The following is a 117,102-nucleotide window of genomic DNA, read 5'->3' as shown; positions in this document are numbered from 1 at the left end:
TAGGTCTAAGCCTCCAGATTCAGAAGTTTCTGTGTGTACATGCAGAAAGGTTTTAATTTGGAACTCAAATTTACAGCTAACATAAATGTAAAACTGCTTCGGGACTGAGACGTGACTGTGTCCATCTTATATACAGTGTATTCTAGAAGGTGCACTTTTACCAGCAGGATGCACCGTGGCTCAGTTTTTTTCTGAGGGGCCTGAAGTGTCTAAAGAAAATCTACCCACACCTTGACAAACATGTGCTGCTGGTATAAAGCAGGATGGATTGGTGCTCGCATGTTTACACCGAAGTCTGACTCTACTGTCCAAAATCAAAGGATCCAGCCTCTGTTTGCTAGTCTCCCTGTGAGTCACACCAGCTCACTCTGCTCATCAATAACAGCTCATAGCTCCACAGGCATGCTGGAGGGAGAGATCCCTCCCTGCACAGATACTTTCTGAATTATTAACAACCTTTAGTTTATTCAGACTTACACATCAGACCTGTTAACATTGGAAACATGTTGGTTAGAGAAACTACAACAGAAACGGGCCGAGTGAGAAGAGGACGTTTATGCAAAGTGATGAAGACGTGAGCGAGGTGTGTGGGTCTGTGAGGATGATGTAATCTTCCTCAAAATAAAACTGCGTATTTCCTTTACTGTTTGAGACGGGTGCTAGTTTCCTCTTTCTCTCACGCTGTTCACCTGATGGTGCTGCATTAAAAACCTCCATAATTCACTCTGTAATTTTCTAAATATGATGCAGAGCTGAGTAGCCTGTTAGTGTTTCTTCTATATGACCTCTGAGGTTTCTTTATTTCTGCACAATGGACTGAAATTTGGTACAAACATGTCCCGCCAGCCACCTCGATTCTTCTCAGCCAGTTAAAAGCCTGAATCACTTCTAACAGTTCGGACTCCTGTCGACACGGCCTGCAGGTATGCATGGCCCACCTTATCTCACAAAACACTTTCTGCAGGTTATTGTGTACAAGCTGGGGACTTGCAGGTGACTTTTTTTTTTAGTAACGGGAGTCTTACTGGCTTGCAGGTAAACAATCCACATTGATGAGGTAACCTCCAGCTGGCCGTTGCACTGTGAGGTTAAATCAGCAGGCTGGAGGACGGGTTTCCTGCTCGCTGCCCAGCAAACACGTCCCCACAGAGTCGTGCACCAAAACATCCAGCAGAAATCAGTGTGTTCACAGTCTTTACAGCTGTTTAGCTGATGACATGTTAATGATGTCAAAATAACGTTTCCTCAATAGAACAATGACACATGATCAATATAAAGTCAATAGAAGTCATTCCTTTCCAGCTTTGACTGACAGGCCAATGACAATGAGAATAGTGCGGTGCTCATCTAGTCATGTGGCTGGAATGGAGTTAAAGACAGACACACACACACACTCCAGAGCAGCGTCTGTGAGTCAGCGAGCGGCCGCTAGAAGTCACCATATATACATCAGCGGTAAATTCAAAGCCTATAAAAGCCCGACCTGCGCCTCCCGTTCATTCACTGTTCCTCCACCCGACAGAGAAAACGAGCCTCCATCACCTCCAGCATGAAGACGCTGAGCATCGTTTCCCTCGCAGTTCTGCTGCTGGCTCTCCGTCTCAGCTCTCAGGTCAGTTTCACCATTGCATCTTTTTAATAAAAACTAAATCTTTCAGCACCTTTTCTTTTAAAGATGCGGCGGAAACGCAGTTTGTTTGCGCCTAATTAAATGCGGACATAAGGAGCTTTAAGGCTTATGTTGAGGAGCATCCGAGACTGAAGGAGAAACTCCAAACTTCCACAAACTCCGAGTTTAGAGCTGTGGAAATAACGTTGGGCAGAAATAAAGACCGGCGGGTTTTTCGTGCCCCCGGGCCTGATGAGTAAAAAACAACGTCAGTGTTAAAATGTGGAATGAGTAACATTTATCGTGGGAGCGCAAAGAATCCCGAGTGGAAGATTCCTTACACCAGATTTGAGGGTAGAAGTAAACGTGAGGGGAAATTCTGTTTTTGTGGAATTTTGATGAAATGATTAAAATGAAGATTTTCGCTCGCGTGGTGTTTAAAGTTTTCACGGGATCAGGAGTTTGTCGTGACCCTCCGTGATCGCAGTTCGCTTTTGTGTGTTTCAGAGGGCCGAGGCAGCCAGCACCGCCCTCCCCAGCACCAACACCACCAGCTCCACCTCCATCTCCACCAGTGAACCCACTAAGAGTGGCTGCGGAGGTCCCGCCCTCTCCACGCTGCTGCTGTCCCCGCTGCTGCTCGCGGCTCTTCTGTTTCACGCCTGAGCGAGCGGACACGGCACAGCCGTCACGCGTGGACTGGAGACGCATCTTTAGTTTTATTCCAGATTCAATGTATTTTTTCTTTGAAGTGAAATCGTTTTCAGTGTTGATGGGAAATGTTTTGAAAGGAGCGCGCGCCGCCCCGATTGGCTGTCTTTACGCACCCGTGAAGAAGACAATCCGTTTCAAGTGATTGTACACGAACGAGTTTTGTACTTTAGACCAGATTTCTCGAATTTTATAAAAAGAATAAAACTGTAAATTGTAGGAACACGTGACTGAGCTGTTGTTTTTTCCCCCGTGGAGCGTCACGGTATGTGAAGTATAGATGCTGGAAGAGGTTGAGCAGGTGAACTGAGAACACTGATAATCAGGTTTGGGGTCCGTGTCAGCCGCACAGGCGGATTATCAGGCTCAGCTTAATCTGGTTTCGGGTGACTGTAAATAAACGTGCGGCTGATAGAATCGAAAAGCAGCTATTTTAAAGCCTGCTCTGCTCTAGATGTGTAATTATGCACATTTACGCAGCTGCTTGCATTTATTCTGTTGCATAGAACCGTTGGTTGTACAGTAGAGGTGTGATGGTCAAACATCCCGCTTGAAAAAACTTTTATTTTTAATTTGAACCTCATCACAAAAGCTGAATCGCTTTTTTACGTTCAGCTTGTTTAACCTTTGCAGACTTGCTGAAAGTACCAGTATGAAAACTATGAAGTGAATTCTAACATGTAGACGCATCGCCAGGAGCGTTTTGGCCCATCTGACACAAAACTGCAGTAACTCGGCCTGGATGTGTTAAAAGCACGGATCACTTTTAAAAGTGGAGCGGAATGTAAAATTATACCAACTTTCTTTATATTATATTTTCAGTATGAGCTCAGAGATCCAAGAGATGAAATAATATTTGCAAAGTGAATCTGTGATAACTTGGAGGGAAAGAACTCAAAAGGGAGACACGCAGAGGAAGAAGAGGGAAAATACGAGGAGCTGAAGTCAGAATCAGTAAACAAGCTCAAACACAAACAGATGAAAAGGAAGTGAAAACTGGAAACAGTAGGAAAGACTGACAAACTGAGGAAGACTATCTAGTAAAGTAGGCTACACGGAGTGTGTACACTGTGACAGGATGCAGGGGTGTGGCTGGGGAATAATGGACAGGTGTAGATCACAGGTGAAAGTAAGACCCAATGAGGATGAACTGAAAAAATAAAGCAGGTTTCAGTCACAGCGCTGAAAACAGTATGAGAAGTTTGATAAATGTGACGATGCTGATTATTTAATATGTGGTGGTTTAAAGGTTTGATCAGTTAAGTAAATACAGCTTCAAATGAACAATATATTACATGATGTGTCACCATTATTTCACAAACATGAAGCCAAAGTCCAGCCTTGCTGCTTCATTATGAGAGTAACTATGAGCCAGGTGCTGCTAATCAAACACACACTTAACTGATCCTCATCAGGTGTGAGCACCTCTGTCAGACCAGTTAGCAGATCTGCAACATTTAGGTGTGTTGACACAACGTCAGTAGTGATGTTAGAGACCAACACTCAGTCTGTTCATAAGAACAAAGATCATCATTCTGCAGTGAGAGATTATCCATGAGTGGAAGACGTTCAAGAGGCTCACAGTTTTCTCAAAACTCCCAGGAAATTCACCTCAAGGTCCGTGTGAGTGTGAGTTAGTGGTGATTAGGGAAAAAGTGGGTTTTATTTACCCCAAAATGTAGAAATATCCAAAGTAAACTAACAACAGCAGCCCCTGAACTCAAGCCTCCAAACTGACTGCTCGACAGAATAACAGCAGCCTAACACACAGGAAATAAAGGAAACTTAAATGGTAGCTGATCACACCGGTTCAATACAATGGGGGGAAATAAATATTCAAAAAATCATCTGGTAAGTAACATAACCAACAGTTAGTTTAGCAGTTAATTAAAATAAATAATCAAACCCAAGATGAAGTAAACGAAGTCACGAGCCAAAGAAAGACTTTTAAGATAATTTGCTAATGATACGGCCCAATCAGCACTTCCCCTCTCTCTAAAAAAAAAGTCTTTCTCTTCTCTGTAAAAACTGAGAAGAGAAAGAAATCTGTCCTTTCACACACAGTGGAGGCGTTTGCCCGTAATGCAGAGCGCGTGTTTCAAGAAAAACCAAACTCAGCACAGCTGATGATGTGGGCACCTTGCAGTGGTGCGGGCCGTGAGCTCCTGTGTACTAAAGTGTTGGCGGCAGCTGAAGCCTGGGTTGCACTAGCCCAAACCACCGACCTCGACTGAAGCAATGATGTAAAGCAGAAGTAAAATTTCCTCCAGAATGATGTGCGAGCCTTATAAAGTAACACAGAAAACCAGTACTTCAAGCTATTGCTGCTGAAAGTGGTTTTCTGAGCTGATGATGGTGCAGACTCAGTGTTTCAGATGGTGCTTCTGCATTTTGTAAATGGTGTTTATCTGAGGTTGCATTTCCCTCAAAAACCTGGAGATATGATGATAAGGGTACGAGGATGTTACTGTGAGGCTGTGGGTAAAGTCAGTATCGTAACATTCAGAAATCAGTCCTGCTAATAAACCCGCATGATGTACAGTGTTGGAGAAAGTCAGTGAATACAACGTGGTGTTTTTGTTTTAATGCAGATTTTCTTTGTTAAAACAAAGTTGTCCAAACCTGCCAGTGCTGTGTGAAATGAATATACACCAGGACAATGACTGAGCTGATGGGCAGACATCCTCCTTCAGGGTTTCCTGGTGGAGAGCACAATTCCCTCAGTCACACTGCATCCCAAACCACCACAGTGGTTGCTGCTGGTATGTTCCCTTTATGAAACGCTGTGAGTCTGACGCAAATCTAACAGGAAATGGTTCAGCCTCTGCTATCAGTCCACAGAATATTTCACTGAAGTCTCGGGTATCATCCAGATGAGCTTTTGTGATCTTTTTGGTCAGCAGTGGTTTTCTTGGACTCTCCCACAGTCTTTTTTATTTTTTTTTAACAGTTGAATCATGACCTCTGACCTTAACTGAGGCAGTCGGGCATTCACATCAAACGTGGATCATCAATAATAACATCTCCGTGCTGGATCAGTCGGGGTTAAAGAGACCTGGTGTTGGTCACCAGTGGAAACTGTGCAGAGGAGGATGCAATCTGACATACTGGGGGTTTTCCCGGTGGGTCGACCCACTTTGGAGTGATGGGCCGGTCTGGAGGGCCTACACTCAGTGAAAGTGTAGCTTTTAATTATTGTTCAACATGCTGCAGTACAACAAAGACATAACCCAAAAACTGTGCCAACCTGATTATCTATCATCTCTGATGCTGAGCATCCAATGAGATGATGGCAGAGGATCCACAGTGGTGACACTAAGGGGTGCAGTGGGAACACAGTATGCACTCTGTGTCATGATTCTTCCCTCAGGTGTGTCCTACCACTAGATTACACGAAAAACTCGGAATTCCATCCATTCGTTTCCTTCCTTGTCTAATTCAGCGTTGCTGGCGCCCATCCCAGCTGTTACAGGGTCAGCACTGTCAGGACTCGTATTTGACCTTATATATGGTGATGGCTCTGAAGAAGAAACGGGGTTAGCCAGCAAAATTAGCAATCTGGTGGTTTGCAGGATGCCTGACTCGGCTCAGTCGACGTTATAAAGGATTATATCGACGCTGTACAGTAGATGATGTAGAGATTTCACCAAGAATAAGAACAAAAAGAGAAGCAGCACCTCAGCCATGATGAGTAATTTGTTGTCTATACGATCATAAAGTTCCCTTTTTAAACATGCTGCACTGATGCAACATGTTCAGCCTGTCACTACATCCTGTAAAAACTGGAACCTGAGACGGTTCAGACATTTTAAACAAAAACTCTAAAGTACACAGTGTGGATTGTTTTAGACTGAGCTTGCTGCTAGTCAGGCACGAGCAAACGTTTGTTTGTACTGCTCTAAATACTCAGGCGTACTTACTACTACTAAATTATTTAACCAGTTTAGAAAAACATGACAAGTTTAATTCGTTTATTTATTCTGGTTATTTCTTTTACAAAAAAGGTTGTAATGTACAAACATGCATGTCGAATGCTCTGTGCAGATACAGACTTGAGAGTTTAAATAAAATGTACTTCCTGTACTTGTTTAAAATGGTTCTTTGAAGCTTTTGTGTTTCTGTACATTCAGATGTTTGTGGCCAAAGTTTCTTAATTTTCGGTTGTGAAATTTTGATGAAGTTCACTAATACATGACAGCTCAGTCTGCTGGAAATGACACAATATGTTCAGTGTGTTGATTAGTAGATTAGCAACCGGGTTTACATGTTTGTGCAAAATAAATCTGAGCGACTGGATAAAAATGTGGAATATTGTTTCCCTGCGTTGTAGAAAACAAGTGGAGATCTGTGCTTAGCTGAACTCTTGAAGACATTTGTAAAAGAATAAATGTAGTGTGAAACCTACAGGACACTTTCTGTCATATTGTGCAAGAGTTGAGTTTGGCTTTAAGTTGGTGTAAATGTGATTTTTAAAGGAATTTCTCAGTTAAATTTCTGCATCTGGAGTTCCACAAGGCTCTATCAGACATACTCTAAGACTGTATTTCCTTATTTAAACGTAAAGATGCGTTTTTTTTTCTATTATAACAATAAAGGTTATTTATGTAACCTTTATTTTAACTGGATAATACTACAATGGCTACTACCAGTAATTATTAGTAATAACAACTAGAAATCAAAGTGTTTAAAATGCTTCCAGGCGGCTCACACACTTCAGAAGCCAGTACTCTGACATGTTTGGAAACTGGACTGTCAGCTTCCTGGTTTTCAACCATGGTGATGATGATGATGATGATGATGATACCAACCATCTTGACCTTTTCTCTCTAACTTGACCTCCAAACCATTGGGTCTGAGCGGTCCCTGTGATACACGGAGACACCTCAGCACCCTCCAGCTTTAAACGCACACAGTCCCGCTGGGTCGTAGGAGAATCTGAAGCGGCAATGACAGCGACTGACCACTAGAGGTCGTCATTTATCTATCGTTAGTTAAATCGAAGCCTTAGATGACAAATTAAAGGAAAAATTCAAAACCTATATCCCTGCTTATTAAAGGGTAATACAATCAAATTAAAGAAGCATTTTCCGATCAGAGCATCAAGTTAAACTTCTAGGATATAGATCTGGGCTGTCAAGTAGCAGAGGAGGATGCTAATCAGTTTAAGCTGCTTTGGTGCTAATGAAATTAACAACAAGTGCACCAGAGGGCTAAAAGTGAGACAACCTCCGAGTCGGGAATGATTTTACAGACGGAGGCCACTGACATTGTCCCTCCGTGTGTTTTCACTCTGATTTTCAGGTGTCTGTAGGTATGTGCCCTCTGCAGGCTACTTTAATTTCTTGGCATCCTTTCACTCCTGACACATGACCCAGTGCACATCAGTGCAGGTATTCAGCATGATTTATACCCCACTGAAATCTGATGAACTTTGAACGCTACTTTAATTATTATTATTATTTTTTTTTTTACCAGTGTATAATGGTAAATAGACTGGTTCTTATACAGCGCTTTTCTACTCATCTGAGCACTCAAAGCGCTTTACAATGGAGCTGTTAGGATGCCTGGGTCGTTGACCCAGGGTTTTTGAGTGTATGATATTATTTATATTTTCTAGTTTTTTGGTTTCTTTGAGTTCTGTCTCATGGTTTATGTCTCTGTCTTCTTTAGTTGCTCTGTCTCCCCTATCACCTGCATCCCCTTGTCTAGTTCGCGTCTATGTGTATCCTTAGTTCCTATATCCCCGTGTCCACTCAGTGTTTGTGTCTGCCCTGGTCCCACGTCTCTGTTCCCTCTGTAGTGCCTACATGTGAGGCTGTGTCTTTGTTCAGTCTGTGTTATGTGTTTCCTGTTTTACTTTGAAGGTCTCTGTCTTTTCTCAGTGTGTTCAGTTTACGCTTCTTTGGTCTCGTCAGTTCTGATTTGTCCCAGCTGTGTTTCCCTCCTGTTACTCATTCCCTGATTGCTCCCTCTGTGTATTTAAGCCCTGTGTTTCTCTGTGTCCGTGTCGCGATCTACCGTTTATTTTGCTGTGTGTTTTGCCTGTCCACCGGTGTAAGTTTATTTTGAGTTTTTCTAGTTATGTCATGTTGCGTTCAGCATTAAAGCCTTTTTGAGTTCACGTCTGTCTCCGGAGTCTGCACCTTGGGTCCTATTCCTGTTTGCACACAGCCGTCACCTAACAGGAGCAGGCTACAGACGATGATGCTCACAATGCAGAATAAGCTGTTTGACAAACAAACAAAAGAACACACGGAACAAACATGTAGTTATAATGGCGGGGAAAAGCAAAAAACAACTGAGAACCATTGCATAATTGTCTTGAGTTATTCGGGGGATTTGGTGTGAAAGACGATCCCAGGGTGCTTAAAATACTGTTTTAATTAAACATTATATAGCATTATATTATGCTGTCTTCTGCTCCTTGAGCAGCTCTATCTCCGCCTGAAAGCAGCATGATGAAGGCGATTTCTGTGTCGGTTGGGTGGGGGCTATAAAAGGTGCGACTGCGCGCCTCCTGTTTCAATTGCCTTTCCTCCACCGAGCGCAGCAGTTTCCCATCACATCAGCATGAAGAAGCTAAGCATCGTTTTCGTCGCAGTCCTGCTGCTGGCTCTCAATCTCACCTCCCAGGTCAGTTCAGCCCGTGTTTAAAGCATCTTTTTGCACATTTTCCCTCACAGAAGAGGCGGGGGGGAGCCTGGAGTGAAGTGCGTGAATAATTCAATTTGAGCTGAAGGCGGTGATGATGAGAGTGACTCCTGTGTCCTGGTGCAGTGTCTATTCGTTAAACTCATGTGGTTATCTCATGTTTTGCAGGTGGCCGAGGCACAAGGTAAAAGCGGAACCGGAGGCACCAACACCCAGAACTCGACTACAGCCGCACCGTCGAGCGCCAGCGGGAGTCCCGCCGCCTTCACGCTGCTCGTCGCTCCGCTGCTTCTGTCCACGGTTCTCCTGCACGGCTGGTCCGGATGATCTGATCCGCGCTGGACATTCGGAAGCCGGCAGGGGACACAACGTTAGTGTTTAATAAAAGGCAGAAAAAGGAAATCACATAAAGTAGGGAGCTTAACTATTTACTGTTGAGCGGGCGAAACGAGCGCGGCGCGACGGGGCCCGGGGCGCGCCCTGCTCCTTTCCGCATCCTGCTCTTCATCAACTCTGAAACGCAACCAATCCTCCCGCCAGTAACGGAACATGCTCGATGATAATTCAGAAATATTGAACCCTGTGGAAAACATGTGTATTCATGTGTCTGACAACGACTGTATGTAAATGAGTTCTGTACTTTCAGAATGATGCAAATCTGATGTTTGACATGTGAATGCTGTGAAATTAAACTTTAAATTGTAAAAAATATATAGTCCAGTGTTTTATTTGTGGTGGGGTTTTGTTTGTTTTTGTGTAATTTCCTGGATTTCATGACGTATAAGAGGAAAAATGTGCAGAAGCCTCAAACGTGAGCCAAGAGCAGAACATCACATCTGGATCAGGTGCGGGGGTGTATCAGACTCTAAATTTGGTTCCAGGTGAAGGTAAACGTGTAATCCTGTTTTTACAGGTTAAACATGAGCATTAAACGGAGTTTCTGTCGGAAGTTCTGCATGCACGTTATCAGCTTGTAACGGACGTTGCCTTAAAAGCTACAATTCATGGATGTTTTTATTTAAAAAGAATAAATAAATAAAGTGGGGAAACAACCCCCCCCACGTCTTTAAATCCTCTGTGCTGTAATTTCATGGATTTCTTTGCGCTACTTCTGCATGCACCGTCACACATGCTTACTTTTCTTTTTCTTTTTTAATTGGCTGATCCAAGCGGCTGAATGGAACCCGTGGGCCGTGATTGTGCTGCTGGAGCGCGTTTACTTACTGTATCTGACATAATCTGGCTGCTGTGAGAGCTCCGTGCCAACAGACCGTCCCAGCAGGCTGAGCTCCAGCTCTGTGCGCTCTTCCATACGGTCCATGGATGCAGCCGGATCACTGGATACTGTTAGATGATAACTTCCCGTTTCCCCCATTTGTCTTAAAAAAATATAATAATAATAATAATAATAATAATAATAATAATAAAAAGACAAACCAGCCCGTCTTCAAAGTAGTGACGTCACTACTTTTTGAAGACGGGCTGGTTGAAGAAAACCTCCACCATTGAAAATAAGATGAAAAATAAACTACTTTCGTTTGCTTTGATGGGAAAACAAGTTTGAAAAAATCTGAAACACGTGAAAAATTCTCCCTTCCGTTGACGAGCAGAAACCACATCACCCCTCTGACTCAATGTTGTGAACACAAAGGGCTGTGAGGTCAAGACAAATAGAAGTAATTGACCGAGACTGAGTGAAGAACTGATGCCCTTCCTCCTCCACCTGCCGCCTTCAAAGGACGCCCCTGTGTGAGGATGGGCGGCTGAATGGGCTTTGAAGGCCTTGGTTGCTTCATGTTTCGTGCACTCGGAACCAATTGTATCTGTTAGATCTAATCCCACATTCATGTCTGGGTCTAAAACACGAGCTCAGACTCTGCTGCTCATCAATAACAGCTCTGACATGCTGGATACGGAGGTCCCTCCACCATAGCTGTGGTTTCACCTGGAAGCTCTGAGCTCGGAAAAGCTGCTGTTGTTCTCATGTGAAGGCTGAAGAGTGCAGTGGTTTGCTCTGTTAGTGCAGACTCAAGTATCTCATCATGCTTTGAGACTCTCAGTGACTTCCAAAAAATAACATGTGCACAGACACAGCGACCTTTTTGAATGCGGGCCGGACTGGAAATGGAAACCAATCCTCAGTTTAGTGTATGCAGTGCCGATACTGTACACATGCTCTTCACACTTGGCTGCGGTGAGTAAAGTGCCGAACGACACACAAACAGGCTGAGTGAGAGGATGACATCCGTGCATGCTAAGTGATGAAGAGATGAGTGTGTGTGTGCCTGTGAGGATGACGTAACCTCCAGTGAAATAATACTGTGTATGTTTGAGACTCGTGCTGGTCTCCTCTTCCCCTCACTTATTTATAACGTGCACACGAGCAGGATGTATCTGTAATTGTCTGTTTTGGGGTTTTTATTTTTTAAATGTTATTTTTTCTATGCTTTTTTCAGTTTCTATATGACCTCTTTTATTCAATAGGAGGTTCGCTTCACTGGATTTGCATTCGCGTCCGATCACGTGACGTGCAGCTCACTTCAGGTCAGGATCTTTCCTCCATAAAGCCACTTTCTTCAGGTGCAGCAGCTTGTGTTTCTGGATGATCTGGGGACCGTCTCTAAGACGTAGACACATTTCTGCTGAGCGGTCAGGTTACGGAGCAGGGTCTAAAGAGCTTGGAGAGAAAATCATCTGGACTTCTTCAGTTCCTGGGTCAAATAGTGAAGAGTCCCAGATTTGGACCCCCGTTGATCTTCTACTTAATCACAAAGCCAAGGTGTGAAAACGGGTGTGTGTCCCAATCAGACAAGTTTTGGGTGATGGCTTCTTTCACTTCTCTTTTAAACCATCTGCCTCGGGCTCGTGGTCTTAGCCGACAGGAGGAGCACCTGGTGTGGTCTTCTGCTGCTGCAACCCATCTGCTCCAAGGTTCCACCTGTTGTGGCCGTGGTTATACCGAGTAGATATTTGAGCTTGTTGCCTTCCTGTCAACTCAGAGTAGTCTGTCATTCTGACCTCTGACCTCTGGCATCAACGGAGAACTGCTGCTCATGCAGTGTCTCACTCTGTGAACTTCAGAGGTCGTGGTGCCTAAACATCCCAGCAGATCCCTTTGTTCCTCATTCTGATGCTCTGTTTGACCTTCAGCAAGGCTTCTTTGCCATATCCCCTTGCCTGAATGCTGCCATGTGATTGGCTGTTTTGACGTTTGTGTTAATAAGCAGCTGAATGTAACAAAACGAGTGAGTTTTGAAGGCCCTGCTTATTTCATGCTTCGTGCACTCTGAACCAGTTTTATCTCATAAATCTAATTCCACATTCGTGTCTGTGCCGATACTGTACACATGCTCTTCACACTTGGCTGCGGTGGATAAAGTGCCAAATGACAACACAAACAGGCTGAGTGAGAAGAAGATGACATCCGTGCATGCTAAGTGATGAAGAGCATGTGAGTGTGTGTGTGACTGTGAGGATGACGTAACCTTCAGTGAAATAATACTGTGTGTATGTTTGAGACTCGTGCTGGTTTCCTCTTCCCCTGACTTACATCCTGCTCTTGACCTGATGGCGGTGCATTAAAAGTATCTGTACTCTGTCAGTGTCTGGTTGGTAAATCCTGTTTTTCTTAGTTGTTTTTTTTCCCTTGGATCTCTCTGATTAACTTTATTTCCCCACAATCGATTGAAATCTTGCTATAAAACCAGGTTTGGTCTCTATAAAAATTCCCCCTTCATAACAACTGTATAGGTGGAGAATGACTCATAACTCACCTTTTTTAAATTATATTGAAGCTTAAAGTTTGCATTATTGGGGGCGTGGCTTCTTTGACTGATGGTGGTTGGTGACACAGGCAGCTGTAGTTGCTAGCTGTCTGCTAGGCTTGACCTGAAGTGGACCTCTGGACTGTTTGTGCTGTTGGAAGCTTTTTTATGAGGTGTCATAATAATAATAATAATAATAATAATAATAATAATAATAATAATAATAATAATAATAATCATTATTATTATTATTATGCATGCTGTTTGCTTAACTATACTCCAGTTTTGGAGTAAAGATAACTTAGCGCTCCATCCAAACGTGGTCACAGTTGTTGGAGGTTTAAAATGAAAACCCAGAAATCAGTGGGTGATGATGTTTTCTTGTCTTTTTTATAGTCTTTGTTCTTCTGTGGAGCCGCCCTCCGCTCGTTGTACCTGAGGAGGGTTAAATGCAGAGAGCAGAGCTCTGGTCTTGCATGTTCCAACCTGGTTTCATTGACGTTTTCAGTTGTCTTCAGCATATTTTAACCCCATTTGCTCAGTGCAACAGTGCAAAGCAACAGCACAAAGGAAGCTAGGCTCGGTGTAATGTTTATCACCTTAAAGGATCGTATTGACTGTTATGTGCGGTTTTAAGCTCATGCCTCATTAGTTAAGAGCATGCAGATTCCTTCAAACTGAGGAACAGAAACGGCGCCTCCGTCGCACACTTCAGCAGAGGCAGAACGATGATTTTAATAATTTTATGATGTGTAGAACCATATCATTAAAAACATACTGTACTCTTGGAAACAACTGGGCATGCAGCACCATGACAAGGAGGCTGATTTGAGCCCGTCACCACATCCTGTAGAAAAATGGAAGATAAGGTACAAAGACAACAGAAACCAGCATGTATGATTTTAATTGATTTCACCGCTCGAGATGAAACATTTGTTGTTTGTAGTATTCCTGTTGTACTACAGGGACTTACTACAGTGATCTCAGATTCCCAGAGGTTTAAGCATTAATGCATGCAAATGCATCCTCTCACACATCCTCATTTCATTTCCTCTCTTTCACACAATCACAAAACCTTAATGTGTGCATCACACATTTGCTTTAAGGACTCCTTCAGGTAAATAACAGAACTCAGGGCTCAACCCAGTATGCACACACCAGCTGAGTGACAGCGAGTTGGGATGCATTAACACTGGTTAAACCATAGACTGTATGTAAAAGATGGAGCTAGCTACCCTGACATCTCCAGTCGGTGTATAACCTCTGCATTTTGAAGCACTGATAGTTTGGCTCATGCTGTGTTGGATGTTTTTGGACAGTTGAGTCCTCAGCTAGCTTGGATACCCGGCTGCATCCATAGACTGCAGGGCTTCATCACACAGACACAGATACCAGCTGAAACACGAGCTTCAAGACAAGTTTATCATCTTTTTAAAAAATTTTTTAAATCCACCAGCATCAGGTGAACAGCAGGAGTTAGGGGCCGTTATGTTTCAGAACATCTTTGCAGAGGAAGAGGAAACCTGCAGAAAGCAGCAGCAGTTTCAAACGGTAAAGGAAACGCGCAGCATTATTTTGAGACTGGCTGCTTCATCCTCGCAGGCCCACGCACTCTGTTCACATCTTCACTGCTTACTCTGCATAAAAGTCAGCTTTTCCTCTCACTCGCCTCGTTTCTGTTGTAGTTTGTCACAGTGTGAATAACACGTTTACAGTGTGTTAACACTGCAGTGGCTGAAGTGAGGATTGTTTTTGATTTTTCCATTTCCAGTCGTACTCTTGTAAACATGTTGAAAATCTGCATTAAATAAAGGATGTTGATAATGCAGAAAGTGTCTGTGCTACCCGTTAGGATTTCTTGCAGTCTCTGAAACTCATGAAGACGACACACGTTGGGATATTTCAGTCTGGACTAACAGAGGAAAACATTTCAGGTTATGCTGTGAAGTCTTGGAGCAGATGATGACATCTTAATGGGAAGTGTTCTCAGTGATATGGCCTTCGCATGAGAACAACATCAGCTTTTCATTTCACTTCCCCCTCAGAGCTGTCGGGTGAAGCGAGCGTCCTGCTGGGAAACTGGTGCGATGATGGAGTGACATCGATCTCCAGCACTTCAGAGCTGCTGCTTTGGACCCACAGGGAAACATGAATGTGGAATCAGATCTAATGGACAAATCACAGGCAAGAAGAACCTTTGACAGACTGTATGTCAAAGATGGATGTCACCATTGTGATATCACCACTGGTTAGATGAGGTAAACACAGCCTGGGCCAAACCAGCACAGAGTTGAAGTCTGAAGTGGTTCCTACTGAGGAAGACTGATTTAGTGTCTCTGACTCTAACAGTGACCAAAGGAGGCAACTATACGAATCAGAAAATAAAAAGACGAGACTTCATGATCCAGCCTGGTCACAGACATGTTAGCATGTTAGCAATAAAACTAAAGCACACCGGTGATGTTTGGATTCAGAAATAAGCTCTCAGCTGAAGAACGAGCAGCTCGTGACAGCAGAGGCTGAGCTGTGAAGAGTGCAGCAGACTGTTGTTTACATCCTGACATGTGACACGAGTCCAGGAAAACACAATGTTTGTGTGGCGTGAAAAAAAGCTTTCAAAGCCTTTTACACATCAGCTTTCAGTCTGACAGCTGCAGACCGGCGCCTGCATGCTATTATCAAGCATAACAGGAACCACTCCTCTGCTCTTCGCTTGCACGTCCTCCTCATGTGGGCGACTTTGTAATGAAGACCGGGATCAGATGAGGAGCGATGGAAAGAGTCGGGCAGGTGGGAGGGGTCAAATAAATCCTCACGTCTGCAGGGGACAACGTGAGAAACAATGGCGCATTTTTACCTTCATACTATCTGTAGTGACAATTTCTTTTGTTTGACAAACCAAACATCCCACAATTAAAAGTCAACAAGCCCCTGCTGCACTGAGATCATATTTTGTACGCAGGCAAAAGAAGTCCACTGTCCAAACGTAACAGTTGCGTTTTTATGGTTTATTCATCCAGTTTGGCAATAACAAGATCACCCCCCCCCCCCCCCCCCCCCCAGTGCATGCTGGTCCTATACCAGTCTCTTTATTTATAGAAAACATGGCCCTACAGCGCTTAATGACTGACTTAACAAGGTAAACGCCAAGCAAACAAAACATTTAAACAAATAATGACCTACAAATAAAACTTGTAAATAATCCCCAAAATATAAGTAAACTAACAACAAACTTTTACAAATTTCAGAATAATAAAAATAAAGAACAAATAGCTCCAACACGATCAACATGTTGCTGGGTGCAGACCCTGCCATTATTTGTTCCAGCTGTCAGAGGCAGCCACAGCAGGAAGATGAACAAAGGATCAGGCTTTAGACTCTGACACTTGATTCGTTGAGCTTAAATGTGTTTTGCACTCCTGAAAGTTCATGTGGATATTTGTACTCGTGTTTATGAAGTCACGAGGGCTCAAAATGCTGCAAAAATGACAAAAATCTCCAAACGTTCTCAGCTTGTATTTCAGTTGGGAATCCGTTTTAACCTCCTTACAAAAATTAAGAAAATTCACATATCTGACTTCTAATGACATTAAAGAACGTCTCAAAGGGTTTTGCGCAAAAATGAAAGCATAAGCTGAAGTTTTCCTAACTTACATGATCAGATAAGACAAAATGAGACAATTCAGGTAAAAATTAATATTAATCTGAAGTAAGGAAAACGGAGACGCATCGTCTCGATGTTCCCAAGAACATGTGACCGTCTGAAATATTGTTGATGTTTCATAACTGCAACTTGAAGTGAAGTTTTCATGTATCACAGACCTTGTTTGATGAACAGTTTGACATTTTAAGGATCTTATAATTAAGTTACCTTTCAAATACTTCCTCCCTGATCTCACAGATCCTCGAACTGCAGTAAGCACATTGAGTTTTCATGTAATGACGAGTGTTATATAAATAAAACCGACTTTGCTAATATAATCAGCGTACACTGTGAGAGCAGTCAGAGCCCAGATCTGTCCGGCCTTATAAAGACTGCTTTAAAGATCAGGACCCTGTTTGTGAACAGAGGCCAAAACCTCAAACAGAACTCGTCATCCTTTTCTTAACTGTCTTATTGTGGCCTGCTGAGGTAAACACGGCACCTTTAAACCAGTGCAGAGTCAATGTGTTGCTGCTTCTGTCAGCTGATACAGAAGATTTATGAAACCTTATCTCCCCACATAAAACTTCACATGCACACACATTTGCATATAGCTGCGATAAAGGCAACGATAAAGATAGGCATGACAATAGAGAATTATATTATCAGTGTTTCTGCTGCAGTGTCATGAGATAAACGTGTAAACTGCTTCTTCTTATTCTCAGAAACACTAAAAGTAACATAACTCATCACACATCTAAGGTAGAAAACAACCAGATCTGGATGTAATAGAAGTGCACTGATATAGAATTACAGTGTCTGGATTCATTATGTCTAACAATCACCAAAGAACTCCAGGAAAACTGGTCAGGATCAGGTGAAGAAGACGGGGGATGCTCCTCCAGCTCCCAGCACTAAGTGGCTGACGGGACAGATTTCACTCTGGGTTAATTCCAGCATTTGAGTGCAAACTCTAAGTAATTCTGAGACAGTCATTTGTGATGCACAAAGAGCCCGAAGAGCATTGATCAGTACATGCATGCATACTAGGCTGATTATGAAATCTTTGTTTATTAATTTCCTTCCTGTTTGTACTGACGTAGTTGGCTCCTGTCCCTTTAAGACCAGCCTCTGTTTGATGCCACAGAGACAACAGCAGTCTGAGATCTGTGGCATCACAGAATTATGACGACACTGCGATAGACTTACAGCCTGCACGTACTTCTCTCACTGCTACACTGAACTATTATGAATCATTATTATCAGGATGTCCCAAAAAACTCCATAAAAATGCTGCAGCAAGAGTCCTGACAGGGACTAGAAAGAGAGAGCAGATTTCTCCTATATTGGCTTCCTGTTAAATCCAGAATTCAAAATCCTGCTCCTCACATACAAGGTCTTAAATAATCAGGCCCCATCTTATCTTAATGACCTTGTAGTACCATATCACCCTATTAGAGCACTTCGCTCTCGCTCTGCAGGCCTACTTGTTGTTCCTAGAGTATTTAAAAGTAGAATGGGAGGCAGAGCCTTCAGTTTTCAGGCCCCTCTTCTGTGGAACCAGCTTCCAGTTTGGATTCAGGAGACAGACACTATCTCTACTTTTAAGATTAGGCTTCAAACTTTCCTTTTTGCTGAAGCATATAGTTAGGGCTGGACCAGGTGACCCTGAATCCTCCCTTAGTTATGCTGCGGGAGGATTCCCATGATGCATTGAGCTTTTCCTCGTCATTCTGTGTTTATGTGTTAGTTAAGATTAATCTCTGGCTTTTGTCACGTCTCTCTGCCTTCAGACTAAAGGGTCGTGGGAGAAGGCTGTGCCTGGTTCGTGATGTAGTTGCTCCAGGACTGCAACGTGACACAGAGGTTCTACAACCTCGCTGTTAAACAGGAAACCAGAAGAAACCAGTTAGCGACCAGTTGGCTTGAGTGCTCTTTGGCAAAGAGACTCGTCACAAATGAGTTGTGAGTATATTTGAATCTGCCCGTTTATAAATTAGATGGAAATGATGTGAAAACCTTCAGAGTGACTGCAGAAGGTCCAAACTGGGCAACATCTGTGTGGAGACGATCGCTGTGTGAACAAAGCCTCATGGCACTGCTCGCTCAGCCTCTGGGTAACCATTTGGTCACCAAAGCTACTTGCAACATGCTGGGCAACCGTTGTTTCTTAGGAGTTAGATATTGCTTCTCTATTTTTACTCTCGTGTGGCTGTTAGCCAACTTTCCTCTGATTGGCTATAGAAGATATAAAGAGCAGGTGGGAGGGGCTTGAGATACCAGACATGGCCATATTAGGCAGCCACTCATACAGATACGAGATCCAAGCTGTTTAAACTGAGCGTCCCTATGGATCCTAAGAATGTCCTGAAAGGCTGAGGAGTAAAAAAAAGACCTTAGAACAAATGCATGTGTTTATTAGCACGACAAATAAAGTCAGCTGTGACAGACAGTCAAGGTAACGGAGAAGCTTCAAGCTCCTCACGCAGCTCCCGTCTGCTCCCGTCTCGTCATTCCCGAGTCCTCAAAGTCACTGATCGAGGGGAAACCAACCCTCTGCTCGATCCACTGGGCCACGCTGAGCAGCTTTCGGTCTTGGAGAGCGGGAGCTATGAGCTGTAGGCCAATGGGAAGGCCCCGTCTCGACAAAGCCGTCGGCACAGAGACAGCAGGGAGACCTGGTGTGCAGAGAGAGAGTTGAGAGAAGCTGGATGCTCTAAGTCACAGAGTGAACAGAGAACGCCGCTTCGGCTCAAAAACACCAGTTTCATTTCACTTCATGTGCAGGAGGGAAACGAGAAGCAGCTTCTTAAGCTCCTCAGTTACAGGTGTGCATGGTGTGCTTATCCCCAACATATTTAAATGCTCCTCCCACACTTCCTCTGCATGCAGCTTCAGTGCCTACCTGCCATGTTGGCGGGCTGCGTGAAGACGTCTTCCTGTGCGCTGCGCGTTCGGTTATCTTCCTGAGTGAAGTCGTGGTAACGAGCCGCATCCGTCAGTGTGGTGGGCGTCAGCAGTACATCGACACCAGAGCTGAACACGCGCTGGAAGTCATTCGCAATGAGCCGGCGAACTTTCTGAGCCTTCACAAAGTAGTGCTGGTAGTTCCTGAGGGAAAATAAAAGGACACAATTATTCTTTAGAAAAAGATCGAGAGATGGAGAGGATCACAGGATCCCTCCATGGCTCGGAAACACGACGGCTCAGTCTCACCGTTTTAGCAGGAAGTAGTTCCCAGACAGAATCCTCCCTCTGACGACGTCGTTGAAGCCCTCGTGCCTGCTCGAGGCGTACATGACCTCTGTCGAGGTGTCCATCTGGCTGCGGTGGCCTGCTGGCAGAGTCAGACTTCATCACATCTGCTATAAGAAGTGCCAAACCCACACACCACAGCACGATTCATTACCGTATTCCAGGCCGTCAAACCGGGCCATGTTGGACGCCACCTCGGCGTGGCACAGGACGTGGTAGCACACGATGGAGTACTGCGTATGGGGGAGCGACACTCGCTCCACCCGCGCTCCAGCTTCCTCAAACAAGTCGGCCACGCTGCTCCACTGGGCCAGAGTCTCCTCGGAGAGGCCCGGGGCGTGATACTCCTGACGTGCAGCACAGGAGAGACGGAACAACAGCTCAACATGTTGTTCATACTCGACTTTCATCTACCTGCCTTTGCAATCAATGCAATCATCTCAGCAGCTTCCATGTTAAGGTTCATCTCAGTGCTGACCTCAATATTCACTCCTGCAAAGTAATATGTTGGCGTGTAATGCTGAGGTAGTTTGTAGTGTCACCTTAGGGATGCCCACACAGATGTTCTTAACATCAAAGTCTTCAGGAAGCTCTGTTAGTGATGAAGGGGCGGGAACTGTTGTTGAATCTCTGACGTCGCGGCCTTGGAGGATACCTGCACGACACGACAACATAATCCCAGGTGAGTCGTGCCGTTTGGCCGATGTGCTGCGAAATGAGACAGCTGCAGTTTCCTTTAGAGCGGCAGACATTCTTATTCAGACATTCTTAATCATAGAGCTGCTGCGTGTTGATGTCCAGGGTCACCTGGGGGATTCTCACCTAAGACGACGGCCGCATCGTTCACGCTGCGTGTCATTATGCCCGGGACGTCCATGGAGTTAACGAGGGGGATGAGACCGTGTCTGGACAGCAGACCATACGTGGGCTTCAGGGCCACGACGCCACACAACGACCCGGGGTTTCGTGTGGATCCGCCCGTGTCTGAACCCAAAGCTCTGCCAAGAAGAGCATCACATGTAAACACGGAGATCCTGACAGTCTTACTGAAGACGAGAGCCCGAACAAGTCTCCTCACAGGTAGCTGGTGAGCGAGGCCACAGCTGCGGCGCTTCCACCTGAACTGCCTCCAGTGACGACCCAGTCCGAGTCCGGGTCTGCCTTCGTCCGCTCTCTGTAGGGCGCGGCGTAACCCCAGGGGTTCTTTACGGCGCCGAAAGCACCATCAGTACTGCCCGCACTGCGAGGAAAACAAACGGATCCATATGAGAAAAACTGCAGCTCACCTGCAGAATTCACAGAAATCTTTTTTGTAACCTTTGTTTGTTCAGTGAATTTATCTTTTTAACCACATTTTGATTCCTCCTCACACGAGAATGCTGTGAGTCAGTGCTACACAAAGATGGAGTTTGCAAGTATAACTTAGATGGAACGGGGATGAACATTTTGAATCATGTCCAAAGAACCTGAACAACACCAGCGGGGCAACATGCATGACAATGCACGGCGCCTTGCAGTCATTCAGGCTTCATGACTCTGACAATTCCCAAACAGTAATTTTCCTGGTATGTAGTTTAGTGTTGGATATGAAGATTTTTCCCATCATAACCCTCATTTTACATAATCTGATGATGCAAACAGCTTAACAATACAGACCGACAGGACAGAAGGATCCACATGTAACTCCACAATGACTAGAAAATGAGCCAGGAGGCATCACATGTAGGCACAAAGGTCACCTTTCATCTGCTCTAACTTGTTCTGAGCAGCCACTTATCTCACATGCTGATATGAGCCTGCAAAGTTTACCCAGAATGCACTTTGTCACATTTCCTCCAGATCAAAGATCCAGTTTAACCTCCCAGTGCTGGTTTCTGTTCCTCTACATCAGAAACATTAAACTGCTGCAGTTTGTTCACACTGTGGTCGATCCATCGCACAGACGACCAGTTTGTTAGTCTGACTCTGCGCTTAGACTGCAACACTTGATGTAGGTGTGAACGGATTTGGTTGCAGATTTTAACAACACTTAAATGTTCAGTCCTGACATCTCTTCTACTTTAATCAAAAATACTGCAAAAACTCAGTTACCCCATTGCAAACTCATCCATGTTGGTCTTCCCCATTAAAACTGCCCCCTGGTCGAGGAGTTTCTGGACCACTGTGGCGTTATAAGGAGGAGTGTAGTCTGCAGGAAAAGCAGGATATATAAGTACTGGGCTGCAATGGAGTGAAAAACAAGTTGTTTTTATTACCCCACTTCACACAGACCTTTAAGCATCCTGGAGGCACATGTGGTCCTGATATTCTCCGTGCAGAAATTATCCTTGACAGCAAACGGGATTCCATCCAGAGGACCTTTGGGCACACCTGAAGGTAGAAGAGATCAAGCAGTGACACCCGAGTCACACGGAACCAAATCGAGCCCGACTCGAGATGTCCTCACCTTGCTGCAGTCTGCGTTCTGCCTGCTGAGCCTGCTCCAGAGCACGCTCCTCTGTCACCGTTATGTAAGCGTTCAGGTGCTGCGTTTTCCTGATGCGATTCAGGCATTTTCTGCAGAGCTCTGTCGGAGAGATTCGTCCCTCCCGCAGCGCTAAAGACACCTGAAGAACGACGATGAAACAGCAGAGCTGGAATCAAACTCGTGCATTTTATTAATAACATTACAGTATCACAAAGAAACTACATCGAAGCTTTTTTAACTGTGACAGTGAAGCAGCAAAAAGAATCAACGCAGGACTGCACATTCAACAGCAGACAGAACAGGCCGATACAGACACAACACAGTGCAGACACAGCAGACTGCTGTTCTGTGGGGGACAGATGGACTGGGAGACTCCCGTGTTTCTTATATATTGCAGTCGATATATAGGAGAAAGATGCATAGCAGTGAGAATGTATGCTAATGATACTGCCTAAGGGAAGCATGTATAATGTAAACAGAATTGGTCCCAGCACTGAACCCTGTGGAACTCCAGACTCTCCATTTACATGAACAAATTAGAATCTGTTAGTGTTTCCTCTTCTTCTGCTTTTTCACTCACCATGTGTTTTTACACCTCACTGAATTTAACCATGAGTTATTAATAATCTCTGGCTCTCTTCCACAGCGCGTCTCACCCCAACCAGTCACAGCAGATGGCTGCCTCTCCCTAAGCTTGGAGATGCCGGAGGTGAGCGCTTGCTCACAGGTGTCATGTGACTGTTGGGGTTTCTGTTTCCTCTGTATAACTGTATGGTCTCGACCTTACAGTATAAAGCAGCTTGAGGCAACTGTTGTTGTGATTTTCTGCTGTACAAATAAAGTTGAATTGAAAATGTCCTTCACGACATCCATCATCGTCTGAGGTTTTCCGCTTTTCCTCCTGCCTGCAGCTCCATCTTCATCTTCCTTTCTCCAAGATATCCTCTCTCCCTCCTCGGCAGATGTCCAAACCCTCTCAGCCTCTCCCCTCTAACTCTGAGTCCCTCTGATGGACTCGCATCTAATCTTCGCCATCCTGCTCACTCCCAGAGAACATCTAAACATCTTCAGCTGTCTTTTTGTTATTGCCATCGTCTCCAAACCATACACCATAGCATGCCTTCACTTCACAAATGTGCTCTGACCCCCACTGCTGTCTGTGATCCACAGTGCTCTGCGCTTCTCCATCAACATGATGCTCGCTGACCACCTCTCTGTTGTTCCTGCAGCTTTCTCATGAAATAAAGACGTCATTACAAAGCGGCACAAACGGGCTTCATTCGTTATAAACATGTTGCATATCTCAAAATGAAACCGCCGCTATTCTCAGCTATGCCTTCATGCTACCTGTACGCGTTTTAGTGGCTGCTAACGCGTCACTGCGTGCTGTCTGATGACGATGATTCGTCGTCTGTCTGATGAAGACTTCGTGTGTCGGTGAGTCGCTGCGCGGCACAGACACTGCCGTCACTGACCTGCTTTATCGTCCGGCTCAGCATCTCGGAGCACCTTTCACTTTACAAACAACCTTCCTGCAGCGAACGGCCTCTGCGAGCCGCCATGTTTGTTTCCTCTAACACGCTTGCCTGTGATTCGACAGCGGTTTAGTAACTCGCGCTCTGATTGGCGGAGACACCGGAGGAGGAAGCCGGTGTTAGAGAAGAGCGGAAGGACGTTTCCACATGAGGATTTTAAGCATTTCCACTTCGTTTAGATGAATGTGAGACTTCCACGTGTGTTTACATGACAGAGAGAGCAGGTAGGGGCAGATTTCAACCAGCTTCAACTTCTAATCTGCACACGTTGAATGCGCCTGCGCGTCCAGTTGTATTTGTGAGATGCTAAAGATGACTTCTCTGAGACGTTTGGTGCACAGCAGGGTGCTGCTCCACCTGAGCGAGTCTCCAGGTGTGCACAGCTCCCTGCCCAGGTGCGGCAGGCTGCTCAGCACCTCCAGCAGATGCAGGACTGTCATGCCCGCCTGGGTCATTGATAAATACGGAAGCAATGAGGTCTTACGGTTCACCAAGAACGCCAGCTTTCCCATCATCAACTATCCCAATGAGGTGATTGTCAAGGTGTTTGCAGCAGGACTCAGCCCCATCGACGTCGCCATGAGAGGTGAGCGCGATTCAAGGCTGGCAAACGAGAACAGCAGCCGCACAGCGGTTGTTTTCTGCTCTGTGGTCGAAAAGAGTCAGAATGAGAGTGGCCTCTCCTCCACAAACCGCAGCATATCACTGTGGAAAGTCTGTTTCACAGTTTAAATTTTTGCACGCAGGTGCAAGAAAACACATTGTGATAAATCCGTGGTTCTTATCAGGATGAGCCAGAGGCCCGGGCCCGGGCCCAGCTCCAGGGTCCCCCGGGGCAGCTCTTATAGGCACCGTTAGATAAGATATCATTTACTTATCTGAAAATCACTGTAGCCAAAACAATAAACACAGCCTATAACAGGTGAAAAAAAGAAGCTCAGTAATGGAAAAGTGCACAAAAGGAAGAAGATGAATGAATAAATTAAAACTTTTAAGAGTGGAATAATTTAAAAGAGGAATAAAATGTGCATGACTCACTGTGATGATATAAAAACTGTGATTATCACAGAGCTGTTAGTTTAGATCACAGGTGTCAAACTCTGGCCCGCGGGCCAAATTTGGCCCGCAGCCTAATTACATTTGGCCCACGAAGCCATACCAAATTACTATCAGAGCTGACCTACTGGTATTATACAGCTAATATATATATTGTTTAGTATTAAGCTTTGCTGTTCCATATTCAGTTTTTCAGCTAAACTTGTTTGAGTCCATAAGAAAAGATTCATTCTTATATCTGGAGGAAGATTTTTTTTTTTTTTCAATAAATATTAACGTTAGCCCGCGACTTTGTTCCATTTTGAATTTTGGCCCACTGTGTATTTCAGTTTGACACCCCTGGTTTAGATCATTTCAGCTGAAAGTCTTTCTGAAACATGTCACTGGGATGTGTGTGGTGCACCTCAACCACCTGTTTTTGCACAGCATGATTCTTTTGACCTACTCTGAGCACCAGCATTATTAGAGATATCATATTATCAACCACATGCCTGCATGGATAAAATATACAAACAACGGTGTAATAAAACATGTGATTCTGAGGGGGTTGATGGGAAACTGTTCTTTTGGTTGTTTTCAAATCTAATCAAATCACTTTTATTGTCACGTTACATGTGCAGGTACACTGGTACAGTACATGTGAGTGAAATTCTTGTGTGCGAGCTTCACGAGCAACAGAGGTGTGCAATAACATAAGAACAAGCAAATATAAGAATGGCTAAATCTGAGAATTATATGAATAAATATATGTACAATATAAGAGTGTATGCATATTACTGAATGCGTATACTAAATATGTATGTCTACGTGTGTGTACATATGTGTGTGTGTGTGTGTATACATATTTTACAAATTAAATAGAGTAAAATAAATAGATAAAATTTACAGAGGTTGGTAGTTGGATATTGTGCAAAACAGTGGCATTACTGTACAGTGTTGAGTGCATAATGTTGAAGTTCCAGTAGTGGAGGTGAGGTGTCTATGAAGTGTTCAGCAGTCTGATGGCCTGATGGAAAAAGCTGTCTCTCAGTCTGCTGGTACGGGACCGGATGCTGCAGAACCTCCTTCCTGATGGAAGCAGTCTGAACAGTTTATGGCTGGGGTGACTGGAGTCCTTGATGATCCTCCCCGCTTTCCTCAGGCACCGCTTCCTGTAGATGTCCTGGAGGGAGGGAAGCTCACCGCCAATTATCCGTTCAGAGCACCGCACTACTCTCTGGAGAGCTTTGCGATTGTAAGCGGTGCTGTTGCCGTACCAGGTGGTGATGCATCCAGTGAGGATGCTCTCAATGGCACAGTGATAGAAGGTCCTGAGGATGTGGGGGCTTGTGCCGAATCTTTTCAGTCTCCTGAGAAAGAAGAGGCGCTGCTGCGCCTTCTTCACTGTTTTGTTTGTGTGTACTGACCACGTAAGATCCTCAGCCAGATGTACACCAAGGAAGCGGAAGCTGCTCACTCTCTCCACAGCAGCGCTGTTGATGGTGATGGGGGTGTGTACTTTTCTGCACCTCCGGAAGTCCACTATCAACTCCTTTGTCTTTGCGACGTTGAGGGTGAGATGGTTGTCTTGACACCAGTGGGTCAGGGCGCTGACCTCCTCCCTATAAGCTGTCTCATCACCGTTGGTAATAAGACCCACCACTGTAGTGTCGTCCGCAAACTTTACAATGATGTTGGAGCTGTTAGTGGCCGTGCAGTCGTAGGTGTAGAGTGAGTACAGGAGAGGGCTCAGTACACACTGAGCACTAGGGCTGCCACGATTAGTCGACTATCACAATCGTCAACGACTGATTTAATAGTCGACGCTCGTTTGAAGCTTTGTAAGATCCCAAAAGACGCAGGAATAAGTAGTAGGATTTAAGAGTGTAATAACGGACTGAAACAGAAGATGGCAGCACTGCATGTACAAGGATGCCAGCTGCCGTTAAACCCTGAAGAAGAAGTAGCTCTGTCCCAGAATTCATAGCGCAGCCCAGCTCAGTTTCCAACAATGGCAGCAGCTAGTTAGTTTTAACATTACTCTTATTATTCTTTCTGGGTCACAAAATAAACGTTTAACATATATTCAGGCGAGAATGTAACTGTGTAAACCTCAAATATCTGCTCAGTTTATCAGGACACCACATATTTTCAAAAGCGCTCCGATAGCTAGCCGGAGGCAAGGCTCACTAGAGCCGTGAGAACAGCGGACTCCGGGCAAATCATTTTCAAACCCACCGCCATCTTTCGCTACTCAGGTTAAACATATATAAGTCACTTAGATAACTTAAAAATGTTATTGTTTGGCTTCTTTTTAGTATTTTATTTGTTCGTGAGTAAATCGGTTTGGCTGAGATTAAAGTTTTTACACAGCTGAATAAACGTCAAGCAGACAGCTGATTATCAGAAGTGTGAGATGCTGGAGAATATACTCCGGTGTCCTGTTATATTTTAGATAGCAAGGAGTTTATTAAATTTCACCAAAACAATCTGCAAATTTCATTAAAATTTAATAAACTATCATCTTGTCTTTATTTTTAGTTAGCACATACCGTAAACACTTAAAGCTGTAAGCTAATGATGGTTATATAAGAGCAGATGCTGCTTGTGCAATAAGCTGTATGGATGCATGATCTGATTAGTCGACTAATCGCAAAAATAATCGGTGACTAGTCAACTATCAAAATAATCGTTTGTGGCAGCCCTAGTGAGCACCAGTGTTCAGTGTGATGGGGGATGAGGTGATGCTGCCCAGTCTGACCACTTGGCGTCTGTCAGACAGGAAGCTAAGGATCCAGCTGCAGAGGGAGCTGCTCAGTCCTAGATCCTGCAGTTTCCTGTCCAGCTTCGAGGGAACGATGGTATTGAATGCTGAGCTGTAATCTACAAACAGCATTCTCACATACGTGTCTCTCTTCTCCAGGTGTGACAGGGCAGTATGTAGTGTAGTATGTAAACCAGCGGTCCCCAACCTTTTAATATTTTCACGGACCGGTCTTTAAGGTGTCGTGGATAAATACAACAAAATAAAACTAGTACCGGTACCGAAAAAAAGAAGATTTATTCATAACACACGTGAAAAGACCCAGGAAAACAGAGTTAACGATAAAAACGATAACAAAATAACGCTGAAAACCGATAAAAACCCTGAAAACCATACATTTCACACCTGAGCCTCAACTCTCGCGGCCCGGTACCAAACGACTCACGGACCGGTACCGGTCCGAGGCACGGGGGTTGGGGACCGCTGATGTAAACACTCCAGCCAACCGTCTACTCTATCTGCTGTATCTGAGTAAAGCTTCAGTATGATAAACTTCATCTGTGACCTCTGTACTTTCAAAACGCTCTGTGAAGTAGAAGAGGACCGAGAACGGATCCTTGAGGAGCTGCACGCGTGAATTTGAAAGTAGTAATAATTATAGGAAGTTTGAAGAGGAAGTTTTGGATTCATGCTCCTTTTAATTATGTTGCTAAGTTACTTTAAGAGACACTTTAGGACTGAGGGGCAGGATAAAGGATTAATTTGAACTGTCCAAGAATGAAAATGTGGAGCTGAAAATTACAGTTGGTGAATTACTTTGACGTCCCAGTACAAACATTCATAAACAGCATTAAATCTTTATGTAATAATCATAAACTCTTTCCCCGTCAGGTGGCTACGGCGCAGCTACATTGTCCATGAAGAGAGATCCTTTGAACATCAAGCAGTCGGGCAGTGAGTTTCCTCTCGTTCTGGGCCGGGATGTGTCCGGGGTCATCATGGAGTGCGGCCTGGACGTGAAGCACTTCAGAGAGGGGGACGAGGTAAAGACAAGAGGTGTACGCACAGAGAGCAGAATCCAATTAACTGTGATTCTTCACGGCTGCCGTCAACAAACCCTTTTAAGAGAGAAAATTCAGAAGGCCTCAGGTTTTCCTCTACGCTGTGCTGCTGCTCTCAGAAAGAATACAACCTTCCTACAAGTTGGCAACATTGCTGACCCGGAAACAATTCCCTGATCTGCTGAAGTCAGTGTTTTTGTTTCTGTGTTAATTTAATCTGACAGTGTTGCACTTGCTAATGGTGCTAACAATCTCAGTGGGCGTGGCAGAGCCCGTGTGATTGGCTACATCCACCTTCAGAGAAACCAGTACAACTTGATCCCAATAGACTTTTATTGGTCGAACATTTGGTTCTGCACTTACGGCATTCATACCTTAACGCGAACACAATTGTTTTCATCTCTCGCTTTTTTTCTTCCCCTCTCTTTGAAAGAGTAACATAACATTGGCTCCACAGAAAACGGTGTTCAAATGCAAGCGGATGAATCCTGGTGAGGGACATCCATGTATGCGATTCAAGTTTTTCTAGTTTGGAAAGAAACAACAACTAATTATTAGTTTTAGTCAGCATCCGGCTGGCATCAGCCCTCATGAGGCTCCTGGCGTGTGAAATATATTTTACTTTCATCTTCACACTGCGCTGCCCCACAAATATCACAAAGGAAATGAGAGGAAACGTCACACCTTCATAACTTTGTGAGGTTAAACTGTTATCAGTCATAACATCTGGCTTGTTCTCCATTTTGGTAACAATACCTCAAAAGATCACAAATGCTCTTTAAATGCTGCATTTTTAAAAAATGTGCTTTTATTTCCTTCTGGGACCTTTCAGTTCACAGCTCCATTTTTATCTTATCACCACCCGTGTTGGTCAAGTTACTTGAAAAAAGTAATTATTTACTAATTATTGATTACGTCTCAAAGAAGGTATTTCATTACTTCAAAAGTAAGGTTAGGGTTCAAAAGTAATTAGTTACTTTATTACTTAGTTTAGTGTGTATGTTTGTGTGTGTGTGTGTAGGTGTGTGTGCGCTGTGACTTTAAATGTACTGTATTTTTTAACACCCATGAAGTCATTCTGCTTTTTTTACTACATCCGTAACCGTTTCCCAGAGGAGCACATGTGTGAAGTTTCTCTGAACTAGCTGCACAGAAATGCAGATTTGAGCCGTTTGTGTGTCGTCCTCAGGTTTGGGCGGCGATCCCGCCGTGGAAGCAGGGCAGCCTGGCGGAGTTTGTGTTGCTGAGCGCCAACGAGGTAATGCTCAGCGTTATGTATTTAAAATACATAAATGTCTCATTTCTCCTGTTTGTGAAGTGGAAACTTTCATCAGTGTCAGTTCTGCAGAAACAGTTTCCTTATTTATTTAGATTTTTGTTTGTTACACAGTTTAAGTTTCAACATCAGTGTGAAAACAAACAAACAAAATAAACTAAACTGACAGACGGTGACGGTCAGTGAAAGTTAAACTGAAGGTTTTTAGATAAACTCACGGGCACGTCACTGCAACCCCCCTCTGGCTTCTGCTCCACGGCTGCTGAGTGAGCCCTCATCTGGGACTCTCGTCAGCTCTTTCGGGATAGTGGCACAGCTGCCCCTCTGTTGGTCTTCCTTGGTCTCTTGTGTTCTGAGGGCCTCTGGATGTCTGGAGTTTTGATCTCCACCAGTAGGCAACTTCACCCGTTGCCTACTGGTGGTGGTCAGAGGGCCCGGTGGCACAGCCTCGCCTCTGTCAGTGCGCCCCAGGGTGGCTACAACATAGCTTGCCATCACCAGTGTGTGAGTGTGTGTGTGGATGACTGTGTAAAGCGCTTTGGGGTCCTTAGGGACTAGTAAAGCGCTATACAAATACCATTTACCATTCATCTCAACTGGCTCCTTTCAATGTGGAGGAGCAGCGGTTCTACTCTGAGCCCCTCCCGGATGGCTGAACTTCTCACCCTATTTCTAAGGGAGAGGCCACCCTTCGGAGGAAGCTCATTTCCGCCGCTTGTATCCGTGATCTCGTTCTTTCGGTCACTACCCACAGTTCGTGACCATAGGTGAAGTTAGGGACATACAGTGGGGCAAAAAAGTATTTAGTCAGCCACCGATTGTGCAAGTTCCCCCACTTAAAATGATGACAGAGGTCAGTAATTTGCACCAGAGGTACACTTCAACTGTGAGAGACAGAATGTGAAAAAAAAATCCATGAATCCACATGGTAGGATTTGTAAAGAATTTATTCGTAAATTAGGGTGGAAAATAAGTATTTGGTCACCTCAAACAAGGAAAATCTCTGGCTCTCACAGACCTGTAACGTCTTCTGTAAGAAGCTTTTCTGTCCCCCACTCGTTACCTGTATGAATGGCACCTATTTGAACTCATCATCTGTATAAAAGACACCTGTCCACAGCCTCAAACAGTCAGACTCCAAACTCCGCCATGGCCAAGACCAAAGAGCTTTCGAAGGACACCAGGAAAAGTATTGTAGACCTGCACCAGACTGGGAAGAGTGAATCTACAATAGGCAAGCAGCTTGGTGTGAAAAAAATCAACTGTGGGAGCAATCATCAGAAAATGGAAGACATACAAGACCACTGATAATCTCCCTCGATCTGGGGCTCCACGCAAGATCTCATCCCGTGGGGTCAAAATGATCATGAGAACGGTGAGCAAAGATCCCAGAACCACACGGGGGGACCTGGTGAATGACCTGCAGAGAGCTGGGACCAAAGTAACAAAGGTCACCATCAGTAACACACTACAACGGCAGGGAATCAAATCCCGCAGTGCCAGACGTGTTCCGCTGCTGAAGCCAGTGCATGTCCAGGCCCGTCTGAAGTTTGCCAGAGAGCACATGGATGATACAGCAGAGGATTGGGAGAATGTCATGTGGTCAGATGAAACCAAAGTAGAACTTTTTGGTATAAACTCAACTCGTCGTGTTTGGAGGAAGAAGAATACTGAGTTGCATCCCAAGAACACCATACCTACTGTGAAGCATGGGGGTGGAAACATCATGCTATGGGGCTGTTTTTCTGCCAAGGGGACAGGACGACTGATCCGTGTTAAGGACAGAATGAATGGGGCCATGTATCGTGAGATTTTGAGCCAAAACCTCCTTCCATCAGTGAGAACTTTGAAGATGAAACGAGGCTGGGTCTTCCAACATGACAATGATCCAAAACACACCGCCCGGGCAACAAAGGAGTGGCTCCGTAAGAAGCATTTGAAAGTCCTGGAGTGGCCTAGCCAGTCTCCAGACCTCAACCCCATAGAAAATCTGTGGCGGGAGTTGAAAGTCCGTGTTGCTCGGCGACAGCCCCAAAACATCACTGCTCTCGAGAAGATCTGCATGGAGGAATGGGCCAAAATACCAGCTACTGTGTGTGCAAACCTGGTAAAGACCTATAGTAAACGTTTGACCTCTGTTATTGCCAACAAAGGTTATGTTACAAAGTATTGAGTTGTATTTTTGTTATTGACCAAATACTTATTTTTCACCCTAATTTACGAATAAATTCTTTACAAATCCTACCATGTGGATTCATGGATTTTTTTTTTTTCTTCACATTTTGTCTCTCACAGTTGAAGTGTACCTCTGGTGCAAATTACTGACCTCTGTCATCATTTTAGGTGGGGGAACTTGCACAATCGGTGGCTGACTAAATACTTTTTTGCCCCACTTTATCGACCGGTAAATTGGGAGCTAAGTGTAAAAGCACCACAACAGACCCGTACAGCGTCAGCAGCACCAATCTGTCCTTCTCCCTGGAGGGATTTAAGTAAGGCGAGATACATAAACTCCTCCACTTGTGGCAAGGACTCATCCCTGACCCAGAGTGGGCACTCCACCGTTTTCCAGCTGAGGACCATGGCCTCAGATTTGGAGGTGCTAATTGTCATTCCCACCGTTTCACACTCGGCTGCGAACCGTGATCGAAGCTGATCCAGTGTTCCACGGCCAGGACGAAAACCGCATTGTTCCTCCTGTATTCAAGGTTTGACTAACATACGGACTCTCCTCTCCAGCACCCTGGCATAGACTTTCCCAGGGAGGCTGAGGCGTGTGATTCCCCTGTAGTTGGAACACACCCTCCGGTCCCCTTTCTTAAAGATGGGGACCACCACCCCGGTCTGCCAATCCAGGGGTACTGCCCCTGATCTCCACGCAACATTGTAGAGGCGTGTCAACCAAGACAGCCCTACAACATCCAGAGCCTTCAGGAACTCGGTGTGGACCTCGTCCACACCAGGGGCTCTGCCACCAAGGAGTTGTTTAACTGCCTCAGTGACCTCGCCCCCAGAGATTGGCAGGTCATCCCCCTCATCCCCAGACTCTGCTTACACTCTGCAAGATATCTCACTATTTTTGACTTTTCTGAGCCTGTCAAGTCCTTCTTTTGACCCATTTTGCCAAAGGAAAGGACGTTGCCTAATAATTATGCACACCTGATATAGGGTGTTGATGTCATTAGACCACACCCCTTCTCATTACAGAGATGCACATCACCTAATATGCTTAATTGGTAGTAGGCTTTCGAGCCTTTACAGCTTGGAGTAAGACAACATGCATGAAGAGGATGATGTGGACAAAATACTCATTTGCCTAATAATTCTGCACTCCCTGTATTACTGTTTGTCCTGTTTAGGTGTCCCACAAACCAAAGTGTCTGAGCCACATCGAGGCTGCTGCCATTCCCTACGTGGCAACCACCGCCTGGTCAGCGCTGGTTAATACTGGCGGTCTGAGAAAGGACAACTGTGCCAACAAGAGGTGAGGACATGGAAAGTTTAATCCATCCCAGTGAAGCTCGCCAACTGTTCCTCCTGAGCCCCTTTTAGCTCGCTTATTAAGGCGGGATCTAAAAGGAGCCTCGTAAACTCTAGATGCAAATAATATGATGAGTGAAACAATTTATTTGATTAATTGACCAATCAGACGAGGCCAAAGTCATGCCACCGCCACCCTAACGATTAGTTAATAACATTTAGCCATTTCATCAAATATTACTTCATTCCTCACAAACTGCTTCTGCATCTGTGCTTTTTGTGGCATAAATAACGACACGTGGCTCATCTGAGGTTGTACTAACCTCATCTTAGAACCTGATAATTATAAAGATATCTTTTATTAAGTCCTGAGATTGGACCGGGTAATGAGCCCTGACCAGTGTGTTTAGAATTTGCACTAATTTACCTGCAAGACAAAACAGAGGGAAAAATGTCCTTACCCCACATCAGTCTCAGTGTAAATAAAATGGGCCACCGGAAACATACCAATAAACCAGCTACAGCGATGTAACTAACCTGACGCTTGTTTCACCAAAGAGGCCTTTGTTGGGGGTGAGGGGAGGAAGACTGGATGAAAAACACACGAGCAACTGCTGAGTGGAGAAAAGTCAAAGCGTTGTGGACAGTGCAGATTGAGCTATAATAAACAGCTGTATCAGTGCCTGCGCTGCTTCGTGTACCAAGTACCAACAGTGCAACACAGGTGACTGAGTGATGGCCATATCCACCAGGCACCTGCTGACACTTACCTGAAACCCTCATGTGACAATCACGAGGACAAAAACCACCAACTTAGAAATACAATACAAATACGAGCAGCAGGATTGAACCTCGGATCTCATGTTACACAACATGGAAGCATGGAGAGTATTTTTTAACTTCAGGTAAATAAAGTCCTGTTTTAATACATGATGCAGATACTACAGTAATTTAGAATTATTGTCTTATATTTCTCATATTAGCTGCATTGCATTGACTTTATCCCATCGCAGCTTTGTTTCTATTTGACCAAAGGTTTCTTCTGCTTAATGTTAGCTTACCTGCTAACATGAACACACCTGTATAACAGTTGCCTCCGACCAACACAACCAGCTGCTTTTTAATGTTTGCCTTTATTAATTGGTTTGATAAAAGACAGTTTTCTCGCTCTTATTTTGAAAGTACCTGCAAGCTGAAAGGAGAAAAAATACGTTTTTTTCCTTGTAGTTGTTTTTTTCTTTTTTGGGGGAAAAGTCGCCGGGTTTCCCTTCAGTTGACCAGGTGATTGCTTCGGTTGTCTCCTTCATTGTTTTGGCTTTTCTGTTGCAGGATTTTGATCCTTGGAGGATCTGGAGGAGTGGGAACGTTTGCTGTACAGGTACGCATGAAAAGCTGGACAATAATGACCACTTGTGGTCACCTAAACACTCGCCATGTCACAATGAAGTAACGTTTGATCTGAAAAATGCTCACAGGTTAGACGCTCACCTGGTCTCACATTTAATATTTGATTTAAGCACAGTTAACTCTGACGTCTGATCGCAGACGTAAACCGTTAAAAAACAGCCGGAGTTTTTCCACTAGGTAAAAACACATTAAAGCTAAACATGTAAAATATCCTTAAAATCAGCTTAAACACCATCTCTCTTTAAATATTAGAGAAAAAAAAACAACTGCACTTCTTTAGCTTAAAAAGAACAAATTCTTACATTTTTTCTTCATCATGGTTAAAATGAAAAACTAAACATTTGATTTAACCGAAATGAAACTTGTATACAAGTCTGATGTTGTTCCTGCTCAGATGGTGAAGGCATGGGGCGCCCACGTGACCGTTACCTGCTCCCAGAACGCCGAGCGGTTCTTAAGGGGGCTCGGGGCGGACCACGTGGTAGACTACACCGCTGGGCCTGTCGAGGAGCCGCTCAGCGCTCTGGAGAAGTAAGCAGACCTCACTCCGACTGAATCTCTGCCTCCGTTTGTCATCTTGGTCTGATTTACTTTGTTATCTTTAAGGTTCGACCTGATCCTGGATAATGTCGGGGGTGACACGGAGAGTTGGGCGTTGAAGCTGCTGAAGCCGTGGAGCGGCGCCAAGTACGTCACCCTGGTGACGCCGTTCATGCAGAACACCGACAGGCTGGGTGTAGCTGACGGCATGATGCAGTCCGCCGCTACAGTGGCCAGCAAGGCCTTAAAAGTAAGCTTAGATGGAGTTGTTTAGTTTTCTAACTTTCATAGAAACAGGAGGTTTTTTACACTTTGTTTTCTCGGTTGTAGGGTCGGAATATTAAACCAGCGACAGACACATTCAGTGGTGTTTATTTTCAATTTTAACACCTGGGTTTGGGTACAGCTATAGTGGAAGGTTGGCTCGTATCACTGCCCTTGTTCCTGGTGGGGTTTGTACTCCACCACGCCTGCCCTTGGAGTTCTGTTCATAATGTTCATGAGCAAAGGTTGTAGGTGCAGTGGTCTCAGAATCTCGTGGTAGTTTGCAGGGATGAAAAGTTGCACCTTGAAGTTTAAGGTCATGATTCTCCACCAGAAAAAGGGTGGAGTGCTCACTCTGGGTTGGGGAGGAATTTCTGCCCTGAATGCAGGAGTCTGTGTTTCAGGAGTGCGAGGTGCAGTGTTGCACGCTGTGATGACCCTGAAGGTGCTGATGTTGTGGTTGTTCTACACGCCTACTCTCACCATGTGACTGCAACCTGCGGTAGAGCGAAGGAAGACGATCGAGCTCCTCTGTGAGAGCTGACGGTGAAGAGCCGAGGTTGTTTGGCATCTGATCCAGATGCTGTTTTGGACATGCCATGTTGGGAGGAGCTCCTGGGCCAGACACAGGACTAATGTTTGGCTATTAATGAACAAATCCACACAATAATTCATACAGATGTTTAACTTTGTCCTTTACGTTCCATTTTTGACTGTCTGCCGAGTTGTTCTTACAAAATAATATATTTTTTCTCTCCCAATTGCCAAGTATGGAATCTAAGTTAGAATTAGAACAGATTTATTCCAGTAGTAGCTCTGACTTGTGTCATAATATGTGCAGTTGTGGACTTTCTGCAGATAAATTTAGGTTTGTGTTCCTTTTATACTCTGCACATTTCTTCCAGGTCCCTAAAAATCAGACATGGTACCTGAAGAAACAGGTGGAAAAAATGTGAAAATGCAGCAGGTTACTTTCTGGTGGCTGAGGCCCCGCCCCCTGCTGCAAGGCAGATAAAGAAAACTGTCCTGAACTCCTAAACTCTCTGTCGGAGCAGATGACATCGTCCACCTATACACAGACGCACGCACAAGCACTCACATCCTCTGTGGGTGTTATAGTAACAGCCTGCACTTTGCATGCAGTGCACTCGCCCGACCACAGAATCCACAGCTGTGCTCGGCTCTGCACAGCAAAGGATGCAGAAGCGAGATGCAAGGAGATAATCTAGAGTTTTAGAACAATAAGTTACACCCTTCAGTCTTTGTGGAAATATGAGCGGTTACACATTAAGCCACATCTTTTTCTTTTTTTCAATTCAGTAATAAATAAATATATGATTGAAATGGAGACTTTAATTCAAGTTTAACAGCATGAACTTCATTTGCTGTCAGCAAATGAAGTGTAGAAGTCACGGGCACTGGCTGATTCGGTGTTTCCACAGTGCTCTGCAGACCTGCCGGTGGGTCTCTCTGCCTTCAGTGTTGGATTCAGGCACTGATAAGCTTCTCTGTTAGGCTGAGATCCGGTGACTGACTTGCTCGTTGTAGAATCTCTCATTTCTTGGGTTGTTTTTGTAGTATCGTATCCACCTGCTGTGGAGCTGTGTCTGAATCTGAGCAGAGAGTACAGCCTCGAACGCATCACACTCATCCTGCTTCTATCATTCTGGTCTAACTTCATTTGGGTTTAATCTTTCCAAACTGGTTTCCTGAACCCTGCACATAAATGTATTTGAAGCATAATGTGGCCTTCCTGCTCTTTAGCGTAACCAGTGGCTGCGCACTGTGGTCGAAACTCAATATTTCCATTTATGGAGCCGTCTCTTTATTGTTGACATGAAAAAATAACACCTACGTCCTTCAGTGCGTTCTTGACCTGATTCGATGTGGTGATGATGTTTGTGTAAATCATGGAAATGATTCTGTCATCATACACTTCACTTGTCTCAGGCTGTTATTTATATGTACAGTTAAAACATGTCCCAGACTGTTGATTTGAGCAGTGACATCTTTGGATCTTCGCTTCAGTCTGAACGAACACTTACCAAATATAAGTTCAACACTTTGAGTCAACTTCAAAAATAGTTTGCTTTAATTATCATTAACTAGCAAAGGTTTAGGCCTCGCCCAGTCCTGAAACTGCTCGTCAGTCAGTTGTCCACTTACTTTTGAGCGTCTCAAAATGGGGAGCTGTTTGTAAAAATAGCTGCAGTTCTGTCAAACTAGTCATTCTTGTGGAAATTACATAAAAATGAATAATTGTCCAGAAACCTGTGGGCTCAGTGTAGGTGGGGAATGGAAAATAAACAGCAGTACCATGTGCTGCATGTGTGGAGAGGATTCGTGTCAAATTTTTTCAAATTAAAAAGGAAAGTATTTGTATCTGAAACATCGTCTGAGGTCAGGCAAGTGTGGGTAACTTCAGAAGTAGTTCAGAGTTTCAGGTTAGTCTCATTTTCCACGGCGGCATAAACCACTGTAACTGAAATTCCCCAATACAAAGTTTGTAGTAGCAAAGTTTGTAGTAGCAATCAAATTCTGCATGTAGTTACACACACGGGTAACCGTGCACGAATGATTTTGCAATATCAAATTCACATTGAATGATAATTCGTGGTGCATTTAGTGTTTAAGGATGTTTTTTAGCTCATCTGCGACCTGCAGATCTGATCCTCATTTATGAAAAGCTCTTAGATTTAAGCAATCAGCACAACTTTGAAGCAGGGAGGAGAGTTTAATCAGGAATGACTCATGGACTAAAAGACAAAAGAGAAAGAGGCTGAAATGAAACCAAAACTGAGCGAGAACAAGATGCTGGCATTCAGGACAGAAGAGGTTCATGTTCAGCTCGTTCCAGTCGTCCAAACGTTCATCGTTGGCTTTTTCAAACAAATGAATCATTTTGTTTTGTTTTGTTTTTACAGGTTTCTAAGTGTCATGTTCAAGGCTGAAATATTGTCAGCTCTGTTTTGTTCCTGATCATAAATGTTTACGAATTAAGAAAAAAGAAAAAGAAGCTGCAGTTCCTCTGAGATCCACTAGAGGCTCCAGCAGTGAGGTTCAGCCTGTTTACGGCCTGATACAGAAAGTCTCTCTTCATATCAGCTGCACAGGGGGAGGATGTTTTTGTAATGCACCCGTTTAAAACTTTATTAAGACTTAAAGTTTGCAGTATTTTGGGGGTGTGGCCTCTTTGACTGACAGGTGGATGCTATACATGCTAGCAGTCTGCTCAGCTCCACCTCAGCTATTGCAGACCCGGATCTGCACCTGTATTTGTGCTGTTTGCATGTTTTTATGCAGTTGTGTGACTAATACTGTGGCAGCTGTGACGTTGTTGTGCTAACAGACCATCCAAGAGGCTGGAAACTCAGGACTCTGGCTCCTGTTATGGTAGCTTGACTGCAAAAGGCACAGCTGGGTCACAGTGGCCGTATCCATCTCTTGTATACAGTTGTTGTTTATAAGACTCGAGTTAATTTGCCAAAAAAGGGAAAAAACACAAATTTATTGTCATTTTTCAAAATTTTCTATCAGTGTCGTGTTTGTTCTGGTTTCTCATTTTAAAGTAAATTTAATCTTTGCATCAGGAAGGAGGCGGAAGAAGAGCGTGGATGGCGGTAACAGGGCGGGACTGCCCCACAAACCTTCCATTGTTTTTCTTGTTAAATGTAAAGTTACTGAGTTGATGTCAGACTGTGGGGGTTGCAGGCTGGCACATATTCTACTCACGCTAACTTATTCCAGAATAACATCAGTTTTGAAGATTTGAAGGTGAAGCAGGATGGAGGTATACCTGGAGCAAATCTACAGGAAACAAATGAAACTGTGTGTTTGTGCACTTTGTGTTTTCGCTTCCTTTAACACAGAGACTAAGTTTCCAATCCCCCCCTGCCCACACACACACACACACACCCTGGCCTTCTTTACCACCTTCATCCTGCATATAACCACACAGTGACTGTTTCCATTTCCACAGAAGTGTAAGGGTTGAAATTAGAGATGGCACGATACCACTTTTTTATGTCCGATACCGATACCGATATCATAAATTTGGATATCTGCCGATACCGATATGAATCCGATATAGTGTTTTTTAATCAACAAAACTGTTTTTTAAAATATCTTGCTGTATTTTGCAAGTCTGCAAGTTCATACTCAAGTTTAAAACAACAACTACACTAAAGCTATTCTGTTATACCTGTATACAAAAAAAATATTTCATAGTTCAGCAATACTGATCAATCTAATAAACTTAGACCTACACCATCCTCCCTATTCTGGTATTTTAAAGAGTACTTAGCGTAAATATTAAGCAACCTAACTAATAGGGTTCCAACTCCCAGCAACAACAAAATTAAATAAATAAAAAATAGGGAACCACCCCTCACGCTCCACCTCATGATGCTTAATCAACGTAATCAACCTTAATTTGATGCAGTGTGAAAAAAAATGCACAGAAATCAATTATTTTTCAAGAAATATTAAATAGATTCAACATCTTTCTTCAACAAAATTGCAGACTGCACAGATGGTACCTTCCCAAAGTAAAAAGTACTATAGCTTACTAGGGTATATATATTAGACTTAATAGTCACTATGTACAGTAATTGACTTCTATTCATTTTACATCAAATTAAAACTTTGGGTGTCAGATAATTATTTATTAAAAGCTAGACATTTTAAATGAGAATAAGAAAGAAAAGTATGTCTTTGTGCCCCCTTTTCCCAGTTAATGCCCTATCGGCCCCCCTGGCTAAACTTTGCTAGATCCGCCCCTGCACAGTTACCAGCCGTCAGCTACGTAGAAAAAGATCCTGGTGTAGAAAGTAATATTAAATAAATTCTAACAACAGCTTATCAAGCTTAAACGTGCTGCTGTTGTTCAGCCGCTGGTTTGCTCTTTCTGGCGCAAAGTGGACCAAAAACAAACGAGAGACAGACTCGCGACAGAAAAGCCGATCAGCTGATTTAAGCAGTTTCACGATTGAAGTAGCAGCCGGAGAGCGAGAGGCAGTCGCTTGTTAAGCTTAACGTGGGAATGCTTTACAAACATTCAGAGATGGACTTACACACTTGCTTTACTTCTCTCGGGGATAACTTTGTCGGAGATGAAATGCCAGGTTGCTAGCGAAGCTCCACATGCTATCCAGACCACCGACAGGTCCCGCATGCCACAGCCGCTCTATCACGTGATGCATACTGCTCCGACGTGCTAACGTTCTGAGGTGAGTTACGGCGTGTTGCAAGTTTTGTGAGGTGCTTTCGTGATATTTAATGGATCGGATTACATTTTTTATTTTTCTCCGATATCCGATCCAGTAATTTAGGTCAGTATCGGACCGATACCGATACGTAATATCGGATCGGTCCATCTCTAGTTGAAATGGGGTCATCTGCTTTTGTCGCACACTGTGTTTGTTGAATATCAGACGATTTGATTCACAGCATTGTCTTATTATTTTGCGCCTACAGAATCTGTGTAATCTGAACTCAGATCTGTGACGGCGCAGGTTTTCCAGCAGCTGATTCATAGTTTGGGTGTTCGGTGACTTGAGTTTTGTGGGTTGTTATCGACTCACAGATGTATTTAAGCAACACGAGCTTTAAAAACAAACAAACCGAAACTGGTGTGAATCTGTCCTTATCCACGTTTTTATCTTTTATTTATTCATATTTTGGTCATTACATCAAATATATTTCTCCCTTTGTGTTTGATGAGATTGAATCAGCACAAATATTAAAAATAAATGGAACTAGAAAATATGTCAATGGGAACACGATTTAAATTAAAAGAAAGTTTCATAAAGACAACAACAATAATATCAAAATAAGTCATCATGTTTCTGTTTTTTGAAATATATCTTTACATTATGATTGTCTTTTATTTTAAATGTATTAAAGTATTTCAGTGTTCTGTGTTTGTGCTGATTCATTTTTTTTCTGCTGTTTTCGTGCAGCACCTGATGAAAGGAGTTCATTACCGCTGGGGATTCTTTGCACCCAGCGGCTGTGCCTTGGATGAAATCAGGGACATGGTGGATGCAAAACAGGTATGACGCTGTATTTACCCTGCGAGCTGAACATGGATGCTGTTCCATCGTGGTTTAACACTGTTAGCACATTAAATACCACAGACTGTATGTAAAAATGAGCATAGCTACTTCAACTCTGCCTTGTTTTCCTTAATAGCCCCCCACGGTTGGATGTTTCTGGAGACGTCATGGCCTCGTATATATACACATATACACATATACTGCTGACTCCCACTCCAAAGGTGTGTAGTCTTACCACTACACTACCCAGCTCACAACTTCATATCTCCAGTTCCCCACTTTACCCTCTATCTGAAACGTGCCCTTGTGCAAACCTTCTTCTGTTTGGCTGTTTCCATCAACGGCACCCGTTGCTTGTTAGCTCCGCCTCATTCTCTTTCACCTGGAAGTCCATCATAGCTGCCTCTTTTTATGGAAGACTCCTGTGTTGAGGAATCAAAACCTGTTATTTGTAGTGGGTGGGTGTGGCTTCTGTGCCTCTGACATCACAGAGTTCTAAGAGTTGAAAAAACTGATAAATTGTGTGTTCAGAGCAGCCTGTGCTTTTGGCTTACAGGGTAACTTCTCAATTCAAGGTCTGCAGCCTTAAAGTATGCAGCCTCAATGTTCCTCAAGGGCCGCGTACTTAAAGACCGCTAAGGCCGGAAGTGCGAGGCTTGTGAAATGGGACGGTCTAGCCTTCAGAATTAAGTCATGAGCTCTCTCAGTGGAGTGAAACTCAGCCGTCTGCTCCTTGCTGTCTAAAATATAATCAGACGCTGACGTAGATTCTCGACCATCTCATACTTCTGTTTAATCAGTTTTCTGTTTGACGTTTAGTCAGCTGTGTGAAAATCCCGGAGGCACCCTCCCGAGGGATTAATAAGGTTTTTATTTAATCTAATCTAATAACTTTAATCTCAGCCAAACCGATTTACTCACGAACAAATAAAACACTGAAAAAGGCCAAACAATAACATGTTTAAGTTAAGTTCTAACAGGCTTACGACTGATTTTATGCACTCTATCTACTGACTTAGTATCGCTAGCCTCAGCTCTAGAGTCACCTCGCAAGGAGGATTGTTGTCGCTTTACCTCTTCACTTTGCCTCGCCATGTTGATAGCCCTCTGCAAAGTCAAATCTGGGTCAAGCTGCATGCGTTCTGACAGCCGTTTGTCCGTGAGACCGACAACGAGCCTATCACGTATCAGCTCATCATGTAGCACTCCAAAGTTGCAATGTTCTGCTAGCGCATACAGTGCTGTCACAAAAGCATCCACTGTCTCATTTTCTCCCTGTCGGCGCATATTGAATTTGGCGCGCTCATAGATAACATTTTTCTTCACAATGAAAAAAGCCTGGAAACCATCACGTACCCCCTCGTATGTTGTCCTTTGCTCCGCTGTTAAACTCAGACCGCGAAGCACATCGTCCGCCTCGTCTCCCATGCAGTAAATCAACGTGTTGACTTGGTTTTCCTCCGAGCTGACGTTCAAATTACTGGCGAGACGGAATCTCTCGAACCTCCGTATCCATTTGGACCGCTCCTGCGGTTTTGAAAAGTCGAAGGATTCCGGTGGCTGGATGCTGAATGTCGCGCTCGGCCCCGCCGGTGTTCTCTCTGTGCAGTCTCATCCGCCATATTCTCCCCTCGTTTTTCCGCGAGCTCCGCCAGACACAGGTTCGTTCAGTTGAGGTTATATGGATCAGTACAGGACTTCTGACACCATGTCGTGTTATTCAATTATACGCGGGTCCACTGTACGATTCATAGCCACACAGTGGCTTTGTCCCAATTCAGGGTCTGCACGCTTGAAGTACGCATTTTAAGTGCGGTTACGTCACCGCCACACGACGACGGCTGTCCCAATTCGAAGTGTACTTCAAATGCATACTCCAAATGCGCCGTCGATTTCCCCAAATATCAAGCGTGGTCCGGTGCACACTTCCTGGTCCCATATATCCCACAATTAATAGCGCGGCGGTGGGTGTGGATAATTTTGCCGCAAAATACAGCAGAAGGGAGCGGCTGAAGAGGTTTTACTTTTTATTTTTCCCAAACTTTATTGAAATTATAAAGCGAACAGTCAGTCATTCCAGTTCAGTTTGTACAGTAGACATACAAGGCAAATAAGAGTAACAATATACAGTACAATGAAATAAGAAGGATAAATAAATAAAGGATAAAAAAAAAGAAAACAAAGGGGGGGAATGTGACAGACAACTTTGTATTTGAAAGTTGCGACAGCTCATTCGTTCAACATTTCTGAATGAATTTCAATCAATGACAAACCTTTTTTATTGGAAGTTAATTTAAGAGAGTTTAAGTAATATTCAATTTCAATCAAAAACAAATTAAATGTGTGTGTGAAGCAGCGGGAATGAGGATCAGCACCTCCAAATCTGAGGCCATGGTTCTCAGCCGGAAAAGGGTGGAGTGCCCACTCCGGGTCGGGGATGAGTTCCTGCCACAAGTGGAGGAGTTCAAGTATCTCGGGGTCTTGTTCGCGAGTGATGGGAGAAGGGAGCCGGAGATCGACAGACGGATTGGGGCTGCAGCTGCAGTAATGCGGACGCTGCACCGGTCCGTCGTGGTGAAGAGGGAGCTGAGTGTAAAAGCGAAGCTCTCAATTTACCGGTCGATCTACGTCCCTACCCTCACCTATGGCCACGAGCTGTGGGTAGTGACCGAAAGAACGAGATCGCGGATACAAGCGGCAGAAATGAGCTTCCTCCGAAGGGTGGCTGGCCTCTCCCTTAGAGATAGGGTGATAAGTTCGGCCATCCGGGAGGGGCTCAGAGTAGAGCAGCTGCTGCTCCACATCGAAAGGAGCCAGCTGAGGTGGTTCGGGCATCTGACAAGGATGAGGTGAGGTGAGGTGTTCCAGGCATGTCCCACCGGGAGGAGGCCCCGGGGCAGACCCAGGACACGCTGGAGAGATTATATCTCTCGGCTGGCCTGGGAACGCCTTGGTATTCCCCCGGATAAGCTGGAGGAGGTGGCTGGGGAGAGGGAGGTCTGGGCCTCTTTGCTTAGGCTGCTGCCCCCGCGACCCGGCCTCGGATAAAGCGGATGAAGATGGATGGATGGATGGACAAATTAAATGATGGGGTTGAGTTTTGAAATTTACATTTATGTATGTGGAATTTCCCTAATAAGATGGAGTTGCCGAAGCGTGAACTGTGAAAAGTACTGAATATGACGTCACTTATATATGTGCGAATGTTTAATAATAAAGTCAGTGATATAGATATCTAGATAGATAGATATATCTAGAAATCTATATATCTATATATATATAGATATATAGATGTTCATATTGATATCAGCTGGATAGTGTATTGGTAAGACTCTACGCCTTTGGAGTAGGAGTCACAAGTTCAAGTCCTGCTTGAGCCTCTGCATCCAGTGCTTATCTCATAGTTAGTGTGTAGTGTAGTCAACAGCTTTGTTGTGTGTGTCATAACAATGATGCAGACAGCTGATTGTGCTGTAAATAGTTTGAAACACCTTTAAAAAGAAAATAGCTGCCAAAAATAGCTTAATTACTTTTTTGAAGAAGTATTTATTCTTCTTCTTCTTTTTTTTTTTAATACAAGATGTGAGATATATATATATATATATAGATAGATAGATAGATAGATAGATAGATAGATAGATAGATAGATAGATAGAGATATATATATATATATAGATAGATAGATAGAGAGAGATATAGATAGATATATAGATAGATATAGATATAGATAGATATAGATATTGAGATATATATATATATTTATTGAGATATATATATATATTGATGTTCCTGTTGATCTCAGCTGGATAGTGTAGTGGTAAGACTCTACGCCTTTGGAGTGAGAGTCACAAGTTCAAGTCCTGCTTGAGCGTCTGCATCCACTGCTTATTTCTCATGGTGATGAGGTACAACACATGTGCTACGGCAAGGAGGAGTCAGGACACCAAGACAGGGGGGATATTGTCCTCCCCGAGGTCGGCAAGAAGCAACATTTAGCTTAGGATGTGAGGTTTGTTGAGAGAGAGATCAAGTACTGAGAGCGCAATGAGAGTACTTGAGACTGGTGGCATCCTTCAAAGGCTACGTGGTGTTAGGAGACATTACTCTAAAAGCTAACAGCAGGCTAAGATAATCAAATTTACTCCTGTGTAGGAACTGGAAGTTAAAACTATTTATTTATTCTTCTTTTTAAACAAATACTATAAAAGTTTAAACTTTGTTTTTTTTTAACTACTTTTACTTCCAGTTCCAAGTGTTAACATCCTACACAGGTAATTTGATTATCTTAGCCTGCTGTTGCTTTATGAGTAATGTCTCCTAACACCATGTAGCCTTTGAAGGATGCCACCAGTTCAGTACTCTTTAACTCTCTCAACAAACCTCACATCCTAAGCTAAATGTTGCTTCTTCCTGACGTTGCCGACCTCGGGGGACAATATCCCCCCTGTTTTGGCGCCCTGACTCCTCCTTGCCGTAGCACATGTGTTGTACCTCATCACCATGAGAGATAAGCAGTGGATGCAGACGCTCAAGCAGGACTTGAACTTGTGACTCTCACTCCAAAGGCATGGAGTCTTACCACTACACTATCCAGCTGATAGCAACATGAACATCAATATATATATATCACATCTTCTATTAAAAAAAAAAGAAGAATAAATACTTCTTCAAAAAAAGTAATTCAGCTATTTTTTTTTTTTGCAGCTATTTTCTTTTTAAAGGTGTTTCAAACTATTTACAGCACAATCAGCTGTTCTGCATCATTGTTCTGACACACACAACAAAACTATTGACTACACTACACACTGATTACGGCCCAAATCTCTCACAGTGAGGGTGTTTTTGGTTTTGTTTTTGCTCACAGGCTTTCGAGCGTTTTCCTTATAAAACAATGTTTTTACCGTTTCTTCCTGCAGTAAATATAAACAACGATCAACACAATTTAAAAACTGGTATAAAGTCCACACTTTTCCCGTCAGTTGTTCCGTCTGTCCTGCTCACGTCTCCAATGGTTGTACACGTTGTCATTAACGTGTCATAGCCTGTCAACCACGTTGGTTAGCTGCGTATATACGAATGTGAATCGCATCACTGGCTGGACTATGGGATACGGGAGCAGCCAGTCACTGACTCACACTGCAAAACAGAATTGTTAAAGTTTTAATTTCAATTCAGGTTAGATTTTTTTGTGCGCAACGCAGATGTTCTGTGCGCAGAGACGTGCCAGCAGTGCGCACGTGCACAGCTTAGAGGGAACATTGCATACATACATAGACCTCGATCTGGGTACTGGATTATATCTTCTTTCTTCATGACTACTGCTCACTGAATCATGGACTGTATTCACACAATCGTTAAACAATCATTTTAACAGATTAACAGATCCAGATTAGCACCGACTCCTAAGAGTTCATCTTTAGATCGGGTCTCGTCCCGTCTCTGGCAGCATCTACACACTGACCCACATAAATCCTTTAACAAATAAACCCAGTAACCAAGCAGAAGCCGTCCTTCATGGAGGCCCGTGCTGTAAGTGCCCTCAGTGAGTCTCTGCAGCATAAGGAGAGTCACTGCTGCTCCTCTTCCTCTTTCCGCTCTCTCCATCATCGTATCCGTCCGTCTGTCCAGGGTCCGTGGTTTGGTGAGAACGGGGAGTTTCTGGAAATTTCTGTCCAGGTGCCAGCACCTGTCTGACAGTCACATTCACTCTGGAGCTCTGGATGTACCTGGAGCAGACAGCCCATTCCTCCTCGGACACCGGCTCCACCACGGAGCCTTCCTGTGGTGGGGGGGTCTGGATGCTTCCCCCCGTCTCTAATGCCAGACGCCCCGGAGGTGCGGGGAGGATTCGTGGGACTGCGTGGTACAGAAGGCGGCTGGGCCCTGACATCACCATCACGTCCCCACTGTGCATGAGCATGGCTGTGGGGGGGTCCTGTCTGCGGGGGCCGCCCAGGAGAAAGATGGCTGACTGACCAAAACTGTAAAGACAACACGGAAAAACAGGGAATTCAAACATGTCCTTCGCATAACGACGGTGAAAAAACAAGCGTCCCACCTAAACGACAGCAGCGGTCGAGTGTGGTCCAGCTCCGACTCGTCCACGTGGATTCCCAGAGAAGAGTCTGATCGGTAATAGTTGAGGATTCCCGCTTCCGAGATAAAGCCAGGGAAGCCGCAGGCAGCTGTCACGTGAGCGGAGAGGAGGTGGAGGTCACGTGGGAAAGGAGTGTGACTGCTGGGAGAGTACGTCTGCAAACAGGAGGGGAGGAGTGAGATGAAGAGAAAGGGCGCCACAACAGACCGTGGCAAACGTTTGCTCTGAAACCGTCCCCGCCTGTGCTGCTGGAGGAGCAGCAGCGAAGAGGTGAAGCAGATGCTCACCTTTGTGTCCCAGTTGTAATGATAGCCCAGTGTGACCCAGCGCAGCCGCTCCAGGAGAGTTCTCGTTTTCCAGCCGCAGAAGATCTGCGGATCAAAGTTTTACATATTGTGTTATTTCTTAAATCTGTAGATCTGGAACACATTGCATTGTTAAATAGTCTGGTCTGTTACTGTACTGGAGCAACTGTAACCCACATAATTTTGTTAGGGATCAGTAAAGTATGCTGATTCTGAAATAGGTTTAAGAGGAAGACGAGGGCACACAGTTTGTTCAAAGATCCGACAGCAGCTGAACAACAGCGGACCTTAAAACAGCGCCACCTAGTGGCACTGAATTCATTAGACACTGCAGCAGTCGAGCACCGAGGATTTTCAGTAATTAAACACTTGAGTTGCTTTTTCTTGCATAAAATAGGAAACAGAGGCTCCGAGGTTTTGTTTGCACTCTCATAAACACTAACCCTTCCTCACTTTTTCACTTCACTCTCAGCTTTCACAGCAGAAGGTCACAAAAAGCAGCTGCTCGACACCAACGATGGCAATACGAACATCAGGTTAAAGAAACAATCTGCGCTCCTGTCAACATTAGCGGAACGTCAGGCGAATGTCAGAATTGTCGGGGGAACATCAGAGGAACATTTGGGAAAAATCTGAGGAACATTGGAGAAATGTTCGAGGAACATTGGGGGAAGATCAGAGGAATGTTAGAGGAATGTTGGGGGAGAAAAAGCGGCATTTTAAACTGGGTCATTTGCATAATTTGAGGATTTGGAAGAAGCGAAACGGTTTGAAAATCAGCTGTAAACTCAGAGCTCTGATGGTCTTTAGCCATGCTCAGACCGCCACCTCCAAACACGCACGCATGACCAGGCGCAGATACACCTGAGCAGCTGGTGGCTGTGGTGGTGTCGCAGTGACCCCTGCTGGTAGTAGACTGTTTACCTTCATCGGGAGGTCGAGCTCCTCCTGCTGTGACCTGTGCAGCACGTACCTGTACACACCTGTGAGTCTCACCTCAGGCTGTGCACACTCTGTCCCCAGATGTCCTGAGTCTCTAAGGGGGACATGTGCTTGTCCAGGTTGCAGATGTTTGGTTTCTGAGGGTAAATCTTCAGACACTGTCGGAGCCAAAACGGCTGCGTGCCGCGCAGGAACGGATCGGAGATGAAGATGAACCCTGGACGAGGAAGAGCGCAGAATCATCATCATCATCATCATCGTGTACCCAGAGCACTAAACTCGGTCCAGTTCATGGGCCATCTTCAGATGAAGCATTTGTTACCTGCTTCATCTGAAGCAAGTAACAAAGACATAAAGCAGCTCGTGTGTTCAGCAGCAGGCCACAGCAGAGTGAATGCAGAGCATCGTCTTCATCCAGCGAGTCCTCGCTGGATGAAGACGATGCTGACATTACGTTCCCAGTGGACAGCCAATCAGAACTGTCCATTACAGTCGAGACCATTCTGCTGAGCTAAACTAAAAACACTTCAGTTCCTGAAACATGGAAAAATGAGACCAACTCTCAGTAACCTGCCTCAGAGCCGGCTTCTCCCTACGCTTTACCTCACAGTACGAGGCGCCGCGAGGCAACTGTCGCTGTTATTTGGTTCTTTACAGCCGGACTGAATTGAACCAGACCGCACGCATTGCACCTCCTCTCCAAACTTTATTTAAACTCTGACGTGCGCGTGTACCTGGGTGTCCTCGCAGGCCGAAGGCTCGCCACTCTCTGACGGGCTGTAATCCGACTCTAGTGGCTTCTACATCGCTCACCGTGGCGGCGTCGAGGTTAACTGGAACAATCTACACACACACACACACACACACACACACACACATCATTAGCAGACGTCAGGATTGTAAAATCATTTTCACTCAGGTGCTGTCCTGTTCTTCAGCAGACCTGAACCAGTCAGGTGACACCCAGTCCACTGTGACGTTAGTCAGGTGGATTCAGGTGATCTGCAGATTCAGACTGTTCGTGTTTGAACTCTGACCCTCACACCTGTCTGCTGCTTCAATCACCTTCAAACTTCCCTCTGTGACACACAGTCATCGGTATGATCGATGAAATAATCGATCCAGGTGAGTTTGATCAGAAATGAAAGTGGACAGATGAGGGCAGGTGGAGGTAACCTGTGGAACTGTTCACTTTGTTGGTCAGAGAAGTCAAACTTCAAACTGACCCATGAAGAAGAACAAGGAGAAAGATGGCTGCTAGACGCCGGGAGCGCGCTTTGCTCTCACCTGTTCACCGGGCGCACACCTGGAAAAGTCGATGACGTCGCTAAGGTCCGGCGGGGGGTTCCTTCTCCTGTAAAACTTGAATATCTTCCGAAACGAATCCTCTCCACCCTCCACCATGGAGGCTGCCATCTTAGCCATGACGTCACTGTCTTGCACGCCCTGCTCCGGAAGTAAAAACTAACAAAAATGAAAGAACAAAACAAACAAACAAACAGATATTTAAACAGTTAACAGCGCGAGCGGGGAGAGACAAACTGTAACATGTTTCTATGGCTGTATCCCAATTCAGGGTCTGCAGCCTTAAAGTGCGCAGCCTCAACGATCCTCAAGGGCCGCGTACTTAAAGACCGCTAAGGCCGGAAGTGCGAGGCTTGTGAAAATCTTTTGTTCATTTGTTTGTTTGTTTCTACATGAGCTTTGATCATTCTCTGTAAGATTAAGCTCAGCTATTGAACGGCGTATATTTTAAAGTAAAGGCTTTAAAACCAAGTTAGTACAAACGTCACTAATGTCACATAACTTTGCAGACATGTGGCCAACAGTAATGTTTTAATGTTCTTCGTTATTAAACATTTGCACATAAATAAGTGACATAATATTCAGTACTTAAAGTTTACTCTTCGGCCGCCCCTCATCCGCCGTTTTTTTTCGGCAAAATTATCCACACCACCGCCGCGCTATGCATTCTGGGATATGTTGGGCCACGAAGTCTACACTGCCACAGCCTTAAAATTCAGGGAAATGAAGGACGCATTTCAGGGCCGCATTTCGAGCAGCCTTTGAATTGGGACAGCCTTCGTCGCGTCGCGGTGACGTAATCGGCCTTAAAATGCGGCCTTTAAGGCTGCAGACCCTGAATTGGGATACAGCCATATACTGACTTGGCCACGTTTAATGTGAACATCCTCACTGGAACAGGAGCTGTGACTATAAGGAGAAACACACTTTAAGAGAACTTGCTCACTTATTTGTCTCCTCCCTCTCAGATCCGGCCCGTGGTGGAGGAGACCTTCAGCTTTTCACAAGTGCCTCAGGCCTTTGAGAAGGTGGAGAAGGGTCACGCCCGAGGAAAGACGGTAGTCCAGATCAGCAAAGGGGGCGACGACGTATAGCTCTGCACATCGTGGGCTTTTCTTATTGAGTGCTGTCAATGCTTTTATAGACTCCGCCCACAAAACCAAAGACACATTGCACTTTATTTTCTATCCAAAGTACATTGTTTACCTTTTCATCAGGTTTGTGTGGCTGTTTCTTTTCCACTGTTTGCTGAGGATCTGAGCAGGTCTCCCTTGAAAAAGAGGTTTTTAATCTCAATGGGATTTTCCCGGTTAAATAAAGGTTAATAATAATAACAAGCACTAAAACTGCTGTCAGCTTAAAAAAAAGCTTTTATTTTTCAGTGACTCAAAGGAAACTCTTCACTAAAATAAAGACATCACATTATTACTTTAATGTGTAACAATATTCTCACATTTACAACCAGCAGAGGGCAGCAGAGTTAAACTCAAGGTCTTTACACTCAGTGGTTCTGTACAAACGACAGTGTGTGTGTGTGTGTGTGTGTGTGTGTGTGTGTGTGTGTGTGTGTGTGTGTGTGTGTGTGTGTGTAAAAAAATTAAAAACTTTACAGCGGATCACTTTGATCTACAAACAGCTTCTGGAGTGTAAGAGAAGTACCGTACAGGAAAAGGTGCAGCATTGAAACAGGGCAGAGGTCTCGCTGAAGTAAACAGTCTTTGGGTTAAAGGTCAGCTAAAAACATTTTGTTCATCAACGTGAGCTCGTAATCCAGCGCATCGTCTTTCCAAGCAAACACGACAGCGAACATCGGTGTGGGCTCCACGGCTGAGCTGCGTCTGAGGGCCCAGCGTGACGGAGCTCCGTCAGGAGGCCGTGAGAGTCGTCACAGCAGCTCCAAACTCCACCTCTGGTTCAGCTTTCGCTCATCAAACGTGTTGAGGATCACCTGGTTTTTATCGTACTGATGCCCACCTGGAAACAGACGACACAGCTCGAGTTCAGTCATCACTGCAGCACGTGACGCTCACGCGCTCAGATTATTTCAGTCAACTTTTAATTTTTGCGTTTTAGTTTTCTTAAAAAATTAGTTATCACTTTTTAATCAGCTCAACGTAAAATGAACAGCAAAGGGAAAAAAAAGTAACGTGAACTGAAAGTGTAAAAATAAAGGTGTCTGACCTTTGACCTCCAGGATGAGGTCTGGTTTGAGGTTGCTGTGAACCACACCGTCCGGTCTGATGTTCCACAGCTGGCTATCTTTGCCTCGCTCGGGAGAAACGCAGATACGGCTGCCCGCCATCATCACGCTGCCCGAGGACTCCAGGAAACAGTCCTCAACCACCTGAGGACGCAGAGGAGGAAGTGGTCAGCATTAACAAGGAAACAAGTTCATATTGAAAATGATTAAAATGAACTTGCTGAACATGCTCTACTCTCCCTCTGTAACATGAACCAGCAGGTGGGAAGGGGTGGAGGAAAAAGGCTCTTTCAATGGGAGATGCTGAGTTTTTACAAAGTGAGGAAGCAAAAAAGAGAAGAGCCAACAAGTGCAGAACAAAGAGACCCGAAAACATTTGAGACGCACCCTTAAACCCAAAGATTTATAAACAGAAGCAGAAGTAGGACGGATTATCAAACTGAACCCAAGTGCAGGTAAGTACGAGAAATTCAGAATTTAGCACCGAATTAAAAGCCAGAATCTAGCTGTACGTAGTGCTACCGTGGCTGTAGCTCAGGTGGTAGAGCAGGTCTCCTACTAATCTGCACGCCAAACATCCTTGGCATGCGGTCTGGGCAGGATACTAACGCCAAGATACTTCAATTGGAGTCTGAATGTGTGTGAATGTTAGAAGCACTTGCAGGGAATGAGCATGGAAAACGTGCTTGTGTGAATGAGGTTCAGAGTAAATAAGCTCATGTGAGAACCCGTCCATCGCAGGATAAACGCACTGTGCAGCTGTCAGTTTCAGCAGTTTTCGCCGGCGTACCTTGCAGGTGAGATATCCGTCCCGATAGAGCCACACCTGCTCCTCTCCCCCCAACTCCTCCACGGCCTGCACTCTCATCAGCTTGATGTCATCCAGCGTTCCCGTCAGAGACATCATGCATCCCGTCTCCCTGTTCCTCAGGCGGAAGTACATCGGTTTCTGTGTTAGGAGCAACAAGTACAAAATACAGATGTTAGTCACAGTGGACGTCAGGAAGAGATTCACGAAGCATCAGTCTGGCATTCGATGCAAAGACAAACACATTTAACATTTCTACTGAAATAAATAGAAGTCGCTCTCACTTAAAGAGGACCTACTCTGCCTCTCCTGTTCCTGTGGTAGATGTTCATGTTAAACATGACCAAAGTCTCAAATAACACCAATCCAAAAACATCTCAGGTGCTGGCGTTAAATGGGCCAGTCAGGACTTACCTGCAGTAAAGGCCGGAGGGATCCAATCCGCTGAAAGCCGCTATGCTGAAATAAATCAGCCTCTTGGCTTGGTTGGAGGATCAGCTGTCGACCTCTGTAGTTACTGCCCTCATACAACACCCACCTGGAGACAGACGGACATCGTTTTAGCTCGTCAGATTTTATCCATCGTTTCATTCAGTCCACCAAACAAGCCACGAAGCACCGTTTATGGACCTTTCTATGATCCAATCGTGACTGAAAGTTTTAATTAAAGCGCTGAAATAAACACTTTGTGGCAAAAGGGAAAATTTAATGTAAAGCCGGCTGGGGTGTGTAACTACACTAAAACTGGTACAATGCTAACTTTGGTGGTAAAACTTCAAAATTCATGCAAATCTATAGTTATTAAAATATGTGCAGAGATAAAAGCGGTCGATTAAAAGCTGGCAGTAATGGCAATAACTGGGAAATCGGGAAAATCAGCATATCGAGAATATCCGTTTATCATCTGGCTTTTCTTGTCCCACCATCATGGATCAGGCTAAGAGGTCACATGAAGCTGGTTATCAGTTATAATCAGTCTAATACATGCACAGGTCTATTGGCAGCACAGACACAAGCAGTAGTCAGGATAATATCACAATACTGAGGCTTCTAGAAAATGAAGAATATAAAGAAAACCTACAAAAACAGATCTAAACCTACTTTTAGTGAAACAAATCTCAGCTGTTTATTCATCATAAATCCCATTCATTTCAATTAGCTTCACTCTATATTGTCCCCTCATTGTCAGCTCCCTGCAGTGGCTGTATTGCTCCAGCTGGGGGCCCCATCACACAGTTTGAAAGCCTCCAGGTCACAGGAAGTGATGACTTTACATACAAAAGGCTGCTAATAAAATGCGTCCAATTATTTGGATGAAACAAAACATTCACTGGGCTGACTTATAATTCAAGTTCAGTACTTTGTGGTGAACTGCTGAATACTGTTATAAGATAACAATATTTTCATTCACTGTTGCATAATTACGCTTCTATGACCAGGTGTGCAGACACACCTGAAAGGTCCATTCTGAACCAGAACCTGCTGCATATAAAACCTTGGTGCCGATGGCAGGTGTCTGTCACATTTTTAAACCAGCAGAGGCTCAAACGTTCATCTCTGTCACTTACATTCCTCCGTCCACCACCAGGGAGCGTATGCGAGCGTCCAGGCCGGCCTGATGCAGGTTCACAGCTTCGTGTGTCAGCACCACCCTGCGACCTCTGCAGCCCACCTTCGTGAACAGGGCGATGGACGGCAGAGAGAACTCCTGGAGGTGGAGAGCAGAGGGTTGAGTTCACACAGAGCACCACAGAGGGCTGAAGACACGTCCAGGGAGAACAAACACTCACATGTCCTGCAGTCCGGATGGACCGGAAGCTCGAGTCTGAGGACAAGAAGCCCATGGCCTCTGTGCTGGGGTACTCCCCCTCCTCCAGGATGTACATGTTCTCCGTGAACTGGGATCCCTCATGTGCCACCCAGCTGACAACAAATATGCAGTATATTGAATGAAGCCATGCAAAAATGTTACCTCGTGCAGCAGCATTTCTGACCCCTCATGACCTCATAAGTACAGACGATAACCACATGACTTCAATTCTGATAAAAACACATTTGAAGTTCGATAAACTGCAACCAAATCAATTTTCCACCCACTCCAAGAGTCAATCTTTTTTGTTTAACAAACTCTGAGCATTAAAATCAGAAGATAAGAGTTTAATTCCTGACGTTCCTGAGGAACAGAAACAAACATTGTTCTATATGAGAACGTCTTACAGGAGAGTACTCTGAAAAGGACAAAGATTCCCTAAAACAGGCTTGTGGTGGTTGTTTACCTGCCAGCCAGCACCTTACAGGACCTGGGTGTGAAGTCTTCATCCAGAGCTGCCGCGCTGTCCTCCAGACACACCAGCCGTCCCTGGAAGTGCTCCTCAGAGTAGAGCTGGACCTGTAACACATCCAAACAGCCTCAGCGACCCAGCAGCACACACTAACAGAGACTCCTCATCATTTCTGATTGATGCCGAGCTGCACACGAACGAGCGATACCTTGAATTTTGTGGTTCCCATGCTGTCCTGCAGAACAAACAGAGTTGTTAGAGATGCACCTTTTATGACGTTAAGCCTTTGTGTGATTAACGGATGCTGATGGTTTCTTACGTGGAACACGGGCTGTATGGATGCGATCCTGAAGTTCTGAGCTCCCCAGTCCTCCGGGTTTGCGTACATGCCTTTCTCCAGGACGTAGAGTTCTCCGCTGAACCCAGGCTTCTCAAAGGCCACCCACCTGCAACGACAACCAGCTAAGAAATGAAACCACAGCCTCCATGTTTTCATCTGCATCACAAGCTCTGCAGTGAATCCTGTAACCGTGAGAAGCACACGAGCCACGATTTACCCACTCATTACATGGATGAAGTTTATGTTTAGGATACTCTTACAGGGATGTCTGCTGAAACTGGAAACCACCTAACTCCAAGGAAACCAAAATAAAAGCCATTGTTGCTCTAAAATCAAGGAAGTGCTTGCAAACAGCACATCTTCAGGTTTCTCTGAATAATGACTTGAGCTGCAGCATTATCTGTATAAACAGGCTGAGTCTCGTCTCAGAGGCTGTAAAATGACAGGCGAGGCCGTCGCAGAGCTAACAGCAGAGTGTTGGGCAAACAAATCCAACCAGCTCTGAAAACCAACAAAGAAATCTTCCCTGTAAAAACTAACAGACTTGCTTTAGAGTTTTTTAGCCCTGTATCGCACGAGTTTTGAATATTTAATCAGCGCTGGCACATCTCAACGATCAGCTGGAGAGAAACTGTGGGAGTGGTTTGGGTGAACTGGCCCTTTAAAGTGTTGGAAAAAGAAACCCACAGATATTCATTACTGATTATCAGCACATACCACGCTACTTTTATCTTCAGTTCAATTTGATTCCATTTATTTATGCATCACTAAATCACAACCACAGTCACCTAAAGTGCTTTATACTGTAATCACGAACTCATGAACTCTAAACTTTCACATCCTACGAGTTGCCTCTAACGCCCTCTGATAGTAACTAAATTCTGTTTTTGTAAAGCTCCGCCCTCGGGAAGCTTCCTTTCATCAATTCCATGAATGGATCCGTTTCACAGGCTCGTCCATAATCCATCCTCTGAGGCTGTAGGCGTGTATGTTTGCGTGCGCTGTGATAAAACACTGTAACGTGAGAAGCACACGCCCGAAACCTGAGAGAGAGAACATGAGTTTGAGCTTTGTGTTCATTTCTTTCTTCTTGTGTGTCTGACTTACACTCCACCGGTGACATCGACAGACTGGGTCTTTGCACCGTGGCCGGTCTCCTCCAGGTTGACGACGGGTCCCAGCAGGTTGGTGCTGAGGCTCCGCTCACTGAAGTCCTGCTCGCTGAACAGTTTAACGTGCGGGGACAGGAAGTCCTGACGAAGAAGGCGACACAGACAAAAAGTTTAAAAAAGAGAAATCGCTGCATCAGATGGAAACGCCCTCCAACCAGGAGCCTGCGGGTTAGCGTCTCAGGTGATACGTACTGCGATTACAGGCCGAAGTGACTGCAGCCCGTCCTCAGATCCCCCCCAGTGGCTGCAGTGAGGGTACTCCCCCTCCTCCAGGATATACTGCTGGCCTTCAAAGTCTGCCTCCTGGTAGCCCACCCAGCTTCAACGTTGATACAAAGACACATTACAGACCTTTCCAACTGATATTTGTAGCACGTATAACAGTAAAGCCTTTTAAAGATCCCTGTTTAAAGTGCACTGTGCAGCTTTTCCATGTGTTCGATGTGCAACACAACTGTAACCTGACAAAGTGAGCCAGCTTCTAAGAATGAGACATTTAGGATTTGGAATGATGACGATGCCCCTGATAAATACTCACAGGCCCCCGAGGACCTTCAGAGACCCGACTGCACACAGCGTCTTCTTGTTCACAGCAGGTTCGTCGGATTCTTCGTCCGGCTCTTGTACGTTGTAGATGTCGTTGTGAACCTCTAAACACTCGCCGTCAAAGTTGGGCTTCTCGTACAGTAAGGCCTGCACGACAGACACACAAGCAGGAGTTTTTACCTCTGTGTGTTTTTAGCCCACTCCTGCCTAAAGGTACAATCCCATTCATTCCACAGATTAGTAGTGTAACATATTTCACATCCGTCAGTGGAAACAGGCTAAAGTTCAGGCTGTAGGCTTGGAGCTGTCAGCGTACAAGGAGCTGATGGGGGAAAATGCCTGAGCATGCTCGTTACAGGAGGTCTTTCTTTGGCCTGTTCCTAAAGATATCGCAACTAAACTCGTAGGAAAAGAAATACATTTTGGGGAAACATGATGTGAAGACATCATTGGACTATTTTTTGGTGTTTTTTCATAGCACATTCTCCTTCAACCAACAGCTTCACAGGAATTCAGCCTCATCTCAACCACAGTGAGATCTGTAACAGGAAATTCATCCTTTTTCCTTTGAATTCTTCCCCAGGCCACTGAATCTGAGCCAAGTCATCAAACATAATGAATCGTGTCAGCCAAACATGTCTGGACTGAACTAAGCTCGTCACTTTAGGTCCGACTGAGATTCTCAGAGATTCTCAGGAAACACAGCTGATGTGTGCAGCAGGTATTTACAGATGCGACGTAGAACAGAACAAACCTTGACTTCATTGGGACACTCCACTTTTATCGGCCCCTGTAATAAAGACGCACTCTATCAGACTCAGGTAACTCGAAGAATTACAGTAAAGTGCAAACGTTCACAGGTCAGCCACAACATTAGAACCACCTGTGCTAACTGAGATTAAACATTGTTCTATGACTAAAATAAACACAGCGATGTTTCTGCTAACAGATGATTTTCTGACCTTTTATGTTTGAAATCAAGTTTGCTTCCTGATGTATCCGACCCTGACACACTCCACTGTAATAAACTTCACCGGTTTTAATGTTGTGGCTGATCAGACTGCATAGCATCATATTGTGTATTCCCTGTACTTTACCATTCGGAGGGGTCGGAGCGAGCCTACGAAGGGCTCAGGGAAGCCCCAGGCCTCCGGGCAGGGATACTCTCCCACCTCCAGCACGCCCACGAACCCTCCAAACCCTGGATCGGTGTACACCAGCCAGCTGCAGACAGACACGAGATGGGGAGGAAAGTTGAGCAGGATTTCAACATTTAAGGGTTACTTTCCTGAAAGAAAACGTTAATCTTTGACACAATGGAGGGAATAATGAGCACTCTCACTACTCCCTCCACCCATCAGGAATCTGCTGCAGTTAACTGGGACAACCACAAGCTCCGGCCTGCTGCCTGCATTCCTTCACACACAGAACTCAGATGGATGATTTCCCATCAAACTTTATCTTTCTGTGCTCTTGAACCTCCACAGCGTTCCTGCTCCGGTTCAGACATCATAACTAATAATGTAAACAAATTAAAACATTCTTTTTCTGGCATTTAATCTCAGATTTGTAATGAGCCTGTACCACCAACAACAGCAAATTCCCATTTAAGGACATTTAAGGCTCCACTTACACTCCAGAATGGACCTTAATGGAGCCGGTGGTCTGTGGGATGCCATAGGAGCTGACCTCTACGGTGTCATCAAAGTAGGACGCCATCCTGCCCAAGCCGTTCACCTCTGAGAACAGGTCAATCTGGGGCATGCTGTAGTCCTATGAAACACACAAAAATAACACTGTGTGAGAGCTTTGACAGTTCATTTCTTCATTTACAATAAGCCTGGAAAACTGAGCTTTTTGAATCAGGTTAAATGAAACCCAACTCACCCTCACTGCCAGTCGAATGGAGCCGATGACCACAGGCGCTGTGGGAATAGGTTCACCTATCTCATCTAGCGTTGCAGGACTTTCCTCCTCTGCCCAGACATTCACGATGCCATCTGTAGGACCTTCTTCCAGAGCGATGATACGGCCCTGGAAACCAGGCTTCTCATACAGGACCCAGCTAAAGAGACACAATCACGTAATTCTACACTTTTCACAGAACAAGCACCAAAGGTTTCAGAGGAAAGTTCAGTCACATCACCTGGATAAGTTAAAATGTGCTGCTACGTTACAATGGTCAAGTTTGTTTGGGGTTAAATCAAAACGGAGTGTTTTTCCATTAACTATGACGTGTGATCATCACACTGAAGCGTGGATGCATGCTAACGCGTACCATCCTCTGATGACTCTGACTGATATGATGGGGGACAGCTTCATGGTGGTGGCATCTTCTACATCAGAGTAGAGCTCAAAGGCCTCTCCTCCAAACTGAGCATGCTCGTGTATGATGATCTAGATCAAGACAGACATGTCACTGGAATCCATCATTAGAAATTCAATCTATGTTTAGATATACACTGCAGTACCTTTCCAGGCCTTTTGTGGAACCCTCTTACTGCAGGAATCTGCAAGAAGAGTTGGAAAAGATTTAGGTTACAAACTTAAAGCTGAATTTTAAATATTACTTTGAGTGGTCATCTGAACTGAGTGTGTCCTGATGGCCCTGGCCATGTGAGTCGAATGCTTTTTTATTCTAGAACCGTTTTGTCTGTGTGACCTCAGTAAACACGTTGCTGACACCTCTAGTTTTTAGTTTTAAGGCAGTCGTTGGTTTCCACGTCAGGTTTGGGATGGTAGTCCTCCTTATTTTAACCCTGGTTACCCTGGAGTAACCTGCTGTCAGTTACCTGAGTGCTCACACAGCAACTTTAAGTATTAATTCATTACTTTTAGTGAAGTCCCATTCATTTAACAGTTACAGTTACAATAATACTTTTACCCAAGAGCTTCTTTCTTTCCCTAGTTCAGGTTTTATTTTAGACTTCCTAACAGGAGCAGTGCATGCTAAGAGACGTCAACAGAAATAAAAGATGTAAACGTGCTACATTTTTAGCAAGATTAGTGTAAAGTGTACTCTTAGCAGTCTGTTAAAGTTACTGTTAGTTTGGTATTTTAATCATCTGTGCAGTAAATGTTTTTGCCTCATTTTGTTCTACCTTAAAGTCAACAGCAAACATTAATTTGTTTTGATCAGTTTCCAGTGCTCCTGTTTCCTTTCATGCCCGCGGCAGAGAAACAAACAGTGTGATTATTTAAAGACACATTTCTTTTTATAGGTCTGCTTTATTTGCCTGTAGATGCAAATACTTCATCTCAGCCTGGAAGACAAGCCGATCTTGGAAGAAACTTCCTCTGAGAATTCCACATTGAGGACACGTTCATCTTTCCTGTCCTTACTTGTAAATGATTCACAGTTTGGTTGCAACAGCATCACATAACAGTGTGAAGGTGGGGCGTGTGTGGCCACGGATATAAACTAGGAACTTATGAGTGCTTTGCAGATTTTCTTAGCTGATTAAAACCCATTCAGGCTTTGAGAATCCTTCCTGCTAACAGGCAAAGATATCATTTAAAGTCTCGTGCCTACCTTTGGCTTTGAAGTTGTCTTTTGAAATCCATTTGGAGGGCGCTGCTGGATGTAGTTGGTGATTGGAAGTTCTTCAGGGCTCTTCAGGTTCAGATCCACTTTAGATAGACCTGCTATCAGGTCCTGGTCCATAGCGATGCTCTCCTTTGTATTCTGGTTAGTTTGAATTGTCTGCGCTGTGGAGGTCTCCGTTTCTTTTTTGTTCTTCTTCAGTAATTTCTCTAAATGTTCAGGCAGCTTTATGTCAGAGAACGAGGGCAGCACAAGAGGAGGAGGAGAGGAGGAGCTAAAGACTGACTCACTAACTCTTCCTGTACCACCTCCTGTGACCGGGCTTTGATCGACGCCCGTCCCACCCATGTGTGTGGCCTCAGGCTTTGATGAATCAGCAGCTTCCACGTTTCTGAGTGAGGGCATGCCCTGCTGCTGGTCAGAGGAAGGTGTGCTATTTGAGGCAGAGGAAACTTCCTCTGTACTCTTCCTGGTGGAACGAGTGGTAAGTAAGCTGGAGAGGATGGAAATCTTATTAAGTCTTGACGTAAGCTTCACAGGCTCTTCTCCATTGTCTTGCCCCTCTTTTCCTGCTTCAGCTTTGGCTCCCTCCTGGAGTGCAGATTTACCTTCAACCTCATCAAGTGTTTTTGCTTGCTGTTCAAGAGTGGGTGTGGCATTTTTTTCCAGAGTTTGGCCATTCCTTTGATTTCCCTTTTGTTTAAGAATTGTCGTAGGTAAAAGGTCAATAAAGGTTCGTCCATTTTTCCTTAAGCCAAACTGGAATTCCTCAGGATCGAACGTTTTCTCGAAGTGGTCCTCCTTAATGGCCGGCAAGACAAAATGTGGAGGTTGAGACTTTTTATGAACATGCTTCTTTGGAGGCAGTGCGAAAGGCATCCCACCTTCCTTAATGTTCCTGATAAAATCATCGGCATCAAGAGGGTCATCCACACTAGCGGACGTGTTAAATCTTCTTTTGTGGACCCTTCTCTTCTTCTGATGAGATTCCACATCTAACCAGCTGGAAGGAAAGTCTGCATTTGATTGCAGACTTGGGGATGAAGTGGATGATTTCTCTGCAGTCTGTAGTCCTTTTTTGAAAGCACTACCTAGAACATCTGTTTCTCTTTTTTCTTTTGTGTCTTTGTCCTTCAGGAACACCTCGCTGGAACCAACCGTGGGTGATTCTTTCTTGGCATTCATCTTTGAAGCCTTTAGTTTCTCATCCACTCCAACAACCTCTTTAATGAGGTTTTTCTGTTCCTGTTTGCCAGCTGCTTTTCCAGCCATGGAAACACTTGATGTTACAGTTAATTCAGGATCTTTAGTTGTTTTCTTCAGATCCTTTGTTGCTACAGCCTTTGATTCCGGTTCCTGGTTAGTACCTGGAGCTGTGTGAGGTTCAGTAATTGTCTCTGGTTTCTTTATTTGCACAACTTTGACAGGTATGCTCTTCTGGTCCTTTTGACTGCTAATTTCATTGTTAGCCTTTTCATTTTCCAAACTTTCTGCTGATGAGATCTTGGAGTCAGGACTCCCTTTATTTTCCACAGAACCCTGAGTTTTGCTTTCCATGTCATCTGTAGACTCTGTCTTTGCAGTCTCTGGTCCCTGTTGTAGACCAGGTTGTGGACATTTGGATTCTGTTGAATTATTCAGTTCTGGTTTTGTCATGTCTGCATTCTGCTTGTCGCTAACTTTAGTTGCCACCTCACTCACCAGGCTCTCTGCTAATGAATCCTTGGTTTCAGGAGCCTGGACCTGCTGTTTGCTAACATCATTATCAGCATTTGCAGTTGTCGCAACTTTGACTTCAGTCTTTTCATTGGCACCTTCAGAGCCACCTGAGGTCAGTTCTTGGGTTGCGTCTGTATTTTGGATCTCTGTTGTCTTAACCTGAACTTGTGCTCTGACCGTCTCTGGTTTCTGTTCAGATTCATGAAGTTTAGATTCTGTCAGTTCTTTCTGGTCTTGGACTTCAGCCTTTACAGGTTGGATTCCAGCATCACTATGAGTCTGCAAAGCCGCCGTCTTATTTACTGAGCTTTCTGCAAATGAATTCTTTTTAGCTCCATCAGCATCCTTTAGGCCTCTAATTTGGCTTTCTGTTGCTTCCTGTGGAGATTCTGATTTTAGAACAGATGCTTGACTCGTGGATTCTGCTGATTTGTCACCCTCTTGTTTTGTTATGCTCCCATCTTGGTTGTTAACGGTTACAGGAGCCTGGACCTGCTGGTTGCTAACATCATTATCAGCATTTGCAGTTGATGCAACTTTGACTTCAGTCTTTTCATTGGCACCTTCAGCACTAGAGCCACCCGAGGTCAGTTCGTGGGTTGCATCTGTATTTTGGATCTCTGTCTTCTGCTGACTTTCAGCTCTGACTGTCTCTGGTTTTTGTTTAACTTCATGATCTTGAATTTCAGATGTGGTTGAGCTCGTTTCCTCTACAGGCTTCAAATCCTGTTGGATTCCAGCATCACTATGAGTCTGCAAAGTTTCTTTCTCACTCACGAGGCTCTCTGCTGATGAATCCTTGGTGTCACCTTTCTCTTCAGCTTCATCCGCATCCTTTAGGTCCTGATTTTGACTTTCTGCTGCCTCCTGCAGAGATTCTGCTTTTAGAGCAGATGTTGGACTTGTGGATTCTGCTGATTTGTCACTCTCTTGTTTCGTTATGCTCCCATCTTGGTTGCTAACAGTTACAGGAGCCTGGACCTGCTGTTTGCTAACATCATTATTAGCATTTGCAGTTGTCGCAACTTTGACTTCAGTTTTTTCATTGGCACCTTCAGAGCCACCCGAGGTCAGTTCTTGGGTTGCGTCTGTATTTGGGATCTCTGTTGTCTTAACCTGAACTTCTGCTCCGACCGTCTCTGGTTTCTGTTCAGATTCATGAAGTTTAGATTCGGTCAGCTCTTTTTGGTCTTGGACTTCAGCCTTTACAGGTTTCAAGTCCTGTTGGATTCCAGCATCACTATGAGTCTGCAAAGCCGCCGTCTTATTTACTGAGCTTTCTGCAAATGAATCCTTGGTGTCACCTTTCTCTTCAGCTTCATCAGCATCCTTTAGGTCTTGATTTTGCCTTTCTGCTGCCTCCTGCAGAGATTCTGCTTTTAGAGCAGATGTTGGACTTGTGGATTCTGCTGATTTGTCACTCTCTTGTTTCGTTATGCTCCCATCTTGGTTGTTAACGGTTACAGGAGCCTGGACCTGCTGTTTACTAACATCATTATCAGCATTTGCAGTTGATGCAACTTTGACTTCAGTCTTTTCATTGGCACCTTCAGAGCCACCTGAGGTCAGTTCTTGGGTTGCGTCTGTATTTTGGATCTCTGTTGTTTTAACCTCAACTTGTCCTCTGACAGTCTCTGGTTTCTGTTCAGATTCATAAAGTTTGGATTCGGTCAGTTCCTCTTTGTTGTCAACTTCAACCTTTACAGACTTCAGGTCCTGTTGGATTCCAGCATCACTATTAGTACCCAAAGTTCTTGGCTTGTTCACCAAGCTTTCTGCTGATGAATCCTTGGTCTCATTCTTGTCTTTAGGTTCCACACAGACAGCCTTTAGGTCTTGAATCTGGATTTCTGCCTGCACGACAGACTCTGGTTGTACTATTCCCACTCGCTTTTTCAGACCAGATTTTAGACCAGATTTGTTACCATCCTTGTTTTCTGTCTTTTCTTTGGTTTTTGAACCTGTTGATTGGTTAATCTCTGGTTTGGTAACATTTCCATCTTGGTCAGTCTGTTGTTTGCTAACACTATTAGCATTCATATTAGCATTCATATCGCCCATCTCCTTTTTCAGGCTTTCTACTGATGAATCACTGACTTCTGTCTTTTCTCTGGTACCTTCTGTACTAGTGTTTACTGAGATCAGTTCTTGAACTATCACCTTTTCTTGGCTCTCCAATGTCTTCTCTTGAAGTGATTTTTCTTGGGCTGGTTTTGTTATACTTTCACCTCGAAGTTCAACTTCATTATCTGCAGTCACTGCATCATTCCCCAGACTTTCCACTGACAGGTCACTGGTTTTGGTTTTTTCTTTGGTGTCTTCAGTACTTAGAGAAGTCTGGTCTTGAATAACATCCATATTCCGGCTCTTCAGCATCTTCTCCTGACCTCCAGTTTTTACCATTTCTGGTTTCTGGTCTAATTTATCATCTGGATCTTTGACTGGTTTTGTTGTGTCCTTATCCAGGTCTCCAACAATTATGGACTTTTGGTCTTCCTGGATGTTAGATTTAATGTCAGCATTCACAGCTTCAGTCACACTCACCAAGCTATGCATTGACAAATCCTCTGTAGCTTCAGTGCTGGCAGCTTTTACTTCTTTAGTTGTATCTGATTTTAAAATATGTTTTTCTGATGTCTTCTTTGAGGCTTTCACCTCTGCAAGGTCCTGATTTAGATGAGCCTTTGTTGTAATGTCCTCACCTTGGTCTTTAGCAGCGGCCGCCTTCTTGTTTTCTTGAGCCACGTTCAATAAAGTCTTCTTTTCTTTATCAGCTTCAGCATCGAACATGTTCATGTCGTTTACTTCTGGAGTTCGTTTTTCTTTTACATCTCTGTCACGTTTGTCGTCCAGACTTGTGTCTTCACCTCCGACTTCCTCATTTTTTGTCAGAAGCAGTTTGGATTCATTTTTCACTTCTGATGCTTTTGTTTTCACACCGCTGCTCTCGGTGTTTTCTTTCAAAGACATCTCAGGCTGCTGTTTTGTAGTTTCATGGAGTATTGCTCGCTCCTCCCTCGTTTGTTCTTTCAGAGCGTTTGTAATCCCTGTCTGTGTTTCTTCCTTGGATTCAGCTGATAAACCTCTGTCCTCTGATGACAGATGTGCTGATTTCTCTGAATTTCTTATGGCTCTCTCTGCGGTTATGCCCTTGAGCGCCTCTTTGCAACTATTCTGTGACTCAGTGCTTTCCACTGCTGTGTCACTGAGCGTTTCATTTGGTTTTGAGCCTTTCCCTTCAGATCCTCCTGCGAGTAAAAGAGCCTCTTTGTGCAACTGATTTTCAACATTCTTGGACAATTCACCAACAGTCACAGCCTCTGTTTGAATGCCCAACCTCTCTGCTGGTTTCCTGCCACCCTCCTCTTTGCTTTTCTCCTCTACTTCAACATCTTTTGCTAAGGCCCTGTTTAATGTCAGGGACGTGTCCCTATCGTTTGTTAATTGATCCTCCCTTGATAAATCCTTTTGCTGCTCTGTATTGGCTGGTTTAGACTGATCTGAGTCATCCTTTGACATCAGTTTAGCAGGAAAACTGCTGCTGTTTATCTTTTGCTTGGAAGTGAATGCTTTTATTTTATTACCAGGAATACGTCCACGTATCTCCCTTTGAACGCTGTCACCCTCAGCGGGTTTGCTTAGCATGTCAGCTTCATCCTCAGGAGCTTGTTTTGTGTCGTGAGTTCGTGGTGCCGTGTTTTTATTTATGTTTCCTGTTAGCTTCAGTGTTTTCAGTGACGGGGATTTCGGTTCTCGTGTTGTGTTTTTATTTTGAATAACAGACACGTTTTCCGCTCGACTTCCATCAGTAACTTGAGACTGAATTGCTTTGTCGATCTCGCAGTTCGACTGCACCTCGGCTCCTGTGTCCGGAGCACTTTCTGTAATAACTGCGTCGCTGTTTTGCAACCGCTGGATGTTTGAAATGTCTTCAGTTGCTGTACTGGTTCCGATCTCTTTTTCTTTCACTTTGGTTTCATCGGTGTGTTTTATAATACATTCCTCTCCCTCCGACTTGAATTTAAATACGTCTTTACTGTCACGCTCATTCGCCGTGACGCTTTCAGGTGCTTTTACATCCGTCTCTGTCGATGTGTTGTGATTTGAGTCCTCAGAATTCCCACTTTGGGAACGTTGTCTGGGTTTTAGTTTATTGGAGCTTCTCTGGCCTCTTGTGGGAAGTTTGCTCACAGACGACGAAGTCTCAGGGGAATCTTTTGCAGGCATTTTTTGGTGCTGTTTGATGTTTTCGTTCCATTTAAAGATCCTTGATGAGACGGTTTTCTCTTGTTTGGTGGGAGGTGGAGAGATGCTGGAGGTCGGAGTATCGCTCTCACCATGGATTCTTTTAGAAAAGGTTTTGGGTGGTTTCACTGGTGGGACATTTCCTGCTGGGAAAAACAAAAAACACAGACAGACAGGAAATTATGGATCTTATGATGGAGCAGAGACACCGCCAAAATAAAAAATAAACAGGTTAAAATATTAGGAGTAAATACCAGTAACTGTATCAGAGCTTTACGGTGATATTTTTAACACAAAAATAACTTTGTAATTTCAGGAACAGGTGGGACAGGATAATGGAAAACTGTGTGTAATACATGCATGTCTATTATTAACTTTATATGTTTTATTTGATTGCATTTGATTGGCAATTATTCCATATTTAGGCAACTGTTTTTCAGATAATAATAACCTAAATATTTGGTTTTTCTGCAGAAACATCTGCAAACCAGATGTTTGTCCAGATCCAACAGATGAAAAACAGCCTGTATTTTCATCAAGATCTCTGTATGAAACCCCACTTGTTCATTTTAGTTGCCCCTGGGTTTCATATGTCCTCCTTCACCACCCCCCCCCCTCATGTCACCTGGTCCGACATGCTGTATTCGAGCTTTCTTACCTTTCTTTGGACTTTCGGGTAGCGGTGGCGGCGTCTCACTCCCAGGACTCTCGTCAGCTGTTGCATCTTTCTGCTCTCGACTTGTCTTCTGGACTGTTTTAGGTCTGTCTGAGTCCATCTGACCCGATGAAACCCTTCTATGGGTTATATCAACCTTCTTTCTCGTCGGAGATGAAACGGGCAGCCGGCTCTCCACATCGTTCTGCTGCTGTGTTTTTTTGACGTCCGGACTTTCCCCGTGTGGTGGGTGTCCACTTTTACCGCTTCTCTCCTCATTTTCCACATCATTTAGCAAGTTCACAGACTCAAAGTCCTCATCTGATTTGTCCTTACTGAGTTTTGTTCCGGTCCTAGTTTTCGTGGGAGAAATGTTCCCCGACACCGATTTTCCTCCTTTGGTTTCCTCAAAGCTTGGTTTCCTTCCAGGTCTGGCTGCAGTTGTTGGAGATTTCAGAGTCTCTTTGGTCCTAGGTTGTTTTTGTAGTTTGGGCCCTGAGGTGTCCGGCGCCGATGTCTTATCTGGTGTCACTGGTGATTTCACGTCTGCGTCTGATGTTGATCTTTTGGGGATTTTAGACTTTGAACCCGCAGCACCGGAGGGAGCGCAGGTTTGGTCTTTTAATGCTGGCAACAAAGTTTCCACTTTTGTGCCCTCTGTGGAGCCCTTTGCCTTTGTTGGGACATTCTTGGCCTTGTTTCCAGCTGCAGAGGTCGGGGTCTTTGTTCCACTCGCCGTGGTATGCCGGCTTTCTGCTGCTCCTATAACTCCTCGTTTCTGGGCTGCAGCCTGGTCGGCTGCTTGGCCTCTCGCCGCTGGTTCTGCAGCTGCTGGCTTCTTTTTGTACATGTCTGACGCTGCAGAAGTGTCATCGAAGTCTGAGGCCTCCAAGTCTGTTTTACCTTTAACTATGGCTTCCGGAGTAATTGCCTCAGAGGGTGAAGACTCGTCTTCTCGTGTGGGCCGATCGAGGGTTGTGTCCTTAAAATCAGCATCGTTGTTGTTTTGGAGGATCAGCCGTCTGTCAGAAAACACAGAAAACATTTAATGACAGCTGTAGACACACTTTATGTATCCACACAAGTAGATAGATCCTACGCTGTGAAAACCACCGAGTGCTATAGCAAAATAGATTCTGGCTTTGTAATACTTTGTTGCATAAATGATAAAAAAAAATGTTTGAAAAATAATTAAATGCAGCATATTTAGACCATCAGTTGTGCCTTTGGAGGCCATTAAGATAAATTTATGGCTAAAAATCCAGAGAAGGAAAAGATATCCTGGATATTACAGCCCCCCAGTGAAGTCACTGTTACAACTTGAATCCTCAGGGTCCTCAGATAGCTAATGCTAGCACTATTACAGTGAAGCACGAGTCCAAAGAAGAGTTTACTGCCAACTGGCTCTAAATCCACAGATCCAACGAGCTGCTGACGCAACAGACATGAGAAAGAACAAAGCAGCCATGAAGCAGAGAAAAGAAAAAGAGCAAAAATTACAGCAACACAAGACGAGGACAAAGGAAGACCTGGAGCTGAGCTCACAAGCCCTTCTCCCCTCCCAGAGTGGGTAAATCCACCTGACTGTCCAATACATGGATGGAATTTCTGAGCCTCTGCCTGACTGAGCTTCCACTTTTAAGACAGCAAATAAGAAAACTACTTTTAAAACTCTGTGTTGTCCTTAAAATTATAAATCAGACGCTTAGCAGGGAGATTTCAGCCGAACATCAGAGCAGCAGCTGTAAATGCCAAATGTTTTCCTCAGTTTACACCTGCACAACACGACCAAAGGGAAAAACTGCATCTGCGAGTCTTCATGTGAAAGGTCACATGTTGTAGTGTTTTCTGACCTGATTGAGTTCAAATATCGCTCAAACATTTTGTGTCTCTTTTCTAATCATGCCATAAAAATGCTTCACACATGCAGTTTCCACTTTTCTCCTGCACGATGACGATAAACCTGGATGAACTGTGCCGTCTGTAAAACCACCTGCAGAATCAACCGTGTGTAGAAACTTTAAGCACTCCTCCCGAGGCTGAGCGTTTCCACGGCATCCTGAGGTCAAACATGAGAGCTGCTGGTTGTAATGACTAACTGGAGGTAGTGAACGAACACCAAAGGTTAACACAGAACAGCTGACCTACATTTGATAAATCCAGTAAAGTTTCAGAAGCTTAAAGAAGGTCTTTCTGAGTGGCTGGATGTTGGGTGGATGAATATTTCAGCGCCTCCCTGCAGGTTTTAGCCCCATTGTTCAGCTCTGGCACAAAGCACCATGGGAACTCGGAGCTCGGGTTGCATGCAGGCTGAGCTCTGTTTCTCTGGATCAAAGAGGCTGTAAAAGCAGAGGAAAATGAAAACAGACAGACACTCACGGTTTCGCCTCTGTTGTGTTTGAGCTCTTTGAAGTTGAGCCTTCGTCCACACTCGGCTCGGGGCCGGTTTGCACTTCGGCAATAGTTTTGCTCTTCGAAGGCAGACTCACAGTCCTGCGTGTGACCCGGCTTGATCTCGTCCGGTGTCGCTCCTGAACCGGAGGAGAACTCCTTGTTGAGTCTGTGTCCGGCCCCTCCGGCTGCTCCGTGGGGGTCTGGACCTCCCCCACAGTCTGTGACAGGGAGGAGAGTGAATGTGGCAGGCTGCCACTGAGCGGAGGAGTCTCTGAGGGGGTGGGAGGGCTCTCTGGTGCTCCCTCATTCTCTGAGTCGTCCTCTGGAATTACTGTGGCAGGTACGGCCAAAAGAGGAGGCGAGTCTGCTCTAAAGCCCTCCTCCTTTTTCATTACATCCCTTTCTTTCTTCCACTCCACCACCTCCTCTCCCAGGTGTGTCTCCACCCATATGGCTTTGTGGAACAAGACAGGAGACTCGCCTCGGGGTTTTTCCTCTCTCGTGGTTGCACTTTCTCCCGACAGGCTGCTGGTGGATATTCGAGTGCTCATCCTGGGTCCTCCTGAGTTTTCCCTCTTCCGGTCTGGAGGCTTTCCCTCCTGTTTGAACAAAGTTATTCCTCTCAGCGCCGTGCTGTGGCCCTTCTCTCCAACCTTCACCGATGCTTTCTTTGATGCTAAGCTTATGGAGGTTAGGTTAGGAGACTTTGGGGACTCCACAGCCTTGGAAAGTGGGATCTGAAGTGACGTCAGTGTGGTCGGGCTGATGATATCATCCTCACTGCTGCTCTCTGGTCTCTTCAGTACTTTTTGTTCCAAATTCACCTGCAGCCGTTTGCTCACTTCCTTCACCACGGATTCAGCGAAGCCCACTTCTGACTTCAAACCGGGATCTGGATCTGGCTCGGTGGCAGATGCAGGGTCTGTGGAAGTCATGATTGCATCCAGCTCCTTCACGCTGCTTCTCCCGGTGCTGTTACTGTCTGCAAACGGCAAGTCCGCCTCTACTGTGACCTGCGAGGCCCTGCTGGAGGCACTCCGGCTGGAGCTCTGGCTCACAGTGTCGCTGTGCTCAGCATTTAACCCATTTTCTGGCTCAGATTGGGCCGAACGTGGAGACAAGGGGGATGCCGGGGAGCTGTCGGTGGAGGTGCTCGAATGATTCCGGCTGCTGCTCTTCTTCCTCTTGGAGCTGAAGAAGTTGGTGAGACGGCCGAACACTGATTTCTTCTCCTCCGAACTCTAAAAAGAAAAGAGGACAGGCAGGAAAGATGAACACTGAGATGTAAGACTGCATTAAGAATGAAATGTGCACAAAAACAACCTGGTGTACTTCCTCTGAGGTTGAGCTGCATCGTGCGCTCTGCCTGTCCTGGACTCCTTGAAACACAAATACAGTCTGGGCCTAAAGTTATCCCACCACCATCACCTCATTTTTCCTTTTCATCTATTTTTATACATTTGAATCATTTTTGAAGTTCAAGGAAATCCCCTGAAAACAGATCCTGTTATATAATCAGAGCCAAGAACAAGAAAGAAGAGTCTGCAGGTTATTTGGCTCCAAGTAAAAACTGAAGCTTTAAATGTTTGTCGATCCTCGTCAGGCAAACTGAGAAGATGAGAAGGAGCGAGTGTTTGTCAGAAGCTCCAACTAATCCAAATCACTGCTGAGCAGCAGGAACTGCAACATGGCAGCCAGAGAGGAGGCGGCGACGGGGAAACATCATCAAAAACAAACAGCAGCCATTCATTGGAAATAAATGTAAAGCAACTGTCGCAGCAGGATTAACAGTAACAGACTGAGTTTGATATTTCTGCAGAAGCACTAAACCGATAATTACGCTCTGAGCTTTTGACTTTCTCTACATGATTACATGCAATTAGACTTTAAATGTATTTCTGTATTTTTTCCCTGTGAGAAGACTGATGGATGTGTTTGTTCATACGGTGTGTTTATAAAAATCGAACAGCCGATTCTTTCATCCTGATGCTTTAATAAGTGAAAATCAGACTCGGATTCATCTCTCAGTCGAGCTGAGACGAGACGAGCCGGCTTTTCTGTAGAAATGAAAACTGGCAGGTGCCTTCATCGACATGCCTTTGAGTCACAGACGAGAATACCTGAAAGATTTTCTAGATAAATATTCTTCCTCACTTAGTCAGAAACGCAAATCGTTGGAATTTACCTTCCTTTAAAAGGTGCGACTGCAATCAATAAGAGTTCTTTCAATTTCAGCTGAAAACATGTTTTATAATTTGGACAGAATATGATCCTGATACACAGACGCAGGTAAAAACAGATCTTTCATAAACTAACTGGTTTTAAGCAGCCAGTTATCCCACATGAGCTTTGAAGGTTTGCCCAAAATGTAGAAACTAAAATCATCAGCTGAAACGTTTCAGATTTGGTTGATCTTATCAGCTTCATTTACTCACAAACACATGGATGGACTGGCTGAGTGACTCTGAACAGGAGCAGCTCTCTGTGTAATGTGAGGTAAGCTGTACAGTCAGCACGGCCACACTGTGAACACAAGCTCTTATAACAGCTTATCGTTACCTCACTTTCATTTTTCACTCATACTCATGTTTAAAACAGCATTTTGTTACATTTTAACCACCTGAGTTCCTTTACTTTGGATATTTGTTTTATTTTGAGCTTATTTACTTTGCTTATAACAAAAGTTGGGAAATACGGGAAGGTCAAACAAAAGCAGAAGCATTGTTAAAGCAAATCCTCTCTTAAAATCTTTATTCTCTCTTATTATGAAATATTTTTCACCATTTTTTGTGTAAAGAGTGAAAAGCTGAACTAAACGCAGACAGTGAATGACACGCAGCAGTAAAACTGAATGACTAACTAAGACACAAACACTTTCATTCCCACAGCTCACAGATTCAAACGGCTCAGAACAAACCCGGAAAACAAACATGGAATATCGGAGCAGGTGGAAGAACAGCAGAGACGTCCACAGTCCAGTTTGAAGCCCGGACTGCTCATAATGCACGCACTGCAAAACTAAAGCTGGCAGTTGTCACAAAAAACAAAGAGCACATGTTAGAACAAGAAGCAGGAGCCACAGCAGCTACGCACCATCCTGACTTCCTGGAGTCCAAACTGCAGAAATCCAAGTTCTGTGTCAAAGTTAGTCCCCAAAATCACACAAAACTGCGCCGAGAACCGACGACTAATCACACCTTGTAGAAGAATTCAAACGCTTAAAGCTTCCTCCTCCTCGGGCAGCACTGACTGCCTCTACCTGAGCGTGTCACGGCTCTGAGACGTGGGCTTTGCCTCCTACATCACAGACAGTGTGTGAAAAAAAACAATATTGTGAAAGCCAGCTAGAATTCTCAATCCAGTAAAAAATGAGAGGGTGTGGACGAGGCTGGCGCAGAGCAGCACACCCTTCCTCATTCTAAAGCGTGCGTGTGAATGGGACGCCTGTTATCTGCTGCCGGCTTCACGAACAGATCATTTAGGTCTCAGTGTCGTGTAGAGGAACCACACGGCTGTGACGGAGGAGCATTTCTCTGGGAGACAAACCCATTTCAACACCCTCACTCTGCTTTCCAGCATTTCCATATTTTCACTGAGCAAACAGCAGCTGAGGCCGGCTCAGGCTCAGTTTTTCCAGTTCATATCCAAACAGAAACAAACCACGGAAAACAAAGTGGAAGTGCGGCTACTTTACCTACTTTAAGGGCCTGAAATCCAGAGTGTGTCGAAACCCGGAGGGATTACTCTCCTTCCACCTTTGCCCGCCATGTATTAGTCCACCAACCGCTGCCCTTCTGTTTACCCAAAGCAGGGACAAATGTCAGGTAGGTGGGGACTGAGCTCCATATCAGTGTGAATTATGCCCCACGTCCTTATCTCTTAGACTGTAATAAAAACACGCGGGAAAGATAACGGAGATCAAAATGAAAGAGCGCAGGACGCCTGAGCTTCAGCTTTTACACACGAGCTAATTAAAGCTTCTTATAGTTAGAAATGAACTGCAGCAATTGTTTCACACACTACATATGAAAAGCCTTATAAATATACATTATACTGTATATTAATGAAGGCATTTATTTTATATGAATCTTATGCATTTAACCCAACGTCATTTATTTACTGAGGGCTTTTATTGTTAGTAATTTTGGCATTTTATGTCCCCCATAGGTTTTGGTCCTCCCACAGACACAAATAGCACAGGAGGACGGGTTTGGCAGGTTTCTGTTTATGGGAAGTAGCTCCGGGCCAATAGGATCCAACAGGATTATATGCATGCCATTTTAAAGGAGAAGCACATTGTTACAGTAACTGTTTTTAAAAACTATGTCCACAAACAACATTCTTCATATTCTTTAAGTCTGTAATAAAATATTTTTCCGGACTGACATCAGGAAAATGATCTATGGAGGAACAAAGTCCCAAATGAACGAATGTGTCATTAAACGCAACAACACCTAATAAGTCACAATCAGAGCTGAGTAATATCTGCATTTATTTGATGATTTTAGCATTTTTGGTCTTCCACAGTAATGAACACATATCCAACTGTGTTTTTGTCACTTCCTGTTTGACTCTATACGACTTGAAAGCAGCTGAGAACATGAAGTCATCAGTTTACTGAGCGCAGAGATCAGAGGGTGTAAACTCAGGTTAAACTCAGAGTTGCTACCTGACTTAATCACCATGGTAACTGATACTGAACACATCACTAAGTCGGGAGCAGGCTATGATCAGGATTTTAAAATTGGACTTCCACAGATTCTTTTATTTACAGCATGTTTGAAGTTTGATATAGATCATCTGGTGTGTGTGTGTGTGTGTGTGTGTGTGTGTGTGTGTGTGTGTGTGTGTGTGTGTGTGTGTGTGTGTGTGTGTGATGTTAGGCCGTAAACAACCTGTGCAGAAGTCTAAATGTTATTATGCTGGAAACACAGAACACACAGCAGCTCAGTCACTGTTTGTTTTACCTGAAACAAACAGCAGTGACTGTTGCTTTACATGGATCCAGTCTCACAGCTGTAAGCTTCACCTGTCACCAATAAACAGCAGCACTGAGCGCGCTCAGACATAAATTCATCCGCTTGAATGTAAATGCTTATTTTACTGCTGCGAGCACGAAATCAGCAGATTAATGATTTTCTGCAACATTCATCTCTCAGTGTTTTATTTTACCGTTTGATCTTCTCTGTTCTTTAAATGTTTTTGTGACTTTTAATCATCATCTTTTCATCATCACCATCTGCATATGTCTCTGATTGGAGTAAAGCAGCATTTTGTGCAGGACAAAGGTCACGTGACCCACAAGCGTGCATAGATCCTGTATCTGCAAGCCCGGCGTAACAGAGAACGTTAATAACCATCGTGGTATCGAGATCATCTCAGACTCGGAGGCTTTGTTGATCCAGTTTTGTGAACTTTCTTGGTTGTGTATCTCTGATGAGCTGCAAGCTTTCGGTTCAGTCCTAAATCAACATCTCTGAGAAGTTGAGAGACTCCTCGTCCTCTGAGACCACAGCGTCCATCTTTGTCGTGATGTTCATCTATCGTCCACCTGGGCCTTACACAGAGTTTCTGTCTGATTTCTCAGACTTTTTATCTGATTTAGTTCTCAGCTCAGATAAAATAATTATTGTGGGTGATTTTAACATCCATGTAGATGCTAAAAATGACAGCCTCAACATGGCATTTAATCTGTTATTAGACTCAATTGGTTTCTCTCAAAATGTAAAAGAACCCACCCACCACTTTAATCACACTCTAGACCTTGTTTTAAGATATGGCATAGAAACTGAACATTTAACAGTGTTTCCTGAAAACCCTCTCCTGTCTGATCATTTCCTGATAACATTTACATTTACAATAATTGATTACACAGCGGTGGAGAGTAGACTTTATCACAGTAGATGTCTTTCTGAAAGCGCTGTAACTAAGTTTAAGAATATAATCCACCCACTGTTATCATCTTCAATGCCCTGTACCAACACAGAGCAGAGCAGCTATCTGAACACTACTCCAACAGAGGTCGATCATCTTGTTAATAATTTCACCTCCTCACTACGTACGACTCTGGATACTGTAGCTCCTGTGAAAACTAAGGTCTCTAATCAGAAGTACCTGACTCCGTGGTATAATTCTCAAACACATAGCCTAAAGCAGATGACTCGTAATCTGGAGAGGAAATGGCGTGTCACAAATTTAGAGGATCATCATTTAGCCTGGAGAAATAGTTTGCTGCTTTATAAGAAAGCCCTCCGCAAAGCCAGAACATCTTACTATTCATCACTGATTGAAGAAAATAAGAACAACCCCAGGTTTCTCTTCAGCACTGTAGCCAGGCTGACAAAAAGTCAGAGCTCTTTTGAGCCAACAATCCCTTTAACGTTAACTAGTAATGACTTCATGAACTTCTTCACAAATAAAATTTTTATCATTAGAGAAAAAATTACCAGTAATCATCCCACAGATGTAATATTATCTGCAGCTACTCTTAGTACCATCGATGTTAAGTTAGACTCTTTTTCTCTAATTGATCTTTCTGAGTTAACTTCAATAATTACTTCCTCCAAACCATCAACGTTCGATACTGTCGACCATAATATCCTATTAGAGCGATTAGAACATGCTGTAGGTATTACAGGTACTGCACTGCAGTGGTTTGTATCATATCTATCTAATAGACTCCAGTTTGTGCATGTAAATGGAGAGTCCTCTTCACACACTGAGGTTAATTATGGAGTTCCACAGGGTTCAGTGCTAGGACCAATTCTGTTTACATTATACATGCTTCCCTTAGGCAGCATCATTAGAAGACATAGCATACATTTACACTGCTATGCAGATGACACCCAGCTCTATCTGTCCATGAAGCCAGATAACACACACTAATTAGTTAAACTGCAGGAATGTCTTAAAGACATAAAGACCTGGATGGCTGCTAACTTTCTGCTTCTTAATTCAGATAAAACTGAGGTTATTGTACTCGGCCCTGAAAAGCCTAGAAATATGGTATCTAACCAGATTCTTACCCTGGATGGCATTACCTTGGCCTCCAGTAACACTGTGAGGAACCTTGGAGTCATTTTTGACCAGGATATGTCCTTCAACGCACATATTAAACAAATATGTAAGACTGCTTTCTTCCATTTGCGCAACATCTCTAAAATTAGAAATATCCTGTCTCAGAGTGACGCTGAAAAACTAGTTCATGCTTTTATTACTTCCAGGCTGGACGACTGTAATTCATTATTATCAGGATGTCCAAAAAACTCACTGAAAAGCCTTCAGTTAATCCAAAATGCTGCAGCAAGAGTCCTGACAGGGACTAGAAAGAGAGAGCATATTTCTCCTGTTTTGGCTTCCCTTCATTGGCTTCCTGTTAAATCCAGAATTCAAAATCCTGCTCCTCACATACAAGGTCTTAAATAATCAGGCCCCATCTTATCTTAATGACCTTGTAGTACCATATCACCCTATTAGAGCACTTTGCTCTCGCTCTGTAGGCCTACTTGTTGTTCCTAGAGTATTTAAAAGTAGAATGGGAGGGAGAGCCTTCAGTTTTCAGGCCCCTCTTCTGTAGAACCAGCTTCCAGTTTGGATTTAGGAGACAGACACTATCTCTACTTTTAAGATTAGGCTTCAAACTTTCCTTTTTGCTAAAGCATATAGTTAGGGCTGGACCAGGTGACCCTGAATCCTCCCTTAGTTATGCTGCAATAGACGTAGGCTGCCGGGGATTCCCATGATGCATTGAGTTTTTCCTTTCCAGTCACCTTTCTCACTCACTATGTGTTAATAGACCTCTCTGCATTGAATCATATCTGTTATTAACCTCTGTCTCTCTTCCACAGCATGTCTTTATCCTGTCTTCCTTCTCTCACCCCAACCGGTCGCAGCAGATGGCCCCGCCCCTCCCTGAGCCTGGTTCTGCCGGAGGTTTCTTCCTGTTAAAAGGGAGTTTTTCCTTCCCACTATTGCCAAAGTGCTTGCTCATAGGGGGTCATATGATTGTTGGGTTTTTCTCTGTATCTATGAAGCGCCTTGAGGCGACTTATGTTGTGATTTGGCGCTATATAAATAAAATTGAATTGAATTGAATGTTTGGATGCACAGTGTTTCCACGCAGTGCCGCCTTGATGCTCTGAATAACGACCTCACTTCCTTTTCCCACTATCACAGCTGCTGACTCAGCAAATGTTCTGCAGGAAACTGGAGCTGTGTTTTTACCAAGTGAACAATGTCAGCAGGTTGAACTCGTTAGTCAGTCAAATCCAGCCGAGCGCCGTTTGCTGCTTCAATGAAGATAAAATCATAGGAAATCTGACCGCCTAACACGGCTAATGCAGCTAATCTGCTCCGGATGCACTTCTGATCCATTTCTTCCACTTCGCGCGTCTGAACTTGCCGTTTTTATGTTTCCAAAGTCTCAAACTTTCTGACGTCTTGCAGATTTTTAAATAAAACAGTGTCTAACAAAGAAGTGCTGCACAGGTAGATTTGGAGGAAATGCCCTCGCAGAGCCGTCAGTGCTGCCGTTTATTAAACCAACAGTGACGATTTATAAAGACATCTGCTCGTGTTTGAATACGATGACACGGTCAGCTGGCAGCAAACATGATGGCTCATGAAACAATGTGATCAATCAGCTGATCGAGTCACATAAACTCTGAACCATCTTCATGTTTCTGTTTATTTAAAAAGGACTATGAATAGACTTAAATTCAGTGTGTAAATATGTCAGATTTAGCCACTAATTTTCATCTAAATCACAGTTATGGACAAACAATAAAAACTAAGAACCAGGCCTCAAGAAATCAAAAACTAAATAACTGGACCAGTAAAGTAATGCAAACAGAGCTGAAGCTGAAACCACGACACATAATCTCTTCTCTGCTTTCATCTGGACCTCATGGACGAGGCGCCCGAGAAACAAACCAGAAAATCTCAAAACGGCTAAAAATAAAAATCTGAAAAAAAAAAAAAAAAAAAAGCAGATTTGACAACATCTGGAGTGAAAGTGTAGAAGATCACTCTCCTGTGAGAGACGGCAGAGGTCCTAATGATCTGACTCCCAGATTTTCCATCGATCACCAGGATGTTCCACATGTTCTAACTGATGAGACAAAAAAACTAAACACTAAAACCTTCATTCCAGCTCTGAAGCATCTCTGAGCTCAAACTACACAGAGAGGATTAACTGATGATCCAAAGGAAGCAACAAGAACAAACCCCTGACCTATGAGCCGACAGCTGATCGATCAATATCACCCAGAATCCGAGTGATTGTCAGCAGCTAAGAGTTTCTGCACTCACAGAGTTCAATAAAGACGTGAAGATAAATTCATTTTGTATATTTGTTTAATATTGATCTGCTTCTCCTCTCAGGGTGGAATATAAGCTGCTCTGACGTTATGCACACGTAGGTATGCATCTGTGATCTCTGATGATTAACTCAGACCCACCTTGGAGTGTTTGGAGGGTGACATCGGGCGTCCCGGCGCCGCGTTCATGTCGAGGCTGATCACGGACGTCCAGTCAGACTCGGTCTGGTAGCTGAACTCTGTGGAAACGCTCATCTGGTCGGGGTCGAGGCTCCTGGTGCACAGAGGCAGGAAACAGAGGGGAGAGGATGTTATGTCACCGACCTTTGTTTCTGCTCTCATTGTGCTTGTGCGTGTGTCTGTGTTCATTAAAACACACACTTCACAACAGAAAAACACAACAACGTCCCAGGAGATGAACCACTAAGCAAAGCACATCCTCAAATCCTCCAATCTGAACCCCAAACTCAGCAGTTAGCTGAAGTAAACACAAACATGCCGCAGTGATAGAAACACCATCACGTCCTGCTGTCCTCCACCTGAAACACACAACACCACAGAAACATGAACAGCTGTGCACAGCAGCTGCACTTTCTCTCTTTCCCATTATCACTGGTAAGATTTCCAATTACTCTGAAAAATGATGGACTTTAAAAACATGAAGGATTAAAATTAATTTCCCGTCTAAAAGTCAAAGTTCTGCTTAAAACCTCACGATGACTACATCTGTCATTATAATGACAGCTCTCCTGCTAACACACTACAGATAAAGCACCATACCAGACCAGCATGTATGCATGTTATTTAATGTCCTCAAGTGCAAACACACACCCATGCACGCGCACACACACCCATGCAAACACACGTGCTGCTTCACGTCAAAGCTGCTGTGTTGGTTTTCTTCTCACACCTCTGATTGTTTTAGAGGTTAAACAAACGAACAGGCGAGCCAGAAAAATGACACCTGACGAGGAACGCTCGCTCCCTGCATGCACGCCGCTCAGACCGAGCAATTAGAGCGCCGCAGAGGATTGTAGAGCACGTGTGAGGCATGAGGAGATGTAAGTACTTCAAGGAGGAGCGGTTTCATGCAGCGTTTACAGACTGAACGCTGCTGCAGTCGTGCAGGACGTCAGCAGGCCTCCATGTGTTGTGCTCGTCTTCATTTAGAGTTTGACTCCATCATCAGAGTGCAACACAAAGGCAGTTAAACTGTTCCTAACTGGACAGTGAGGCAGAAACCATTGTGTGCGCTCTCTTTATCCCTGCTGAGTTTTCTCTAGCTTTGCTTTTTGCTGCTGACAGCATGAGACGCTACCTGCAGCCTCTCAGGTGGAACAGGCGAGGACATCCATGGGTGTCATCATGAGGTTTGCTGTGTCTCTGAGCACAGTCTGCAGAGTGAGGAGGAGATGCCAGGAGACAGCTCATCATACGGGGGGGACCTGGAAAGGACCTCCTCCATCAGCAGGATCATGCTGATGGAGGATGGTATGTGCTCCTTTGTGTGAGGAGGAACGGGATGAGCCTTCAGCTGCTCCCTCATGTGACTCCCAAAGTCTCGTCTAACACTTAAGTTCAGCTCTAGATCAGTGAAAGAACGTCTGGTCGACATCATCTGACCACAACAATCTTTCTGTACCTGCAGCTGTCCTGAGCTCACAACTGCTTTTTAAATTAATCTGTTCATTTCTTCACTGAATCAAACTGAGTTTGACACTCTGTGCTTTAGCTGCCCAAAGGTGTTACCAAGATGGCTGCTAAGTGATGAAATAAACTTCTAGAAGACAGCTGGCTTAAAGTGGGAGGAGCTTGTTTCAGACAGAGGATGTACTAAGGGGCAATACCAAAGCCCAGTATAAGATAAAGAAGGATTATTTTGAACTGTGACTCATGCAAAGCTGCTCTGGTTGAGTCCAAGTGTAAAAACATGGAGCTGGAAATGAGCAGTACAATAACGAATGACAACAACTGTTCATAAAGTTGCTACACTGCGAGGTTTCAAACACAAACAGCAGGACACGAGTGGCTGTAATACCTTCTTAACCCACAAGGAGGCAGAGTTTGACTGTTGCTTGCTGCAGGAACTCACATCAGGTAACGTGACTCAGTTTGTTGTCTGTCGGTCAGATTGTGCAGTTACCTCTGACTGTATCGTGACCTCGTCGTCATGTACAGACTCCTGTCTTTGTAAATAAAGTTAAAATGAATCGTGTAGCTGTGCAGGTGGGACTCGTCTGTGCTTCACACTCTGATCCATGTTTATTTCTTTGTGGTGTGAAACCTGATAAAACAGGCTGATAGCGCTCCTTGATAAGCGCCAGGTGATGTTACATGTGTCTGATGAAGACAATCTGTTCACTCTGATCCAAACTCCTGTTGTGAGGAGCTTTCTATTGATAAACCTTAGAAAGGTTTAAGGTAGTTGGGGGGGAAACGGATGAATCATTGAAAAACCTGCAAAAACTTTATTTCACCACAAACTGTCCAAACCAATCAGCACGTTCTTCTGCCAGGAAATATTTTCATTTTTATAAAGTTTCACTGAAAGGTCACCGACTTGTTATTTTGTGATTGGACACGTGTGAGACTGACCGGCCGGTCACCGGTCGGGCCGAGAACACTGGAAATCGTCTGATTCCGGTCCCTGGCCGACCGATCGGTGCATCACTATTAAAAATAAGAGCTGTTACAAAGATGGCTGACGAGAATAACAAACAAGGCAAAACGTCTTCTGAGTAAAATGTCCAGGTAAGACTTCACAGCCTTACTGAGATTCCTTTGAACAGTCTCGCCTCAGCCTGTCTGGGGTTTCCTCATTTTTCCTGAAATGTCTCAACATCTCATCAACAGACAAGCATCGACGTGCCGCCTCCAATCAGCCTTTTGGGAACCGAATCCTCGAGTGTGATCGTGCCGGCACATGTGGACGGAGAGAGGAAGCAGCATCTCTGCAGCCCCTCTGTGCTCGCCTCCAGCACGAGAGCTGATTTAAAACGTGGAGCGGTGGGATTTCACTCACTGGCTGTCATGTCGTCACTGCGGCAGCAGATAGATGTGCCCTGCAGTGATGCGACATGTACATACTTGGAGGTGGTTTCACCAGAACAGGAGGGTTGTTCACGGTCTCTGCACTCTGTCAGAGAAGGAAACCTTCAGGGGGAAAACAGAAGCAGGTCAAATATTTGTCCTCTCCATAAATAGATTCATATGATGAGCAAAGCTGTCATGCAGCGGCTGCATGACAGCTTTGCTAACAACACTTTGCATGTTCCTCAAACATATTTATGTATTGAGACAGTTTGATTCGTCCATGTAAAGGATCTTCGTTTTCTACAGCGTGGAAGCTCGCTCTGCAGATGTGCTCCTGTTTCTGCTGAACTTCAGTCGAATTAAACCAAAATGACTCCATAAACAAAAACAGGTCACATGACTGAGTTCAGAGACAGCTTTGTGTGTCCTGCACATTCTGCAGCCTGCTGCGAGTCCAACACCACCTCCTGCCTGTATTTCCACACAGCTGGAAAAATCTGTGAACAGATGTCAGAGAACAAAGAACCCTCACACAGAGGGGAAACTGTGAGATGTGCATCCTTACTTTAAAAAAAGTGAGTGTAACCTCTGATGCTGTTAAGGATGACTTGAGGGTGAAATGCGTCTCCCACACTGTCAGCGATCGGCACAAACCAGCCCCGACTTGTGTGAATCTTCTCTTTGTTGCAGCAGACAAAGATCTACTGTTACTGATGTTAAAAAACAATGTGTGCTGTTATGATTTTAATACACCAAGGCAACAGATGTCAGTGTGTCAGGGTTAGAATTCACAGATTTTATTAACAGCAGAAATTAAACAGCAGGCGGGTGGAGGTCGAGCGGGTGTAGAAAGGCTTCATTCTTCAAACCAGTGCTCCCCCCCCCCCGACCCACGAGGAGGGTTTTTTAAGAGGAGTATAATTATTGACTTTCATCAGCACAGGAAATGCAAACATGCTTATTTTAAATGATTATTTTTAAAGTTTAATTACTTATCAAGAATGATCTATTCTTGTTCTATAAACTTCAGGTTAAATTTTACATGCGCACAGACTCTGATGCTGTGAAAGACGCTTTTTGTAGTCAACCTCTGCAAATTTCAACTGAAACTGTCACCAGCAGGGGGCAGCGTTTCTCCAGTACATGTCTGAGATGTTTTCAGACTGCTGCTGTTTAACTCCTGATATTTACTTTTAACTTCATCTTTTTCTTGAGAGGCTCTGCTTTTCATCATTTTAAATAAAAGCTCTTCTTTTTGCTTGTTAAATAAAAGTTAGATTGGGTCACAGCACCATCTCCTGGTACAATCTGGTATTACATGGAAGTACTGCACGGACCTAGTTCAGCTTTAGTTGACGTCTCCTCAACGCACGGATGCTTTGGATATGATTTTTTAAAGGATGTTTTGATAGACTTTGTTAATCATATATAATACATTTTTTAATTATTTTTTTGTTTAATTGAGTTAATTTAGTCGTGTTGCAATTATTCACCAAAACTTTGATACTGATGTATGTTTCATGTCTGCACCTCTTTAAAACAGCTGTATTTTAACACAAGCCATGATATTTATCTAAAAATAGTTACATTTTCTTTGTTTACTCATTAAAAATTAGTATATCATTATAAAATATTTAATAATTTTCCTTTTTAGGTTATGCTTTTCGTCACACTGACAATAAGCTGCATTTACCACATAAAAAAAATATGCTGCACTGCATTTTTAAGCTAGTTTTATGACAGAGCAAGTCAGAAGTTGTGGTTTTCTGAATTCTTCGGTGGTGTGATAAAGTTTCATCTTTTTCTGAGTTCCTTCTATGGAAAGGGGAGAAACACAAAGACGTCCGTAGACGCTTTTATTATTATGTGTTTCCTCCTTCCTTTCCAAAGTCAACATGTCAGCATTATTAGCAGCGTGTTCTCGTCGTACTGACAGTTTTTCTTCCAAAGAGGAAGTGTTCTCTGTATTTTATTCCTGTGCAGGACGGAGATGCACGGGTGAAAACAGGATTCGTTTTCCAAACATGGAACATGTCTGCACTTTAAAATGCTCGAATGCGTTCACAAACAATTGGCCTGGTTTTGCCTGCACGCCACGGCAGCAGTGGAAGCAGAGCGGCTGCAGCTTACTGGCTGCTGCAGACCCGCCCCGTGTCTGGCAAACATTCAGCCTGCAGCGGTCGTTCCAGGCACTCCCTAAACGCTCAGCCAATTTCACAAACAACAGCTGGTTTGGGTTCTCAGAGCAAAGCGCCTGTTTGTATTTCTATACAGCACTTTGGGTTCGTCTATCAGCTTTTAACATGAATTATTCTGAGCAAACAGAAGCACAGCAGAGGGCGGCTCATTCGCCACACTTTAGCTGAGTATTCAGCTCAAAGTTTCTATTGGGCAACTTCACCCTGGAGAAAGGCTCCAGCCCAGCTCTCGTCTCCACTGTGGCCTGTATTCTTTCACTTTTTGTCCATCTTCCATCAGCAGCTCCCGGTGACTCATTAAAGCCCTCGTACAGCAAACAGAGGCTGAGTCAGCCGCTGAATCCTGTCCATCCCTTGTTTAGTTTATTCAGTAGCTGCTGCTGGTTTGATCAGTATTTCTTAACATTACAGATATTAATCTCTGCTGTGGATTCATTTTACTCTGCTAGTTTGGTGGGAGTTTGTGCATGCACATGCTTGTGTTATGTACTCAGAGTTACTGAAGCTTCGACATGCATGAAAGGCAGATTTCACCTTTTTCACAGTCAGAATTTATTCTGTGTCTGAGCTTTCGTAACGCTGCAGCAGAGCGATAAGAGAAAGGGAGGTTCCAGCTGGAACTGTTTTGGGGAAGGGCAGCCTCATCTCATGTTTGCAGTTGCTACGGACACTTTATTAGGTACACCTCTAGTATCAGTTAAAGCCCTTTTTGCCTTCAGATCTGCCCAATTTCTTCATGGCACAGATTCAACAAAGTGCTGGAAACATTCCTCTGAGATTTTGGTCCATGTTGACATGACATCATCACACAGCTGCAGCTGACTTGACAGCTGCGTGGTGAGAATCTCCTGTTCCCCCACATCCCAAAGGCTCAGAGATAAGAAACCAGTTTGAGATGATGTGAGCTTTGGGACAGTGAGCATTATCCTGCTGGAAGCAGCCATCAGCAGATGGTACACTGTGGTTATAAAGGGATGGACATGGTCAGCAACAACACTCAGGTAGGCTGCAGAGATTAAACTGAGCCATCATCCTCCACATCATTGCACAACCTTCAGCAACCTGAACTGTTGAAACAAGGCAGGATGGATCCATCACATCATTTATATAAACTTTACCATTCAAACGTTTCTGCAGACAGAAACTCATCACACAACATTTTTCAGACCTTCCATCGCCCAGTCTGGGTTTGTTATACCCTCAGTGGTACCCAGTGCAGTCGTCTGCTGCTGCAGCCCATAATGTTTGATGTGTTGTGCGAGTGGTTAACGAGTGGTTATCTGTTCCTGTTGCCTTCCTATCAGCTCAAAGCAGTCTGCCCATTCTCATCTGACTGCTGACGTCAACAAGGAAGGTTTTCCTCAGAACTGCTGCTCACCGAATAGGTCAAAGGTCATCTTCACCATGCCTTCATGCCTCTGTGCATGTGACTGGCTGATTAGATATTTGTGCAAACAAGTAGTTAAACAGGCGTAGCTGTGTACCTGTTAATGTATCCTGCCCTCTCAATCAAACATGACCAAGATTTTGTGCAGTAGTACAAAATGATCTCAAATGTGCTGGAAACAGCTTCTTTTACAGTTCTGGGGCGTGCTGCACGGGAGCACGCTTCACTTAAGCTTTTGTGTTCATGAACGGGGTCACACAAGTCCAACAGCACATGTGTCACAGGACGGAGGACGGTCATATTTACTCCAGTTTCACACAACACAAAACAGGGCAACAATGTTGTGTTTGTGCTGGAGTTGCACTCAGCCAACCTGAGAGCCTTTCAACACACAGCACACACAAGCTGTGACAGAAAGAGACAAAAACACACACGGCATCATTCAGCCTCCTTAAAATAATCCATCCTCCAGAATCACACAAACAATGAATGTTTTCAGTATTCGACTAATCCAATCTCAGAGGCTAATCGCTCATGTTAACAACAATAGTGGCTGCAGGTACACAAACAGTCACACGCTGAAAATAAAAGCAAAGCTTCCACTCCATCCCACATTACAAACCTAAACATCCTCCACACAATATTACATTTACACCAATAATCCTCCTGGTTTATCGAGCCATTATAACATTATCAACACCTTGAACAAAGGAGTGTGAAGCTGATGCTGGTTCACATACAGAAGCAGGTTGTGTTGATGGTGAAGATGCATTTCCAGATTTACCAGTCGCAGCTGTTGTTGTTCTTCTGTAATCCAGTTATTATTGAAGCTGGAACTTTAGCAGCAGGCGTGTTTCCAGCTTATCAGATGACTTTGTAACAATCTGAGCTGGTTTTGTCATGTAGCAGCGCACTTTGCAACAATATGCACACAAAATCCAGTAATTTGGATTTATTTACAGTCCGACGGGCACTTCCACCTGGAATGTGCTGATTCCTAGAATCTGAAGATTTTGGAGGATGTAAACAAAAAGTGTTGCTGTAGAGGCAGAAAGTTCAGTCGCATGTTTTTAGCTTGAATCTGTTCATGTTCAAAGTCACGGCTGAAACTTAGAGGAGACCGAGCGTTCTCTGTTGCCGCGCCGATGCTTTGGAATAACCTTCCTCTCCATATTAGACAGGCCACATCAGTGCCAGTTTTTAAGTCTTTATTAAAAACCTATTTTTATTCCCTGGCTTTTAACTCTGTGGGTAACTGACATTTTTTTATTGTTTTTTAACTTTATTGCTATGTCTGGTTTTATTACTATGTGCATATTAGTATTGTACAGCACTTTGGTCTACCAGGTGTGTTTTTAAAGTGCTATATAAATAAATAAATAAATGATGATGATGTTCCATCAACAATAACTGCACGCCGAATTAGCTGCTAGCAATTCCTACATGACTGAACTTGTGGATACTAGATTACTTTGTGATTGAGTCGAGGAGCACTGCAGTATATAAATATATTTAGAAATGCCACTAGTCTCATAAGCTTCACTAGACTGATCCAGAGATGCTGTATCGAGGTGAGGAATAGTAGCATACACTCTTAAACAGGCTGCTGAGCTCAGCGAGCTGTGAAACATGGAAAATGATATTAACACAGTCTTTTCCTTCAATGGCCTCGACAGCATCATCATGCACAATCATAAGAACCTGCTCAGGTGCATTTCCTGCTTCCAAGGATATCACACTTTCACTGACTGAGTTTTAACTGAGTTATCGTTTCACAGTTTCTGGCCATCCAGCTCTAAAGCTGTGAAAACGCCAACATGCTGACTGCAACAGGAAAATATTTATGGTCGGAGAACAATGGCCTCACATCTCCCTTTGATGAGAACAATTCATTCTGACTTCTTCTGTCTATCACACCTCCACCTCTTCACAGTTTGCATTAAACCATTATCATCTGCAGCATACCAGAAAATGTTGTTTTGTTGCACACAGGCGTGGTGATGTAGTCTAATCAAAACAGCGATTGAACAGAGACATGGAGGACCCGTCCAGTATCCTTTACAAAACTGGTTTTGTGTCAGTGCTTACACAAAATAAACAAGCTTGAGCTCTTACTTTTAACCACAGATGCTCCTCCAAGGGAAAAAGCAGCGATCTGTAGCTCTGCATTCAGCTGCAGGTTTAACATGTTTAACCCTTTTAAGACCTACCATAGAACCAAGTCTGCCAGAGCTTATATTTTTACATGCTATAGTGCCATTTTTGGGAGCATTTCAAGTTGATATACATCAATACAACCATTATAGCCCAAATAGTTAAACTACAAAAAAATTGAAAATCGTTTTTGTTTTTTTAACATATATTTCTAGTTAGAGAAATTTAAGAGGCTTATCCCTCAAAACTGTAAATACAAAAAAGTTGCACAAAATAGTTTCCCACCACAGGAAATTTATTTTGAGTGCCTTAATAGTTTTATTTTTTAAATACACCAATTTTTATATACTGCAGGAAAAAAAGGAAAATAAATATTATAATGCAAATTTGCAAAAAGACAGCATGTGCATCAAAATAAACTATTTCCAGCTGTGCAATTTGACTTCTAAGCATCCCAGAAACGACACAGAAAGTCAAACATAACCTTTAAAAACACCAGTATATGCTTGTATAGGCCCTGAAGGTAAAAAACTACATTTCCGGAAACGGAGCGTGCCCGTTCCGACTGGCTTTAAAGGGTTAAGATGAGCAGTCACAGTAGAGAAACAACCAGAAGAGCTGAAAAAGCTTAAACAGACTGAAAGCTGTCGGAACGAAAAGTGTCAAAAAAGAGAAGCCAGCCAGTTTATTTTGATGCACATGCTGTCTTTTTGCAAATTTGCATTATAATATTTATTTTCCTTTTTTTCCTGCAGTATATAAAAATTGGTGTATTTAAAAAATAAAACTATTAAGGCACTCAAAATAAATTTCCTGTGGTGGGAAACTATTTTGTACAACTTTTTTGCTGGCTTCTCAGGGTTGCATTCTTCTGAATGTCCAGCAGGGGTCGACTTCTGTGGTTGTGGCTGTATCTTTGCTTTCTTGAAAAGTTGAGAAAAGACAGACTTTTCAAATGCCACCACAGCTGTCAGCCAATCCAATTACTTTCACTCAAACCCTCGAGCGCTACCGTTAACCAATCAAATCGCATCCTGCAAACATCCAGAACGAGTGAGGTGGACGCTCGTTTGGTTTAGCAAATGTAGGAGAAGCTGATCGTTGCAGCAAGTAATCCTGTTAAAGGTGGACATCAGCACCGTGAGGTTCCCCACTGGTCTCTGGGTGATCGTCTTTTGTGAAAGCCAGAATCACCAAACTTAAGGGAACGGGCTTCATGTTTTCTTCAATATGACCAGAAATGAGTGAGTGAGCCCAAAACTGATCAGGAAACTGTTCACAGAGGTCAGAGCTGAGGGTCATTTTACCACAGACGTCTGCAGAACCACTGTGTTTGCAGCCACGCTCTTTAAATCAAACAAAACGTGCAGAGAACAAGAACATCATGCTGACCTGGACAAGAAGATGAGCCTTCATTTTCCTGACCGCACCTCAAATGTGTGATAATATTTCAGTACAGCCCCGGAAATTTAATGGTTGTCAATCTGCTGGTGAACCAATTCAGTCTTTGTAGAGCAGATTCGCTACGGCAGCTCTTCACCATCGAGGTTGGTAATAAAACGTTTCCACCTGTTGTGCAGACCAGTGGCCAAAAAGATACTCCAGCAAAGGGATTAAAGAGTCAATAAATGTGTCTCTGAGCTCTTCTTCTATCATGTAAAAACATGTAATGTGGATCAAACGGCTGTTCCTCCCTCTCAGCTGTGGCAGTTAAAATAAAGATCCTATATCCCTCATGAACAATAGAGTTTGGCAGCAGGACAAGAGACGTTTCTCAGAACCTTCTGGATTATTAGGCCAGAACAAAGGTTACAATATCCGCCTAATTGGCTCGTCAAAAAGTGGTTAAGAAGGTGGTTTTATGTCAAGACAAATCATGTTTTATGGAGCTCCTCAGAAGCCCGAACAACATGACAGAGGTGACTTTCTACGAGCAGAAACAGGACGTATTACTCAACGTTCAAAACCTGTTCCAGGCCCCACGTTTCACTGCCTGCTCCCTGCAGCGACGTCCTCGACATACGAGCTGATTCTTTTGTTTTCAGCTAACCCGAGTCATCGCCTCATCACCCTCTTCCTCCCAATCAATCTGCACTATCAGAACTGGGTCAAAGATTAGCTCAGTCAGCATGTAAGGAAGCAGAAATCAATACGTTCATTACGAAAAGACAACAACTGTAGAGATGACTGCAGAAAAATCCACGTGTCATTACATCATTTACTGATGGCTCCAATCAATACTGTCTAACATCACATATAAGTCAGTTCTACCATTGATGCTTCAGAATACAAGCAGCATTTAACCATGCAATCTAAATCAATATAAACATTTTATAATGTGAACAGGTTGTTGTGCACCAGTCGCAGTGACAGAGTGTTTCCTGCTGTGTCTCGTCAGTGTTATATGAATGAACAGGTGTGGACAGGTGTGCTGCATGCATTCAGCTGCGAGCTGAAGCTCAGGTCTGAGCCTCCAAATCTTGTTTTCTTTTCTGTTTTTTAACTTTTTGCACAGAATAATGACCAAATAGAAGCTTTAAAAAAACCGTGAGATTTAATCAGATTTTATTTATTCAACTTGTCTCATTTAAAAATGAACCCAAAATTAAGTTGGTACGATAAATGTCCAGTAACAAAACAAAAACCTATTAAAAGTTGACAGAAGGGAGAAGCCTGAAAAGGTTCAACTGTAGCCGAATACACGAGACAAAAACCTGTATGTTACTGTGCTGTAGTTTACTGTTAGTGTAAATGTGGTTTAATACAGAGCAGAAATATTAGTGTTGACAGACAGTCAATAGGAATAACAGGAATATTCTGGATATTAGGACTAGTGCTGGGCCATATCCTGCTGTTCACAGTAACATCGGTTTAATGTTGGGCAACGATAAGAAAATGAGATATTGTGATAGAATATGGGTAAAACGCGCATGCGCAGTGCCTTTGTTTTCATACGCACATGGCGGAAAAAGCGTGGCGGCGACGGAGAATGAGAAGGGTGAAAGCGGATCGTTGAATGAAACGATGAACCAGAACTGGTTTGTAAAAATGCTGCAACTTCAGTGGTGGGGAACTGGTTTAGCTTTCGTCCGTCAGATACACAACAAAGCACTATTTTTGGTAGAGCATGCTAGTGGGGCGTCGTTATTACAGTGTTGTTTGGAAAATACGGCGCACATAAAATCAATCCTTTGATTTTCTGTAAAGTCGACAGTGCCCCTTATAATCCCGTGTGCCTTATGTTTGAATTCTGTTTGTGTTTACTGATCTCGAAACTATTTTATGTACACGGCGCTCGAAAATCTGTCAAACGTTTTAGTGCGACTTTGCTAAGTTACGAAGCCACACTGCTTGATGGATTGTCGGAGCATTACGGCTATCGTAGGCAGGAGCCTCGCGGAGTGATACGTACAGTGCTTCAACATAATATTACCGTATTGTGTGTGTATAACCTCTTTAAGTGTTGTGGATATTATACATGGTTATGCTGAGGATATGTCGGCCAGTTTCCACTGGAAATGCCTTTTGGTTAAACTGTCAGCAACGAATTTGCATTTGCACTGTTACATTTGTATATAACTTTAATGCACATAAAAAACAGCTGCTTGTTTAAGTGAAAATACATTGATGGGGTTTTTTGCACTAATAAAGTTGTGGAGTTGTAAAGTATTTTGTCTTGTGTCAATTACATCATCAGTTATATTGTTATTGCAAATTTTCAAATGTATATCGTGAAAACTATTTTGGTCATATCGCCCTGCTCTGTTTGGGTACAGGACTGCATATTTATTTATGAGTGATAATTTAGAGCTTTATGAACTTTTTCCCCACTTTAAGATTTGCTTCAGTCAAATTAAATCGGGGGTAATAAAATGCAGTATAAGAAAAACATGCAAATGCTGGAGTCTGAATTATGGTACAATAATTGAAAAGGGCTGAAAATTCAACCATGTAGACGCTTTTCAGCTGGAGAGACGGTTCAAGCTTCACTCATCTGTGACCTCTGACCTTACTAGAAAGAAGAAAAAAAGTCCCTGATTTAACCTCTGACAGTATCGACTGATCACCTGTGAGCTCTTCATTCTTCCTCCTTTAGAGGAAATATTTTCTCATCCAAAGTGAGAATTTTAATATTCAAAGCAGATGGAAATCCCCTCTCAGCAAATATGTGATTTATTATCACTATCGATAAAACCTGAAGAGACATGACTGCAGTACATGTGATGGGAACACATCCAAAAGCCTTTCACATGATTCACTCACAACCAGCAAACTCTTCAGAAGTCTGACAGATTCGTTTCCAGGGAACCACCAACAATCATCTGCACACTGATCGAGTGCTCGCTGCGGCCTTCAGCACAGCTGCTACCACGACCGCTGTACTGCACTGACCCAATGCTGTTGTCGTCCTTGGATGAAGGACAACAACAGCATGAAACTATTTCTAACATCACTGAAGAAAAAAGATGAGAAACTAATCAGACTTCACCCCAAAATGATTCTTTGAGGTGAGTAACCCTGCGTCCGCAGCAGCGGTTTTAGTTTCTGTGTTCGCTGGGGGTGTGGCCTAACACTACCTGCTGATACAGCAATTTTGTCAAACTTAAAACTCAGAACCGAGATGTACCGACTAATCCACAAATCACGCTCTCACCTCTCTCGGGTACACCTGAGGGTTTACACATCGTAAAATCTGAGGTTCAGATGGTTTTACTACAAGTCAGAATTATAGTCTGACGTTTCTAATCTGGATTACCTTCCTCTAGAAAACAAACACACACACACACACACACACACACACACACACACACACACACACACACACAAATTACAGCCTTTAAGCTTAATCGATACCTCTGCAGGGAATCTATGGACCTACGATTTTCTCTCTTTCAGTCAGTCTGAAAAATAACAGCAAAAGGAGGAGCAGGAAGCGACAGTGAACAGACTGTGCCATGTGTAGAGAGAAAAACTAAATCCAAACTAGAAATGCAGCAAATCAACAAGAATAAGGAAACACTGACCTCAAACTTCTGATTTTCCAACTTTAAAACAAAAGATTTGGCTTTATTTTCTTACATCACAGGTTATCTTGGCTGTTAATGTCAAATCTGCTGATGTACATCAATGAAATAACAGTAAAACACTCAGCCGAGTATTTCTGGAGCCAACGAGCAAACAAAGCAGCATTTAAATGTAACACCCGTCCCACGTTCTATTGAGAGGGGCCCTGGGTTCCTGTTGTTACTTTCCTATTGATACTCCCTTTTTAATGCTTATGGTATTAAATATGCAATAAAACTACACTATATGGAAATAAATCACACACAAGCAGGTATACATTCTTGAACACATTAAACATTTGCAATTAACTATCAATATTAATGAACAAATTGAAATAATGAGCTACTTATATAGCCAGGGCTATACCCTCCCCCTTCTGAATGTCTGAATGTCCCCATCAGACCTATTTTCATTAGGCCAGTTAAAATCTCACTAAAGAGTACTGGCTAGGGCATTAACATTTAGGAGTCAGGGTCGTAGCAAATCTGAATTACCATACCTCGGTAACTAATAGTCACAGGTCTGTCAGTGGGCCTTCCAAGTTCATCATAACTGAGGCGCAAAACAGGTCTCACTCTCCTTTTTGTTTGGAGGTCATAGGTTGAGTCAGCACCCCCAACTGAGATACTAGGTGTCGGAACATCTCTGTTCTCCAGCTCTTCAGCCTCCACCAAGTCTTGGTGTTGCTGTGAACTTTCCTCCGTCTGATCTACTACTACTGAGAGTTCTTCCCCCTGTTCCTCCACCTCGGACAATTCATGAACACTGGGATGATCACTTTCCATATGGTCAGGAAGGCTCACAACCTCCTCACGTCGAGGTTCAACACTGTCGCGAAAGGCTAAAGGAGGTTCATAGTAGACACACTGTTCTTCAGACTCTGAGGACCAATCATCTTCACTCAGATGCTCCAAATTTCTGTGTCTGACTTTCATCTTCACACCTTACTTGCTGTGCCCTGGGTCCTTGGTCTCTTTGGTCGCGCTGTCTTTTCTGATGGAGCAGACATCCTGACCATGTAACCAATGGGCAGCAGGTGATCCCTATGCACGGTCCTCACAATACCAGTTCCTCTCTCTGGTTTTACACGATACACAGGGAGATTGGGTAACTTGGCAATCACTATGTAAGGTAGTGAGTTCCATCTGTCTTGTAGTTTGTGCTTTCCTGTGAGGCCCAGATTCCGAACCAGCACCCGATCACCTTCCTCAAGTGTCTGATTCCGAACTCTCGCATCATACAGTCTCTTGTTTCGTTCATTGTTCCTGGAAGCTGCATCAGCGGCTAGCTGGTAAGCTTTTTGAAGTTCTTTTCTCATGTTAGCCACATACTGGTGGTGCTTTAAGTCATTTTCTTCATCTGACCCCACACCAAAACACAGGTCAATGGGTAGTCGCGCCTCTCTTCCAAACATGAGGAAGTAGGGCGAGTATCCTGTGGCATCATTTCTAGTGGTGTTGTAAGCATGTACTAGCTGGCTTATATGCTGGCTCCACTTAGGCTTTTTAGCTGGATCCAGGGTGCCCAACATTGCCAGCAAAGTACGGTTGAAACGCTCAGGCTGCGGGTCACCCTGAGGGTGGTAGGGTGACGTTCGGGACTTACGAATGCCCAGCAGGGTCAATAGCTCCTTAATGAGCTTGCTCTCAAAATCTCTACCCTGGTCTGAGTGAATGCGAGCCGGCAATCCATAATGCACAAAGAACTTTTCAAAAAGGACTTTGGCGACAGTCAGTGCTTTCTGATCTTTTGTGGGAAATGCTTGAGCATACCTGGTGTAATGATCAGTGAAAACCAGCACATTAGCCATGCCTTTAGAGTCTGGCTCAATAGAAAGAAAGTCTATGCAGACCAGGTCTAGAGGGCCATTACTGGTAATGTGCTGTAAAGGGGCAGCTTTCTGTGGGATGGACTTCCTAGCTACACACCTTCCACAGTTCTGTATGTATGTTGCAACTTCAGATGCCACTCTGGGCCAGTAAAACCGATCTTTAATGAGCTCTGTAGTTCGTTCTGTGCCCAGGTGACCAGCATCATCATGCACTGATTTTAGTACCATTGGCCGATACTTAGCAGGCAAGACGATCTGACTCACTTCTCGACCAGAGGGTCTTGTGGTGACTCTGTACAGAAGGCCACGCTTAACCTTTAACTTGGATCTTTCTCGTATCAGCAACACAACATCTGGGTTTGCATGCGTGGAAGCTGAAACACTTTGGTTTCTCTCAACCTGAGGTTTCACCACACCTATAACTGGATCAGAGTCTTGGGCTTCTGACAGTTCTTTCAGGCTTAGCTGTTCCAGCGGGCCCACTTCTATCTGAGTGAAGTTTGCATATAAAGCTGGAATGGCGTCTGGCGAAACACCCAGCTGGTCAACAAATCTGGTGGTGTGTTCTTGAAAACCATCTGTAGTGATCCGACGACACAAAGCTTTTACCCCAGAAGGTGGGATATCCACCCATCCATCTGTTGTGTCTCGCGGACTCCTGGACAGTGAGTCGGCATCCACATTTTCACGGCCGAGCTTATATTGAATGCTAAAATCATAGGTGGAGAGTGCTGCTAGCCACCGATGACCTGTCGCGTTCAACCTGGCAGTGGTCAGGACGTAGGTGAGTGGGTTATTATCAGTTCTCACCGTGAACTTAGCCCCATAAAGGTAGTCATGGAACTTTTCCACTACTGCCCATTTCAGAGCCAAAAACTCCAGTTGGTGAACTGGGTAGTTCCGTTCTGCATGACTCAACTTGCGGCTGGCAAACGCTACCGGGCGGAGTCCTTCTGGGCACTCTTGGTTCAGGACTGCTCCTAGCCCATCCAAACTTGCATCAACATGTAGGATGTATGGTTTGGCTGGATCAGCAAATGCCAAGACTGGAGCATGTGTGAGCTTGTAAACAATGTTCTGAAAGGCGTCATCACAAGCTGGGGTCCACCGATCACCAAAAGGCTCGGCAACTCGAAAGTAGCTATTTTGCTTTCCTTTAGTGACACCCTTTTTGCTACCCTGTGCAGGAGGATATCCCTTGGTCAGTTCTGTCAAAGGGCGGACTATGGCGGAGTAGTTCTCGATGAACCGCCGGTAGTATCCACAAAATCCGAGAAAAGATCTTAGGGATTTCAGATCAGTGGGTTTCTTCCAGTGAGTCACCGCACTCACTTTCTCAGGATCAGTGGCAACTCCAGAAGCAGAGACAATGTGTCCCAAGAACTTCACCTGGGGTTGGCAAAATTGGCATTTGTCAATGGAGGTACTACAGGTGGGACCAACACTCCAGCTGGGAGGTTTGTAGATTCGCCCACCTCCACCATTAGAATACTTTTGTCTAATGGCTGCTGTTGTTCCACCTTACAAACTGCATACTGTACTGCACAAGGAGGGATAGTGATTGGCCCGGGGCCTTGCCACTTCACATGACCCACCACGCCTGTTTGTTGGCTAATGAGTGATGAGGGCAGTTCTGAGGAGACTATATTTATCCTCAGTGAGTGAATCTCATCTTTCCCTCCTACCTCTTCACAATCTCTCAGCAGAGAATGCAGTTTCTGGGAGTTAGTGCCAATGATGACAGGAACCGGGTCTGGGCTCTTTGGATCTGGACACACCAAGGCCAAGACAGTGACTGTCTCTACAGCTTCCTTTGAGTTGGGGGGAAAACCCACCTCAACTGCCACACACCCCTTGTATGGGTAGTTGGAATCACTCAGTCCCCATATGGCGAGATCTTTTAAAGGAAGAATGGGCACATTGGGGATGAAACGGGAATACCAGCTCTCAAATATAATGGTGACTCGAGAGCCGCTGTCAAGGAGAGCTTTACATGGTTGTCCCTCTATGGTCACATCGGTCATCATGGACGGGCCAACCAATCCTTCTGGGAGTCCACCCTGTGAGGATGTGTGCAAGGAACTTTTCCGGATGGAACCGACCTGTGTGGGCTCAGAAGCGCCACCTGTAGCTCCTTTTCCCTCTTTGCTCCTACGAAGGGCTCCGAGTAGCCTCTGAATTACTTTGGCAGTGTTTTCAGGAGCCATGCAGTGGGTGGCAATATGGCCATTCTCCCCAGAAAGTTCAGAAGTAACTTTCTGAATCTTTTGCAGCATATGGTCTGTTTACCTTGCTTCGTCTGGCTCTCCCATCTCTCTTTGTTGGGTCAGTTTGGGTTAAACCCTGTGACACTGCCATAACGGTCAGCTGGTGTTGTAACTGTTGAACTTGCTGCTTTAACTGTTGGACTTCATTCTCCGCGCCAGTCTCAGCAACTTTCTTGGTTTGTTTCAACATTAGCTCGGCATCTGAGCGCTTGCTTGTTAACTCTTTAAGCTCAGAGCGTAACTCTTTGAGCTCGGCTTTGAGCTCTTGAACCTCTGTCGATTTGGCTTTTGTCTCTTCGCCAACTTTCACTTGTCTAACTGTGGTGTTTGACTCATGCCTCACTCTTGCATGGTCTTCTTCTTCTCGAATCTCACTGAGCAGCTTCAGGAAAGCGGGTGGCTCTTCCTTTCTTTCTCTGAGTCTTAGCTGCAGTAACATTATCTCTGACTCAGTTGCACCCCGTATAAGCTGGTCAATACGTGCACGGTCGACTCGATGGCTAGGGAGACCCCCTCTCTGCACTACCTTGGTCAGAGAGCGTTCCAGTCTTCTCAGGAAGTCTGACAGCTTTTCTCCTCGCTGTTGACCCAGGCTCCTGAAGGCGAGGTACAAGTCTTCACCTGACTCCAGGGATCCAAATGCACTTTCTAGAGACTCTACATAGCTCTCCGGGCTAGCATCAGGGTTATCTCGCCGTACAGCTTGGATGATCTCCAACACCGGTCCCTTTAGGCTCTCAACTACTCTCCTTCGCTTCTCTCTCTCAGAGCAGTCACACTCTTCAATCATCAGGCGAGCCTGCTCAACCCAGCTATCAAGGCTCTCTTCACCTGCTGGAGTGGGAGAGTGGCCAGAGAATATCCGCAGACGTCGAGATGCAGTATTCTCACTGGTAGGTCGCATAGTTTTCGCTAACTTGTCTCCGACTGCCTGAATGATGGATTCAGGGGAGTTTTCCTGTGGGGTTTCAGTAGACAGCAAGGCACTAACATCATCAATTGTTTTGCCTTCTTCTACCATTAGTTTCTTAAGCTTGGCTGAGAAGTCATCAACTGACCTCACAGATTCTGTGAGGAGGGAAATCTTCCAGACAGGACCTCCATTCAATGGCTGTACATGTGGTGGTATGCGGTCTGGCTGAGTAGCTTGACGGCATTCACACAGCACAAGGTTATTGCCTGTCTGGGTGTCTCTTAGTCTATCTCTCACTTTTACTCTTCCAAAAGCTTTCACTGACTGAGCTGTCTCTTCAATGTCTGATAAGTCAAAATCAGAAGGAACATCATGCAGTACAAAAGCCCGGTTTGGGTCTATACCTGCTTTACTGCACCAGCTACTAAGCTCAGGTGCAATTTGAGACTCTTTTCGAGTAGTTATCATACAAACCCTAATGCTGGTGTGCTAGGCTGTGAAAATCTGTAAACAAAATACTCCTTTAAAGAACAAACTAGAGAAGTTAAGCACGGGAGTATCCCAGCGGTGCCTCCATAATTGTGTAACACCCGTCCCACGTTCTATTGAGAGGGGCCCTGGGTTCCTGTTGTTACTTTCCTATTGATACTCCCTTTTTAATGCTTATGGTATTAAATATGCAATAAAACTACACTATATGGAAATAAATCACACACAAGCAGGTATACATTCTTGAACACATTAAACATTTGCAATTAACTATCAATATTCTGATTCTGATTCTGATATTAATGAACAAATTGAAATAATGAGCTACTTATATAGCCAGGGCTACATAAAGATGTAGTCAGCTCTCAGAGCACATCTCTCCTGTGCACGAGTCATGAGGTGGTGACTCAGTCATGTTTGATAAAGATCTTTAGTCCCAGTAAATCGATCAGATTCATGAGAAGCATCTTTATCCTCAGAAACAACAACAAACATCAGAATCATCTCAGTGACGATGACTTCAACACAGAAAAAACAAACTCGTTTCCCAGAAAGATTAGTCGTCATTACAAAACTACACAAACTGATGAATCACAAAATTTCACCTCGATCTACAAGCAGCTACGAGTGTGTGCATCGGCCTGGTTTACTTGTTAAATCCTGCACTGAGACCACAGGGCTCGCTCACACTGGTGTCAAACCTCCACGCCCTCACATCAAGCTGTGCGCTCAGTGCGAGCGGCTCCCGCTGAAGGGCGTGACACCTTCATCCAGTCTGCACGATCAGATCGCCTCAGGACGCTGCGAGCATGAAACTCCACACAGACAAATGTACAGAGAAGACTTTAGAGATAACTCAGCAACTGTTGATTCTGTTTATAGGCTCAATTCTTTCTGATTCCTGATGCTTTTCCAGGATCTAGATCTCGTCTTTTTATATCTGCAGAGATAAAAGAAGGTTTATTCCTTCAAAACTGTTCTTTTATATTTAAGGAAACATCAAACTTAAACTTTGCTTTTCTGACTCCATCAGAACTCATCTGCTTTCAGTGTGTTTGGAGTTTTTACTTCTCTGGTTTGTAGAAACGACTGAGAACAAAAAAAGAAACATTTTCTGTCTGGCAGGTTTGAAACGCCTCCGCACGTCGAATCCATTTAGTACATTTTGGTTACGCTTTGTTTCAAAAAGGAGGCGTGTCCAGTTTCACAGCCAGATACGCCGATTTGTCACATCCAGAGTGACAAGACGCCAACATCGGTGATCTTCACAGTCAGTCCATCTATTGTATGGCACAGTAAACCAACATAGAACTGAAATGAACAGATCAGTTCTCACAGACACCTGGTGGAGCTTTCTGACTGAATCAGCAGGATAACTGCAGTGATGCATCTCTGTCCTACAGAGGTTTTCGGCATCAATGCGACATCGAAACAGAGCAGAACAGAGCGTGTGACTCTGGTGCTTCATGTCATCATGTCACTGCTCTGCTGCTGTCACAAAAACGCCGCCATGATGAAAGGAAGTGATAAGCTGAGATGTTTACGATTCTTAAGGACTGTGTAATCTCTCTACAGACATTGTGGTGACTGCAGCAGGTACACAGCTGCAGGTTTTAAAATAGATGCATTTTTATCCTCTGATGTAAACACGACAGAAGCAGAGGAATAACTTAGATGTGCTGTGGCTGTTTTTCCTGAATAACCTCTCCTGATTTTGGATCCTCGTGGATCCTCAAAACTCATCCCAAAACAGACATGAGACGAATGTATGAGGAGGAAACATGCAGGTCACTCGTGAATCATGTCTGCATGCGAGGATAAAATATAATCCCTGAATCAGTCCGAGAGGAAAGCCGGGTGAAGGATTGCCGTGACATCCACACCTGAAGCCTTCGTCTAAACGTGACCTGCACTCTTCACCTGTTACAGAAACAATGTGAAGCTGTCAGTGATAGATTGCCTTGCAGTGAGATCACCGTGCAGACCCTGGTATGTTTATGATGACAGATGAGACCTGTATCCGAGTGCTGATGAATTCCTGCTGGAATCTGTAACCAGAGCAGCACTTTGAAACTTTCATGTTGGTTGGAGGAAGCAGGAAGTCGCAGCCTGTTCAGAGTCAGAGAGAAACACGAGGAACTCGGAAAGCTTTAGTGTCGAGAGGAAAAATACCAAAGTCTGTCCCTCTTCTTCAGAATCCACCTGTGAGACAGGTGTGCAGGCTTCATTTAAAGGCAGGGGAATTACTTCATTATTATATCCGGGTCCAAGTACATTCAGCTCCCAAAGGCCAAAGTTTGAGTTAAAAATGATCCAGATTCTTTCAGCTCTAATAAAACGATCAGTTTCTGTTCTCCAGATGTTAGACATGCATGGTAGAGGATTATGAGATTCGCAGGATGTTTGATAGTTTCCATGTAAAGATGATATAAACATTCAAAATGAACTAGAAAGAAAACCTGAGTCACAATAATGTGCAAAGTTGTTATCAGCCACAGAGCTATAAGCACATGAGAACAGGGCAGACAGAGGACGGGGTTGAACTTCATGTCGAGGGTCCCTGACAGCACGAGACAAACGCCGTCACATGACAGGAAGAAGACAATGAAAACAAACCAAACTTCAGCCAAGAACGTCTGAGAGGATCCATCATAGCACGAGGTCAGTCATTAATATGCTGCGTGGTTTGGATTATGTTTGAACCTTAGTTTCACTTTAACCTCACACGGAGCCCGAGGGCCGGATGCTGCACCATACCCAGGTCTGACGAAGAGGATGGTGCTCATCTTTATCACATCAGTGTGGTTATGGAGACTGTTGGAGACAAACTGGAACTCAGGTCTGTTAGCACAGCTGCCATGTTATTGATCAGATAATGTGGCCACGCCCCCAAGTCTTATTCTAAGTTAAACAGGTGACTTATAAAACAAATCGCCTGAGATTATCTACAGAGACCAAAACAGGCTTCGTTAACACTTCAGCTCCTGATGATGAACAATCAGATCCTACTGATCATCCAAACAAACACTCAGCATCATGAACGGCCTGATTTAGTTTACATCATAACAACGATCAGGCTCAAGCTTTATTCAGTTCGTCTCGTTACTCAGTGACTCAGTATTTTCTTAGACAATGTGGCGAGCACCATCTATATTTGGACTTCACAGGTAAACGTGTCACGCCCTGCACGGCAGGTTTTTAATGTTTTCTAATTACTGTCTCACAACAAACATGCTGCAGGTAACCTGACAATGTGCAACAACAACAGCTGACTCAGAGCTCCAACCATCAGCGTGCTTAAGAGAAAAGACAGAGAACAGAAATATCCGGGTTAAATAAAGAGCTGGAAAGTCATCGTCACCACTTGAGGTCGAGTGGTTTATCTTTGAAACTCTAATTTAACCAGGAGCAGTGACTCAGAAGGGATAACTGCTCGTAGAGCTCCTCAAGGCGAGCAAGAACTAGACCAGCAGGGTGCCACAGATTCACTACCATCCTCTCAGACAAAGGTCCGTGTTATAATAACTCCATAAACATGCATTAGGAAACGTGGCTGCTCCGTAAATGTTAGCTAATGAAGCAAAATCAGTTTTATTCCACTGAGTGCTGGAGTACAAGGGGGTCAGTACCACCCCAGGCCCACCTTGACCTGAAGAGTTTGAGTTTGAATGAGTTATTTGAGGGCACGGGTCAGTCACTCATCACGGTCCCACACAGAGAAGACCTCGTGTGTCAAATTAACCATTTAATCTGCATATTTCTACAACACAACCTCCACCTTTCTCCTGCGGTGCCTGTTTAACTCCCTCAACATTTTTCTGGTGTTGCACACAAAGCCGTGCATGACTAAACTAGCTCAGCTCAGAGCTGCTGCGTTCTGATTTCAAAAAAGCGCCAGAGGCGGTAAACAGCCACTCTGAGACGCTCACTTCAGCAGCTCCCTCGCTTCTGCAAACACAGAGCTGTAACTACCAACAGTGAGGTCCTGGGACAGTGAGGGGCCAAAGCCAGGCACAGGGGGTCTTATTTAGATTTTAGATCGATATACAGAAGATCAATATATTCAAGCATTACTTACAGTACAGGCTGCTTACCAACAGGCTGCCCTGATGCCTTGGATCACAATTAAATCTTCAAATAGATTAAATTAGTCTAAATGTGAGCAAATCTAAAAACATTAAAGAGACAGATGCCAGATAACAGACATACTTTGGCCTAATCTCCACTACGTTTGACCCAAATGTGTCCAAAGATGCAGATGTGGGACAGAGACATGTCTGTTATTTTGGAAAGCACAAACATGATCATAATATAAACACGTGAATCTGTGAAATAACGAAAAACAAAAACAAACATGGATGTGGGACAGTGCAAATCTAACCCGGGTAAGGAGCTCCCGTGTGTGCCACATGTGGGCTAAACAGAACACTGTCTGGCACTGTGACCTGCATCAGCGCGCGTTCAAAGCTGCATCACTGCGGACTGTGTGACCTCCGCTTACAGCTGAAGTCTGAACGCTCAGAATAACTTCAGTGAAAGTTCCTGTCTTACTTGTAGCTGCTGAAGCTCTCCAGCTCATCGGTGTCAGTGAAGAACACCTCTCCTCCTCCTCCTCCTCGGTCTTTGTCTTTGGATTTCTTCCGTTTCAGCTTGAACGGCAGCAGCCGCCGTTTCTTCTTTTCTTTCGGGGAATTGAGTGAAGAGTCCCCGGGTAGAGTCGGGTTGTCTCCCGGGCTGAGAGAGCCGGGGCTCCAGGGTAGCCCCCCCGGGATGTCCGCGGGGTTGGTCCCTGCACCCACTACATCTTTGAGGGACCCCGACCTCTTCAGCTCCTTCTTCTCCTTCTCCGGTGATTTGAGGCTGAATAGTTTCCGGACTTTGAGCGTGCTGGACTTACTCATGGTGTCCGCTGTGTGAGCAGGAGCACAGCTGCTCGCTGCAGGAGCACTCAGGCACTGACTCTCCGGGCGAACCTGCAGAGCGGGTTACCGCGAGCGCACGGACGTGCCCACACCGGGTGCGCGCAATCAGGTAGAAGAAAGGTGAACCAATAAGAGATCCCCAAAAGGAAAACACAAGACTGCACCTCAGACTTTAACAGTTCAAATAAAATCATATTTTATTGTTATTCTCTCTCTGCGCGCCTATCATAGACTGTATATAAAAGATGGAAGTAGGCACCATCACCAACTGTAATTTTTATCTGTTTGAAACTTTACAATAAAGTTGAACTTTAAACAGATGACTTTAAAAAAATAAACAAACATGTGTCATAAAGGTAGAAATTATCTACAGAGACCAAATCAGGTTTTTCTTTTTTAAATCAGACTGAACGTGTTTCTTTCTGCTGTGAAGTTTAAACTGTGGGACTGACTCACTGCTGGAGCCTCCGGTGGATGCTACAGGAAGTGCAACTTTTAATGCTAATTAAAAAATATGAAAGTTTGTTGTTCCAATCAGCTTCCACCTTGGCAGGCCTTCAGCTGGCGCCAGTGGGATAGCTGCATGAGTGAAGATGGTGAATGTTTGGGTTTAGTGCGAACAACTGCATCCAATTTCCACAGTTGGCCTAATGTTCGTCACTGGTCACCAGTTATCTCAATATCTCAATCGTATCCATATGGCGTTCAAAACACAGTCTGAGTACTCACAGCCAATCGTCTATCATGTCGGGCAGCCTTGTGGGATTTCAAACAGCTGTAGCCGCTGCTTGTTCTTCGATAAGCCGGGTCTGAGCCAGCTCCGTTCAGCCAGAACTCTGTTATTGTGGTTCCAAATTGGTAGATGTCGTTCAATGTCTTCCATCGAGAGTGTCACCAGACACACGACCCAACCGAGCATCGAGTATCCGGCAGCAAATGTCTCCGCAGGACAATCGGGCTCTCCCAAGCCCAGGAAGCTGTCAATTCCGTTACGGGACCAGTTGATCAAATCCATAATTCTTTAGGTTTTAAAGAACAAGACTGAGAAACTCTTTGAGGGTTAGAGTTAGACGAGACTAGACGAACACATAGAAGCAGCAGCAGGGACGATAAGGGAGAGAGAGGGGAAAGATGCGTCCGCCTGCTCCGAGAGCCAAAGAAACTCTCTTTGGACAGTTCATGACTGAGTGTGAAGCCATCAGCTTCCTCGTGTCGCGCACTCTGACCTCCACAGCAGCAGCATGAGCCCAAAAAGAGTCAGAGTGCCAACCTCTGGGGCTGAAATAAACTCAATGCAGGAGTCCACGACCTGCACCTGTTATACAAGAGATGCTTTTTAATGGTCGATTATATATAAATAGATATTATATTGAAGACATTTAAACTTAAGTGTGAATATTTTTACACTTAAGTCCAAATATTGATCACACACAGATACAAGTGAACAGATGAGAAGCTCACCTTGAACGCACCTCTCTGATTTTGTACTGAACTCTCTCATTCTTACCTCAGGACTGACATCGCTGTCGTCTCTGAGACACAAAAGACTTTTTCAGCAGGTACTCATCAGCTGAAACTTGAGTGTACAGATTCCCGGAAGATGGATGGATTTCAAAACTGGGATTGACTCTGTTGTTTCTGGGCTGATCAGAGAGAATGATGCCGAGGCCTCTGATACACTGATCACTGCACTGAGGTGTTCAGATCCAGAACTTTTTAAAAGCACTTCCTGAACATCATCAGGAGGCATGATGATCATAAAGTCTTTGTAGGTTGCTGTGGAAGAGAGGGCCACTGATGCTGCAGTCACTGTGTGCTTCCTCTGCTGCCGTCAGTGCAGCTGTGGGGCCTTCAGGAGGTTTTTTGATGCAGACAGTGGTGAACAGCACAACATGCTGTCAGAGAGTCTCTGCAGAAATGAGACATTAAGACCAAGTACATAATGTGTGTGACAGCACCAACATGCTGGAGTACTGGGGTAAGCAGGTCTGGTCTAACTGGGCAGTTCAGGAGTTGAATTGTCTTTAATAAAGTCCCACAGAAGCACTGGTTACATCCAAGTTCTTTCCAGTCTTAATTCAGTGCAGAGATAGTTGAATGGAGTCAACGGAGTCATAGATCATTACAGAAACAGTCACACCAGCGTCAATTTGTTGGCACCAGCAATAACTCAAAATGTCCACAAGAGGCCACTGTAGACCTTAAATAGCACATGATGGCAAAACTGTTTAATTAAACAGTGGAACAGTCCTTTAACTCATTCCAGAGGGGTTACGGGGGGTTATGACCCCCCCAATAATCAGACCCAACCAATATAACTCCCCCAATAAAATAATGAATTATCTCGCATAATTAGGCTGTTGATCTTCTTTACTCATTTCAGGTATTACCAGCAAAATAGTTGCATGTTTAATCATCTGGGAATTTACCCAAATTTACTTAATTATTTAGACAGAGATCTTGACCCCCCCCCCCCCCCCCCCCCCCCCCCCAAATGTGCAGCACAAAGTTACACCAATGTTCTTAATACAGGTGGATGTAATTATCGTGGCCACTGCTATTGAATTTGTACTAAATATAATCTTGCCACCATAACGTCAAGAGTACAGTAAAAATTGATCAGTGTGACATATAATCTTCACATGCCTGAATAGGTGTAACCACAACCACACGAAGTTGGGTTAAAACGGCAATGCTGTGCAACCGAATATCGACTCTGTAGTAACACAAAGAGGTAACGAAGCAGAATCCAGTAGAAGGAGGAAGATGTTGCAGCAAAGCTGAGGAAGATCAGGTGATTGTCTGGCAGGTAAACAACAGGTCTGAACTGACACCTGCCTGGCCATGAGGAGTGATGGCCTTCCCCAAATTGTTTTCTCAATTCCTGTTTCTCTATCAGTCACGATATCTAAACGAGGATGTGGTCTCAGCTCGTGAAATCAAACTGAATCAAATGTAAATGTCATTAAATGTGTCCTTGTTGGTCAGCGATAGACGGAGGAGACACTCTGTATCCTCCAGCCTCAGAGTGGACGTGACTTATTTATGGACAAGTCATTCCTATTTACTCAAACTCCCTGCACTCAGCGTTGTTGAGCAGCGTTGTTGGGTGCTCTGTGTAAATATGCTTCTGCCCTGCTTGTGGTGCTGTTTGTCTGTGATACAGCTGTCATATAGATGTTGGTCTGACACACTACAAGCTATGATAAGTATCTAAATGGCCTTTACACAGATGGCTGTAAAACCTGGTTTTACTGCAGTTATTAATTGTTAATCATTGGCTGAGTGCAGCATGCTGGTCTATACCTTTATGTTGGTAAAGAATAAATTCAGTGTCTAACTCAAGTCTAACACAAAAGTTCCAACTTTGTTCACTTTGTGATGAAGCTGCTCTTCATCAGAAAGTGAACAAAGTTGTACTGAGGAATGAAGAGCACAGGAGGAGGCCTCTGCTGTTTGACATGAGCAGCGTCACTCTGCAGCTCTTTGTGCTCCACCTGTAGCTGCTGCTCATCCATCAGCATCTAACAGGTCACTTTCAGTGTTTCAGGCCCTGCAGGATCGTGTTTGCAGTATGTTTGTATGTTTGTTTTAGAACAGTGATCATTTTAGAACCGCTGACAGCTACAGAGACGACCAAAGATCATCGTGAGCTGTTTTCAGGGGGCGGAGCTACAGGTCACATGTACAGGTGGGAACAGAGTTCACTCTAAAGCTCTATAACAGACTGACCTCCACCATCAGACTCACTGCTGCATGCAGTACTTCTCATCAGCACAGCACGCAGGTAAACCTCCATCAACTTTCCAAGTTCTGTCTGCAGTATCTACTGTGACGGTCCTCGGTCAGTTTACGTTTTACTCTTTGAATGATGGTTTTCTGTTGTATTATATTTATTGTTCCTGGTTTCTGTTCTGTCTCTGTGCCTCGCCTCATGTTTCCATGTCTCAGTGTCTAGACTGTGTCATGCTGAAAGTCTCATGCTTCCTGTTTTATTGTGATAGTCCCTGTCCTGCGTTCAGTGTATTGAGTTTTGCTTTTCTGTGGCCCTATGTCTACTTTGTTTATTGCTGGTTCATCTGTTCTTCATCCTCTGCTTTCCTCTGTTGATGTTTCCATGTCTCAGGTTCTGTGTTCCTAGTTTCAGGCTTTTGTAATGTTTTATATTTTCCTCATGTTCTTTAGTTTAGCTTTTCCGTCCCCCTCGTCGTTGTTGCTTTGTAGTATTTCTGTTTAGCCAACGTAAAGGCTCGCCTTTCGTTAATACCCACCTCATCGCCGTGTGTCTGTGCCTCCTCTCTCATCTCCACATGGTCGGCCTCACAGACTGTGATATCATCTCACCTGTTCTTACTCTGAACATGTCGTGTTTGTCTCAAATAGGTACGATGTGTACAATCATTTGTGTGTAACTGTTGAGGACTCACAAGCGCGTGCTTCAATCCACACACAAATACGAAACAATCTGACCACAAAACTATTTTACATCACCTGTCAGATCAAAGGAAATAATATTGTGATTAACAGAGATTGGAAATTATAGTTTTAATAAAATAAGGAAAAACACAAAGTTTAAATCATGTTTCACTGAAACAGTCTTCAGTCTTTACATTAGACTGTTTGTAGAAAACAAAAATGTAACACTGGTAGTTTCTTCTCTACAGCCATCAGGGACCAGCGTGAGTCTTCAGCCTGAGCGTGAATCAGTTACAAGAGAAATGAAGAAAGCTCTGCAACACACCGACAGACCATCAGATGTTGGAAAGATCATGGAGTCACTACAGGACAACAACACCCAACTAAATATCGCCATCACAGGAGAATCTGGCTCTGGGAAATCCACCTTTGTTAACGCTCTCAGAGACCTGTCCGATGGTGACGAGGGAGCTGCTCCTACTGGTGTTACAGAAACCACCTCAGAGGTTGCACCGTACCCCCATCCAAACTATCCCAATGTTACTTTTTGGGATCTCCCTGGAATCGGCACCACCAAGTTTCCAGCTGATGAGTACCTGGAGCTTGTTGGATTTGAGAAGTTTGACTTCTTCATCATCATCATCTCCGCCGTTCGCTTCAGAGAAAATGACGTGAAACTCGCTCAGGAGATTCAGAGGATGGAGAAGAAGTTCTACTTTGTTCGCTCAAAGATTGACAACGATTTACGAGCTGAAGAAAGAAGTCAGAGAGAGTTTAAGGTGGAGAAGACTCTTTCACAAATCAGACAAGACTGCATTCAAGGTGAGTGTCACATGAGATCATTTATAAGAGTGAGACCAGTTTCTGGATTTAATGATGGTGATGCAGTTGTTGGAGAGTTCAGGCCACAGTTGGACAGTTAAACTCTGTTTGTTTTATGACTGTGTGGCTGCAGGATGCTGGACTGCTTTAGTTCATCCTCTGTTAATCTCCTTCCTTTAGGCCATAGGTGTCAAACTCTGGCCCGTGGGCCAAATTTGGCCCGCAGCCTAATTACATTTGGCCCGCGAAGCCATACCAAATTACTATTAGAGCTGGCCTACTGGTATTATACAGCTAATATATATATTGTTTAGTATTAAGCTTTGCTTGTTCCATATTCAGTTTTTCAGCAAAACGTGTTTGAGTCCATTAGAAAAGATTCATTCTTATATCTGGAGGAATAAATATATTTCAATAAATATTAACGTTAGCCCGCGACTTTGTTTCAGTTTTGAATTTTGGCCCACTGTGTATTTGAGTTTAACACCCCTGCTTTAGGCCAACTTTCTGCTGATTGGCTGCCCCTCACTGACACACACGTGCACGTTTCTTTCCTTCTCTGACGCAGGACTCACAGGATTAGGCATCAAGACTCCGCAGGTCTTCCTGGTGTCCAGCTTTCAGCTCCGCCAGTATGACTTCTCCCTCTTACACAAAGCCTTAGAGAGCGGTCTTCCTGAAAGCAAGAGAGATGCTCTGCTGTTGGCCACGCCCAGTATCAGACGTGAGATCATCAACAAGAAGAAAGAAGCTTTCAAGGTAAGATTGTACTGTCAGCCACTCTGTCTACAGCTTTACTGGAGTCTGATCAGCATACTCAAGGCTTTTTTTTTCCTAATCTGCCCTCACTCATCATAACATCAGCATTCACTCGAACAAAGGAGGTTATCAGCCAAGGTTTATCAGTCTAAGAGCAAATCCATATAAGAGAGGCCAGGGTGACACCATGCAACAGACCTGAACATGTCTGATTCTACAAAAAAAGAGAAAACTATGATGTTAGAAACATAAGAAGAGACGAAGAGAAGAAGCAGAAGCAGATAATCTCAGTGAGATGACCCATGTGACGAGTCTGAGGTTCACATTGAGGCTTATACAGTTTATGGGTGAAAATATTTACCTCTGTTGTGGGGACATCACCGTTTATAAATCTGATATAACTGTGTCTACATGAAGACACTGTCTTTCAGCAGAATCATAATAAACATCTCAATTTTCTTAAAGCCCCAAAAGCACAACATACGATGTAAGACGCGCTAATGTTGTTTGTTTTTGTGCAAAATTACCATGAAATCTTACATAATTAAAATTACTACAATATTAATAATATGCTATAATTATTATATAATTATTATTACTCGCTGCCTGTTATTATAGTGTGCCTTCTTTAAGTATTTGTAAGTAATAACACTGTAATTTCAAATAAAATACATAAAAAATCTTTTTAATTACAGAGAACTTTTTCTTTCGATTGGGGAAATTTTTATAAACTGTTATTGAAATTTGTTTTTAGAATAAATTTCAATACTTCGGTGCTTTAAAACTAAAAAAGTGTAAGTTGATTTTGTATCAATATAATTCGACTCAAAAATAGATTAAAAGTAAACACAGACAGACCTAAAGGTGTGCGATGCACATGAATATAATAAAATACAATAAAGTGGCTCAGTTCACAGCATGCTAAGCTATTGTAGTCAATTCTCTGTGGAATATTAAGCAGAGTGTGTCATGTTTTGTGTGATGATGATCTAAGATTAAATAAAGCAAAAGAACCCGAAAAAAAGCCCCAAAGTTTAAAGTTCCTCTTTTTTCATTCCAGGTATCAGAGACAAGCACAGACAACCAATTTGAAATTGAAACTGTGAGAGAAGAAATTAAAGAAGCTCTGCTGAACAATGACAAATCACTGGCTATCACAAAGATCAAGGAGTTACTGGACAAGGAGAGGAACACTCCACTGAATATCGCCATCACAGGAGAATCTGGCTCTGGGAAATCCACCTTTGTTAATGCCTTCAGGGGCATGGACAACAGAGAGGAGGGAGCGGCCCTGACCGGTGTTGTAGAAACCACCTCAGAGGTCACACCGTACCCCCATCCAAACTATCCCAAGGTTACTTTATGGGATCTCCCTGGAATCGGCACCACCAAGTTTCCAGCTGATAAATATTTGGAGCTTGTTGGATTTGAGAAGTTTGACTTCTTCATCATCGTCTCAGCCGATCGCTTCAGAGAAAATGACGTGAAACTCGCGCAGGAGATTCAGAGGATGGAGAAGAAGTTCTACTTTGTTCGCTCAAAGATTGACAACGATTTACGAGCCGAGAGAAGAAAGAGAAACTTCAGCAAAGAGGAGACTCTTAGGAAAATGAGGGAAAACTGCATTCAAGGTGAGACTGATTTGTGTGTTCATCATCTCATACCAAAAACGTTTGTTCACCAAAGCTTACTGAGAGAAAGCTGCTTGAACATCACCATCCAGGGTGATAGATGAGGTACAGCCCAGACAGGAGGAGGATGATTGTCCTGATGATGGTGACATAGCTGCTGAAGAAGTCAGGCAGATGCTGGATAGATGAACTTTGTTATAAGGAAACTTTATTATACTTATTATAGTGTTTGGGAGGATCTTGCAGTCTGATATTGTCAGGTGATTTTGTATTAAGATAGTTCTCGATGAGCTTTAGTCACAGACGTCAAAATCATTTTTGTTGCAGTCGATAGCTTAAATGTTACACATAAAGTGGCACAGTGTATTTTAAAATATAACTATTTAATAAGGAATATATTGCAACAGTAAGCTATAAAATCACCAATATGAAAACACAACTCCAGTCTGTATGTGGTGGCTTACAAGTTACACTATGAGTTCAAATCCTTTACACATCTATAAAGTCAGTCGGCTCACTGAATCTGCTGAAAGATAAAATGCAGTTTTAGATGTTTTTATTATTTTGTATCTTATCATCATACAGTGTGTTTTTTCTGTGTCAGGACTCAGAGATTTAGGCGTTGAGGCTCCACAGGTGTTCCTGGTGTCCAGCTTTGAGCTCCACCTGTACGACTTCTCTCTCTTACATGAGACCTTAGACAGAGACCTTCCTGAACACAAAAGACATGCTCTGCTGCGCGCCATGCCCAACATCAGCCTGGAGATCATCGACAAGAAGAAAAAAACTTTCAAGCGCCGATTGTATTGGTTGTCCGCTCTGTCTGCAGCTGTAGCTGCTGTTCCAGTTCCTGGGCTTTCTATTGCTGTTGACATAGCGGTGCTAGTTGGTGCTGTCACGGATTACGTCTTTGGGTTTGGTCTTGATATCAAGTCTCTGCAGAGACTGTCTGCCAGCACAGGCGTGCCATACGCCGATCTGCGTGCCGTCATCGTTTCTCCGCTGGCTGCGGTGAAAATATCGAAAGAGCTCCTCCTGAAAGTGTTGAGCCAAATTGCAGGAGCAGCTACATTTATGGCACTGGAGGAAGTTTCCAGATTCATTCCAATAGTTGGAATCCCGCTGGCAATGGTGTTCTCTTTTACCACAACTTACAGACTTTTGAATTTCATCCTCAACCAGCTCGCTGAAGACGCCCAGAAGGTGTTTAAAAAAGCTCTGGGTCTGAGCACCTCAGTGTGATTTAAATAGTTAAAGGTGATAAAGTGACACGTTTAAAACAGAAGGGTATGAAATAAAATTCCTAAATCATTGAATATGCAGTGAATCCAGCTGTAAACCAGCATCCTTACAGCTGATTAGTGCATCAGAGGCCTCAGCAGGTCTCATGTCCTCAGAAACAACAGAGGAACCTCTCCCACCTTTACACAGCAACACAATAATGTGGCCTTTATATCCATCCATCCATCCATCCACCCTCCATCCATCCATCCATCCATCCATCCATCCATCCATCCATTCTGCGCAGGTGCGTCCGCCCTCCCTGCATGGCACCGCAGGCCACGCCCCACCACACATATAGTTAGGGCTGGATCAGGAGACCCTGAAGTTACGCTGTGTAGCAGGGGTGTGGTCTTTGGCTCTGCTTTGGGGTCCTTAAGGACTAGAAAAGCGCTATACAAATGCAGGCCATTTACCATTTTACCATAAACAATTCTTGACCTAGTAGGGGTGCTAAAAGATGTTCTTAGAGTGACTGCACATTTCTGTTTTTTGGGGGGTTTGTTTTCTTTTTTGTTGTTGTTATTTGTTTGGTTTTTTTTAACAATTATTTTATTACGCAATGATTCAATTTTCACAGGCCAAAACATGTGCTGTAATCAAAATGCTGATAGGACAGATATCACATTGGAAAAACATTTGGAGTAATTTTGGCCCACGTGTCTTTGGGGGGTTTTTGAGCATGAATCGCTTTCATAAGTTCATACCACAGCATCTTAAACGAATTCAGGTCAGGACTTTGACTAGACCACTCCAAAGGTTTCATTTTGTTTTTGTTAATGTGATTTTGCACAAAGTAAATAAACTTGAAAACTGAAATGAATTACCATCTTATAATCTGATTGTCTTTTATGCACACCAATGTCATGCTGCCTAGCTGTTGTTCTGGATTTCTGCTCTGGTTCATGGTCATTTGTGTTTCCTCTGTATTTTAGACTTTAAATAAACCTCCTAAACAGTTCCTGCCTGCCTGGGTATTTCAACCCAGATCCTCTTTCCTGTTATCAGTGAACATCCCTGATGGTGTTTCTGCACTTGCATGCATGTGTTCATCTATTAATTTAACCAAATCTCTCACACAAAACAACCTAGATTCATAAGGAGCATTACAGACCAGAGGCAAATCACATAAATCTAATTTTGGGATGTATGGCTTTACTGCCCCTTTAATTTCTGGTATTGGTATTGTTTATTGTTATTTGGGTTTGAAAGAATTTTAAGGAGACTTACAAGAGGTACAAGAAAGGAAATTACACATTGTCTTTATTATAGAAAAGAAATTGTTACACTGACCAACAAAGTTTAAAATTTACTAGCACTTCATTATTTAAGTCTTTGAAGAATACATTTTTAGAAATTAAAAAAAATCTCCCATTCAATAACACATACAACAGAGTTTATGCTTTTAAACAGAAAAAAAATACAATGTGGTCCACCCACAGGCCTCAGATGTTTAGCATAAATGTTAACAACCAAATGGATTCTTAGAGCAGATGAAAGAATAACTGGAAGTACACAGAGTGTTACCCCAACCATCTGGAATTAGAAAGAGACAAATCAAAATTAACACTAAATTAATCAAGGCAGTGGTTTTTATCAGCAATTAACAGCATTTAAATAGAGGTCAGCACCTATTGATTCTTATTTAAAAATATATTCATTTCATCCAAGTTGAAATATTTCACCTAGATTAACACCCCACCTGCAGTTACCCTGTGCCCCAGCAGTTTGGCATTCTCTGCAGCAGACTGACAAATTCTGCACCGTTATTCCCAGTAAACAAACCCTTATGTGTTTGGGCACAATAATACACTTTACTGACACACTGTATATCAGATTTAACAAAATGGCATACATTTAAACACAGGGTGTGTCAGTCTCATAGCTTGAAAGAAGCCATGTATCAAATTTGATCTGAACTGACATATCAAGGTTAACTCTACAGGCAATGCTCTATGTAAGAAAATAAAATAATATAACATTTTCAGATGCTGATATTACTCACAGGTGGATCGTAGGAAGAGGCAAGGGTAGCTGCTGGAAGAGGACTGGCTGTACCAGTTGGTGTAATAGAAACCCTCACGGTCAATCCAAAGCCACTGGTTCTGAGATGCAAAGAACATATGTGTGAGGGAGTGTTGACTTAGTCTCTTCATTTATTCTCATATCCATTCTGTGTAAGTCTAGACCCACTTCCGACCAGGACCAAAGTTTGATCTGGACTGACTGAGGTGGTGTTTCTTTTTTTCTAAAACTCTACCTGCAGTCTGAAACCTCCCAGCCAAGCAGTAGTCTGACCCGCTGTCTGTGTCATCTGTTGGAGGAAGCTGTACTCTCTGAGGTTGGTAACTGAGGCCAGATTGCCACCCAGACTATTGCAGTACTCCTATTGGATAGATGAACATAAAGAGATGTATCATTAAGCTGCAGTGTGAACTTAAAGCTCTGTGAGTCATGTGGGAGACTGACTGTCCTACAAATATATACAATCACCAAAGCTTTAGTTCAGGTGAAGAAGAGACCGCCATTTCTATGATTTCCATGAAAGGGTGTTTCTAAAAATTTGCTCAGCTAATTCAAAAACCATGGAACATCTCATTGTTCAGGTGTAAATGTATAGTTGAGCTCAATGACAGTACCTCAGCAGAGAACCAGGACCTGGGACTATTGATGAACTTGAAGCAGCGAGGACCATAGCTGAACCAGCCATCTGGACAGAAGCTAAAACGAGCTGCAGGCAGACAGTGATGAATACTTCATTATTGTGTCTACTTTTGTTTCTTTACTTTTGATCATGCTTTTATAGCATGTTTAACAGCCTCAAAAACCATATTAAAATGACATTTTAATGGGAGAGAAAATGTATTTAAAGTAAAGTAAAGTAAGTAAAGACATTTGACAAAAGGTAAAATTCCTATTGCTCATCAGTTTCACCACAGCATTCTTTCCAATCAATCCTTAGTTGGGGTGCCAAAAATATGGGCACTATATTTAATAAGCTTACACATTCATACATATCCAAACTTCTCTACTGTGGCCTGCAGAGAGAGGTGTTTGAATTTGATTTGACTATTTGTTGCTGTTAATTAAAAGCTTATTTACCAGTGAACTAAACAAGGTCAAAAAGGGAAGTGAAAGAGTCTTACCTTGAGGTTTGGCTGCTCCTTCAAACTCCTGGGCTGCACAAAAACAAATGAACACAATCAGTGATAAAAAGGAAGATATATATCATTTTAAGAATGTTCTCATTGGTTCCTACACACAACATGTGAAGCACTTTACAATGTGACTGACTCTAAACTAGATATGTTAGCTGACTGTGAGCACGTGTGACTTCAAAGACTACGTCAGGCACCATCACCTTATTTATTGTGAATGTTTTCAGCTGCCTTCATGAGAAACTGAAATTGCATACAGGTCATTTATGTGCCTTGTAATGAGGCCAAGTTAAATATGTGTGAGTTGGTTAAGGATGCACATTGCTAACCTTCAAACTGTGTAACAGTGAAATTCAAAGCAACATTCAAGTTGTAACTGTACTGAAGATACTACACTTGAAATTTGAGATCATATTGAAGTCTAAGGTTGTGGTGCTGAAACGCTGGTTGAACTGTAGACAGACTGTTTTGATTATTTATTGTGTGTTCTCTTGTCTGTCACAGTGCAGGCTAAGTATGACACAAAAGCCAACAGCGAAGGGGACACTGACCACACGTGTGTTGGTGTTAGATTCTGTTCTCACTGTCTTTGTACGTCTTAAAAGAAACACTTTCAACACTCACCTGAAGTCTGCTGATTGTCTTCAGCTGGAACTGCAGAGAAAAATGACACAGTCAGTAAAAATGGTGCATTAGTGAGTCTCCCATCACTTCTTCAGGGTTGGCTGATTTACTGATGAGCAGGTTTGTTTGAGTCTGTGTGTGCTGAATATTACCTGCCAGTGCAGCATAGAGGAGAGCGGAGAGGAGCAGGACAGTCTTCATGTTGATCCTCTGTTATGAAATAAACAAAAACAGCCAATGAATATCCAGAAAGAGCACAGGCATGAAGTCAGTGAATGAAAAGTAGGATTCTTACCTGTCAGGTAAAGATGTTGTTCAAGTATCAGCTGAGTGATGCAGTAATGACGGGGAACTTCTCTGGTCTTTATATACGTAAACTGAGTCACATCAGGTCACGTTCCTGTGGGCGTATGCAGGCCAGGAAGATATTTGCAGAGTGCACATAAAGGTATGTACTTGAACTCTGATCTGTTTGGTAAACAGGAAGTTATTGATGTGTAAATTGTATCTGGCACATGTATTGTGATACATGACCTCATGTTGTTTTGACTTGATGCAATACAAAAGCAGTGAACTGAAATCTATTGAACATTAACAGTGGTCGTCAAAAAATGACACACTTCATGGTCTTGAAAATGTATTTCCACCTGTTAGTTTGTACATGATAGGCATGTAACAATACTTGATTCAAACAAGCAAGTAAATGAAAACAAGGACAAAACAATGAATGACGGTTCTTGTGATATATTCAAAATATACACAAG

General features: G+C 43.9%; 6 protein-coding genes across 11 annotated transcripts; 2 read left to right on the top strand and 4 right to left on the bottom strand.

The window, feature by feature from the left end:
• Positions 1-18,768: 18,768 nt before the first annotated feature.
• Positions 18,769-23,728, bottom strand: qrsl1 (glutaminyl-tRNA amidotransferase subunit QRSL1). Of its 2 annotated transcripts, none has more exons than XM_085390949.1 (11): positions 22,681-23,521; positions 22,080-22,239; positions 21,905-22,003; positions 21,725-21,821; positions 20,712-20,873; positions 20,456-20,631; positions 20,176-20,288; positions 19,788-19,980; positions 19,595-19,712; positions 19,284-19,489; positions 18,769-19,056 (listed from the first exon to the last, which is right to left on the bottom strand). In XM_085390949.1, the coding sequence occupies exons 1-11, from the start codon at positions 22,681-22,683 to the stop codon at positions 18,860-18,862; spliced, it is 1,524 nt and encodes a 507-aa protein (XP_085247075.1). In that variant the 5' UTR covers positions 22,684-23,521; the 3' UTR covers positions 18,769-18,859. The 2 variants fall into 2 exon arrangements, with proteins under 2 accessions (XP_085247075.1, XP_085247073.1); XM_085390947.1 differs by lacking the exon at positions 22,681-23,521 and adding an exon at positions 23,576-23,728 and having other exon boundaries at positions 18,770-19,056.
• Positions 23,729-23,776: 48 nt separating this feature from the next.
• Positions 23,777-51,771, top strand: rtn4ip1 (reticulon 4 interacting protein 1). The gene is made up of 9 exons (XM_085390950.1): positions 23,777-24,221; positions 28,326-28,477; positions 29,685-29,753; positions 33,131-33,255; positions 34,581-34,629; positions 35,053-35,189; positions 35,265-35,448; positions 41,423-41,515; positions 51,136-51,771. Exons 1-9 carry the CDS (start codon positions 23,939-23,941, stop codon positions 51,259-51,261), a joined length of 1,218 nt encoding a protein of 405 aa, XP_085247076.1. The 5' UTR covers positions 23,777-23,938; the 3' UTR covers positions 51,262-51,771.
• Positions 46,712-51,128, bottom strand: LOC146646330 (nucleic acid dioxygenase ALKBH1-like). Its single transcript, XM_085390951.1, is given in 7 exon segments — positions 46,712-47,499; positions 47,577-47,770; positions 47,903-47,964; positions 47,967-47,986; positions 48,917-49,079; positions 49,597-49,705; positions 50,150-51,128. Coding segments are annotated over 7 exon segments (1,128 nt in total). The 5' UTR covers positions 50,288-51,128; the 3' UTR covers positions 46,712-47,057.
• On the bottom strand, positions 51,523-103,695 carry LOC146646328 (uncharacterized). Of its 5 annotated transcripts, XM_085390941.1 has the most exons (24): positions 103,277-103,694; positions 79,531-79,663; positions 70,058-71,313; positions 67,682-68,700; positions 63,540-67,169; positions 61,048-63,065; positions 59,987-60,025; positions 59,794-59,912; positions 59,403-59,580; positions 59,149-59,288; positions 58,613-58,739; positions 58,270-58,305; positions 57,508-57,662; positions 57,162-57,288; positions 56,905-57,050; positions 55,777-55,903; positions 55,666-55,692; positions 55,452-55,564; positions 54,966-55,098; positions 54,744-54,883; positions 53,590-53,713; positions 53,158-53,316; positions 52,349-52,511; positions 51,523-52,141 (listed from the first exon to the last, which is right to left on the bottom strand). In XM_085390941.1, exons 1-24 carry the CDS (start codon positions 103,624-103,626, stop codon positions 52,053-52,055), a joined length of 10,548 nt encoding a protein of 3,515 aa, XP_085247067.1. In that variant the 5' UTR covers positions 103,627-103,694; the 3' UTR covers positions 51,523-52,052. The 5 variants fall into 5 exon arrangements, with proteins under 5 accessions (XP_085247067.1, XP_085247066.1, XP_085247065.1 ...); XM_085390940.1 differs by having other exon boundaries at positions 61,048-67,166; positions 103,277-103,695; XM_085390939.1 differs by having other exon boundaries at positions 61,048-67,169.
• A 3,683-nt stretch (positions 103,696-107,378) lies between these two features.
• On the top strand, positions 107,379-112,788 carry LOC146646327 (interferon-inducible GTPase 5-like). The gene is made up of 5 exons (XM_085391285.1): positions 107,379-107,434; positions 108,312-108,885; positions 109,454-109,644; positions 110,705-111,275; positions 111,880-112,788. The coding sequence occupies exons 2-5, from the start codon at positions 108,366-108,368 to the stop codon at positions 112,515-112,517; spliced, it is 1,920 nt and encodes a 639-aa protein (XP_085247411.1). The 5' UTR covers positions 107,379-107,434; positions 108,312-108,365; the 3' UTR covers positions 112,518-112,788.
• Positions 112,789-113,851: 1,063 nt separating this feature from the next.
• LOC146646326 (ladderlectin-like) lies at positions 113,852-116,758 on the bottom strand. The gene is made up of 8 exons (XM_085392343.1): positions 116,634-116,758; positions 116,491-116,548; positions 116,339-116,368; positions 115,703-115,735; positions 115,196-115,287; positions 114,817-114,942; positions 114,562-114,661; positions 113,852-114,092 (listed from the first exon to the last, which is right to left on the bottom strand). The coding sequence occupies exons 2-8, from the start codon at positions 116,537-116,539 to the stop codon at positions 114,022-114,024; spliced, it is 501 nt and encodes a 166-aa protein (XP_085248469.1). The 5' UTR covers positions 116,540-116,548; positions 116,634-116,758; the 3' UTR covers positions 113,852-114,021.
• Positions 116,759-117,102: the final 344 nt, after the last annotated feature.

This window comes from Rhamphochromis longiceps, linkage group LG19, assembly GCF_057381845.1.
Source record: "Rhamphochromis longiceps isolate RC_006_pf linkage group LG19, R_longiceps_female_GT1.1, whole genome shotgun sequence".
NCBI classification, from domain to species: domain Eukaryota; kingdom Metazoa; phylum Chordata; class Actinopteri; order Cichliformes; family Cichlidae; genus Rhamphochromis; species Rhamphochromis longiceps.
This window is presented reverse-complemented; position numbering and strand designations above follow the sequence as displayed.

What these genes read in the sequence shown, in the direction of transcription:
- qrsl1 (XM_085390947.1), bottom strand. Translation starts at nt 23,599, where the DNA reads ATGCTGAGCCGGACGATAAAGCAG. An exon ending in TGAGCCGGACGATAAAGCAG is followed by an intron (nt 22,240 to 23,575) that starts GTCAGTGACGGC and finishes GTCGTTCTTCAG; the next exon opens with GTGTCTTTAGCGCTGCGGGA. An exon ending in AGAACGCAGACTGCAGCAAG is followed by an intron (nt 22,004 to 22,079) that starts GTGAGGACATCT and finishes TTCTACCTTCAG; the next exon opens with GTGTGCCCAAAGGTCCTCTG.
- LOC146646326 (XM_085392343.1), bottom strand. Translation starts at nt 116,539, where the DNA reads ATGAAGACTGTCCTGCTCCTCTCCGCTCTCCTCTATGCTGCACTGGCA. An exon ending in AGACAATCAGCAGACTTCAG is followed by an intron (nt 115,736 to 116,338) that starts GTGAGTGTTGAA and finishes GTTTTTGTGCAG; the next exon opens with CCCAGGAGTTTGAAGGAGCA. An exon ending in TGGGAGGTTTCAGACTGCAG is followed by an intron (nt 114,662 to 114,816) that starts GTAGAGTTTTAG and finishes TTTGCATCTCAG; the next exon opens with AACCAGTGGCTTTGGATTGA.
- rtn4ip1 (XM_085390950.1), top strand. Translation starts at nt 23,939, where the DNA reads ATGCTAAAGATGACTTCTCTGAGACGTTTGGTGCACAGCAGGGTGCTG. An exon ending in GACAACTGTGCCAACAAGAG is followed by an intron (nt 33,256 to 34,580) that starts GTGAGGACATGG and finishes TTTCTGTTGCAG; the next exon opens with GATTTTGATCCTTGGAGGAT. An exon ending in CCGCTCAGCGCTCTGGAGAA is followed by an intron (nt 35,190 to 35,264) that starts GTAAGCAGACCT and finishes GTTATCTTTAAG; the next exon opens with GTTCGACCTGATCCTGGATA.
- LOC146646327 (XM_085391285.1), top strand. Translation starts at nt 108,366, where the DNA reads ATGAAGAAAGCTCTGCAACACACCGACAGACCATCAGATGTTGGAAAG. An exon ending in CAGACAAGACTGCATTCAAG is followed by an intron (nt 108,886 to 109,453) that starts GTGAGTGTCACA and finishes TCTCTGACGCAG; the next exon opens with GACTCACAGGATTAGGCATC. An exon ending in AGAAGAAAGAAGCTTTCAAG is followed by an intron (nt 109,645 to 110,704) that starts GTAAGATTGTAC and finishes TTTTCATTCCAG; the next exon opens with GTATCAGAGACAAGCACAGA.
- LOC146646328 (XM_085390939.1), bottom strand. Translation starts at nt 103,626, where the DNA reads ATGAGTAAGTCCAGCACGCTCAAAGTCCGGAAACTATTCAGCCTCAAA. An exon ending in AACACAACAGAGGCGAAACC is followed by an intron (nt 68,701 to 70,057) that starts GTGAGTGTCTGT and finishes GTTTTCTGACAG; the next exon opens with ACGGCTGATCCTCCAAAACA. An exon ending in ATTAAGGTCCATTCTGGAGT is followed by an intron (nt 58,740 to 59,148) that starts GTAAGTGGAGCC and finishes GTCTGTCTGCAG; the next exon opens with CTGGCTGGTGTACACCGATC.